The sequence below is a fragment of the Pectinophora gossypiella genome, chromosome 4, assembly GCF_024362695.1.
Source record: "Pectinophora gossypiella chromosome 4, ilPecGoss1.1, whole genome shotgun sequence".
In the NCBI taxonomy this organism is placed as follows: Eukaryota; Metazoa; Arthropoda; class Insecta; order Lepidoptera; family Gelechiidae; genus Pectinophora; species Pectinophora gossypiella.
The window spans coordinates 12,565,625-12,709,803 of NC_065407.1; the positions used below are offsets into that span (position 1 = coordinate 12,565,625).

The 144,179-nt window shown below is 37.5% G+C and overlaps 2 protein-coding genes across 2 annotated transcripts; both read left to right on the forward strand.

Moving 5' to 3' along the window:
* The first annotated feature begins 19,734 nt into the window (after positions 1–19,734).
* On the forward strand, positions 19,735–69,423 carry LOC126366459 (uncharacterized). Its single transcript, XM_050009566.1, has 3 exons — positions 19,735–20,023; positions 20,957–23,677; positions 69,242–69,423. The coding sequence occupies exons 1-3, from the start codon at positions 19,735–19,737 to the stop codon at positions 69,421–69,423; spliced, it is 3,192 nt and encodes a 1,063-aa protein (XP_049865523.1).
* Positions 69,424–74,182: 4,759 nt separating this feature from the next.
* On the forward strand, positions 74,183–76,634 carry LOC126366088 (achaete-scute complex protein T3-like). The gene is made up of 2 exons (XM_050009020.1): positions 74,183–74,825; positions 76,035–76,634. The coding sequence occupies exon 1, from the start codon at positions 74,238–74,240 to the stop codon at positions 74,817–74,819; it is 582 nt and encodes a 193-aa protein (XP_049864977.1). The 5' UTR covers positions 74,183–74,237; the 3' UTR covers positions 74,820–74,825; positions 76,035–76,634.
* The last annotated feature ends 67,545 nt before the right edge of the window (positions 76,635–144,179 follow it).

Sequence of the window (144,179 nt, forward strand, 5' to 3'; positions counted from 1 at the left end):
CACTGCTTTTAGTCTATCCATGTTAGACACTACGCTACATTCGATTTTAAATACCCATGGGAATTGTGGAGATAATGTTTTGTTTTTTGTTTCATCTTTTGGCAACCATCCCCTATCGAATTACAGGCGCCAGTGGGCAAACTGCAATATTTGTTTAGGTCATTTCGATATCATCGTCAACATTGACCTTGCTCTAAAAACCCTCTTGTAATTTTTGCTTTAATTTTTACTTAGCCTATATTACATGTATAATTTCTAAAGATATGAATCGTTCTAATTTCTCTTTCACTGGTAATCCATCCATCATTCTGACAATAGGTCTAATGTAGGTATTGCTCGTTTTGCACACGTGCTGATACCGAGAAGGGTTTTTGCCAAGTGTTGGATTACACAATTTGACCGTAAAGTGCCCCTATAGATTGCATTGCAATGCACTTCACCCTTTCATTTCATCGCATTGTGCAACAACGTCATCTGTCGTCGGCAATGTCCCTTTGAGTACTTGCCGACATATCAAAATCGTTTGGTTTCGCTAAAATATTGAGCGACTTCCACATGACAATAATTTCCATTGCCAGCGGGCATGTGATGGATTTAACCAGAATCATGCAATGAAACAGATGATATCTACCTATATCTAAGAAAATGTATCCAAATGCTGGTATGTAGAAATACAATAATATTAATAACTTAGACTCGCGCTTGTACTTGCTAAAAATATAAATAAAAAAATAACTTCGGTCGACGATATTATTTTCATTTTCAAAAAGCTTTAAGTACTACAGCTATTAACTGAGTTTTCACTTAACTACAAAGACATAGGTACTTACAAAAAATAAAGATGCATGTTTTAAGGCAGTGTGATAAATATTGAACTCGAACTAGATAGATAGATAGATAGAGATACTTGTATCAGTTCTGATAACGACCCTTCATAGCACATGCCATTATACAAAAACTGAACACCTTGCAAATGTGATCTATTGAAATCATAACAATGATATTTTACACAATAACCCTTTTTCAACAGCGCTACAAATCGGCATTTGTATAAAATATGAATCAGTAATAATACAGATGCATCTACGAGCAAGAGTGTGTCTTCAATATGGGCCAAAGGTGTTCCATTAAAGTGTAGGTTATTAAGGAACGTGCCAAATTCATTCACTTGGAGTCACCTTTTCAAATCGAAAATAAGAGATTGAGTTTCGAACACATTTCAGCAAAGTCTAAGCATGAAGCACCACCTTGCTCTACATCAATTGTTTGCAATGAGGATTATATTACATTATCTTTAAACGTGCTCTGTAATTAAGCACCCACATCGGGACAACCTCGCAGTATTAAGAAAAAAACATTTGCCCCCAGCAGATGCAAACCTTCTGCAAACAGTAAATCAATTTTAAAAGTAATTCAATAACATAATGTTGATCGACGACTAAAAATAATGTATTGCTTCCTTCCACCTCCGAACATTGAAGATCGCTTGAGGCTCGGAAGAACAGGGTAGCGATACAGTTATGTCGAAAAACTGTAACATTTTCTTTCTGGCTGACATAACGGTGCAGTACCGTTCTCTAATATCAAACGACAAAAAAAGTAGCGGTCTATCGTTTTATAAGGATGTTTTGTTAAGAGTGAGTAAAAAAGATATAGTGCTCATACAAAGTTTCATTTATTCCGTTATATCAATAGAGATTAGAGGCACGCGTCTTAGTCGCAGTGGCGGAGAGATCCGGGCACATTGTCGGGAGTTCTTTGATGTGGCTGCAAAAGACGGTCATTTGGACAATGGTTTAAGGATAATTTAGCAAAGCAATCCCAGTCAGGTGTAAATCCGGCCACTTGAAGCACTTTATCTGACCACAAATTTAACGGTACGTGATGAGACTGTGAAATCCATTTTGAAAATGTATCTAAGGTTTTATTTACCTACGACGAGAGGGCTACCTATTTTGTAATGTATAATAGTCGACATAGTTTTAGAAAAGTTTTACAGATAACTAATTAGAAGGAACCGGTACGAAAATTGATACCATCGATCAGTACGGGAGCCCCTCGGACGTCGCTCCAATTACTTTGGTCTTATTAATTGAACCCGAGATTTCCCTGAAGAAGAGACCAATTAAAATGAAGTCATTTGATTAAAGTGTAGGCGACGTTACTTAACAAGTCAACGATAAAGATGATTTCCTCCGTAAAATAAATGTTAACGATATAGAGCGGCTTCTTGTAAAACGAACGACCGAAAAAATGGGCGCACTATCGACACATCGAAACTAATAACACTTTAAAGATTTAGGAAAGAACATAATGTAGAGAACACGTTTGAAACAGCATTACATAGGTAGTTAGTTGAACCTTTAGTAGCAATTAAACACGAGAAACACCAGTTGAGTAGCTGCCGAATGTTTCTTTTTATCTTTTACTTTCCACGGCAATCATTCATAGAATTAATTTTGATAGGAGCGACGCCTATCCTCAGATACAGAAGTCCATGCTTTTAGCTACTATCTTAGTTTCTTTTAATTTATCCAGTCTGGGAATATTGACAAATGAATCTCCATATCAATGATAATCCTGATCGCTAAAGGTGTTAGTTTCATTCATGTCATAAGGGAGCTTGTTTGTTTTTTTCTCAACGGTCACCTACTGTCCTCTCCACCTTTTGGACCTGTCGTATATCGTCGATAAGAATCTTCAATGTTCTCGAAGCTTGTTGGATTTTTACACTAATTTAGTTGTCCAATTTTGTAAACAAGAAAAAAGTTTGGCGTCGTCCCGTTATATCTATGACTTCACAATTAACACTTGACATGTTATGGATGCTTTTTTTCTGAATGGTGTGTTTTGTCTCTTTAATTGGCCAAGATGCGCGGTGTCATTAAAATACCTATAATGTTCTGTAGTTCCTCAAATGAAAAATATAAATGTAATGCAGGAAATATTTCTCACATTAACCACCGCGCCAATCCTCGAATCGATACAATAGAATTAAGGTAAAGAAAACAAACAAAAACAGGATTTCTGCGTAATCCTCTATTCTTCTCAGCTTAGGCGTCCGTACATTACATATTTGTTTAAAACCAGAGCTGCGTTCAAAAGATACACCGATAAAATGCTCCAAAACTTCCGGTTGGGTGCGTTCTGAATAATTGGTACGCCATTTATTTCCTTCTCGGGAATTTGTGTGAAATTGTAAAGTCGGATACGAATTTACGATCGGTTTTGTGTTGAGATATAAATCTTTCTAATGGCACGAGCGTTTGGTTGTAAGCCGAGGGCGTGCGTGATTGTACGATAGCACAATTAGCCTTTTATTACGAGAAGTGGATGTCACCTATTTTTAAATATAAAATATTGTGTCCATAAGTGTATTGTAATTGCCTGTATTGGTCGAGAACGGACACTGTAGTGTCATTCAATTTACAATTGGTCGCACTTAAATTATGGTCGTCCTTGATATATTTGGATTTATTAGACAACCCACTCTAGAGAAGGTAGTTTTTATACTACCCGATTTCCAATTTTTGAAAACGATTAATGAGAAACGCATCTGCGATAATAATCTTTTGTTGAAATACATTTCTCACAATAGGCGTTAAAAGGAAAGATTTGTTCTAGCAAAAAATCCTTTGAGCCAATTTTACACCTCTTTATTTTTAATAATTCGCAAAATGATCATTATAAAAACTTTTTGCTGTCTTGAAATTAATTTGTATTCACAAGGTAAGAATTGGAAACTGGGGTTTAAAGATACCGTAACTTTCTTGTGCCTAATCCGTGTCAGAATTTCTTGAAGGTAATATTGGGTGTTGTCCGAATTTGTTGTATTCATAAACTGCGGAAATATTTAACCCTTGTCAACAACCCATTTCTGTTGCACAAGTTCAGAATTTCAATTATATTCACGAAATAAACACATCTTTTGAGCAAATCTCTGAAGCTCTTAATCTGATTGTGGTAAAATTGCGTCGGCTTAACACAAATCCAAATCTTCTTAAATCCTTTGAAGCGCTAAGAAAATTAGGACCAGTGAACTAATAACGGTTCTACTTTATTTCTTAAGGTAAGTGTACAAAAACTATGCAAAAAAAAATCACCGTAGTCTATTGACCGTGACGCAACAATTGTTTAGCAGTTTGCCGATAGAACCCTTGAGTCCATCTTGTTGACTTCGACGCGTGAAAAAAATTGAAAGGTCCTTAAGTAGATCGGGCGAAGGGGTCTATTGTGCATATTGTGTAATGTAGCGAGACGACACTGTACGGTGCTCCTCAAATGTGCGTTTTAATTTAAAAGCGCCAAGGTAACTTTTGTTGATGAACTTGAGCCAGAGATTGTACAAGTTGCAGGTAGAACCCTTTTTGCACAATTCGGCGTAACGCCAACAAAGCTAAGCCCAGTTGTCGCTACACTTGTCTCGGCTGTCGGCAAACATTCTCAATTTCACGACTGGTTGACCGCTGAATACATGTAACTAATTTTGTCTATCAATACACATCAAAACATGAAATATTATTACATGCTTACAAACGTGCAATGCTTAATCGGCGTGAAATAGGCGGCTCTCAGTAGCGATATGCTGCGTAACTTTATAGGCGACGCAAATTAATTCTGAAGTTAGGTATGTGTGGAGTGTAAAATAGCCGAGAATAAATGCAATGTAAGAATAGACATTAGACAAAATACACAATTCTGGTAGCAGAGTCCCAAAAACAAAACAAAATCGACTCCATTGATAAAATGAAGTAGCGTAAATAATCAGAACATATGTAAGTATAATATAAAAAGTCACTCTGGTTGAAAATATATACGATATAAGCGAGTTAAAATGTATACTTTGGTACAATAGGCTGCTTGACAACCTAGTCAAATGAGATACTGGTTACGAAACGTCAAAAGGAAAGTTTTCTTTGGAGTTTCTATGGAAATACTGTCCTGTGACGTTATTAATAAAGGCGGTCAAACGTCGTACTTCATTCTCACCTAATTCATAAATAAAGTTCCAAAATAAGTCTACTTTTCGACTTATTTTGGAAATGACAACGATTTTTGATCATCTTAGACCGGGTTCTATTTCTAGATTAGGATTTTATATTTCATCTTTGGCCCAGTCAAATACCCTATTAAACATTATTCTTCTACTCATGGAGTAAAACAGCATTCCTCTCAAGCATCGACAATACAAACTGACAGAGAGATCGATTGTCCGAATTTGAAGCGTTTGTCGATACGAGAGCGGAACCAATCGAATCACAATCTTACTGAATGAACACATAAATAATGCACTTAACTAGCTATTGGGATCGTAAACGAAGATAATAAAACCATCGAATTCTTTATTTCACATCATATTTTTTGAGTTCTTGTTGCAAGTTCTTTCTTAATTGTAAGAAGTTTTGATTAATAACCATAGGGATTTGTTTTACTATTAAACATATTTATAGACACTAGATTAACGCTTGTGATGATATAAAAGGATTCGCTAACACATCTAGGGACATCTAGGGTTAAGAGGTTGGGAGTGGAATTATCTGCCGTCTTCTGTATTTCCGAATGCATATAACCCTGGTACTTTCAAAGCCAGAGTGAATCCAAACGCTCCATCTTAGGCTTCGTCAATCCTTCGGGCAAGTCTGGGGTCAAAAGCAAACCCATCAAATAAAAAGGATACCAGTAAATGCACGTTCGACCATTTTTGGCAACGTCGTAACTAATTATTTTATAAAAGTTCCATAGATATCCTGTACTCAAATCGATATTTTTACATAAATTGCGTAGCGTCATGAGGACGCTTTAAAGTAGCACTGGAGTGAAAAAATACGTAGTGTCTCTATCATTTTCTTTATTGCATTCAAATATGCACCTACGTATGAGTATAATATTATTTTTGATCTGAATGATAAAACAATATAAAAAACACCGCACTAGTTCATCATCATAAGTGAAATGTGCTACGTCATCATTTTCATTGCTGCTCTAATTGAAAGTAAATATCAAGTTTAGATCGTAAGTAGCGTTGGTTATTGTTTTCGAACCAATAGAGCTGGTCACGGATAACACAAACAAAAGAAAGCAAGAGTGAATGAAGTGAGCGGAAGTTGGTTTCTTTTATTGTTTACCGACACATTAAGCTCGTCTTGTTAATGCTGATATACGTACAGAACCTCTTTAAGTACATACTATGACTGTAAAAAAACCCATATTATATCGTACAGCAATCACATTAGGGGCTGCGGAGTGATCCCAAAATTATTTTCACACGATCGATAGGAGGTTCGTTTCCGATCGTCCAATTTCTGGAATATCGGTTGCAGCCACAAATCATTAAAAAAAATTGGTGCTTCAAATTTTTGGACGAGCAAAAAGGCGGCTTGCTTTAAGAGAGGCGTGGTGTAACTCGCCTTTAGAAATTATGGCAATTTTGACACCTTAGGAGTGCTAAGTTTTATCGTGCCCCCTGTAATTTTCGTGGACGTGTGCTGACGGACAGGAGGGACGAAAACACCCGTTTGTACGAGCTTGTACTCCAACATTATACGTGCTTCTCCAAAAGTGCTCCCTGATCACAACTCTCATGTTTCATAATATCATCGTTCTGCAAAGTCATTCGATTTTAATGAGGCGACCTCTATGGATTCCATACATCTAGCGCTCTGTAATTTTTACAAGAATTATGTGAAGGTACTCCGATCGTAATGTTAGTGAAAGAGAAATTTCTTATCGAACGGATAATTGAAGTACTTGATAAATGCCTTTAAACACTACCTTTACACGTTAGGAACAAATAAAAGGCGATTGTAATGAAAAATAAAAGGCAATTATAATAAAAAGTGCTCTTCACATAGAAAGTATTTAGTGATTTCTTTTTAAAAATTTTATACATTACACTTTTAATCTGCAACATTTTTTTTTAGAATATGATACTGCATGTCTGTAACCGTATACGGAAGGAGTAGCTCGGGTTTGGGGCAGAGCTGAGATTCATTTTTTATAGACACAAAAAACAGTAGCAAAAATGAAGAATTGCCGATTGCTCGGGAGCTATTACCGTACTATGTAATTTAAAGGTAAGCCTGTGATTAAAGAAACTCTGCCTACCTGTTAAATTAAATTAGGCTTTTTAAGGGTGGCGCTCGAACATTCCACAGTATCGGCTGGAATTAACAAAGTTAAAAAAGAAACAGGAAAGTATTAATTTACGAACTCATCGATTATTAAAGCGCACACGTGTTAATGGTTTTTGTGATTGCTTCTTTTTTAATTGAGGTTCATTCCAAATTACGCCCATTGCTCTATTTCGAAATACGTTCCCACCTATACTTAGTTGAAAACTAACACGAATACGACAAGCTACACGTCTTCTGTAGTATTCACGGGTCCACTGAACTATTACCTAAACAATTAGAAACAAAACAAAAGTTTCTAAGTAGGTACGATCTATAATGTTTTATCCACTCAATACATTATGACACTCATGTTCGCAATTTAAAAAACCTATTAGAAAAAATCTTCCATTTTTCTGAAAAAATTTTTTAGAAAAAATCTTAAAGCCAAGTTCAGTACGAGTCTTAACGGCCTCTGTGGTGCAGTGGTTGAGCGTCGGGCTCACCATCCGGAGGTCTCAGGTTGGAATCCCGGTGGGGACATATCACAAAAATCACTTCGTGATCCCTAGTTTGGTTAGGACATTACAAGCTGATCCGAAAGTAAGATGATCCGTGCTTAGGAAGGCACGTTAAGCCATTGGTCCCGGTTACTACTTACTGATGTAAGTAAGTAGTCGTTACATGAGCTGTCAGGAGATTTTGGCGGCTCAATAATAACCCTGACACCAGAGTTGATGAGGTTGGTAATTCACATCCTAAGAGTCTTAAAACTATGTATTATACTTTTAAAAGCAGCTACTTGCGTTGCGCGACTAAGATTTTGCTCTACGCACAGGAAAGGCTATCTCCTACTGCTGGGATCACCTATGGTACTGTACCCTGGAGCCACGGACGATCGCAGGCGCAATCTCTGCGCATCGTAATCTCGCAAATATTTATCGTGTGTCAATACAATATGCCAAAAGCGAGCGCTTATTATGGTTTTTACAAATGTGCGTACGCTGCAGGCTTTAAGCGGGTGGCTTAAGGTAAAAGTGATCACACTATTGCGTGTGAGACGCTGATTGGTTTCTAAACACTTTTTTCCAAGCGTCCTCTTCTGGTTTAGCTCTAGGTTGGCGACTTCTTACAACTGGGGGAGAGCCCTCAGCACTCTCCATTTGTCCGGCCAAGTAGTTAATGCCATATGCGGCAAAAAATAAACTCCTTACTAAAAAGACTTAACTAGGAACATGGCAAATGGCGGCCTTGTCGCTTAAAGGGATTTCTTCTATTAAGGTGAGGAAATATGTAAAAATTAAAGGACCCTACTTGCTTACTGTAAACTTCTCTACTTCGCGTAGGTACTAATGAATATTTCCCTACAACAAAATTTTGCAGAACAGTCACAATCTATTGTTATAACGGTGATTACCTCCGTGCTCTAGTGGTTGAGCGTTGGGCTCCGGAGGTCCCGGGTTCGAATCCCGGTGGGGACATACCATAAAAATTACTTTATAATCCGTAGTTTGGTTAGGACATTACAGGCTGATCACATGATTGTCCGAAAGTAAGATGATCCGTGCTTCGGAAGGCACGTTCAGCCGTTGGCCCCAGTTACTACTTACTGATGTAAGTATGTACCTAGTAGTAATAATAATTGTTGATGAGGTTGATAATCCACCTCACAACCCACACGATAGAAGAAGAGACGGTGAATCATTCATAGATGACCTCTGTAGAAATGTGTTTTAAATTAAAAAAAAACAATAAAATTAAGAAAAAGAAACATAATTATTCTTACCCGCTATGTTCCCATGACTTACAACGGCAATAGTCTCGTTAGTGAGGAGTTACAACGCATTGTCCGACACAATGGGAGGAGTGGTGCGCTTGCGGCTTCACGCTGAACGCTGTCTGATAGCGCCCTTTATGGTACGGACACTATGACGTCACTGTTGCGTGCACATCAAGTCTAGTGTCCAGACGACGCGAATGTCATCTTATAGGATTTTTGTAAGTTGGCGACCAAAATGTCAATTCGATTACTTAATTAAGTAAGAATAAAAGTTTTTTTTTCTGTCATCGTCTGCTTAACTGACCTAAAGATTTAACAGGTCCGGTTTTTCACAGAAGACTGCCTGTCTGACCTTTCAACCCGTGAAGGTAAAACCATTCAATTACAGGTTAGGTCACATACCTCCGAAGTCCGAAACTCATTTCTCGGGCATGTGGGTTTCTTCCCGATCTTTTCATTCACCGCTAAGCACGTGATAAGATAATCATTTATGATCCAAAAATGAATTCGAAAACAAATTCGACAATCATTGGTTTCGGCCTATGCTGGATAGATAAATAAATAAGAACTTGAGACCTCAAAGTGAGCGGCAAGCGTTCTACCAACTCGGCTACCACGGCTACAATATTACAATATTGGCCACAATATCATTAGCGCCACTATATTAACTGACGTAGGAAAGGCTGAAAATGTAATGATCCAACGATGCCCAATAGTTTCCACAGGTCTCCCGTTTCAGTTCAAAAGTCTACAATAGATTTAAAGATATTCTCTACAACAAAAAAAAACAGATCTACTTACTAACCCTTTAAGGGTAATGTCAACAGCAACTTATTCGCAAAAGCTCCAATTGAGGAGACGTACTCCCACGATATGCGGCTAGTAACCGATATGTGATTAATTTATCAATGCGCATGATCTGGATCGCGTATCTCTTTGTATCTGCGCAGTCGCTCACGCAAGTCCCAAGCGCAGCGCGAATCTCACCACGCGATCGATCGAAACGCTCGCCCCCGAGATCTCGTTTGTAAACGATAAACGAACTATGATTAATTTCCACTATCTAAATGAAGGAAACACGCATACGGACTAACCATTGACTACCGTGCTTCAAAAGATTATCGATGCTAATAAACCCTTACAGAGGTGCTCATAAATGTCAACGCAATCATTGCAAGCCCTAGATCTCGGTATGTTTTATAGAAAGAAGCCCGAAGTCTATCCTAACGAAGAACCTTTCCTCCATAAATATTAAGTAGAACACAAATAGATAGGGCTTTGATCATTATCATATTCAAGCAGTATTACCTCGTGTCGCATTAAAGGTTGGTACTATCGAATCGCGTCTAAATATCCAAGAAAAACAATATCAAAGTGCCGGCATTGATCGAACATCGGATTGCCGTAGATGGCATGACGGCTAGACCGGGCGGTTCGTCATACGCCTCGGCCATTCGTTTAAATGATCATAATTGGTCAAGCGGACTTTAATACACTTGGTCATTAGAACATAGCTCCGACTCGCCTCGGGCGGTGGAACACTGCAACCGCGGTCTTCCTTAATTGTTTTATGTAGTCGCTACATTAAAATATGACTTTATTTTTATAAACGACAGATCATGTTCGGTAGCGAAATAATAAAAAATGCACTCACGCACATCCTACGCTCGGAGCATGTTGAGAGCCGTGCGTGACTGAATATTCAAAAGTTATAATATACTGGTCCCAAGTTGTTTAAGTACCGACGGTGTCAGAGGCGATGAAGTGATAAAGATGTTTATTGATGATCTTTGGTAACATTAATTGCCAACAGCGGCGGCGCTTGTGTGACGACGGCCGTCGCTCCGCGTCCACTGCAGCGCGAATGACAAAGATCCACCGGTCGATATGCGCCGGCGACGGCGGCGGCTGCCTTTGATCGCCCTCATTGACCAGTTCGATGACCAATCAAAATATTTCTCGGAATTCAAAAAGGCTGAAAAGCATTTTTAAGCGATCGAGTAATATCAATTTTCACAGGCCGCTTAAGGAAAGCACTATACTGATCAAAGATCGATTTGCCGTGAACATCAGTGTTGTTAAACATAAACGTTCGCAGCGGGGTGCTAAGTGCTCATAAGTATTCGAAATATTTAAGATGCATGCGAAAAAAGCAGTCGTTTAAACTTTTAGACTAGTTTATTGACAGTTAAACACTCGATATTTTTTCGATCGCCTATTAAAATGCTGTCTTTGGCGTATAAGGCTTTGGAATTTGGTGGCAGCCCTAGGATTTTTATTTTAACGTCGTACGTAGCAAGCGCCATACCGAAAATGGTTTGTTGCAAGAACCCGTGCTGTGGAGTTATAACATACCTACCACGTCGGAAATTAATCTTGACATTTCGTGAAGGTTAGCGCATCCGCAAGCGTCTGAAAAAAAGAGTTGGAAACAGAAGTTGCGTTAATGAAGTGGGTTTGCGGACAATTCATAAATTTTAAAAATAAATACGTTGACGGGACGTGGGCATTATTGGTGGTAGTAATTAACATGGCGCACGGCGGCGCACGCGGCGCGCGGCGGGCGCGCTCCGGTTGACAGGTCACTCACACGCGCCGCGCGCGGCCTTCGTGAAGGACGCACCACACCGCGATACTTAATAGGTTAACTGCTGATATTAAAATAAAATAATTTTAGTACACACAAATTAGGTACTTAGTTATTACATTACGAAACTATATTGCACACACAGGAAATATAAAATTACAGAAACAAAAGAGAAATAGAGCGTACAATGAGCGGCCTTACCTTCTATTTATCTTCTTCTTATCTTATGTTATCTTCTTTATAACAAATAATTAAACAAGCAGATAGTGTTGAGCAAAGTGCATACTTAGCTAGTACAGTTGGTGAGGAATACGTTTAAGTTACTTTGTATCACGAATTGCAGTTCCCATCAAAACAAATAAATAAGATTGGCATGATACCAATAAGAAATTAAAAACACTCAACATGTAAATAGGTACGAACAGCATATCCCCGTGTAGCGGCAGATCTCTGATTATCCGCGTAAAATATTATCGTGTTCTACAATTTATTTCAAAATCGTTTAATTGCTTGCTTAAGAGTGTTCTATGAACAAGTTTTATTAACAATTAACTTAGTGCTGGTCAATTATTGAGTTTTAGCAGGTGCAACTCCTTTAGAGGACGAGCTAATTGTGGCCGTGTCCGCGGCGACGTCATACCTGCACATTACACTGGACCAGAAAAAACCAAGTCTTGTTATACGGAGATAATGATAGCATCGGCTATTTTATATCTAACAACTTACATGTAAAAATGCTCCAATCTAAATGCGTCAAACAGATGGGAATAATTACGCGCAAACGAGTTTCGCTTTAATCCGTCGTCTATTTGCATCGAGACAAGTAAGAAATGCAGCGGCAATTACCATTTCTATGCAAAAAATTTGAAATTTATTCTAATTAATACGGACAAAAACTTATTGGAAAATGTGAGGTTCGATCGCGTTGACATGTAAATATGGTCGTGTTCTGTGCGGTTTTGTGTGTGTTCGTGCGTTGTTATTTTAATCTAGATGCCTTAATAAAGAGTGCGGGTAAGAAGAATCGATTTGCATGTAGATGGCGCCTTGCTAATATAATTACATTACGTCTAAGCGTCAGCTGCACCGTCCAGGCAGACTGGTTTAGTTTAGCATAAGCTCGACCACACGGACCACTAATGTGCATCTCAAAACGCTGACATTCTATGACAGAGAAGATAGTGGAGCCGCCTTATTACCTCTTATACCAAAACTAATGTGTATCAGGGCAGTTCAATGGCTTCACCTCCTTAAACAATTAGGAAAGTTTCTTAAAATGTAGGTACATAATAATTGTATAATGTGAGACACCAAGACATTAGTGAGACTCTGATCCTGCAGTCAAATTGCTTATGCCATTTTTCAGGACATTGCATTTATACCAGAGTTAATTAAGGCCTTAATAATAGTAAATAAAAACGAATGGGAACAGCGAAGTCGTACTATTCAGTAAGTCTATTGGGAAGGAAATTCCCAGTAGTTCAACTGGTAAGACTACTCGGTAAGACTACTGAAAATATGGGTAAAATTCCTCACATTTCGTAACATTTAAATAAATCGTTTTGACGTTTCGAAAAAAGTATCTTATTAAAATATTGAGTTGAAAAATAGCCTATTTATTTCTCATTACAGTATTTATTCCTGTTCAAGGTAATTTAATTACAATTAGGTAAACTTAAATAATACTCACTCTTTTCTTTTGTAAATTGTATTGTTTGATATCGTAATAGGTACTCATTCTTTTGATATTTTTATAAATATAAGTACATTTTTAACGTATTGCAAAGAAAGAAATAAAGAAATATTACTAGGTATTGAGACAAACCTTTGCAGGTTTACCATTGCCTGTATGCAATTATCTGTACTATTATTATCTATTCATCATCATCAATTTAAGAGCTACGCTCTTGTCGGTGTAGCATTTCCCATGCTACTTTTTTAGGGAAAAATAAGCAGTGGTTTCCCTCTTGCCTGCCGCCCCGCAGTACTCTGTCTGACGCAAGTGGGATGGCGCCCAGAGTAGTCTATTACAAAGCCATACTAAGACTCCTGTCCTCCATCTCTGAGTACGTAGCAGTATTATCTCATCATCACCAGCCCATTAACGTCCCCACTGCTGGGGCACGGGCCATCCCTATGGATGGATAGGGAGATCGGGCCTTAAACCACCACGCGGGCCCAGTGCGGATTGGTGGTTATTAACGACTGCTAATGCAGCCGGGACCAATGGCTTAACGTGCCTTCCGAAGCACGGAGGAGCTCGAGATGAAAACATTTTTTTTTGTAGTCACCCATCCTATGACCGGCCTTTGCGAAAGTTGCTTAACTTCAACAATCGCAAACCGAGCGCGTTTACCGCTGCGCCACCGAGCTCCTCAGTAGCAATATTATCTATTAACTAGCAATAAATAAAAGAAATGTATTGCGGTCATCTCCAATGCTTCACCTCGTCCGTGACAGGACTAGATCCCTACATTATCGTGCGTCTATTTTTTATGTATTTTTCAAATGGAATACGGGCAAGGGGTCTGTAGGTGAGTCGCGGAGGAATCCTAACGTGCGCAGGTAAAACCCGCATTCTCGGTGCAAATTGCGGAGATGATAGAAAATGGTAGCTTTGGTTGACGAACCCTTCAAAATTACATGGTACCTATGGGTATTTAGGTACGTAAGTCATATTTTCCTTGAGGCAGTAATAATTGTTGCCTACTATACTCTTCTTCTTCTTCTATCGTGTGGGTTGTGAGGTGGATTACCAGCCTCATTAACCCTGGTATCTGGGTTATTATTGATCCGCCATAGGCCCCTGACATGACTCAAGCCTACTTGTACTTATTTTATTCATATTTGGATCACTTCGTTTCCGTTTATGTTGAACTAGAAACCTTTCGACATTTCTGACCATTCTGAGATTTTCTTATCAAATTGGTTTTACTTCTTCTATCGTGTGGATTGTGAGGTGGAATACCAACCCCATCAACCCAGGTGTCAGGGTTACTATTAAGCCGCCAAAGGCCCCTGACATACATCAGTAAAGAGTAACCGGGACCAACGGCTTAACGTGCCTTCCGAAGCACGGATCAACTTTCTTTCGAACAATCAGGTGATCAGCCTGTAATGTCTTATGACCAAACTAGGGATCACAAAGTGATCTTCGTGAAAGTCCCCACCGGGATGTGAACCCGGGACCTCCGGATCGTGGGCCCAACGCTGAAACCACTGGACCACTGAGGCCGTTAGGTTTTACTGTTAATGGTATTCAAGACACCACCATCACCACCAGCACGTGATAATCTCACTTTGGTCTAACAGAGAGCTCGGTGAGCTGTGAGTACTTAGATCATTTTGGAATATGTAATAATATTCAATTAAACGGCGGTAAATCTAGCATTTTTATTGAAAACAGCGGGCCTAGCATCGTAAGCTCGCGACGCTTTCTTGCCGCGACAGAGATCGTCTGTCTCTTTCTGTGCAGTATTGTGAGAGGGTGACGGGTGACGTATGTCGAGGCGAGAAAGAGTCGCGCGCTTACGGTGCTAAGCCCGCAGAAACAATATTCGAATGACATCTGTGACAAGACACAAAACCATACAATAACATCATAGATATACCACAGAATGGAAACGACCACCCCATTGGGATGTAGTCGTGAGCTTATGCGGTATTCTAGAAGAAAATGTAGTTTTATTTCCGTGCGTTTCGCTTTCTATTAGATACTTAAACATAGCTGGCGAGGAATGGATGCATACTATAAACCTCTGACTACCTCATCGGGGATACGGGCGTGATACTGTATTGTTATGTATTCACTAAATATAATTGAATCCCATAAGAATAATGTCAAATTGGATATGGTATAACTAAGATCAGAAAGAGTTGTTGCACAAACTCTACATAAATCATAGACGGTGCACGTAAATTAAATTAAATTGACTCTAAGAGCAACTTACGTTCTATAAATTTTACTGTCTTTGACTTTTTACTTTATAGCCGCATCTTATAAGAGAAGCGTTTAGAAGGGTGTGCAGTAAATTCACTCTAACCGATGAGCCTAGCTACTTTGTAGACCTGCCTTAAATCTTCATTCCTTACTTGTCTACTAGAACACCTGTTACCGCCGTCGGTCACTCCGACACTGTTTATCAAACACATTAGCATATGCATGCGAGCTAAATAAACACACCACTTCATATAAAGGCAAAACATGCATCTCTAATTTTACTTACAATATTTTTATTAAAGTAGTCGTTAATGTTAAATATGCATTGACCATTTAATTTAAACGTCTCTAGGATTACCATAAACACTATCCGCCAAGGAATGCTTTTAATGTTCTATTAATAAAAAACTTAATAACGGTCACTTTCTTACTACTTTATACTAAAAAATAATTTAATATTCTTCATCAATATTCCCAGACAATGGGAAGGGAATCATCTTTTATTCTCACAAAATTAAGTTAGCCCATATAAAGGAGTTTGTTTAAAACATTAGGATGTTTTCAGATGTTATCGCATATGTTTGGTGTCAAAATTCTCGCATCATGCCGAACGCATTTACGGTGGGCGATATTGATCTTTTCGCTTTGTGTTCCGCGATCACTTCGTAAACAAGAATAGCGGGAGTCCATATAAATCACTTTTTTACTTAAAAAATCGACATTCGAACATCGTTTGAGAGCGTTGCCAGTCAAATACTTTGCCTCCCCTAAAAATCCATAGTTCCATTCTATATACCTAAATTTGTATTTTTTATTACTCAATAACAAAGTTTGTTTTTAATTTATAGAAACTTAATGTAAATAAAACTGTACAAAATTAAATTAAATTACAAAACCGGTATAAAAGGCGAAGGTTGGTGGTAGGGCTGGCAAAGACTTAGAAGGGCGTACATTGACCAAATTGGAGATGTCCTTAGAAAAGGTACAGTACGATTTACTCTGAACCGGCGTGCTTGTTTGAAACGATTGATGATTGTGGAGGTAGCAAGAGAAGTGTGTCACGATTCCATAGTCTCTGCTTACCCTGATGGGAAAAAGGCATGAGCTTAAGTATATATTATATATATAATTAAATTAAAGTACATAGAATTGTATCTAGTTAACTTAAAATACACAAAATTGTACCTTGTTAGCTCTGTTACAAAAATACCAAGCTCGAGTCCTCTACTTCGCGTCAACTGTCAACAAACAGTGTTCGCAATATTTATGCCTATAATTTGTTAAATTAAAACTGGCTCAATTTACTTTTGAAGCTAAATAATATGTATTTTAAGTTCCCGGTACACTTGACATCTTCGATGATTATGTAGTGGACCTGCGAAATTGCGAACCTACACGCGCCAACTGACCAACCATATAATTACATTTTTTTAACCCTCACACACTAATTACAAATTGGATGAGTCTGTTTACATTTTGTGTATGAGGACTTCAAGTCTTCGTCTGTCCGAAGCTACCCGTTATTATACGTTTCTTCGTATCCACAGATACTAGTTAAAGATTTAAAATAAAAAGTAAATCTGTCTCTTACCGGTCCAGCGAGATTCGAGACTTTCGTGCAAATGATCTTTACAGTCATAAGCAATATAATGTACCCACTTTAGGACTCTGTCGCACTAACATATTTGACATTTAGTGAGACTTACAGTTCAATTTGTCAAAAAAGTTAATGTGACATGGTACCAAAGTGTATACATATTAATGCTCGTGACCGTACAGCAATTATACCTGAGCAATAATTGCACTTTGCATGAAGTTATTGCTACTGTTTTAAAATCTGAGCGAAAGTTAACTACCTTAACTATCTACCTAGTAAACCTAATTATAAGGAACCTTGTAATGTCATTTAATAACTTCTTAATGTAAAAACTTGTTGTCGGTATTTTGTTCTTCTATCGTGTGGGTTGTGAGGTAAATTATCAACCTCATCAACCCTGGGGGGCTATAAAGGCCATAACGAAGCAATTCATCTATAAAAGCAATATTGAAATTTGACATTTGCGCATACAAAAGTAAACAAATGTCAAATAGCAATATTGCTTTTATAGATGTATAGCTTCGATGTGGTCGTTTTAACCTCCTTGTGTGTGTTATATAAATATACCTTATAATATTTCGTTATTAGCTTACTTCATCACGCCTATCAACATACTTGTTATCTGTCTCGTATAAATCACTTAAGTATTTGAACTAAATTATAATGTTGAACACGATAAGCTTTAATGTAAAAAAAGACCTGTTTTGAGTTATCTCGCAATATTTTAAGTAGACCAATTAATGTTCAGAGGAAGTTTTCATTACTTTTTAATGAAACAGGAGCTCATATCTGGCGATCGCTAATTTTATGTTTTAATTTACGCCTTTGATCGGCTTTGACTCGCCATCGCATCTACGCGACACTAAATCACTATAACGGGACGCTGAATGCATATTTTCATCCTTATTCTTTATCTGCATACTTCACAGGATTAATTAATATAACACTAATATAAAAAAAAACTGTGTGGAGATAATCATAACATTTTATTACTCAACAGCCAAATAAAGTTTTATACTTACATGTTTTACGAATACTTTCCTTTGTACGAGTGATTTATTAGTAGATGTAAAGTTCTTATACAATGTAACTTACATCTCTTAATCTTATTTTATTAATTAATGCATATTATATTTGTTCCCTTGAGATGTAACCTTTTATATCGAGAGGATATATATAGGTTTACGATGGCTGCATATAAAAGCATAGCATGTCTATAAAAAAAATCAATTATTGCCATATTCTCGACTTTGAAGCGAATTGATTATGTTTCTATTCTAACTTAACCCTTAAGGCATGCCTGTGAACCAAGGGTCTTTGCTCATTCTACGACAGCGTTCCGTCCTTTTCCCTCACAAGTATGCCTACGTTAAACCGAAAGGGACGGGAAGAAATAGGGTTTATAACAGTTACATAGTGATCCTTGATTGATGAACTTGGAAACAGCCTGGAGAGGGAATCAGCTGGTGAATTAATTTTACGAAAGATTCATGTGGTGGTCATTAGAGGAGTTTTGTTTACATTAGGGGCGGTTAAACCTCCATTACTGTTGGGTGCCTTATGACGAACTAATGGTGTTTATAATTATGGCATTTGGTTATGGATAAAATATTTCAAACTTAAATTTCAAGCCACAGAGATCGCATCTGTTATTTTTAACACAATATCATGCTATCTGTTATGGCTTGCTATTCTGTCTTTATTTCATGTTTCTTACTTCTAATTTCTAAACCTTGGCCGCTATAATAATCGCCCTAAAAAATATATTAACAAATAATTGGACTATGAAATGAGCACACCGCTCCTACGCGCATGCGCGAACGAAGAAGATACTGAGTCGGCGCGTCAGAGTGCGCAGCCATCTTCCGCAAATATCTGTGAACATGGTGTGTGTATAAAACTATAAACTATCTTTAAAATTATACTAAACAACTAAAACACTAAACTAATTATCTTAAAACTATAACTAACCCGGCCGGGCACTAACAAACTAATAAAATACTAATAATACATAGAATTAAACCGAGGAGACCAGTGAGCAGCGGCGGCCGAGGTAAGTCTTAATCTTATTCTTTTTCTTTACACCTTTTACTTTGAAGCGGGCCAGGGCAGTTCTCTCCCCACGTCTATTCTTTATTTTAATTTACAAACCCATTTTTCTATAAAATTCCATTCCAATTGGCCTCTGGCTTACGCAGCACGACAGAACGTCCGTTCAAGCCACGCCATTTTTAAGTGGTCCTAATCGAGCGCGAATTTCCTATGGATACTGGGTTCAATTTCAATAGAAAACTCCAGTTTACAGTGTATTGTCTTTCTAACCTAATTCTCTCTCTATTTACATTGATACTTTTGTAATAAAACATTCAATAACTCATTTTTACGAAACTTCTGTGCTTGGATAAAACATTTAAACTTGGTAGGGTTATATCAGTAATTACCTACCTACGCGTGTGGATATTATTATTACATATTACTATTCGAATCTTGACTTAATATCAATACCTACTACACCCTACTATAACCATGGACGATAATTCTAAATTAAACCTTCTTGTAATTAGACGTGAATATATATTCCGTGATATTCAAATATTGTTTGATTTGTCGCAACAAGTAGCTACAGATCCATCAAAGGTCAATGCCTTCAAAAGTCGTTACAAACGTGTAGAATCAATTCGTCAGGAATATTTAAATGTCGTTCATGATATTCATACATTAATGCTGACTATAAATCCGAAAGAGGTTATTGATATGAAAACGGTGGAAGCGTTCGACACTCTTTACTACGCCGTCGAAGCCGCGGCAGATCAGCTGATGCCGAAACCACGGGAGCGAGTCGATGACCGTGCGTTGGGCGAGTCCACTGCGAATTCAGCCGCGAAATTCAAACCTATTGCGCAGGTCAGATTGCCGAAAATTGAACTGCCTAAGTACGATGGGAATATTGAACATTGGCAGACTTTTTATGATACATTTTTGTCACTTGTACATGAAAATGAGAACATAAGTACAATCGAGAAATTTCATTATTTGATTTCTTGTCTTTCTGGCTCCGCTTTATCGGTCGCAAAGGGCGTTCCAGTCACTGTTAACAATTATCAAATTGTATTCGACGCTCTCGTTGAACGTTTTCAAAACAAACGCATTTTAGCCGCGAACTATTTGGATAAAATATGTAACCATGCACCTTTGCGAAACTGTAACCTGAACGAATTACGTAATTTAACAAGTTTATTACAAGAATCAGTCAACGCTCTTAAAGCTATAAAAATCGATAACCTTGGGGAATTTATTTTATTTTATTTATCATCTCGAAAATTGGATGTTGATACACGAAAGCGCTTTGAAACCCAAAACAGTCGAAACCTGCCTACTTTTACCGATTTGTTGACTTTCTTACAAACCTATGTCAAAGTTCTTGAAGCGAGCGAGTCTTCCGCTCCAATTCCTACTGCATCACAAAAGATGTATCAAATCCAAAAACCTCATTTTGAGACACGTAATAATAATAATCGTTTCAAATCGTCCGCCTTCCCCGCGAATACGGAGTCGCACTTGGGCGTCGAGCAGTACTCGGAGATATGTTCATACATACCTACAGGGCCGCACTCAGATACAGGGCCGTACTTAGACCCGTACTTTAACGCGGGGGACTGTTCGAACCAACAGACTGCTCTGACGACAGAGGCGTATTCAGCTACAGGGCCGAACTCGAGTGTAAACAAGTATCCAGATTGTTATTGTTGCGGTTTTTCCCATCATTCCATTTATAAATGCCCGGTCTTTCATGCATTAAATTTTAATGAAAAACAAAAACTTATCACAACAAAAAATCTTTGCGCAAATTGTTTGCGACGGAATCATACTGCAAATCAATGTTTTTCGAAATCGACTTGCTCGAAATGCAATGCACGTCACCATACGCTCCTTCATGACGAAGGCACCGCCGCGGCTTGCCCTGTTACCTCCATGCCTGGCCAACAAGCGTCAGCATCCGGAATGGAGCCAGCCGCAGTAACTATGAACACCACGAGTTCTGGCGCACACGTTGGACACAGCCGTGCACTCGTTCTTCTCGGCACATGTACGGTGCGAGCGCGTGGGCCTGCAGGAACATTTAACGTGCGCGCACTTATAGATAGCGGAGCGCAAGATTGTTTTATGACTAGTGCTTGTGCACAGCGTCTGGGCTTACCTTTACGTCGCTGCCACGTAGCCGTAGCTGGTCTAGGTCAAAACACTGTCCACCAGATAAAGGGCATAGCGTCATGTTCTATACAACCTTGCGATTCCCATGAACCAAGTTTCGATGTCTCTCCGATCGTAATGAACACTATTACAAACAAAATGCCCGCAGTAGAAGTCCCTTCTACTGTTCGAGATTCTTTTAAACATTTAACTCTAGCGGACGAAAACTTTGATAAACCTAATGACATTGATTTATTGTTAGGTGCCGAGCTGTTTCATAATGTCTATGACGGTCAGCGTTTAAATTTGGGCCCGGGCTTGCCGGTCGCTCTGCACAGCGTATTCGGCTGGGTTCTCACGGGGAAGCTCGACCCCGAGTGTCGACCCCCACCGACTACCTCTTCCCTCTTTGCTTCCACACTTGCCCTAGACAATGTGGTCAAGCGTTTTTGGGAGGTCGAAGAGCCCCCGTCGGTTGATATTTCAAACCCAGAAGACGATAAATGTGAACAGTTATATACCAATCTAGTGAAACGCAATCCTGACGGAAGGTACGTCGTTCCTATGTTAGTCAAGGAGCCGTGCGAAAAACTCGGGGATTCTTATAATATTTCTTTATCACGATTCACAAACCTTGAAAGACGACTTCATCGTCACGACCAACTGAAAGAAGATTACGTCCGCTTTATGCGCGAGTATAGCGAGTTGGGTCATATGCAACCTGTTGACCCACCGAACGATAGTGACCGGAATATAATTCCTCACCATTGCGTTTTAAGACCAGATAGTTCAACTACCAAACTACGTGTAGTTTTCGACGGCAGCGCGAGAACTACTAACGGGAAGGCTTTAAACGATATTGTCCACACCGGTCCAAAACTGCAAAATGATATCGTAGACATCATTACTAAGTTCCGCCTTCACGAGGTAGTTTTCACCGCGGACATCTCTAAGATGTACCGTAATATTGATTTGCGACCGGAAGACCGTAAATACCAACACATTTTTTGGCGAGACTCGACTTCAGAACCTGTACGCGAGTACGAACTCACTACTGTTACTTACGGGGTGAGCAGCTCACCTTATCTTGCAATAAGAACTTTGCATCAACTCGCCGATGATCACTGTGCACAGTGGCCCCGCGCTGCTGAAATAATCAAACATGACACTTTTATGGACGATATCACAGTCGGAGCCCCTTCTGTAGAAGAAGCTATTGAATTGAAAAACGAATTAGTTAAATTACTGGACTGTGCTAAATTCGAGCTCCGCAAATGGAGTAGCAATTCCCCTGAGTTTCTTTCCCAATTACCTTCGGAGCATTGTCAAATACCAAAACCGTTTTGTGACAATAGCAATCAACACACGCTTAAGATTCTTGGAATACAGTGGGATCCAACTCAAGACAATTTCACTTATTCGGCATCTCAGCTAGATTCGAAATGTACAAAGCGTTCTATTCTGTCAAATGTCGCTCGCATTTATGACCCTCTTGGGTGGTTAACCCCGGTGGTTCTTATAGCCAAGTTGCTTATTCAAGACCTGTGGCGACGTCAGTTGGACTGGGACGAATCCGTTCCTGCGGACGTTTCACAACAGTGGCAAAACTTCGTATCGGAGTTACAAAATTTGACTGAAGTGCGTATTCCTCGTCGAGTAGCACTTTCTAATACAGCCAAATACGAACTAGTCGGGTTTTGTGATGGATCGACGAAGGCTTACGGGTGTTGCGTCTATCAACGATCAATTGGCGACGGCGACATTACATCGCACTTGTTAATTGCGAAGTCTAGGGTAGCCCCTTTAAAACCTTTAACGGTTAACCGACTTGAGTTGTGTGGTGCTGCTCTTCTTGCGCGCGTGTTAAAGCATATGTATAGTTTACTTCACAGTCAAATTAACATCGTGCGAGTAACTGCCTTCACAGACAGTAGTACTGTGTTAGCGTGGCTGAATACACCTCCCTACAAACTTAAGACGTTTGTATCGCATCGTGTGGCTAAAATAATAGACGAAGTAAGCGTCGAAAATTGGTTACACGTATCGACTCATGATAACCCGGCTGATCATTGCAGTCGTGGTCTTCCCTGTTCTCAAATTATTACGAGTCCAACTTGGTGGTCTGGACCAAAATGGCTTTTAGCCGAATCAACATCTTGGCCTATTCAAAGAGAATTAGTTTCCCCTGACAATATTCCCGAACTGAAATCTACAGCTCACGTAGCATTACCAACGTCTGAGAAGGATGATGCTGTTTCACAACTTATTCACAAGTGCTCATCTCTTTCACGTGTACAACGCGTCTTAGCGTGGTGTTTGCGTTTCGTTGCGAATTCAAAGCGTTCGTCTGAGGCTCGTATAACATCACCATTAACGGTTGAGGAATTGAACACTTCGCTGTCTACGCTAGCTCGACATGAACAAGCAGCATCGTTTTCGGAAGAAATAGACTCCGTCAAATCAAACATCCCTTGTAGTCGCATTATACAAAAGCTGTACCCTTTTATTGACGAGTTGGGTCTTCTGCGAGTGGGGGGGAGGCTGAAAAATTCTCAGTTACCACAAAACACAATTCATCCTATATTATTGCCGAAGTTATCTCCCATCTCACGACTTATAATCGATTATTATCATCGACTGCATTTACATTGTGGCCCCCGAACCTTACAATCTCTCGTGCAGAGACGATTTTGGATTCTAGGTATTCGGAATTTGATTCGGTCCCGACTATCTAAATGTGTCACCTGTTTCAAGGTCAATCCAACACCATGTCAACCTATAATGGGTAACCTGCCGTCGCCTAGAGTACAACCCGCGCGTTGTTTTCAAAACGTCGGAGTTGATTTTGCAGGACCATTTACGGTTAAAGAGAGTCGACGACGAAATGCAAAAACGTATAAGGCTTATGTTTGCGTGATAGTGTGTCTTGCTGTCAAGGCAATACACCTAGAAGTCGTATCTGATTTATCTACTCCAGCTTTCATTGCGGCTTTTGATCGTTTTGTGTCTAGACGCGGTCTCTGCAAAATGGTGATTTCAGATTGTGGCACAAACTTTATAGGTGCGAGGCGTTACCTCAGCGAAATACATCAATTGCTACTTACCAAGCAGTCTGAATTAAATACGGAATTTTCAGGACGCGGTATAGATTGGCGTCTAAATCCTCCAACCGGCAGCCACTTCGGTGGTATTTTTGAAAGCGGCGTTAAGTCAATGAAACACCATCTCAAGCGTGTAGTAGGATTACAAGTTTTAACTTTCGAAGAGTTGGTAACAGTACTAACTAAAATCGAGGCTGTTCTTAATTCTCGACCGCTGTGTTTTCTTTCATCCGATCCCAGCGAGGTAGACGTTTTAACTCCCGGACACTTTTTGACTGGTGGCCCGTTGGTTTCACTCCCCGAACCTCAACTCGAGGATACTTATGTTCCACCACGCGAGCGATGGCAGATGCTTCAGAAGCTCACTCAAAGTTTCTGGCGCGCGTGGCAACGTGATTACCTTCATACGTTGCAACAACGGGTAAAATGGTTCAAAGGTCAGGCAAATGTTAAAATTGGGAATATCGTAACAATCGTAGAACAGAACTTACCTCCGTTAGAATGGCATTACGGTAAGGTGGTCGATATCCATCCGGGCAACGACGGCGTCGTACGAGTTGTTACGCTTCGTACTGCGAAGGGTTTGTTACGTAGACCTGTAGCCAAAATCTGTCCTTTACCTCTTAGTAATTAATCAACCAATTTCTTTTAATATATCTATTTACGTTTTCTTTCGCTTTGTTTTTTTTTATCCAAGCACACATTCTACTTTCTGCTCACTCATGTGATTATCTTGAAACATTCTCTGTAAACTTGTCGTCCTTATAAACAGTTGTACATTTGAAAGTCCGATTCGTATGAACATTCTCTGTTAACTTGTCACTATTTTAGTTTTATACAGTATTTTGATTAAGCTGATTGACTCTTAATTTATCTTTTGAAATCCCTGAAGTGATTCCAAGTGGGGGGGAATGTTATGGCTTGCTATTCTGTCTTTATTTCATGTTTCTTACTTCTAATTTCTAAACCTTGGCCGCTATAATAATCGCCCTAAAAAATATATTAACAAATAATTGGACTATGAAATGAGCACACCGCTCCTACGCGCATGCGCGAACGAAGAAGATACTGAGTCGGCGCGTCAGAGTGCGCAGCCATCTTCCGCAAATATCTGTGAACATGGTGTGTGTATAAAACTATAAACTATCTTTAAAATTATACTAAACAACTAAAACACTAAACTAATTATCTTAAAACTATAACTAACCCGGCCGGGCACTAACAAACTAATAAAATACTAATAATACATAGAATTAAACCGAGGAGACCAGTGAGCAGCGGCGGCCGAGGTAAGTCTTAATCTTATTCTTTTTCTTTACACCTTTTACTTTGAAGCGGGCCAGGGCAGTTCTCTCCCCACGTCTATTCTTTATTTTAATTTACAAACCCATTTTTCTATAAAATTCCATTCCAATTGGCCTCTGGCTTACGCAGCACGACAGAACGTCCGTTCAAGCCACGCCACTATCTACCTCTATGCTTTGTGCGTCCAGCCCTCGCGGCACGAAAACCGTGCCGCGCGCGTTGCGAAACAACGAGGGCTTCGACCAATAGCCATAGCGGTTAGGACCTTACAGGCTGATCACCTGATTGTTCGAAAGTAAAATGATCCGTGCTTCGGAAGGCACGTTAAGCTGTTGGTCCCGGTTACTACTTACTGATCTAAGTGAGTTGTCGTTACATGAGCCTTGTCAGGGGCCTTTGGCGGCTCAGTAGTAACCCTGACACCAGGGTTGATGGGGTTGGTAATCCACCTCACAACCCACACGACAGAAGAAGACCAAACGTATTGTATTAGTAAGGAACCGTTGAATTAAATCTATATGCCTATTTAACCAAGCGCCTGAACTTTCTCATGTTTCTTGATAACTATGATCTACCCTGACCTATATTTTGATAAATAATATAAAATTAATAGAGCCCCAAACAAATTACGGCGATCAGTTTCGGATTAAAACACAATTTGACCTTTTTTTTGTCCTGGGAGACACATTTTTGGACAAAAAAGATAGATCAAAGTTTTCGGATGTAAAAAATCACTTGCGTATTCTGTGGCGGGGCGGCGTTTGTGATTTTCTAAGATTTTTGAGTTTTTTTAGCCGGGTCAGACTGCTTAATGTGGCCTCCGAAGCACTGACCCTTGTCCTAGCAAAACTAGGGATCACACATAGTGATTTAAGTGATGTCCTCACCGGGATTCAGTCCGGGACCTCCGGATCATGAGCCCAACGCTTAACCACTGACCCATGGTCCTTGTTCACCTTCTTATGAGCTTGTTATGTCAAACTTAAATTGTACTTTAGATTGTACCTGTTATATAATTTCATTCGTGTCTTCGTGTAAGGTTTGATAATATTATTAAATAAAAAGTTATGCAAAAAATAAGATCAAAAGTTTATCTGCAATGTATTATAAACATTTGTAGTCATCTCGTAAGGAACTTTTTACATAATAGAGGCGCTTGTCAAACTAACAATATAAAATATAAAAACTGAAGTGCAAAGAAGTATACAGCTGAGCTGATTATTAATCTAGCAGATCAGCCATCCACCTGATTTCAATTTCGATTCTTACTTTTACTTTTCAGCGTTTATTTTCCTTGATGTATTGTTTTGGAAGTGGGATGGACGTACATCCGTATCCACAATACACCTGCGTCCGGCATTATTTCGATGGCGTAATAAATTGATACAGTATCAATTATTTTTTTTAAGTTATTAACATGGATTACGTAAAACAATACATTTTGGCACGTAACACGTCGAGTACAATGATGGTAAAAAATAAAAAAGTGTTTGTTTTATACTTACTTAAGTTTTATCGCATAATATAAATGTTTACAACATCTGCCAAGAAAATTTAATCACTTACAACTTACAAGATTTATACCTAGATAAGTTAAACTTAAGTTAAACTTTTTGACGGCGAGGCAGCGTCGGTCTATAGTCTTCTTCTTCTATCGAGTGGGTTGTAAGGTGGATGACCAACCCCATCAACTCTGGTGTCAGGGTTACTATTGAGCCGCCAAAGGCCCTCGACAGGGCCCATAACGACTACTAACTTACATCATTAAGTAGTAACCGAGACCAACGGCTTAACGTGCCTTCAGAAGTACGGATCATCTTACTACCGGACAATTAGGTGATCAGCCTGTAATGTTCTAACAAACTAGAGATCACAAGGTGACTTTTGTGATATGTTTCCACAGGGATTTGAACCCGGGACTTCTGGATCGTGAGCCCAACGCTCAAACCACTGGACCATGGAGGCCGTTACGGGATGGGGCGTTAGGGAGTCTAATAAGGCTATTCATATATGAAAAAGCATTATATTATTATTTGTCATATTGTTGATATTGCGCACGCACTTTTATATACACAAGTTTTAAACAAACATAATACCTATTTATTATTACTTAATATATACTTTTTATATTTATTGTTTTCTGTAACGTCAGAGGTATGTAATTACCACCATTTACGAATAAAGGACAACACATAGACTATAATCCGGCCGGACTTGTCCTTCGAATAGGACACCTGCGTCCGTCGTTGGTTCTGAGACACCATCTGATTTACACAAGGTGAAACGTCACAAGGAAACAATGTCCCTCCCCTCGCCCTCACAGGACCTTCCCTCTCCCGAGGCAAAGGAAGTGAGCAAAAAATATCTGGGGTATTTCTCTTACTGGTCGATCGATCATACCTAACTATAAGGCGCCATTTCTCGCTATAGATTCGCTGTAAACAAATAATTTGAGGCGTTTTAGCGATATGTTTAAGCTGAATCTACGATCTTTAGTACTTGAAACTCCCGCTTAGGGACGGTACTGAAAAGTATAGGCGTCCGAAAGATGTTATATTGCATATTACGACTCGATTACTCTAGCCATAGAGGCGGCCAATCAGCTGGCGACAACAAACGCTTCAGAACCCCGATAGTGACGTGGTCGACGATTTCCCTCATTCAGCGCTTATCGCTATCGATACACCCTGAGCAGAGGTTCGCGCCCTACTAGGCACCCCCAGGCCTACTGCCTGAAATTTTGTACCGGGTGGGAGCCTTCTGCGCTCCCAATTTGTCCGGCCAAATAGGTAATGACATATGCGGCAAATCTACAATAAATCACGTCAAAAAAAACTGCTTGAAAGTATTCTTATTTTGGATTTGCTTTGCAATGCCAACTTGACCAGGCAAATGGGGATGAGGGGATTCACACGATATGGTATATTTTACGTTATATTGCGATTGCAATACCAACTGTTTTATTCAGGGTCATATCTTACAAGGACTCCACGGTGACATTGACATGTCCCCTCATGTGACTGTCACTGTCGTTTGTCTAAATAATTTGCAAGTTGGCTAACCAACTACACACATTATGTTGGTAGCGCGACTGTGGTTCTGCCACCACGCTGTCCTAGTGAGATAGAACCCATACTTCCCAGGACAAAAGACGGCAGGACGACTTAAATATATAGAAAACTAACTTATATGGACATGCCTAGAAGAACTAAATAGGCTTCAAGCTCCTCAACTTCGGGAAAAAACTCACACGAATTTCCACATACGTAGGGTACGTAATGAGATTTTAACATGTAGGTAAGTAATAAAATAAAATAAATAGCCGATGTATGTTTGTACGAAGGCTCAGTCAGTTGAAGTTATTGGGTACAAATTCCATACGTTACGTGCGAACAGAGGCGCGGCGCCGACGTGCGCAGGCGGCTTATTGCCTCAAAACCCGACATCAATTAAACAGAGATGAGTGTAAAGCTCCATGCATAAGCACAGACGGCGATATGGTTCACCGCCTATCACGTTGGTCTAATAAGGCTCTGAGAAACGCGGGTAGTTAGATATTTTATCATGTGTGATCTTATATTATACATTTTGTCGAGGCGAAAAAGGAGCATAATGGTATAGAACTATACCGCGCTGCGCCTATGTATATCTCTGTGTGAACGCGTGAATCTATACCAATTCGAACATTAACGAAGAGCCCGCTACTAGAACGCCACCAAAACTACCTCCGTGCGATAAGAAGTATTACCAAAGAGCCCGCTACTGGAATCGCCGTGCCATAAGAAGAAAAACAATATGGCATTGACAGCCACTTACCGAACGTCGACTCCCGCTACGGCGGCGAGTCTCTTTACGGCGAGTAGCTTGACAATAGGGTAAGATATACCTAATATACAATATTTACACTCTATTAATGTTAGACTAATTTTACAAATCACTCTTCTTCTATCGTGTGAGTTGTGAGATGGAGTACCAACCTCATCATCCCTGGTGTCAGGATTACTATTGAGCCTCCAAAGGCCCCTGACATGGCTCATGTAACGATTACTTACTTACATTAGTAAGTAGTAACCGGGTCCAACGGTTTAACGTGCCTTCCCAAACACGGATCATGCTACTTTCGGACAATCAGGTGATCAGCCTGTAATGTCCTAACCAAACTAGGGACCACAAAGTAATTTTTATGATATAAATCTGTAACTCTAAGTAGAGTTACGTATATTTGATATTTTCTCATTTTCAAAAAAAAAAACAACGCCGTTAATTCGAATGCCGCGTCTCAACTGTCACTTCATATTTTATTTTTCTTAAAATTAAATCTCCGAACTAGAGAGGGAACACGTCCACTTAACACTCGAGATATGGATGTCGAATATATTTATTCAACACTACCTAAATACGAATTATAATCACAACATAATCATATACTTATTATCATTTATATTAATTACAACGTGCAAAATATGAAATTGGTATAAAAATCTCGAAATTCCTTTAAAAATACTTCTTCCAATTAAACAACATTATAATTTAAATTGTGTCATTCGCCATTCTTGGGTTATCCTCTAGATTTTAATATAAGTATATAATAAAAAGTGCAGCAAAAAGCCTTCAAAATTAGCTCATGTATGTAAAAGCCCTAAGGCCGTCGACAGAGAATGACTGGTGATCGTACCGAAGTGACGCGAACATCGGCGCGGGCGCTTTGATGACCGCGCAACCTGCGCCGTACAGCGCGCGCTGATGAGATTACTAGAGCACGCAGTATTGAGGCCAAATTAAAATAAATTGAGTAAATATTTTTTGCATTATTTTTTTATTAAAACAATTGTAATCGAAAATTGTCCGAAAGTAAGATGATCCGTGCTTCGGAAGGCAAGTTAAGCTGTTGGTCCCGGTTACTATTTACTGATGTAAGTGAGTAATCGTTACATGAGCCATGTTAGGGGCCTTTGGCGGTTCAATCGTGACCCTGACACCAGGGTTGATGAGGCTGGTATTCTACGTCACAACCCACACATAAGAAGAAGATCGAAAAATATTTTATTTTACAATAATCAATAGAAACATGCGTCTAATAAATAAAATACCTCTTCCATAGCGTCGCATTTAGGCAGTACATAACAAGCTGGCAGCATTTACAAACTATTTTATTACTATTTTGCGGCCTCTATGGACCAGTGGTTGAGCGTTGGACTCACTAATCGCCTGATTGTCCGAAAGTAAGACGATCCGTGCTTCGGAAGACACTTTAAACCGTTGGTCCCGGTTACTATAATAAATAAATAATAATAAATAAAAATAAGTTTATTTCTCACTCACAATTACAGTAAAAACTTAACTTAGTACTACTCACAGTGTACATGTTTCTATTGTGAGAGAGACTGGTGTCCATACTAGACGGAATGCCTGTGTTACGGATCACCAGGCTCTCTTCCTCCCTATTTTCATAGTACATGGCAAGGCATTGTTATAGAAATAAGACTCTTTAAAATTATAGCTGTAGGTGTGTGTGTGTGTTTTAGCCCTACGACGCGAAGTGTCTTGGGATCGGGAGCTGCCATGACAGCAGCTTCCACTAACAACTACACTTGTGTGTGTGTGTTTTACTGATGTAAGTGAGTAATCGTTACATGAGCCATGTCAGGGACCTTTGGCGGCTCAATCATAACCCTGACACCAGGGTTGATGAGGCTGGTATTCCACTTCATAACCTACACGATAAGAAGAAGAAGACTATTTTGACATAATATAACGTAAGCTCACGACTATATCCCAATTGGGGTAGTCAAAGGTACATCCATTGCAAGATGAACTAAGTACCCACACCTCACCGAGCTTTTTGTTAGACCAACGCGATAGGTGGACTAGTACCGCAGTAATGGTCGAGCCAACTGGGTTAGTGAAAACTGCACTTAAGATAAATTAAAAACTCATTGGTGCAAGCCAGGGTTCGAACCGGCGCTCCCCGTTTGAGAAGCAAGCCGGTGTACCACAGGGCCACAGTGACTATTTTGACACAAACATCATTTTTTTTTTATTTTTGTATATACATTGTTATAAGTTTACGCGGTTATTGTCATAATTAAAACACATAATAACGGGTTCTTACCGCGTTTAAAGTAGGAATATGAGACTCCCGATATTCCCACTTTAAACGCGGTAAGAACCCGTTATTATGTGTTTACAATGGTTGTTGACTTGTCTAATAATGTGACCAATTGAATTTAACTATCGGCATACGATACCTTATGACGTTCATACTTCATTCGGTTTGTAATTTCCTAAAGAACTCTGCAATATAACATTATTTTTATAATAAGGAACTCATATTATATCATTACAAATAGTAAACAAGTTGTAAAGTCATAGGAGACTTTCCCTTGGCTATAAACACGGCCGTCAATGGACCAAACTTGAATGAACGGAATAGTAAACTCACATTACAACATATATATTATACAAATGAAGACTATCTTCAACCGACACGAGTGTAATTGAATATTAGGTGTCATAAACTAGAGATTTTAATGCAACCGACGTAATTGTTTCCTTTATTGATGTCGACGGGCTGTACTATATTTTAAGCTTATAAAATGAACGCGCAGCGCGTTATATTTAATTACGTCTTCATTCATCGAGGCACGTCGGCGTAACGCAACCCAAACAGTTTTATGTTGCCCATAAGAAAGCTTAATGCGTAATCCAATTCGAATCTCGGAACATCTTAATCGTGAGGTCTGATGAGCCCATAGTAATTAAAGTAGTTCAAACGCAGTATTTTAGTATAATAACAACTGAGGATTGAGAAAACACGTCCATTATGAAGGGTAACATTGACGTAACGGCCACCCTAAACGCTAAATTACACGTTAAATGCAAAGAAGATGTACTAAAACATATAAACAAACGAAATGATTAAGTTATTAAGACTTGTACAATTGCAAAATCGTTTCTTTTAAGAGCCTGCTTTTATAATATTTTACAACTGCTGCCGTTTAGATATCTTAATTGTCTTGTAGCTATGATTTTGAGGTCTGTTTTACTTTTAATTGACGTTTATAGCTTTGTTATTGTCAGTGCAGTTAAAATTGGGTATTTTAAGACGCGTCGTTCATTTTACACATACATAACACTGACGCCTATTTCAAGCAGACACTATGGAATTCCATTTGCTTCGATCCTGACACACTTCTTGCTTCCTCCATATTCATCAATTGTTTCATACACGCACGCCGGTTCTGAGTAGATTGTTCATTTATTCATTCATTCGTTCATTTTAAGGGCTGTAAATAGCAAACAATAAACCTTCGGCTGGATGACGGAGACATAAAAGTGATACTTAATAAAAGTTTTCTACAAATTCAATAAGTAGTCTAGTGGAAGAACCCAATGGGTTCAAGATTTGGAGGTTCGATTGCCAATGGAAACTCTGTCGAAAATCACTTTGAGATACTGTATCCTTTATTTGCCCATTTCAGGCTAAATCACCTGATTGGCCAAAAAAGTTATAATACCTAATTCCATACTTATGAAATCGCGTCAAGCCTCTGGTCCCGGACTAATCCCCAAAGCCTCCGTGGAATATGATCCGTACCCCCTCCAGTTGATGGAGACATGTGCCCAGCAGTGGGATATTATAGGCTATTTGTATTCAAAGTAATCTATAAAATAATAAATAATACGGCCTCCGTGGGCCAGTTGTTGAGCGTTAGGCTCACGATCCGGAGGTCCCGGGTTCGAATCCCAGTGGGGAAATATCACAAAAATTACTTTGCGTTCTCTAGTTTGGTTAGGACATTACAGGCTGATCACCTGATTGTCCGAAAGTAAGATGATCTGTGCTTCGTCCTGGTTACTACTTACTGATGTAAGTAAGTAGTCGTTACATGAGTTATGTCAGGGGCCTTTGGCGGTTCAATAGTAACCCTGACAACAAGGTTGATAAGGTTTGTAATCCACCTGTCAACCCACACGAAAGAAGATAAAGTGCCCAAATCATAATGGGCCGGTTTATTAGATATTACTAAGATACATTCATAGCTATAGCTCTGGCAAAAACAATTCTGTATAGTCTCAGTATAATATTTTTATAACGTAATCGCATTTCATCGTCATATGAAAGCGAACAACTATTGTTTACGTCGAATAATCGGAAATGAGATTTATGTTTTCATTTAAAGGTGAACGGTTCAGCAGATAAAAATATTCAAATTAAACATGATAGGAAATAAAAAAATACCGGTATATTTACTTAGTTTAATTAAAAAAGCTACGCTACAGAGCTGTTTAAGAAGCAATATTGCCTTGATTTAAATGATTCAATTATCGTAAACGTGCTGTGAGTGCAGTTTCATAAATCATCGACTTTATTTATCCGCAGTTAACGTTAACTATGCGCATCAAATGTGCCTATCATTCAGGTTTACTGTCTTCGCGCAAGAATTTTTACTGTCTATCCGCCTTTGGTTCCAGATTTTAGCTTCTATGCTGGACTGGCAGCAAATTAAATAAAAATAAAATTAGTATGTTCAATGGTTGAGCGTTGGTCTCGCGATCCGGAGGGCTCGCGTACGAATCCCGCTGGAGACATATCACAAAACTCACTTTGTAATCCTTGGTTTGGTTCGGACATTACAGGCTGGTCACCTGATTGTCCTAAAGAACGATGATTCGGAAGGCACGTTAAGCCAATGCTCCCGGTTCCTACTAACTGAGGAAATTACGTGGTCTTTACATGAGTCATGTCAGGGGCCTTTGGCGGCTCAATAAGGTTATTATTGAGCATTGTCAGGGTTCTGACACCAGGTTTGATAAGGTTGGTAATAGCTTCACAACCCACTCTATAGAAGAAATGAGCTGTCAGAATAACATTTAATATAAAATACTAGCCAGTCCGGTTCAGTGTCTTCAAAGTGAGACTAAATGGTGAAAGCAGGCATTAATAATGATATAATTATCTTTATTCTGACATTACAAAGGACTACCAAAAACATCAACAAAATATTTTTACGACAGAAAAAGTCCGTCAGAAACATGAGATATTACTGGCATTCATCAAAACGCAAATTACATTTCGGCACACAACGTGTATTATTCAAATCAAATGTCACAAAAACCCACGTCACTAACAACATCATCAACCAACGAGCGTGGCAAATTTTATTTAAGGCGATATTGGATTGGAGGCATACGAAATTAATAATTACACTTGCCTTAGGATTTAGGCATCCATGGTGAATTACAAAGGTTTTGACACCTGCTCGGATTGCAAGCGCCATTTGTAAAGAAATGAGACCATAATCATCCCCCCCCCTGACACTTCATACAAACAAACTCGTTTTACACAGACACCACACATTGACGTTATAGTACGGGCGCATCTGTGTGTGTGACGTCTGACGCCATGCGATTGGAGTCTAAACTATGTTCGAGGGGGGTGAGGTAAACCTAGCTCAGACGCTGGTGGGGAGCGGAGAGTTGCTGTTCTATACGTAGTATTATTCCTTATTCTATCCACATTGAACCAACCGCATCAACCCTGGCTTCGTACGTCTTAACGTGCTATCCGAAGTACGAATCAACTTCCTTTCGGACAATCAGGTGATCAGCATGTAATGTCCTAACCAAACTAGGGATCACAAAGTGACTTTTGTGAAATGTCCCAACCGGGAATCGAACCTGGGATTCCCGGATCGTGAGCCCAACGGTCAACCACTGGACCACAGAGGCCATCACACAACAATGACAACTTACTGAGTCACCAACATAATTGATTACTTACAATATTTCGGATAAGTACAAATGACCTATGTGTATTGCTAAAATCCTTAATGCTTCAACGTCGCGATCGAATGATAATAGTTGTTTATTGATTGCGTCCGTTTAAATTAACAGGCTTAGTTGTCAGTGTGGCGTTTATGGTCCATCGGACAAGACGCGTTATTCGCGATGCGGTCGCGATTGCGCTTGCGTCGACGCGCTTTGATCAGTCAAGTAGTCGAACGATCCATTACACAGCGTGGGAACAGACACAATCTTTGACTCGAGAAATAACTCTGATTTATAATCGGATTTATAACAGCATGTCAGGAGGGAAAGAGGATATCCCGGGAGCTTCGTCATGTCAACTTTGAATAAGATTAGTTTAAATGGGAAGTGAATTCTTCTTCTCACCGTGTTGGTTGTGAGGTGGAAGGCCCCTGACATAGCACATGTAACGATTACTCACTTACATCAGTAAATAGTAACCGGGACCAACGGCTTACCGTGCCTTCCGAAGCACCATCATCTTACTTTTGGACAATCAGATGATCAGCCCGTAATGTCCTAACCAAACAAGGGATCACAAAGTGATTTTCGTGATATGTCCCCACCGGAATTCGAACCCGGGGCCTCCGGATCGTGAGTCAAACGCTCAACCACTGGACCACAGAGGCCGTTAGTGAATTTATTGGTAATTTTCTGCATTAAATATCTCTTTGTATCTATGCAATCTCTTTTATTATTTAAATGCTATCAAATCGTTCTTTTTGTTTTAGTTTTCCCCGAAGGGCAAGGCAAAGAGAACTATACCCATACAGCCATATCTTATGTATTTTTTCTTAATGATGATTAATGAAATGATGAAAAGTGATGACGATGAATGATGAAACCTAAGCCCCCACCCTCGGAGCAGACTCCTACTCCGAACCACAAACGAATTAACTCAAAAGTCCGCATAAACTTTCGAGTTATGAAGCGGCTTGTTGGCATGAAGCGAAAATGGATAGATACACTTTGTTTATCGAATATTTCAATATAATAACACTATCGCGAATGTTTTCTGACTAGCTTAATGCGATCACAAACCACAAAACACCACTTCGTATTGATTATTTAGATTATTCAATGAAGAAAGCAACCGTCCCGTTTCCGTTCCCGCCAAAAAGTCCTCAAGTCGTTCTTCGGAGACAATTATTATGTCAAGGTGATTCATAAAGTAACAAAAGAGGGTCGCGAGTGATTCGTCACTGGCGGTCGGTATCGATGACCCGTCAGCACTCCGTCATTCTTGACGACAGCTATGACGGCGATGACCAATGATACCATCAGCATCGTCGGACCCTCACTGCGATCGTGTCATCTCCTGGTGTAAACCACTTCGTCATACAACTTGTAATGTATTACTACGATAATAATTTAATAGACAATTTAAAAGATTTCCATCTCTTTATGCTGCAAGATTAAGATTGCGATGCGAAAAGGGACTTCCGCGAATTAATAAAACTGAAATGAAATTAATAATGGGCACCTTCGCGCCTGGATTAGTCAGGGTCGGGCTTTTTGACGAGTGCAGTAAATAGCATTATTTTTGTCAATTATTAATAAGTCATTTCGTGTTTAGAAGTGTGAAAATTAATAATTGTAATGTTTTCTCGGGAAGAGCGGAGCCCCTGATACAGGCGCTCCCCTGAAGGAGACTCCAATCACCTATAATAGTGTATTGGTTTTCTACAAATAAAGTATTTTGTGTTTTTTTAATAATTTTATTTGTAATTAAACTGAATTAGTGAGAAAATCCAAGTTATAAATTAATTTGTCTTAATAAGTCTACCGCGTTCATATTCCTTTTTCGTTTAATTGTAAGAAATGCTTAAGCCTCATTTTATTAAGTGGTTTATGGCCAGTAAAATTAGTTTATAGATACAAATTAAAGTCACCAGTCACTACCCGTTTCATATGTGACATAGCGTGTCGTAAAGGCCATAAACATTATTTATTTCTTCGCTGAAAGCCGTATAAAACTTGAAGAAATCGTAAACGACTCGCTTGTCATTTAGCCCTTGATACTGGAGAAATATTGGCGTCTGTATTTAGCGATAATCGATTTAATGACTCTTAACGACGCTTGTCATAAGTGGACAGTACCGGCCCTAAGGGAACTTGCACACGATGCGAGTTACTAGTGCAAGTAACGTGCGAGTCCATTAAAGAGCGGGAGTGTAATGTGGATGCGTTTACACGTGCAAGTCAGTTTAATTTGTGCTAGCTAAACATCTCATAGTCTAGACCACTCTACGCGAGGTATGAAAACATTTCTTATATCAACAAAAATATTTTTAATGCAATATTTTTAAAATATTATATTTTTTTTATTTTTCTTTTTTTTAGTATGCTACACAGACAAGAGCGTGGCCCTTAAATTAGTGATGATAATGTTTAATCCCAAACATAATCTCATTTATTACCATAGATAGAAGAAAGATAGCTAGAAAAAAATTCTAAAATCACTCCACCATTTGTTACAAGTCTTTTTTTTAAATTTTTTAATTCATCTAAGAAATATAAGAAGCAATATTGCTATTTGATACTTGTTTGCATTGCGCACTTACTTTTATATGCGTAATGTCAAATTGCAATATTGCTTTCTTAGATTAATTGCTTCTGTCTTTTTAACCCCCTATAGTATAATCCGATCACGCAAGTAATGTAATTTTCGCTAGTGTCTAAGAAGTGCAATCTACTTGCTTGGTATGGAAACAGCATAAGTAGCCGACGCGTGCCTGCAACTGGTTGACTGGCCACTCACTCCAGTGACCTTGAAGGGCAGAATCACTATGCTGTTGATTAAAATGACCAACCATTAACATTTGCTCAATGAGTTCATTAACACTATCGATTATCGTACCATGTTAAGAGAATTCTTGCGCGGAGCAAGTACTCGTTTGTAATTACATATAAGGTCGTGTTTTCCATCTTTTTGTAGTTGTCTTTTACATTTGGTTGTCTTATAGATTTTTTATTGATACAATCTATAAAGAAATTTGCCATATGACGGACCTGTCTACGAAAAATGATGTAATATTCGATCCAAAACATTTTCTCGTTGAAGAAAATACTAAGTTATCATTTTAGCATTAGCTGGTGATGAGGAGATTTCATCTCACAATCCACATGATAAGAAGGATTTTAGCATTATCCCGTTTTTCACAGGTTCCGTTTACCTAACCTGAGGATTTGACAAGTCCGGTTTTTTATAGAAGCGACCGCCTGTCTGACCTTTCAACCCGCAAAGGGAAAACCATTCTAATAAAGTTTAAGTCACATACCTCCGAAATGCATTTCTCGGGAATGTGGGTTTCTTCGCGATACGTGATAATTAATAATCCAAACATGTATTCGAAAAGCAATTCGACAATCATTGTTTTAGGCCTGTGCTGGATTCGAAACAGCGACCTCAAAGTGAAAGGCAAGCGTTCTACCAATTGGGCTACCACGGCACGGTTCGGGAAGAAAATACTAAGTACTTACAGCAGCCATTCATATTCAACAAATTAAGACGAGTAAGACCGACGTGACAACGATATCGAATATTATTTATTAAAATGTATCAATTCAATTTTATATGCAGTATTTACAATAAGATATGGATGGAGGCAAGTGCAACTAAACTGGCTGCAACGGAATGTCGCAGCGGCCGTCGGATTAATTTTTTCATACCTCCAACTGAACTTGATTATTTATCTACAGTTTGATCGTAAATTAAAACTGGTTCATTAATGATCATAACTTTTAATTTATTTCTCGTTTGCGTACGTGTCGATGCAAATATTGTACTTACGTGTGAAGCGTATTTATTTTATGGTTAAGATTCTATCGACCGTTTTTATGGATCGTACAGGTCGTAAATCATAATGTGAAGTAGCAATAGATACAGGTGATAAAAACTGATTTGTGATTTAAAAACTCTAGTATGTATTTCATAATCCCGTTGCGTAATAATTTACAAGTAAATCTTGATGGACGAAATCACTGCATTATGCTAAGAAGCAGTTCGACTTTGGTAAAAGTTTGTTTCCCGTTCATTTAAACATATTTACCTATTGCCTTTCTCAAATATACTACGTCCGCTGCCCATTGTTTCAATTTGCCAAGGGTGATAACCAAATCGCATCGTACGCGTTGTCAGAATTTTCAGTTACGCTGAAAATCTTAACACGCATAACACCAATTCAGCATTCATAATCGACTCACTCCGAGTCGTTTCTGTAAAAAACCGGACCTGTCAAAGTTTCAGGTTAAGTAAGCGGACGCAGTGGAAAAACGACCAAGATCACGCAGTCCAAACTGACAGTCATCACTCGAAAGCTGTCGTAGCAATTCGCGTCCATCAACGCTGAGGTTCCCGCTAATCACAAAACTTTTCATCCTTAACTTTACGACCGAATACAACAATAAAACGATTTATTGTAACTTAATTGGCCCTTAATCCGCACATTGTTTTACAGGATCCAATGTACTTTGTAACAACCACTTCCAGTTCTTGTCCTACATGCTCCAGAAACGATGTAAAAAACATTGTTGTGTTAAATATTGACTCGATTACACCGCAATTTACCAGAGATGGAAAAGTGGGTCTATAAATATTTATTGTTGCCTATATTCCTTGAAGCTAAGTCCGGCTGTCAGGAGTCAGCGGTATCCCGAATCTTTGATTAACACAACATACGTTTTGTTGAACACAAAACTTTGGCCACGTCTTCATTAAGAAAAAAGACACTGAAGTGAACCAAAAAACTACAAAAAGAACTTAGTGAAACAAGTTTATTACCGCCTTTACACTTAATCCTTCACACAAGTTACTTTTTACCTCCACGATACAATGTCCCCTGTAGTTGCCGCGCGAAATTATACTCTTGATCTGAAAGTTTTTACCATATCGTCGACTACAATAGGACATTTCGCTACCGTTTTGTAAATTGTGGTCAAACTAGCTGTTTTATAGTAAAAAGTTCGCTCTTTCGCTCGCGGATTCTGCAATATGAGGCTATAAATTTGGCGCGCGTCGCCTCAAAATGATAGGATACGTGTCGTCGATTTTACGATAAATCATTTTTTATTTTTCTCGCAAAAGCGTTTACCTAGCAGCTACAGTAGCAGCATTCTTAAATTATGTGCTCAATTTGTTGTTTTCATACATATACGTATTTCTCAGTACACTTGTCCCGAGGTTATGAATTTATTAGTGGTTCAATTGGCTCTTTAAACTCTACTTTTAAAATACTTCGAACATTTCCAACCACTTAAAATATATCAATGGTATAATTAGTATTTTGGAGTATAAGGAACGTTTATATCTACTGCAGTTTCTAAATCTACTAAATACTTACAGCCTTATTACAAAACAAAAACTAAATATAAACAAGTTGTAAAATAATAATCCGCGCTACGAAATAAGTCCACGGATTTTTAATAATGGAACTAATTGACAAGTCATACTATTTCTACCCAGAATCTGAGACAGTAGCGCTGCGGCCGCGAAACTTCTTTCGTTAAATGGACTATACTAAAAGCTTTAAAGCTAGTTTATCTTTTAGTCTTCGTTTTGTAATAAGGCTTAAATATTATTTTTCCCTGTCACGTCCACCTTATACGTGTAAACATGGAATAAATCCAGCTAATCGCTGGAGAACAGCGTCGAAACAAATATCTAACAGCGATTAATAAATGTTTATTGGCCACGCAATGAATTTGACCCTATAATGCCTTGATAGCAGGAGGCCGCCCACCCAGAGGTGTGGACATCTCTAACTAAATCGAATTATAATTCTTGCCACATTAAAAAGTATTTCAAATACGACTTTAACATCTTACACCGATGTAAATACGTACGAAAATAACACAAGTTGGTAGTAAAGGTAGACTTGGTTTTAATAAAATGTAGTCTATAGTAGATTAGCCGTGTTGACGGTACATAAACTATATGTGTTTTCCATTTCTTTGATAGAACCGCTGTAAGGAAATTATAATTAAAATTTGTTCCCGTGTGGAACTTTCTATTACTTGAAATACGTCATAGAATTTAAAAGCGACATATATGTAGAGCTGTCTTCTTCTTTGCGAGTCGATGGCGATCGAAACTATTTGTATTTGTATTTATGTTTAAACTAAATTTAAACTTAATTAACTACTACTACTTACTCTTACTTTTTTTTATTTTTATATTTTTATTTTTTTGTAGAGCTGTTAAACTTCATAATATTATGTTCGGAAATCTATTCCAATTTTTTTTTGGAAATCTGCCCACAACTCCTTCAAAGAGGGGGTGTTTATATGAGACTTTCGCATTTTCCAGGTAGGAAGCTAAAAATAGTTACATTAGGAAAGGGCAACCGTGGTACTCCGAATTTAATGCAAGCGAAGCCGCCGGCAAAAGCTTACAAAGCTTGCTTAAGCTTTGTTTATACATAAACAGTACAGATGTTACGTTATGTATGTACATTCGAAATTCAATGACCGGATTATGTTCACTGTTGCTACAGCAGGCTCGTCATCTTTTTTCCGTACAAAGGGCCAAGCGACAAGCGTTAATCATTTTTATCGAAGCCTCGCCGCGTACGCATCGGATTCACGCGGGGAACGGAATCCATTCGACATTATTTATTGTGATTTAAAACAAATAGGATCAAAATCCCGCTGCGCACATTATTTATGCGTAAAAGAGAGAAAGTATCAAAATTTTTCGAGGTAAATAACAATACGTTACGGGGAAAAAACTTTAGGTACCTACCTACTATAGAAAGCTGTCGTGTCGAGATATCTTTTTTTTGACGTGACTTATTGTAGATTTGCCGCAGATGGCATTAACTACTTGGCCGGACCCATTTGAGCGCTAAAGGCTCTCACCCGGTTGTCGAGAAATCAAAATAAACCCATTTGTTTTCAGTAGTTTTACTTAGTAATAAGTATAGTGAATGCCTCTCGAAGCACTTGTACGATAAATCATGATAGAAACAACGTGGCGTTTGGTTTGAATAATTAGGTAAGTACAATCATGAGCAATATAATGTACACACTTTAAGACTCTGTCGCACTAACATACTTGAAATTTAGTAAGACTTACAGTTCGATTTGTCAAAAAAGTTAATGTGACATGGTACCAAAGTGTATACATACCGTACCTACATAAGTAGATAGGTAGGTTTTTTGCGTAATTACGCATAAAAGTAAGATGATTCTCGGCTATTAGCCGTAAAAAACACCTCTACCAACCTTCAGTGGAGCAGCGATTCAGTGGAGGCCTGTGCCCAGCAGTGAGGCGCATATAGACTGTTTATGTTATGTTATGTACGCATAAAAAAACCACAGACAGAGATAATATATTTTACGATATAAGAAAAGCAAAGAAGAATCAATTGAGCTTCGGTGAATAAATACATAACACGTTTGTAAAGTAAAGTGTTTAAGTAAGTATAAGCTACCATCTTCGGTAAAGTGCCAACTTAGGGATACCGATAAGTACCATTTCAATTCAATAAAAGACGGCTATAAATTTGTAAAACGTTCGTTATCGGCAAACAAAAGGTCAGATCGGTCTTCTTAACGACTTTTCTATCCTTCAACCGCACCCAACCAGTCCCGGACACCACGTCTTGTTAAACATTGACTGTCTGTCACACGCGCGAGAACAAATTTGCGTACTGCGATCAAATTTAAAATTCCTAGCGAGATCTACTGCAAATTGCTAAATCGTATATAAAGGTTGTCTATGACGAATCTTACCAACAACTTTTCATTTTGGACATTGATCTTAGGTAATTATTTTCTTTCAAACATAAACGTATCATCACGCCTGTATCCCCAAAGGGGTACGCAGAAATGTGTAGTATAGACACCTCCTCGCCAACTACGTTTAAGTCCTAAGTAATAATGGGCGAACCTATTGCTATTTAACTTTTTTATTGTATTCCACACGATAAGAAGATCTGAAATTTATTCATAAAGGCTTAGTACGACGACGCCCACTCTACGACATGTAGCCTCCTTTTTCCTTCGCTGCAGTCGGGTAAAAATGTTTGACAAGCTAATTCGGCTAAGACACCTGTTCGCTAAAATCTTTCGTCATCTTATGACATCGATCTGATACATTTAGGTATTCCATTAATCACACTGACTCTTTTTGTACGAGTAATCATTTTCAATTTGGCTTCAGCCCCTTACCGACGCCATAAATTAATCTGAAACCGTTCATCGACAGTCGGTTTTGCGTCAAATTGTACACCAACAGATTTTATCTTCTGTTTCATATTTTCAACGACATAATAATACCAGAGTTTCTGAGTTTGGTCATCCACCTCACAACCCACACGATAAATCGATCGACATATTAAACTAAGTACTTTTTTATAAAAGGACTGTTTAATAAGCTTAGGATTCGTCGTAGCAAGCTGGTACTCACGCACCAACAAGAATATTGTTAGCGCACCAACGTCGGTATTTGCATGTGCTCGTTAACGCATTGCTGGTTGAATGACGTGCGTCCGCGCAACTGATTGTTCCCAGAGGACTTGCTTCACGACAATTTGATAGAGGTACATAGCTGCCTGCATATTTGCATATATTTGACTTATTGTCCACCAGCTTATACGGAGAAATACGTGATTCGTCTGAAGTCGAAGAAAAAGTCCTGTACTATAATTACGAGGCGTGCCTTTGCAGTTGCCACCGACGACATCGCCAAATAAAAACTAAATAAAAAACATAATATACCTATACAGCGATGGAAAATTCCACTTGATATTAATTAAGAATTATTGTCTAAAATTATCCCTCAAAGTTTTCGTTACGATGTCACTTACACCCCATACAAGTACATATGGGTGTTATTAACACCGAAACGAATACTGAGGCGGATGATTCAGACCATGATTCTGAGTCGATATCAAGTGGAATTTCGTGTCGGAAAAGTCGTGAAAATATTAGACATTTTTTTAATTATCGGAAATGTCCATTTGATATCAACTCAGAATCATGGTCTGAATCATCCCCCAAAGTTTTGGTTACGATGTCACTAACACCATGTATAAAATTGTTTATAGGCACCTAGGTACTGATAATTTTAAAGTATAGGTATGTAGCTAAACAACAAATTAGTAAGAACAAAATTACAACACAATATAACATAAGGTCACGACCACGAATGATCACGAATTGGGGTAGTCATAACAGGTACATCCATCGCATGATGAACTAATCCCCGTGCGTTACCAAGCAAAAAATCTGATCTTGTTATTCTTAGTAAGTATCTATCTAAAATAAATATAGCTATTTAACTTTTCAGACTTGAATCACCTGATATTCTGAAAAAGTAAGACGATTCCGTGCTTCGGAGGGCACGTTCAGTCTCGGCTATTAGCCGTAGTAACACCACCAACCCGCAGCGTGGTGGAGTATGCTCCATACTGACGGGAGGTCTGTGCCCACCAGTGGAATGTATTTAGGCTGTTTTTGTTAATGTTTATTTATTTGATCATCATATTAATAATTATTACCAGTAACTTATAAGTAATTTTATATTATTTAGTTACTACTTTTATAAGAGATTGTAGTTAGACCAGAAATGGAGGTTTTTGCTAGCGATAATAGTACGAGTCCATTGAGACTTACTTTATATTGTTCTTTTCTTGCTCATCTCGTCACAGGGCGTTAAATGAGCGAGTTAACACCTCTTTTTACAACACTAAGGTGAGACAATGGGTGTACCTAATCAAGGGACAGTCGTTTCAAATGAAGTTTTTCAGAAAAAAAATCAATTATCGCCTTAAATAGTGCCGGTGAAAGGTTAATGTATCGCATTTACGGTCCGTTTAATGCTCAGGTTTTATAGCTTCGAAAAGATTACTGTGCTCTAAATTATATGAAGATAATGATCCTCGCGCTTCTCTTTAAGGCCGCGAACTGGTCGTCAGCGATTAGCGGGGAGACCGGAGCGAGCGGTGGAGGCGCGATTAGATCAAATGCAGGTCTTCATGCAAGGGTTAGCGCCCGCAGCACAGGTTCCGCGACAAAGATATCTACGTGGGTGAACTTCGTACGGCTATTGGTCAAAGCTGGCCCTCAATTCAATTCGCGCCGTTCGTAATCCATGCCCCCTGTGCTGGATACGAACCAAGTGCAGTTTCAAAGTTGCCGTCACCATTATAAACGGCGATACGGCTCACCTATCATGTTGGCCTAACAGAGATATCGGTGAGGTGTAGGTACTTAGTTTATCTTGCGAGGATGTAGGTACCTCTGACTATCCCAATTGGGATATAGACGTGAGCTTATGTTATGTTAAACGAGCGATTTTATCGCCAGCGTTGACAACGGACGAATCGCTATGCCCCGCTTCTGATGTAGCCTCAAATGGCACTCACTATTAGCTGGACAAAGCGGCGTCGAGGGCTCTCGCCCTATGCAAAGTTTAGGACAACAGGTATTAGAGTAAGTTCCCAGCCAGTCGATCACTGTCGCCTCGCTCGTCACAGGCGTCTAATATGCGACGTAATACAGGCTATCTTTAACGCGAATTTGAAAAGTCTATTAAACGCCGATTGACTCCTTTACGGCTAATAACATTATTGCATCTCTTTATTAGAATTAATTCGGAGTGCATTTAGTATTTTTAACTTTGAATGTATAAAGTTTATGTATTGATTTTGTTTTAAATTTTTATTAATTGCAACTACTACTACTGTTAGTACGAGTAGTGGCATGATTATTTTCAATATGTTTTCAAAATTTTAAAAATAATTGACCAGGCTAGTTCACAGCACATAAGTACTAGTCGGCTTAAAATATCAATTCTTATAGGTGTAAAATATAAATTCTTTTAATACGGTAAAACGTATATTCATTGACAATAAGTTTCATGTTATTGAAGATTTTAAATCTAATTTCTTTAGAAAACGAACTCATGTTGCAGTGTAAGTAAACATAAATTACAAAACAAAGCTGATAATATTTTTTAAATAACAACCAATGTAAGTAAGTACTTACATGTTTAAATAAATTAAAACTTGATACTTAGCCGGACGCTGTCTGAAAAAAACATACGTTAACCAACTTTGTTTCTTAGACACAATTTTTATGACTAAGCATGTAGGGCCAGAATTAATTCCCCTGCGGTCAGGGTCTGGACCGCCTACTAGAGCCTCCCTAACAAAATTACACACTCATTAGTTCTACGGAATGTGTTTGTTTTTACAACATGTGCCATGGCGCCGCGCGGTGTAAAACTAACAAAATTAGTCACGGCGAAACCGAATATTGGCGTGGCGTAAAGGTTTAATATGTCACCGGGTGAGAGCCTTCAGCGCTCCCCATGTCTCGGCCAAGTAGTTAATGCCATCTGCGGCAAATCTACAATAAGTCACTAAAAAAAAAAAAAAAAAAAAACAAAAAAAAAAAAAAAGGGATGATGGTAGATGTTTGTACTTATATAAGGTTTTGAGGCATAGAGCGCGTCGAATGATTCTAGTGGCGTAAACATAGAGGCAACATATATTCAAATTCAAAAATATCTTTATTCTAGGTAACATAGTTACACTCTGAATCGTCAATTTTCACATAACGATCGTCTCATCCGCCTAAAACTACTGCAGTTTCACACAACCTGTATAGCCGGGGAAAAGAAGCTGCAAGAAAATCCTCGGACATAGCATAGCATCACGCCTGTATATCCAAAGGGGTAGGCAGAAGTGTAGGTATAATACTTTATATTATAGGCCCACTTCTCGCCAGCTATGTTTAAGTCCCATATGTAATAGGAGGCTGGCCTATTGCCATTAACTGGACTCAAAACCTGGAACCACGTAATATGAATTATCTATAAGAAAAACATGCCCAACCCGAGATTCGAACCGGTAACACTACGACGTAAGTCACGTGTTTTCCGAACAGGACTTTCACGGATTTTTTACTTAGAGGCAATCTTTAAATTAAACATTTTAGAGGTTAACCTCTTAAGACCGAGGTTTCCAGGCACAATAGTTAAACAATGGGTTTGGATTTATAAAGAACATTCGGTCTTAGGAGGGTAATGGTTTAGTCATGAGTAAGAAGAAGAGAAAAAAGAGGAAGAAGGATTAAGTAAGAAGAAGGGGAGGCCTTTGGCAGCAGTGCGATCTTGTAGGCGAGATTAGATTACATTAGATTAGTCATAAGTGTGTAAAAAACGGCTCACGGTACCAATGTGAGAGGTACGTTAGTCTACCTAACAAAAAGCTCTGTGAAGTGTGTACTTAATTAACCTTGCAGTGGATGTACTGACTACCCTATTGGAATATAGTCTTGCGTTTTTTAAGATGTCATGGCGTGGAGATGTGGAGAGGCCCTTTACACTAAAATAGGTACGATAACCATCTGGAATTCCAATAGCCTTAGTAATTAAACAGGCAATTTCTCAGACCTCACTAACAGTAGTTGGTACCAATCCGTCGTCTGCTCTGGCAGATGAATAAGTGCGTGTTGATTGGTTTTTTAATAGGCATTTAATGGCGTTAATGGGCGGGACAATGATGGAATTGTCACGGTAGATGCTATCGGAACTGATAAGGCTGATCACCGGCGATCTCAAAGGCAAATTGCGGACAGATTCGTCGATACGTACAACTGACAGTAGTATGTAGTTGGTGACGCTTGCGATTGTCGGCTTTGTAAACAGGCTTTAAAGATGTTATTACTTCGCCATTTAAAAAACTTTTTGGTTCTCATACATACTGCAGCGAAGTAGAGCACTTGCTTGTTGTTTACAAGATATTTAATTTACAGTGATGGTTTAGGATCTTTCATTGAGGTTTCGGCTACGCAAAGGGCTGATAGCATTATCCCGTTTTTCACAAGGTCCAATTACCTAACCTGAAGATTTGACAGATCCGGTCTTTAGTCTTTACAGAAGCGACTGCCTGTCTGACGTTCACACCCGCGAAGGGAAAACCAGCCTAGTAGGTCACTGAAAGTTAGGTCACATACCTCCGAAAAATGTATTTCTCGGGAATGCGGGTTCCCTAACTATGTTTTCCGTCACCGCTGAACATTTCCATTGGACAAATCAAATCAAAACATTCAGAATTTACCTTTGTTTAACAGTTTAAGACAATAATTAAACAGAAACTTTGTGAAAAATGTTATTACCTAACGACTTCCGTGCTCCACTGGTTGAGCGTTGGACTCACGATCCGGAGGTCCCGGGTTCAAATCCCGGTGGGGACATATTACAAAAATCACTTTGTGATCCCTATTTTGGTTAGGACATAACAGGCTAATCACCTGATTGTCCGAAAGTAAGATGATCCGTGCTTCGGAAGGCACGTTAAGCCATTGATCCTAGTTACTACTTACTGATGTAAGTATGTAGGCGTTAGGTACATGAGTCATGAAAGCCATAAAAGAAGTAGATAGAATGGTTCAGAATCTACGATACACGAAACAATCATGTGATAAATCTAAATCAATTCCTAATAAGTATTTAAAAAAAAAATACAGTATCTTTAATTTTTTCCCAAGCGTAATTTTCAATGTATTAAAAATAAAATCACACAACTCTAGTATATTTCCTATATTTCCATTTAAAGGTAATGTGTGGGAATGTCATACGCTTGCCTAATTGCGGCTATTTCGAACTAATCGAGGGGTGGCTCAGTAAACATAAACGACAGTGTAGACAATTGTACTTCCGTAAATTATTGTCACACCAACTAAACGCTATATCAATCTGGCAAATCATCATGCGATGAGTTAACTGTGGGAACCGCTTTTTGTTTATTTGTGTTGACTAACACGAACTGTTTCATAGCTTGCCGTTCAGCTGCTTGACAGTCTATGTGGCCTGTGAGTGTTTGATAACAGTGCCACTATCTGCAGAACAAGTTAACTGCTTGGCACAAGCATTCAACGATAAATTATAAAACGCTAATCTACAAATTGAGGAGCTCGGTGGCGCAGCGATAAACGCGCTCGGTCTGCGATTGTTGAAGTTAAGCAACTTTCGCAAAGACCGGTCATAGGATGGGTGACCACAAAAAAAAATTTACCTCTCGAGCTCCTCCGTGCTTTAAGGCACGTTAAGCCGTTGGTCCTGGCTGCATTAACAGTCGTTAATAACCATCAATCCGCACTGGGCCCGCGTGATGGTTTAAGGCCCGATCTCCCAATCCATCCATAGGGAAGGCCCGTGCCCCAGCAGTGGGGACGTTAATGGGCTGGTGATGATCAATCTACAAATAGAAGCCAGTCTAAGACGATTAAAAATCAATCTAATTTTATTTTTCGACTTATTTTCGAATAACAATGAGTACGGCGTTTGACCGCTTTTATTGATGACGTCACAGGACAGTATTCCAAAGAAAACTTTTGTTTTGACGTTTCATAAAAAGTATCTCATTTGACTAGGTTGTCAAGTAGCCTATTGGGGCAGTCAGAGGTACATCACTTTTGAATATTCTCCATCCACAGGTATATTATTTGTAATTAATACATAATAATAAACATAAACAGCCTATATACGTCCCACTGCTGGGCACAGGCCTCCTCTTTCAACCGGAGGACGTGTGGAGCGTACTCCACCACGCTGCTCCAGGTTGGAGGATGGATGTGTTTGGGCTAGCAGCTTGGGAGCAACGGCTTAACGTGCCAATGTACAGAATATATCGGGATAATAATATTGCCGGTAATCATCTAACCAGTAGACCACAGAGGTCACAGCATCAGACTCTAAATTGAAAAAAAAGCTTTATTAGTCGTTAAAAATTCCTAGATAAATTCCCTCTCTAAAGTTTTTTTTTTCAGTCACATTTTTACGTCATCACAAAATTTTACCCTCAATACTTTCCATTCCATTTTCTCAAAACGCCAGGCTTATCCTGACATCTTCAGCAGATGCAGATAAACCTTTTAAAATAATCATTCGAGTGATAAATCCTGTAGACACAAGCCGTCTTGGAATAAAGGGTTTTAATATGGTTCCCAGAGTCAAAGGCTGATCTTCGACGGGGGCGATACGTGCCAAGGATGCATAGCAGTCGATTGACGAAAATATGTAATACGCTACCAGAATTCTGTGTGGCCAGTTTTCCTTCAGAATTTTGAATAAGGAAGTAAAAGGTTGGGCGAAAAAAAGTTGTAGTTGGATTCACTTGTCTTACTTTTTTATTTGAAGTGTACTTATTGCTTAGTTACTCATCAAGATACGATATAGGTTCACTATTCATCTACTAGTTGGGGTTGCGTTTGCCTCACGTTGTTTCTATTTTCATTTCCACATACAAACGAATGCAAATTTTGATATTAGATTTATCGTGTATCAGAATTTGAATTCAGAACTAGATTAAGTTATAAATAGAATTATTTTTTGTGTTATCGTCTTGGTTCGGTACACAATTTAAATTCAAAACAACTTTAGGTATTTTCGTTTTGTTTTGATTCCCGCGTGAAGAAAACAACAATAAAGTACTTACTTAATTAGTTCTGAATTCAAACTTACGAAACGGTAAACCAAATTATTATTATTTAAAAGTATATCTTCACACAATAACTTCATGTATTAATTAATCATTAGATACACCTATTATATCACCCAAGGTGTCGCCTACTAATGGTTTTGACCAATGCCAGTATCATTGGCTAATGACTACAGGAACTTCATGTCCGTTGGAGCCCTATGACCCTTTAGGGGTTGTCACGTAATTTGTCCTGATTTAATGATAGCAAACGTCGAACGTGAGAATTGTGACAAATGTTAGTGGCTAGGGATATCCGGTTAGAGTATTTTGTAAATTGAAACTGTTATTATTTTAGTAAAGACCTTCGTGGTCCAGTGGTTGAGCGTTGGGCTCACGATCCGGAGGTCCCGGGTTCGAATCCCGGTGGGGACATATCACAAAAATCACTTTATGATCCCTAGTCAGGACATTACAGGCTGATCACCTGATTGTCCAAAAAAGTAAGATGATCCGTGCTTCGGAAGGCACGTTAAACCGTTGGTACTGGTTACTATTTGCTGATCTAAGTAAGTAGTCGTTACATGAGCCATGTCAGAGTCCGTTGGGGGCTCAATAATTTTCCTGACACCAGGGTTGATGAGGTTGGTAATTCACCTCACAACCCACACGATAGAAGAAGAATGAAATGATGAGGGCAATACGATTATTTGGCTGTTTAAATAAAGGGTTACATCCGTATTCCTCCTCATTGTAAAGTGACTTTTTAATATTTAAAACCTGTAGCTTTTATTCTGTCCGCGAAGTGCTTAATATAAATACGTGATATGCGCCCACCGCGCCACGCGCGGCGCATGCGAATCGTGTAATGTTTTTATATTACAATATAATTTAAATAATTTTGTCATTTCCATATTTTTTACTACAACGCGCTTATTCAGTCCATTCAGATACATATATTATTACTTTATTTTAACATAAATATAATGTGACATCCAGCGGTTTTTATAACTTCATTCCCTTCACATTAATTAGTGAGTATTTATCTTTGTACAACACTTTCACGGCGATGAAGATCCGAAATAAATTTCGGTAAGAGAAGTCACAACTTATTCTAATTAGTTGGTACAAAGTTCCAATTAGTACGATTGGGGATCGGTTGCGGGCGAACTGCCCCCGCGCCCCGCCGCCCCCGTCGGCGCCCGCGCCGCCGCCGCTGCGCGCTCGGTGGTTAACATAAACTGCACAGATAAAATTTAAGCCCTTTAATGAACTCCCGGATTGTTTTATTAACTTACGGCTTAATAAATTACCGACTGTCGGCTCTCGACCGTCTTCCACTTATTTGAATACGTATCTAATAAATGATCCAATCATGAAATTTCGGTATGCACCGTTCTGCAGCAATCTTGATTTCATTAGTGTAAAAACCGCTTTCTTTTCGACCATTCCCGACTTTGGAATAATTAATGGAAAATGACAAAAACAGTATAACGGCAACAGTTTCATTATAATGAGGTGTACAATTTAACAAAATCGGACCCGTCCAGGCTCGACCAGGTTTGTGGATGTGATCAGAGGCGCCGATCATGCAATAATAACCCTAATGATACCTTAAGGGAAAAGGTGTTAAAACGTTTATTGGAATACGTCCAAAATTTTTATTAATAGCTTTTTAACAAGCCGATGCCCGTTCGAGGTGTTAACCTAAAGTTTTTCGTTTGTTTTTTTCATTTTTTAAATATTTAAACCTTCCCAAATTCCTGATTCAAAGAGATTGTAATTCAATTATTTCGAGGTGTGGATAATAATCGGGTTGATAGACGTTAATGCGGGGTTGGTGGACAGTATCGCTTCGTCTTTAGCCCAAAGGAGCGATTCCAAAAGAGTGATGGCATAAATTTAACTTGTCGCGACACTTTTGGTATAAAACACCTCATCACACATAAGCCGCTGGTTAAAATTGTCCCGTTAAACCAATTTATTTTAAAAAGCACTTGTACTTTGTAAAAATAATGATTCGCTGTACATTGAATCTACATAATGCGCGACTACGCAGTGCACTCGAGGCAGTTTTAAATGTGCGCCCTAATTATATAGAAGATGGTCAACCTCTTTGTTTAAAGCAGGCGCGGAGTCTTCCTGCACCGACGTGGTGCAATCACGGAGTGCCAAAGCTTAATAACCCCCTAATCGTCGATTCCTGCTACCGCTATAAAAATTCGGCAGGCCTGCGAGAAACCGTTGGTCCCCGCCCCGATCGTTTTGTGCCAATGTCGATAATTTCAGGCTAGAGTTCCGAACAAACGCTGTCCACCGCTGGATTGTGAGGCCACCGATTTATTATTGAAATCAGCCTGTCTCACGCGCAGGCTTCCTGTTTCGAAATTGCTTATAAAATTGGCAACCGCTCGTGCCGCGCGCACGATGTTGTTAATGACGCAAAAAAGTTGCACGTAAACTTTACTTTTCAATTATGACCTGAGATTGACATATGGAGAGCAATTTATCTTGTGCCAGCTCCTTTGTAATTTGTTTATGATTGTTCTGGAATATGCATCCGCACAGAGGGTAATAAAAATTAGCGTAAAAGATTGTTACAGCAGTCGTCCTAAGCTATAAAATCTTGCGTTAGAAATCTAACGACATAGGGGTTGTGCGCGGCGGGGCTGGTAGGCTTGGTGGGGCGCACGTGCCGGTCAGTGCGCGCGCGCAGATGTATTGTGACACCTGCCTTGACGGGCCGCGTTCCCATTCACTCGTATGAAAAATAATACTCCCCTCCCTTTCCCACAAACTTTTAATTCCAACAAAGTGGGCTCGATACTATGATCAGAACCACTGCATTCTACATTATGTGACCTGTTTCTTAATGATTGTTCTAAAATGGTTCTTAACTTCATTAGTATTCTTGCAGCAGCTACCCCACAGTCTATGACCATGTTTATTGTACAGCCTTATCATGTTTGGGAACTTGTTCTGGGCCCTGTCTAGTAAGGCTGTAATTTATACAGCGTTTGTCCGATCACTCACCGGGGATCACTCTTTTGTTTTTCAAGTGTAGTTTTCTTTAAGAGACTCCCCACACTAGCGTCTTTCGAGCGTCGTCGTCGTGCGAGCGTCCGCGCGACGTCGACGCCGCGGCGACGCGACGCCAGCGCTGGCCGGCTGCCGAACGCCGAGCGTGCGCGGCGCTGGCGTCGGGTAGCCGCGGCTCCTGTCGCGTACAATCAGTGTGAAAATGGATTCCGACGAAGCTCGAAAGACGCTAGTGTGGGGGGTGTCCTACAGAATACACCATCACGCCTGTATTCCCGAAGAAGGAAGAGGTGTACTCTTATTCCCCCTTCCGGCCAAGTAGTTAATGCCATCCGGCCAAGTAGTTAATGCCATTTGCGGCAAATCTACAATAAGTCACGTCAAAAAAAAAACTCATTCCCCAGTTCCATGTATAAGGGGGCGACTCTAATACCATTTAACCAGGCATAAACTCTGGAAACCATGTGATGTCAGTTACCTATGATCCCGTTTGGATCCAAGTTTGGATCATAACTTGAATTCTAACTAATAAAGTCTTATTAATTGGTTTGGAACCCATGACACTACGATGTAAGCCACGAGCCCTCCAAACAGAGCTATCGCAAATTTTGTAAAGAAAACCGAAACAAGGACTGCTATCAAGTATACCCTACTTCCCTCAATCAGCGCCGATCGCTATCGACCTACTAGGGTCGAGTAATTCTTTCAAACATTTTTCCTCTCAGACGACGCCCTGAGCCGAGGTTCGCGCCCAACTGGGCACCCTCAGGCCTGTTGTCTTAAACGTTGTACCGGGTGAGAGCCAGCGCTCCCCATTTGTCCGGCCAAGTAGTTAATGTAATCTGCGGTAAATCTACAATAAGTCAAAAAAAAGTATACCCTAAATTCCACAACATTTTGTAAAACGTAGTCTTACCAAACTACCTACTCTTTAGTAAAAAAAATAGAACCCACTATGTATACTCCAAGAATTCCAAGCGCCATCCGAACAACATTTCGCTAAAACCATTCACATTACCAAACCGAATCGAATGTTAATAAAACGGAGTAACTTTATAATTCGAGCTTGATTAATGAGTTGCGCTGACAAAGGCACAGCACGCCGGACCTCTTACTGTGAGATTGGACACAGCACCCGACCAGTAGTACCATGAGTCCGAGATATCATTGTTGATGACCTAACGGACATCCTTAACACCGTGTCATTGAGGACCCGCTATTAAAACTCTCGACATCTGTGGTCCAATGGTTGAGCGATGTGCTCACGATGCCGAGGTCCCGGGTTCGAATCCCGGTGGCAACAAATCACAAAAAACACCTTTATGATCCCTAGTTTGGTTAGGACATTACAGGCTGATCACCTGATTGTCCAAAAGTAAGGCACGTTAAGCCGTTGGTACCGGTTACTATTTACCGATGTAAGTGGTGGTCAGGGGTTTTTCGCAGCTCAATAATAACCCTGACACCAGGGTTGATGGGGTTGGTAATCCACCTCACAACCCACACGATAGAACAAGATGACGTCACAGTGTGCTTTTTCATACAAATTCTACAGTAATTTCGTGTTTTGACGTTTAGTAAAAAGTAATTGATTCAACTAGTTGAAAACTACCCTATTGTACTCTTTCTATTTCTCTTTTTTTCATATTTCCTGTTTGCAATATATTTGTTGTGTTATGTTATTTTATATATATATAATAAGTATATATATTTGAGTTTGAAATTACAAGTATTTTAGTTTTAATATGATACCTTTATTATAATTAGCAATCACAATCGCACTTCAAAGGAGCTGTGTTATTTAGGCTTCCGAATTCTTTTATTCCCTTTATTTGCCCCGCCTTCTAACCACGGTTGCTGGGTTATTTTATTTTTTCCTCCACATTATTAGATACTACCTTTTATAGCATAAAAATTCCTTAATTAAACACAAATATGAATCCATTCTTCGTGGTTAACGCCTTTTTTGTTAAAGGATATTGCCGCTCATCAATTTAATAACTTACTTTTGGTGTGTAATAATCTATTTTTTATTACAGTCGTAAAGAAAAAAGCTGTAGGAACAAATTAATAGAAACTTGTAGGTAATTTTTAAGCTGTCTCCCGAATATAAGGTAGCGTGGAAATGTCACAGTACTTGTACCGTTTTACGAGTTTGCCTAATGACCATCTCGAGAAGATCACGTTTTATTAGAAAATCATTAAAATGGTTCATTTACAGCCACCGCCATAAACTGTGGAGATGCCCGCGGGATCACCGACGGAGGGATAGGAGAAAATTCGCTCAGACGTTACAATTTAATTAATTATCATCGAGGATTCTAATTAATGTTCTTGGGTAGAATAACTGCGACCGTTGTCCGTTCACGAACGACTGCACAGCGATTTGTTAGCGTTTTGGATACAAATGGTTTCGGATTCTGATTTTGAGTATGTTTAATGAAGTATGGGGTAAACAAGCTCTGTGTTTTTGACGATTAAGGTGAAACCGACAGACGGATTGTGTCCTTTTCAACATAATGAACAATTGTTATGGGTGACATGATTTCAGGACATCCTATAAACAGTGGCTGCAAGTTGTCTTTGGTTATTTGTGGATGTGGCTACCCCATTCGAGATTACAAGCGTGAGTTTATATATTATGTGTGTATGTATGTGACGATAAGAGAAAAACAGGGATTTGATAGTTTGTACCCAATATACTTTTTGACCCACCACTTTTGCTTCTACCACTCATCAAAATGTTCATGCATGCTTACCAATTTTGAGTACTCTTGAGCAGGCATTTCTATTGAACATACATACATAAACTATTTATATTTTCTTACCTGTTTCCCACTGGGATTTGCCGAAACTATGCAATTTCATTTGCTTCAACCCTGACACACTTTTCTTGCTTCCTCCACATTCATCAGTCGTTTCATACACGCACACGGGTTCAGAGAAGATAGTGCTGAACATTTTATTTTGAACATTCTGAATTTGATCACAGTATGTTTGCTTTCCTCTTCAATCAATCAATCAATAATACTTTATTGCACAACGACATATACAAAGGATATAAACATACGAATAAAAACATAAGCACAATAGGCGGCCTTATTGCTAAACAGCAATTTCTGCCAGGCAACCTTAGGGTGAAAGAAATCCTCTTCCACTACCATCAAATACCACTCAAATTGGCGTTATAAATGTGTTTTATTTTTTATTTCGGTATAAAATATAATCGTTTAGTAGTATCTAGTCCAGTAAGTTGAAACTTGATACATGTCATCTATAAAATCTCTTCCGTTCGATTTAAATAAACACTGTCAGAGTGGGAGGGGAGAAACAGAACAAACAATAAACTTTATTTCATTCATTTATCCAAAGGAGGATAAATGAGTGATATTTTATCAGGAGACGGAGATCTCAGCCACCGGGTATGTGATGTCTTAATAATGACAAGAGGTTAAATATCGTGAGACACATCTCGATACACGGACAAAACTGAACGTCCCACAAAAGAACAGTACCCCAAGTATTTTGTCACTGTTAAACCGATCCAATCAGTGCTCGGCCTATAAGAAATTGTAGCTACAAAAAACACAAACCGACATCCGAAAGGGTTGATACAAATTTTTACTCCAAAGGTATGCGATTATCTCCGAATACTTTTTACTTCTCCAAAAAACTTCATGTTAATTTCTATCATTTCATAGTCAAGGTACCTACTGTAGGTCAAATTAATACGTGTTGTCATGAAAGACATTATAATTAATGAAAAAAATAATGCCACACGCAACTACTAGTTAATAGAGATAAAAGGAAACGTCTGCGATCCAATGAAACGTATAATCTAAAGCATTTGACGAAGACATCAAATCAATTGTTTTGATTAGAAAGGATTTGTTTGGAATCGATCAAGTTATTAATTTTAATTGGATATGTAACATCTGCTTGGGTTAATAGTAGCAAGTACATTAAGTCATTAATAAAGGAATAAAATCGGTAAGGACTTGTCGATCGGCTATAAAAAGAGATTCGATTCTTGTACGAATTTTATTTCAAGTACTTATTCATATTAAACAAAAATTTGCGTACGAACAAAATATGGTCTGCTCCTCGTGTTGACTTCATTATTGACATTATTGCCAGCTCGCCACCCAACGAGCAAAAGCGCTGAATAAAATATCAATTAGAGTATTTTCGGTTGCAAAAAATATCTTTATTTCTCAATTTCGCTAAGTGAATCCGTTGTTCGTGTATTATTGAATGTCATTTACTGTTTTTGCGGCCGCCATGTCATCAGTTTGGGCGGTAAGGTAATGAGGAAAGAGAAGTATTTATTACAACGTGGACTCTTAAGGGGCAGCTTATAGTCTGATTAAAACGGTTTATATCAAGATTGCGAGCATTCTTCAAGACCAGTTTAGAATGGAGTATTGAATTATGAAAATAAATTAAATGGAGTTGTATTGTGTTTAATGTTTATCGGATCTTATTATCAAACGGAGTGGTTGGAATACCTTCTCCTTAAATGTTTCATGTGCAAGTCTGGTGTTTTTAGTGGTAGCGACAATGTTGGTTGGTGCGTGTAAACAACGGACCGCGGTAACACGTATTTTTTGTGCTTTGATTTATCGTTTCACGTTTCAAAAGTAGGTTTTTACATCGCGCCACCCGCAGCCATTGTAAGGTGGTCGGGATATGCAAATTGTGTGAAAAATTAACATTCGCACCGATTTTATTGGAATAAATATTGTAAAACAGATTCGCATTGCATGTCGATTTTAAGTTCTACTTACTGCCTTACCAATATCAATAAACAGGCGGTGTTTTTATTTATATAAAGTATATTATAAACTAGCATTAGCGATCATTACATTACAATCTTTTTTAAAAAAAATACAACCTACAAGCTAATAAACAAGCGGTGAGCATAATTTAAGTATTTGACAGCCAAGCAAAGTTCAATCGAATTATTTGATAATGAGATTCAATTTTATCAACGTGGTGAGTGTTATGGGGACCTTTGCGCCGGGTGAGGCGAGGGGGGGCCTGTTTGACTAAGCAGGGATCCCTGCTACAATGTTTAGTTAAGGTATTTTCTGTTTTTTGTATTTTTTTTTCTTTGTATTTTCCATTTTTATGTTTTTTCAATAAAATAGCTGGAAAATTTTATTGTGTATCAAATAGTTAAACACATACTCAACGCTTTTTAATGGTTTATCGGTGAGGCGGTAAAAGTAGGTATAAATTGATATTTGATTCCAATTTCAAAAAAATATTTCTGGTTAACAACAAAGAAAAATAGAGCGAAAATAAATAAGCACATTACGCTTAATTATGCAGTAATCGGTTAAATAAATTATAATGCAGTATCACCCGTAGTAACACGTATAACCCGTAAACAATCACTAAATACGAGTATTATGAATAACAATTATGTACTTGATCGATTGAATTAAGTGGAATTGAACAGAAACTACCAGGGGGGTTAAAATGGCCATATCGAAGCAATTCATCTAAAAATCAATATTGCAATCGTCTAGAAATGCGCGGTAAGAATTCGTTCTGTCAAAGTGCGTAACCTAGTGTCGTGACGTTCATTGGCATAGTGATGTCGATAGTAGCGGTCGATATTAGATCGATCGATTCTTTTCTATCTAACAGTAGGTACCAACTCACAAGATCTTAATTTCATATAACTGCAGATTTTACTTTGACCATACTATGATAGCCATTTGTTTTATTTGCGGTCTAAAAGCAACATAAACTTACATATATTATAAGGAACTGTGTTGCTAAGGTATTTTTCTTCTTTCGTGTTGATGACAAGTTAAATTTATAACGTAATTTATAATTTATCAGCCCAAAATGCTGTCACGGCATTAGCACGGGCGGAAGCGCTCATCAGTTCCTCCAAGATGTATTTATTTTGAGTAATAAGTAATCGGAATTATGATCATTTTTTTCATACAATATCTACTCTGGTAATGATTACTTACTGGCGTGACTATATAAAAGTAAACGTTTCAAAAATTTGCAGACAATGCAATCAATTGTAAAACACTTTTTTTGTCTTTTACCTTTGATGGGTTTGCTCTTGGCCTCAGACTTGCCCAAAGGCATTGACGAGGCCTAAGATGGAGCGAGTTCGCACAGAAGATGCCTATGCACTCTGGTCTTGAAAGTACCCGAGTTATATGCATTTGGAAATACAGAAGACGGCAGAGAATTCCAGTCCTTAAGATTCTGCGACTCAAATTAGCCATAAACAGTGTTTAGCCGCTGAACACTAATGGTATTATCTTAACATTGCAATGGAGAGTTCACACAGTGGTCGGGGATCTCCTGCTGGGCCGCGCCCATGGGGTGTGCGTTACGACCGGCAAAACGGTTTTTACCGAATAACCCGACCATTTGTAATTGAGGGGAAATGTGTTATTTATGCATCACTTCTAGATGGACACCCCACCGCGGCAGCATTCTAATTGATCGGCATATCATCAATACACGCTTTGTTATAATACTAAATATCAGTTTTTTATAAGACGCCCCGTAGTACCAACAGAGATTAGAACTGGTTCATTATAATCAAAGTAACATCGGCCTATCGACGGCTTAACCTTTTTCGCATCGTAAAAATGTTTGGCTTCAAACTTTGCATCAGTTCGACTGCTTCATACATATTGATACACATTCTAAGTAAATGCAGACTTTTAATTAGTGGAGGATATCTTCATCAGTGCGAGATAAAAACTGACGAATAAGGTCATGTGAAGTCGGACTCGGCTCCTATTTTATTTATTTACGATGCTGTAAAACCTTAGATTGCTAATTACTTTTATGGTTATTTTATTCCAGTGAAGGGTTCCATTCGACTTCTCATGTTTATAACAGTCATGAATGGTTGTTTCAATGGGAAGATTGTATATTGTACAGGTTGGTAGGTAAGTACTTATTTATTTAGTTTTTTTAGTACTCTTCGCAATCCTAATTTATTTATAGCTAAGTTTTCTTATATTATGTTGGCGTAGAAGAAAGTTTTAAGCGACCCGGGGCCTTAGCCATATTGTTTTAAAAAATATAGATTTGAATACTAAAACTCGACTACGTAAAAATTACGCTCTCAAAGAACAATGGCGAACGCCCATACAAGTTTTTATTTAAGTCCAAATTACAGCGTCTATTCATCAAAAATATCTAAAATGAGTCTATATGTGTTCTTAAACATATTAGTCTTAAAAAAAAACGCACGGGAAACCCCAGGACAGACATTATTATTAGTTTTGTTTTGAGGTTATGTTAACAAGCCATCTCTTTATCTTCAGTAATAATACCTACTTAAGAAGTTTAGAAGTTAGCTTGGAACAGACGTGCATACTACATATATACATATACAATATTGCTTACATACATAGCGGTCAAACACTCCTTTTTCCTTCGCCCCAGTCGGGTAAAAATGATTGACAAGATAATTTTCCTAAGACACCCGGTCGCTAAAATCTTTTGTCATCTTATGACATCGATCCAATATATTTAGGTATTCCATTAATTACACTGACTCTTTTTGTAATCATTTTCAACTTTGCTTCGGCCCCTTACGGACGCCATAAATGAATCTGAAACCGTTGATCGACAATCGGTGCAATCGGTATCAGTCGGTATCAATATACCATGTCACATTAACTTTTTAACAAATTAAACCGTAAGCCTCATTAAAATGTCAAATAATAGTGCGACAGGGTTCTAAAGTGGATACATGATATTACTCATCATGACTGTACACCAACAGATTTTATCTTCTTTTTTAATATTTTCAACGACATAATAACACCAGAGTTGCTGAGGCTGATCATCCACCTCACAACCCACACGATAAATCGAACGATATAATTAACTATGAACATTTCATTAAATATATGGATTAAATAATTGTTTCGCTGATGTGCAATACATACATAAACTCACGCCTATTTCCTACCGCGGTAAGCAGAGACTATGGAATTCCATTTGCTTTGATCCTGACACACTTCTCTTGCTTCCTCATTCATCAATCGTTTCATACGCGCACGTCGATTCAGAGTAGATCGTGCTAAACCTTTTCTAAGGACATCTCCAATTTGGTCATTGTACATCTGTCTGATGTGCAATAAAACATAAAATATAATGTACTTAATACTTATGTTTTTTTTGTTTCGAAAACTTTTCATTTAAAAGGTGGCTTTCTTTTCAATGGCCGGTAATCATATCAAATTATACATTGTTGTCAAATGAGAGCTTTTTAGGGTTCCGTAGCCTAATGGCAAAAAACGGAACCCTTATAGGTTCGTCATGTCTGTCCGTCCGTCTGTCCGTCCGTCCGTATGTCACAGCCACTTTTCTCCGAAACTATAATAGCTATACTGTTGAAACTTGATAAATATGTGTATTCTGTAAACCGCATTAAGATTTTTATGCAATGATAGAAAAAAACAATAAATTTTTGGGGTCCCCATACATAGAACTGAAACTCAAAAAATTTTTTTTCGTCAAACCCATACGTGTGGGGTATCTATGGATAGGTCTTCCAAAATGGTATTGAGGTTTTTAATATCATTTTTTTCTAAACTGAATAGTTTGCGCGAGAGACACTTCCAAAGTGGTAAAATAAGAGGAGGATAAAACTAAAAAATATATATGATGTAGATTAGCATGCAAACTAACTACCAACGAAAATTGGTTTGAACCAGATCTAGTCAGTAGTTTTTTTAATACATCATAAATCGTAAACCGTAATTTACCTTTATATTACGTTACTTGCTGTTGCGGAACCCTTCATGGGAGAGTCCGACTCGCACTTGGCCGCTTTTATCTTTTATCATGAATGAAGCCACGTGAGTACGTGAAGTAATTCATTGTCAACGAATACAATGTTATTCTCAGATTGCTACTTGCATTTAATGGCAGCCAAATTACGAATTACTTTACGATGTCAATTTTCGTAATCGCTGATAAAATTTTATTGATTGTACCTAATGACATGATGCGAATACGAATGACACGTGCGATAATAAAAGCGGGGGTTTTCGTCGGTTGAAGATTTGGGGAAGTTTAAATTGTAACTTTTTTTTTGACGAGACTTATTGTAGATTTGCCGCAGATGGCATTAACTACTTGGCCGTACAAATGGGGAGTGCTGAAGGCTCTTACCCGGTACAACGTTTCAGACAACAGGCCTGAGGGTGCCCAGTTGGGCGCGAACCTCGGCTCAGGGCGTCGTCTGAGAGCAAAAATATTTGAAAGAATTAATCGACCCTAGGGGGTCGATAGCGATAAGCGCTGAATGAGGGAAATCGTCGACCACGCCGGCGGGGTCGGTATCGGGGCCCTGAAGTGATAAATTGTAACAAAATGGCCACATCAATATTGCCATTTGACATTTGCGCATATAAAGGTAAGTGTGTATATAATGATACATATGTATGCCTATGTATGTATGTTTTATGTAGATCGTTTTAAGTTATATTGCATCGTTTACTTATACCCGTATTGCACCGTCCCCGACTTCAATATGTAGCAAGTTCATTCGCCCTAAGGTTGCCTGGAAGAAATTGCTGTTAAAAATAAGGCCGACGATTGTACTTCTCTTGTCAAATTTGTACTTGTTTTTAGTGTTGTGTTTATATGTGAAACGTGCAATAAAGGGGATATGAGGAGCTCGGTGGCGCAGCGGTAAACGCGCTCGGTCTGCGATTGTTGAAGTTAAGTCCGCAAAGGCCGGTCATAGGATGGGTGACCACAAAAAAAAAAGTTTTCATCTCGAGCTCCTCCGTGCTTCGGAAGGCACGTAAAGCCGTTGGTCCCGGCTGCATTAGCAGTCGTTAATAACCACCAATCCGCAGTGGGCCCGCGTGGTGGTTTAAGGCCCGATCTCCCTATCCATCCATAGGGAAGGCCCGTGCCCCAGCAGTGGGGACGTTAATGGGCTGGTGATGTATTGTATTGTATTGTATTGTGCGCAATGCATTGCTTAATACCTTTGAAACAAACTTAAGAAAAAGTATTTAGACACAACACATACTACATGCATAAACTAACATCTATTTTCCGCCAAGGTAAGCAGAGACTACGGAATTCTATTCGAATTCTATTCGAATTCCGTAGTCTCTGCTTAAAGAAAAAGTATCTATTGCTAATGCAGATCAGATTCTGATCATGATCATCATAATCATCTCTCTAACGTTATCCTGTTTTCACAGGGTCTGCTTACCTAACCTGATATTTTTAACTATTTTTGGTGCTATATCTGATTTAAGGGTAAGCGTGCCAGAGCGCCGATCAGATGGGTGGACCAGGTCAATCAGGTAGCACTATAGAGGTACAAAGAGCATTACATATGGCACAGGACCGAACGCAGTGGAGGAAGATCACACAATCACGATCCTCAGCAGTGAGGGAACGACAAGAAAGAAAGATCTTATTTGCCACAACTGAACCTGTTAATAACAGGTTCAAAAATAGTTAAAAATACCTATTCTGTTCAGTGAATACCGAATTTATTACCATCATTATTAAAAATAACACAAGATATATATCTGAGAACAATGAATGAAAACTCGTTATTGGGACCCGAATCACGTCCCCATGGGTCTCGAATGCCAGCAAGCTTCGGGAACAATAAAAATCTGGCGCCTACTTGTCACGGATTATGACACGTTCACAATAATGACAATGAAATTGACACGACGTGACGGTCGTCTTTTGTTTTTGTGACAAAAGTAAAAGTCACAAAGTCGCGACCGCCATAGTAGCGCGTATTCGGAAGCTGATTGTTTGTGTGACATGAATATAATCACGGTCTAATGAGAGACTCCTGTGAATGAAGATTTCCGAGTAGTCGTTTTCCTTTTTGAAAGCGGAAACTTACTGAGATTTTAAGTGATACCGCTTTAAATCAGGAATGTTATGACACTCGCAATATTTCGACACGGTTGCCCGAAAGTAAGACGATCCGTGCTTCGGAAGACACGTTAAGCCGTTGGTCCCGGGTCCTACTTACTGATGTGAGTACGTAGTCGTTACATACTGAGGAGGAGTCACGGTTGCAAGTGGCATAATCACGGGGTGATTCTGATACTGTGTGTCCCTCAAATGAATGACAAAAAGTTATGATCATGTAGGTGTCTAGGTAGTTTTTGTGCAGCATGAAGCATAATATCCTATAGATAGACGTTCACTAATAGGCACACAGTCCTTCCCTCAACCAAACGGAGAGGATTTGGAACATACTTCAATCCACAACGCTGGTCCACTGTGAGGTTTACTGCAAGTAGGTACTTCATGTACAAATCTTTCACGTTCTACACGCTACTCCCTATTTGAAGTAATAATAAGTAAATTATTATATTTTTATCCACCCACTGCTGGATACAGGCCTCCTCTCTTTCACACCATCTTTTCCGGTCCTATGCAAGTCTCATCCATTGCTTTCGGCGTATCTCACAATATCATCCGACCATCGGCCTGGTGGTCTTCTCGACATCGCATACCTACCATCCCTTGGCCACTATTCAGTAACAACATTAGTCCATTTTTTGTCTTCTAATCTTGCCAAGTGTCCTGCCCATCTCTACTTAAACCTGGCGACTTACTGACTTTTTTATACAATGTCATTTTTACATTGTTTTAAGTTTACGCGGTTATTATCATAATTAAAATACATAATAACGGGTTTTTACCGCGTTAAAAGCAGGGATATGAGACTCCCACCCATGCCATCTTTATAACAACAGCAAAACATGCGCGCGCATTAGTAATATAAAAAATTAAAAGTAGACATGTGACAGCGTGATTAAAAATTAGTGCTGCTGCAAGTTGATCATTCCCTTTCGCCTTAAATAAGTTAGTACTTACCCGAGCATAATACAAGCAATAAACGTAACAAAAACATTAAAGCGCATGCGCGATACGACCTGCCTACTTCCTACAATGGTCTAGCCCGCTGTGATTGGAGGAGGCCGTGGTGAGAGGCTGAGGCAACTCCAATAAGAATGCTTGCCGCGACAATAGGCACGAACGGTAACGGTAACGCTTAGCTCTTGGCATAGGCTTACGCGGAAGTTAGGGCACCTCCCTATTATATTACTGTTGTTTGCTGGTGTTGTATAGTCATGAGCAATATAATATACCCACTTCAGAACTCTGTCGCACTAACATATTTGACATTTAGTGAGACTTACAGTTCAATTTGTCAAAAAAGTTAATGTGACATGGTACCAAAGTGTATACATAATAAATGCTCGTGACCGTACTTACAGCCGTTTGGAAGACTTTCAAAAGCCGAGTCTTTTCTTTTTCTTTGTTGCAACGTATTTCCGCTTTGCACATTTGCTCAGAAGACACTGAATCGTTTGATTGGATGATAATAAGTAATTGTTTCTGATATTTCATATTCTATATTCAAAATTCTTTAATATTTTTACAGTAAATTCGAAAAAATAATGCATTGACATTGTACTAAGTTTTTTATTGGTGTCTTTATTATGTTGAATACGTAATAGGTTACAATACAATACAATACAAATACACTTTATTGCACCAAAATAAAAAGAAATAATTACAAAAAGTCTCTTAACTAAGTACATGGCAAATGGCGGCCTTATCGCTATAGGTTATTGTTTGTTTAATTAATTATTTTTTAGAATACGTAGATATCCTAATTATACATAATTGTGCTTATGTGCAATATTTAAAAATATTGTTTATACCTATGTCCAATATAATTATATTTAGTTCTTACGAGGTAATCTAAAAAAATATCTTATAGGAGTACATTCCTATAGGTGTAGATGTTAGAACTATGTAAGACTAAGAAGGAACCACATTACCAATTGGTACTATTTTCTTACTGTTCTGTTTAAAACAAACCCAAAGTTTTAAAAACCCTCTAATTAGTGAGTCTAACAGGAAATACGTCAATCATGTTTATGTCAAGTGTAATTAAACGATAAGATAGGTATGTTAGAGAAAAATATTTTTCTTGCAATAAAATGACGAACGTTGGACTACTCGACATGCGCCGGCGGCGAGTTTTGAACCTCAATTAGGACCACAGATTAAATATGGATAATTGTTTTTGCGCCCTCTAATTTAAAGATCCGACTAACTAAGCGGCCTTCTCCGTTTACACTTTAGTTGAGTGATTTTTGTTTATTTTAAATCTTGAGTGACAATAAATCTTGAGTAAAAAAAAATGGATCACTGTATGGCGAAACATCATTTAAAAGTGACTCTTTACACAAGAGAAAGAGAAGTGGAGGAGATCCTCCACTTCTCTTTCTTCTTGCTTCTTCTTCTCTTCTTTTTCTTCTTCTTTATACTTTGAAATAAGATTGAGTCTAGTAAATTTTTCTTACTTAATTATTTAAAACTATATTTAGCATTTCAGATAAGAAAATCAGATAAGAAAAATCCAACTAAGTTAATCAGAAAAATATTTTTCCAAACGAAAACGCACGTCATTTTGTTCACTCCCTAATACCACTCTTAACTTATATAATATGATTTGAGCAAATTCAATTTAGTCTTTACTCGGAGAGACACCGTCAGTCCATTAATTATTTTCTAATTGAAATCTGATCCACCGCTAATGCCCTTTGAATTTATTCCGTCCCATTAAATTCAGATTTAATTTTCTGCAAATAACCTCTCGTAAATTACATCGGTGGAATCAAATTAGAATTTATACTTTTAATTATGTGCACTAGCTTTCCGCTCGTGTCTTCGTCTGCATAGTCTTTTTAACCATCACTAATTTAAAAGCCACACTTGTGTAGCGTTCCCCCATGTTACTTTTTAGGGAAAAGTAGAGCATTGGTTCTATCTGACTCGAGTGGGATGGCGCCAGAGTAGTCTATTTCAAAGCCGTACTAGGACTCTGTCCTTCGCCCCTGAATAAGACTGACAGTTACTGCTGCTCTGTCAGGTTCTAGGTTACAATCCCTGTGACTTTGACCCTTTAGTAAGCAGGTAGTAAGTTTTGCCCTTAGTCTTTTTAATAAAAAGTAGTAATACATACTTCACTAGGACACTATGATGGCGCAACCACAGTCGCGCCATCAACTAAATCTATGCATTTGTATAAACGATACCTCAGAAAGACACTTAACTGAATAAATTTTGTAGGTAGTGCGACTGTTGGTGGCGTCATCATGGTATCCTAGTGAGATATGGCCCTTAAGTTATACTACTTACGTTACTACTTAAATAAGTACGTTGTCGTTTCATGAGCCATGTCAGGGGCTTTTGGCTTCTCAATAATATACCTGACACCAGGGTTGTTGAGGACACGACAAAAGATGGATAATAAGTCCATCCCTGAAAAGTAACTTATATTCGTGTCTATGTTGCAATCTATCTATCTATTTCCATACATAGTTCAGCGGTTTATTCGTGAAAAGTTAAAACAGACATACATACAGAGTTACTTTCGCGTTTGAACTCTGTAAAAGGAAATCTCCGTGCGACTTCGATGAAATGAAAATAAACGAAGACATGTTATATTGGCATACTTGGTGCATAAAGTAACTTCTATCGGCACCTCAGAATAAATTCAGTAATTAATATTAAATACGATCCAACTTCAGAGATCAGAAAGATATTCGTTTGATGAAGCTTTACCATTTATTTGATAAATGAATAATCTGCGCGTATGAACGAGGAATAAAAAATAGTACAAAATTGCTACGGTGCAGTGCGCGAACTTTGTACTATAGGAAATAAATAAAAATACAGAAATGTTTAAACGCACCACTGGGTCTCTACGAGGTACAGTCGCGCATCAATATTAATAGTTGTATTGAAATTTTATTCAAATTAGTTGCATGGTGTTAGCTAACGAAATCCATTCCATTCTAGTGAATAATTGGCGAGTTTACATCAACGTCCACTGTGTAAGGGAATAAAAAAGCGAGAACAGACACTTATGTAAAGAGTTAAGTGGGTAGCGTGGTTAAGACTGCAATGCAGAACTATCATGTAGGGCCATTTAAGATGCAGTCAGCAATAACTCCAGGTATATTTTTCTCGTTAAATCGAGGATTATTCTTTTCTTTTATTACTAGTGAGGTATTTTATTAGTAATTCACTTACCTTTGTTTGTTTATTACAAATTATATCAGTCCATTCTTACTTTAATGACCATAGCTATTTAAATTGATATGTTACAAAAGTTTAAGTAAGTATCGTTAAATTGATAAGGACAATAGCAAGTTCTCGTAACGATACCGGTGATACAATAGAGGAGGCATCTCCTTAACGTTCTCATCTAAGATTGCAGTGAAGACTATCATGTAGAGCCATTTAATCAAATGCGCCGTGTGATAGCCTCCGGCGCCGCAGCCTGGGGGCGCTCGGCGGGGCGACGCGACGCGACACAGCGATGGGGGCGACAACAGAGCGATAGCGGTAGGGCCGATAAACCGCCGCGCGCGACTGTACCGATGCGTATGTCGCGTGGTTACGCGCTATTAACCGTGTCGGGCGCCGCGCTACTAGTCCCACACTAACTATAAATTACACGAATTATACACTCTGGCGGCCGACGCGAGCATGTGATATATTGTGGAATTGCAACCTCGCGCAAGATAGAGAAGACCCTTCGTGTCAGCGCAGAAAATTATACACCCAACCGCGATGTTTGCGCCCAACATCACTAATACCCGTATACAAATGCCCAGTCTTTTATTTGCGATTGTTATTTCGTAAATGATAGGCCTCTGGACGGCTAGGAAAGTTATTGCGGCGAGCTAGCGTTATTTAGAAGGAGAAAGCGTCGGAGAACGTTTGTTTCGATGACAATCGGAATCTGTCTCTGTCAGTGAAGTCGGTATTATCATTTGTAAGGCTTGTAATTCAAAACTGTACGCTTCGACGCAACTTTAGCGGGTCGAGGGTATAAATTTAAATAATGTACTTACCTATTAACTAACTATTTACCTACGTGGGTGCTTTCATGTTGGAGAAATGAGTAATAAGGGGCATCTTCATTATTTTTTAATATCACTTCTTGCGCGCTGTAAGAGATTAATTCGCGTAACCGATGCGCTTATTAAAAATGTCAATAAATTCACGGAATGACAGCGTAATTATAGGAGGCGCTATATAGAGTATGACTCGTGTGTCTAAAATCTGCGCTTGCGTCGGAGTGCTCCGACTTTACTCGTTCCATTAAGGTTTTAATCCAATTAAATTATCAATCACGAGTAATATTACACATTGTCTCGATTGAAACTTTAATGTCAAGTTTGACAGATCTCCATTACAGGGATTATCAGATTCTCTTCTCGACTCGCTTCTGAATTTTATTAATTCTGATCATAATTATGGAGTATATTCTTGGCAACCAGCCTGTTTAACGTACCTACTTCAAGTCCTGTTTTGCACGTTACCGAACTTGTTAAGAGCTTAACATGCCTATTAAAATTCACGCTTATAAATTAAATTAAACTTATTTATATAAGTACTATGTATATTGTATTGTACTTATAATTTATTTATAAATAACGTGAATTCTTGTTTTTAAGCTTTTCGATATTGAACGGGGTGAATGACCTTCCATTTATATATATATATATATATATATATATATATATATATATATATATATTAGTATCAAATTAAAATATATATATATATATATATATATATATATATATATATATATTTTAATTTGATACTTGGGTTTTGGAATGGGAGCACAGCTATAAACGTGCTGAGAACGAGGAATAAAAGAATATCCATGGAAGTTAACTACTGAAAGAACACTTACGATTTTGTCTTTATTTCCTGGGAACCTGTAATATTACAATAGGTATTTGGTGCTCAGATAGGCACCTCATTAGGTTAACAGGTTGCGACATGATTATTATGAGTCAGCTAGTATCACTAAAAGTTCGTAAATTGAGCTAAGGATAAATAAACAAGAAACATTTACTTAAGCGGCGCTTTTGGATACAACCACTTTACTATCAACCAGGTTCAGAAGGGATATTAAGGATAATTCAACACAGAAGGATAAATTGAGACCTATAAAATAGAAAGCAGCTAAACGCTATACTTTAGCAAGTTAGACACGTTTTAGTCACTTTAATATCAAAAGCAACTAATCGCCTTTAAAATTAAATTGAAAAATCGATGTCAGCATCAAATACAGGACCCAGCTACGAGTTACGTAACAACCAATTATTCGCCATTACCTTGACAAAATATTACACTTTTTTATAAACATACATACATGCATTAGTTTACAGGGACAGTAACATGGAACCTGACAGAGGGCAGCAGTAACTCTCAGTACTTACTATTCAGAGGCGGAGGACAGGAGTCCTAGTACGGCTTTGAAACAGACTACTCTGGGCGCCATCCCACTCGCTTCAGACAGAGTACTTTTTTTGACATAACTTCTTGTACATTTGCCGCAGATGGCATGAACTACTTGTACGGACAAAGCAGACAGAGTACCTACTGCGGGGCGGAAGGCAAGTTTCCCTCTTGCCACTTCCCTATTTTTTCCTAAAAAGAAGCATGGAGAACGCTACACCGACAAGACCGTGGCTCTTAAATTAGCGTGTGTTCACGCCTATTTCCCATTGGGGCATGCAGAGACCACGGAACTTCACTTACCACGATCCTGACACACCACTTTCACTTCTTCCACTCTCATCAAAGACATGCATGCCCGCCGGTTTAGAGTACCGGTCGTACAGAACCTGGCGTTTCTTTAAAACCTCAATTGTCCTTTTCTACTATTTAGCGTATTCAGAAAACCCGATATACTTGCTTAATTTATAGAATTTCAATTAGGTGTACGAGTGGTGTTGAAAATACAACTTTGTTTCTAAAATGTTTTCTAGCAACAAGTATAATAATAACCAAAATATAATAAGCGCATCGGAAAAAGTTTATATATATATATATTTTTAATTAGCGGCTTCGTACTATTCAAGTTAGGCATGGACCATAACATCTCACGTTTCGTTCATTCTAATTGGCCGTTCGCTACTGTTTCAAAATATAAAAATTAATCACTTCGGAAGCTGTTATGACTTTATAACTTCATCTGATTGTAGTTTCTTGGAAGTTGCATAACAAGCGTTTGATTTATTTTTAAATAGATTTGCAATAAGCGCCACCTATCGAGCGAGAAACGAACCTGAGTAAAAGCACCCTGACTGGAGTATAACCACACCCACAACAAGCCCGCAACCCCTAAAATTATATAAACTATGGGGTGGATGTGAACATAACGCCATCTATTATTGTAAGCGGATAAGTAGGTGCGAAAGCGGAACTTGTCTATCGATTTTAGTTCCTACGAGTTAAGGATAGTGTACAGATGGCGTTTCGATACAGGGTTGTTTGGGGTGGACTTGTTATTGTTAAGAGACATTTTGCTACGACAATAAAAAGAAAAAATATCTCTATGTCATTTTACGTAAGTAAATTTCATTGCTATTAGAAAGACGTTTATCCTGATAACAAATCTAATATATAGCCACGCATCTTCTACCCCATTATGATGTCACGAAGAATAGGTAAGTACTTATATTATCAAAGAAAAAGCGCAATTGAAAAAGTCTTTGTTAAATCAGATGAATAAACACCGACAAACGACGATCATGACAAAATCAGATACAGATTCTTCATATAAACTGAAAATTATGACAACGCATACGATTTGGAAGAATTCTGATGTGATTCAGCTTAAACCACAACAAGGAAAACACTAGAACTAAAAAAAATACGGAAGCAGGGCTGATACCAAAAATACATACCGAATTAACATAATATCACTTTGATCTGAGTAACCATGATTGTAGTAGACGATTGCATGAGTGCGTTTTGAGCAGTTGTTTTTTAAAGCTATCACAACCGTACCCGTTCAAAATTTTTTTTGATAAATACTCGACAATCAACTTGCAAATTCGTATCGTAAAATTTCATGGTTACGCTTTGAGCGTTCGATGCAACTTTCGACGTTTAACACGTTATTGGCCGGTGCAAAATGTTGGTGGCACGTTCCTGAATCCTGATTCTGATGAGAACTGTGCCGCATACGCCGGTGTCACACCTGCCTATAACCTGACTCCACCGGCTGTGCGAGGGCTGGTATATTTAGCGGGCTCGTATACTGCAACCGGGTTATTTTGATGTTAAGATTTTATTTCTCAGCCTTTAAATACGACTATGTTGCAGAGCAAATGTTTCTAATATCGATTTGTGAGAAGAAAAGTAAGTAAGCAATAGATTAAAAAATACATCCATTGCAATGTGCATAATTATTAATCTCAATGCAATTACATTAGTGAATTTTATTACACATTTATATTGAACTCATAAAAATGGATTCCAGTTTGTAATCCTAAATCATCTACGTACTTTCGCGCGGCAACGTCGTTAAACGTCTATTATTTATAAAATATGTTGATACTTTTATGAAATTGCTTAAAATATTGTCCTTATAAAGTTTATGATTGCTCCGGTTGTTAAAAAGTTAGCTAGGGGCAATGAGACCTACGTCATTTAATGCTACCTGTTAGGGTTCGCACCTGTTCACCTGCGCTTGCGCTGTCCTACGACGGACCGGCTCATTAGCCGCCGCCCCTCCATCAGATGGATCACGTCTAATGTCATCCTGAGAAAACTAGCCCTGAATAGAAGCTAGATTGCCTTTAACGCCAACTCGAAATAGATTGGCAGACAAAGTTGGAAGGGAATTAACATTTTATTTCTTGCGAATATTCCAGCCTTAGACCTGTACAAAAATATAATTGCAACATGTAAGTAGGTAAGCAATATAATTTTAACAACACTAACCACAGCAACACGTCGTGACTTTTATAAGAGCTTTCTAACAACGCCGTGCCAAAAAAGTTTATAGACAAAGCTATTATTAAAGAAAACAAAAGCTTATGGACGTTAATAACACAATAACGTCGTCGAACCATTTACAACATCTATTCCCTAACAACTTCTAAATAGATGATACAAGCAGATCTGGTCGTCCGAACAAGGTAATGGACAGGATAATTATGCGCAACGACGTGCAACAATAGCGGCGCGAGCTTACTGGCTCTATGGCATAATAAGCGCCGGCGTATTTTGATGAGAGCGCAGCAAGTAGCGGCAAGCGTGGAGCGCGCGGGGAGGCGGCCCGTGCGGAGCGCGCGCGCCGGGCACGCGCCCCACCCGCCGCCGCCGAGCGCTGCGCGCGCGCGCTACTTATCGTCGGGGGTGCGCGCCACCTCCGCCAATCCACCGGCAACCTCCGCGGCACGCACACGTGCGCTCTCGAATCAATCTCGCCCAGTTTACACTCGCGATGCCCATGGCGGCGATTCACGCTTATCAAAATCTCGGTGTCAATCAGAAGCTTACGCAGCTTCAATCTCCGGCACCTCGGCGACTCGCACCTGCTCCCGTCGACCCTAATCGCTGCAAGAAGCGGTCCTACCTTCATCAACCTTATCAGACCCAACCTGCCTCTGTCGCTCGAAGAAATGCCCGCGAAAGAAATAGAGTGAAGCAAGTTAACAACGGATTTGCGGCTCTTCGGCAACACATTCCATCGGCTGTGTCGGCTGCTCTTGCTGGTGGCAGAGGAGCTTCGAGGAAACTCAGTAAAGTCGATACTTTGAGACTGGCTGTGGAATATATCAAGAGCTTGAAGCGTTTACTTGAGGAAGGTGAAGAAGGATGCACGGACAGTCAAATGAGTTTAGGACTAACTCCAAATGGACCTCAAACACCCCCATCTTCAGAAGAGTCACATTCTCCGGCGCCGTCCCTGGTATCGGAGAGCTCTGTGGGCCCGAGCTGTCACGACGCGTACGACTCCTACGAGCCCATGAGCCCAGAAGATGAAGAACTCCTTGATGTCATATCCTGGTGGCAGCAACAATGATTACAGGTAAGATTTTTATTATTACTTTTAGAGTAAAAATAATTCCCTTAATAGCTCCGATAAGATAATCTTCATAAAATTTTATGAATGAATCCTTAAGGTGTGTTTACATAAGCTTTAGAGCTTTGATAATTTTTATCAGAATGTCTACAGTTGTCGCGACGTTTGTTGATTTTAATTTTTTCGGATGTTTTTATTATCAGTATTTATGAAACGTGTCATATACATTCAGGGCATCCAATACCTATAAAAGATATAAAAAATATAAAAGGTTATGAAATCATAACCTTTGTAAGGTTCTTGGTTTTTGTAAGTTTTTGACGGATCCTTTTAGCCACGGTTACCTACTGAGCTGACTACGCTTTTATATTGCGCAAGTTGAATGAGATTCTTCGTCCTGCAGGCAAAAAGCAAACACGTCTACCTTTATAGTTACGCATTGAACCATAGGATAGACTTTATCTTCGCATTGTTAAATTAGGACGGCACAATAGCATGTCTCCAACAATAGCGCGAATCTTAAAATATGTCGTCCCATAAAAACAGCTAGGTAGAAGTTTTTTATCATAGGTAGATACTCGTGCACTGCACACACAAGTTTTATAAGATAGAAGGGACCCGCATTCTAGTGTGTTATTTACTCCAATAGCCGAACAGCAATTACTTCTAACAATCTTGTGGTTCGCCCCGCATGCAGTGGGAAAATAGCACATAAAAAGTGGTCTATTCTAATAATACGTGGTCTTAAGGGACTGCACTAATTCATCACAAGTGGAAACAGGTTTCGCAACATTTTTTATTTCATATTTCACAAAATCTTAAACCAATCCGATGTATCCGGTCAAAGCTTTTAACTATGATCCACCACATGGCTATTATTGGCGTGCAAAACAGAACCGGTAGCCATGACTAAAACTTGAAATTAAACTTGCAAAAAAATTGTAAGGGCCGCTTCGTTGACTATTAATTTATTATGCCGGAAGACGAAATCTCAAGAGGAAATAGAAGGGAGGCGAGGCAAGCACACGTGTTACAATATTTGCTAACCTCTAAGCAAACATCTGGTGATACCATTTAGTATTCATGAGAATCATTGCGTCATGCGGCAGTCGATAATAGCTTTTAGGTTTTTTGCAAAATTATCGGAGCTGACATGTTTGGTCCGCGGGAAACAGTAAATCTCAGACATTTAATTTGTTTTTTTTTCTTTCTCAGGATCGGTGCATTACGGTGATCAGACTGCGCTCAATGAGCGGCTTGGTGATTGTGAAAAAATGAGCATTCGCCTCGAGAGGGACGCGGAGGCTGGAGCGCGAGGGACTCGCAGACCCTCTAATTAACCGCAATCAGTATATTCCTAATGAACGGGGATAATGGTGGACTATAACGACCCCATCGATGCATTCCACCGAGCGAGCGAACATCGACGAATACTCAAGCGCATTTCATACGTCGACGAGATAGCTGCTAAGACTGAAACGTTATTCATTGTTCCATAAAAGCATTTATTGTCTTAAGTGATACGAAATATCGCTGTGCCTTAGTTAAGCCTTACACTACTGTAGCTTCCAATAAGGCGTAGTTTATGAAATAGATTTTATTATTGTTATCTAGTCATTATTTTTAAGATAGTCTTATTTGAAACATTTGATATTAGAATGAGGGAGATTTTCATCACATTTGTAACATTTAGGCTTCGTTTCGCCTGTTTCGTATATGCCAGTTGAAATAATTTTAGACTTTTAGTAATACAAATATCAATTTGTACAAGAAAACATGTTGAGACAAAGACTTTTACTGTATATAGATAAGTTAGTACCCTAAGAAAGATTCCTAATAACATAAGATTTTTATCAAAACTTTTATAGTTACAGCAAAAATGCCTGAATAGGCTGTTTCTGTAAATAAATCATTATATAAAATTAACTCACATTTTTATTTCCCCTTTTTATAAAAACAATTACAATTTAAATTTAAAAAAATAAAATTTAATCTCAGATAACAAAAATTTGATATAATTACAACGAGACGTGAAGTACGTACGTTGATGGGAATAATTCAACGAAAAATATTATAAACACTTTAAATATATCCAATGAAGATACTATAGAATGAAATTACGAAGATAATAGGATTTTGATGAATGCTTCGATTAGCATAATTCAGATGAAGAGTCATAGTACCTATCCACTACGATAAGAATAGTAAGTGTAAGATTAAATGTTACTAGTCTCTTAAAAAATACCTACTATATATTGTAGACAATGACGGACTTTGCAAGCTTCTTTCACCTAAAACAATATAAATAGCATTGTAAAGCTTTAACGTGTTAATAAGCTATTTTCTCATTACTCTGGCACATAATTATTCCAATATACAATGTAATGACAGAAGCATATATAAAAATAATTGTTGCTTGATATCTGCATCACATTATAATAGAATTATGTTGCTACCTATATTGCTTCTCTTTATTTTGATCACAATAATAATGGGTGGAAGATGTAATTGTGCCTGGGTATAATGAAAAGGGTCCTCTTTTGTACCAAAAACGAAGATAAAAGATGCATAATATGTCTGTTATCCACTAAATTAGAAGGTTAAACGAAGGAAAATATGTACAGAGCCATCTATATTGTTTTTTAAGGAACCTGGATAGTCCTTTATTGTCAAAAAAATGTTACATTACATTCCCATAAAAAGTTGAAACACTAACTCTAGTTGACAATGAACACGAAGGATCCATGACGATGGTGGATAGTTATATGCCAGCAAAGTTCACCTATCAGATAATGAATAATAACAAATAAAAAAAATCAAATAGGCTGTGGTGGATTCACATGCTTCGTCAAAAAACTATCAAATTGCGATCAGTTACATGAATCCGAAAATAAATTAAAAGCTAAGGAGCCTCCAAACCGAACCTGCTAATTCCAGTTGCAAATCGTGTCTACGGTCACACGACCTAAAAGCTTCACTAAAGTCAATATATTAAAATTATTACGACTTTCAAAAGAATCAAATAGAACCTGAAAATAAATGGTTTTATCAAGAAAGTAGCAGGTTACTTCAGAAATATATTTTGGCAATAATTTACAAAAATAGAAATCCATGATTTGCAATAAATTCGATAGCATTTCATTTCGAAAACATATTATCGAACACTGTACATTCAGTCATCACTTAGTTTACTGTAATATTCAAGATACTGCGAAGTAATGAAATATACTTAACAGCTTTTAAGAGATGTAAGTTTATAGTAAGTACCAGGTAGCATAGTTTGCGCTCCATATATAGAATAGGTAACTTTTTGCGATACAACAACTACATGTATCTGGTTATTTGCGTTCAAAAATACCAGTCGTGCGCTGAACGTCGCGTCGTGAAATTAAAATAACAAAAGGTGCTTTTTCTACACGTGCTTCCACTCGGGTTACATTTTGCAAAAGGAAATAATAACAAACGCGAAATATACCAAATGGGGGGCCTGTTATATTGTACTGTAGCATTTAATTTGGGAAAGACAATCTGTGCAAGGCGATCACGTCCTCCCGCCCATCGAAATCAAATTGCAATAGTAATTTTTGATAATGGAAGGGAAGCTTGCGCCATTATGGGTGGATATTTCCGTCGTTATAATTGTTTGAACTTGAACTTGTTTCTGCACTGACATACTATAAAGAAATAGACCCACAATCGCTAAAGATTTCTTCAAATAAAGCATCCGAACTGTATTGTAAATACGTATAGATTGAATTATGTAAGTAGTATACATTTGTTCCCTCAAATTATATGTTAATGTTGTAAAAAGAAAGAACAATATTGGTTGTACAGTGTCATCATTACGCCTGTTGCAACTAAATTCTATCTTGGCACGCCATTGCTTAGTGACAAGATGCGCTGCGGCTACTTTTTACAGAGTTTGGTAGTCTATTTGTTTATAGGTCAATGAGTTTCTGTTTGGAACGGGATCGGCTAGATGCGACGGAAACGCGTGGTCTGCGCGACCCACCTGTGTATTCGCGAATCGCTTTGTCGGCCATTAATTCCCTTTATATTAATTGTTGGTTACTATGCGACTCTGCATCCGTTTGCAACCAAATTGCAGCTTATTATGTTGTCCGTCTAGTGGACTGGTCGGCCATACTGTTCGACATTTGCTGCCGTCAATTAGTCGACTTCTTTAATCACTTAATTAGTGGCATTAGGTACCATTTGATGATGGTACGACAATTTGTTGTATCCGCAAAGCGGTATCTAATCATTTCCTCTGACAATTTTTTTTTTGTTACAATAAAAACTATATGACACTTTGTATTTTTCTTAAAATATCTACTCATTTCCAGAAAGACCGAAAATTAACACAAAATAGAGAAACATGTTTTTAAGTTCCTATAAAAATTCTAACCAGAATTTTATAAGTGTAAAGTTTCCTATCCGGATGTATCCTGGTATATAAATGCAAAAACTTTAAACATTGTTAAAGATGCACTAAAAAGAACACGTTTACTTTAAAAAAAAAACGCAAATAGTGGTTAAAAATGTTTTAAAATTGTTATAAACAAAGCGGCTTTATCAAACGTTGCGTCGTCTGCGCTGGCGGGCTCGGGCGCGTTCGGCTCCGCTCGTGCGTTTACGAGGCACGCGACCGGCGCGCGCGCCAGCTGCGCGGTGACCACTTGCGCAGAACCGATTGTTTGGGGAAACTACAAGTTCACATAAAAATAGGATACAAGTGCAACTAACGTTGGTTTTTATATTTTTGTTAAACAGGTCATCATTGCCCTAGCGTTAATTCGTTTTCACCGGGTCCCTTGCTTAGATAATATTAGGTAGGAACTCAAGCTAAGAATAAGTATTAATCAATAAAATAAAAAACTAGTAGAATAACATCAAAATAAAACTAAAAATGCTGCCTTAACTAAAATTTTAAAAAATATATGATTAATAGGTAGTCAATGGCATTAGTTATGCACACAGACGCTATACAGGACCGTTTCATAAAACCGTGGTCGGTTTTCTGTGTGAACGAATATACAAAAATTCCCGTACGGTCCCGGTGCTACCTGTGTCTAGATTCAGGGTTGATGAAGTTGGTACTACACCAGACAACGTACATAGTAGAAGAATTTCTGTCAAAAGTCTGACTTCTTTACATAAACACCAGTAAGTCGGTCAAGGTCAAAAATTGGGGCTGTATTGTGCAACTTGAGACATGTTTATTTGGAACTTATAATGAATGTTGTTCAGGAAACAATACAATCGTAAATCCAGTGCTTTTTTACTTGCAATTTCGAATGTTATGGAAGTTGTTTACTTTGCAGAGCAGGTGGTTTAATTAAAAAAAAAAACAAACAAAAAATCTGCAGACAGACACAAGATACACCAGCTACCCCGTAGCGGGTCTTTTTTTTTGAAAAAGAAAAAATAACTGGGAATTCAGTAATTTTGCCACAATCAATGGTAAATTAGATACCGAAGGAAATAAAAAGAAAACAATAAAATTAGAATCAAACTGCTTTTTAACTGTCAAACTTCAAATAATTGTGAACTACTTAAGAAATATACCAACGAATTTATTTAAACGACTGCAATTAAAATAATCATACTAACAAAAGCAAATTCAACAAAAAGTGAGCAACCACGCTCATGAGCTGTATTCTGAACCATGGCCTTGACCTCAAGTAAGCAGACTTGAGCAAAGCTGATGCCAGAAGCATGTGACCCAAATGTCTACAATCTTCACAATAGGCTCCGCTCGGCTATTTTTGAACACCACGAATTGCTAAGTTCAAGTGGGAGAGATTTTGAAGTTTGGGACTATTGCCGACTCAGACAGAACAAAAACCATTTCGTACCGTTTCGAAAATAAATATATATTTTTTTTTACCACGATAAATTAGTGAGTAGCTAGCTAGATTATGTATAGACATACGCACACATACATACACACACGCCATACACTTTTACACCAGCATACTCAACACAAACACCACATCATGTTATATTACTTCCATATTCTTACACTTATATACTATTCTCATGAAACTAACTTACTTATGATATACTTAATTACTGAGATTTTTAATGATACCTACTAATTTATAGTACGTGGTAACCTGTAAAGGCTGTTCTATTTTTAAGTAATTCTGTTATTTAAGTATTTAATCTCTGTAAGTTACCCAAATAAAATAAAATAAAAATAAAACACAACCTGATTTTTTTTAACTTTGACAATATTAAAATCAGCCAGTTCCAAACCAGTGCAAGTTCCAGTTCAAAACCAGCCAGATAGAGCCCTATCTGAAAAAAAAACATGTCGAAAGAATTAAATCACAATTACCGTAACGTAATGAAATCAAAATAGATACAATATAAGTACTGAATTTTGAAAAAGTGCAATAGTAATTTTGATTTAAATATACAAAAAGTTAGGTAAATATTATTATCGACAAAGAGGATGAACCACTAATGTGTTACACCTACTTTAAAAAACAAAATAAAAATTAATAACCTTGATTAACAAATTTCACTTGTCTCCATTTTATACTTATCTGGAGAAGAAACGTCAATAAAAATAGTTTCGCATGCTTACGGATTCTTGGCTAATTTGATCAGTTCTGTTTTGTTTTCACTAGACTGTAAAATAATTCCACGGACCTCAAATTGTACAGAGAATAATATAATGCGGGATTCCAATTCAATTTTACAACCTTTAATGTCAACGGGTAATGTCCACTCACTGACGATTAAATTAATCAGTTGAAGCAGCAATATCATAAATTGTCAGGCCGCTATAAACCTCTTTAATAGCCTTTAATGAATTGGACGCAGTTACAAGACTCGGTAGCAGGTAGGCTTTTCTAAAATGTCTCGAATATCTCCCGAAATTCTTGTGAAATAGACAAGCGTGAGTGCGATTCAAGACATACCTCTCGACAGGAACTCTTAAAACCTCGCATTTAATTGTGTGACCCAAAATGCCAGGGATTCTTTTGCCTTTGTCGTAAATTGTCGTAGTAGGTGACTTAGCTAACTGTTGCAGTCGCCGTTTTGACCCTACCTGTTGACATTTAAAGGTATAAAAAGCTTTGTTATTGTGGTTCATTAGTTAGTAGATGAATATCATCAGTACATACGTCGAATATTCACATTCTAAGTAAATAAGTAAATATTTTGGATCTAATTAATGTAAGTATGCATAAAATGTCACTACATGCACATAGAAAAAAATAAAAGATAAAATTTTGATATATAAAAGTACAATTTATTTCAAACTAAGTAAAATTTTATAAACTAAACTTAAATCACTAAAACTTTCTCCAAGATATGTATACCAGCATGCACACTCGTAGACACCTCATCTAGTAATAAACGTTTACTAAACCAATAAAAAACTAATGCTCAAACATTAGTCTACTTGCCGTGGAGTTGGCACTACATGTTATAATTTTATATCAAGAGGACTTGTAAGGCATCAGAAAAAGTTGCGCATTCAAACTAAAAATTACCAAGGAATCTATAGAGTCGAAGTCTGGAAATAGTTATAATGAGCGCAGTAAATAAGTAATTTAAAAGTACGAGACAAAATAAATTTCCCCTCGTATAAAACATGCAACTTTTCACCTTTACCACCAAGAAAAAGTTTTTTTTTTATAATATTACCTACAACAATAAAAAAAATCTCGGTAAAAGCACCCTTTTTGTGCTGGAGAAGTGAAGATATAAATATTTTTTTATTGTTCCGAACCAAACTACACCTTATTTCAAATCAACTGACACTACATTTAAACATTTCCGATATTTTAGCAATAATTTTAATTTACGGCCTTTAAAAAGTCAAAGCTAATTAAAACCATGGCTGGGTCTTCTCCATTCATTTTGTATTCATGGAGATACCGGCTTTGGTCAAAGGGACGGCGTGTCGCGCTATTCAAATAATTAGGGCCGATACCGCCACTGGCTTCGATCGAATTAAACCACATAAAAATCGTCGAGACGACCAGCTCGCCACAAAAACGTGTACCATCAGTGATATATCGTGCCTTCGCGAGTGCCGACCATCATTTATACATGTTTCCAATAAAGCCTTATAGAACTCGAGTAATGGTCGCTTCGCTTATCGTACTTGTCTTATGGAATTCAATAACGTTTGGTAACACCAATTACACCCTTCACACCTCCAAATTTGGAGCTTGCTGTCAGTATCGAAATGGAAACTTGACAATGTCTATATCACGTACTCGTAACAATGCAGGTCGTTGAACTCACCAGGTGCTCAGTGACAGTAAATATTATGACTTTATCAATATCGGAAGAAATTACTTTACCATCGCCGTCAGTCAACACAATATTGAACTGACCTTTCATAATACGCTTTGAATTATATCTCACTTCTATAAGTCTACAATGAGCTTAATTTTATCAGAGGATTTCAACTAGACAGCTGTCGAAGCGATTGATATGAATATTTAGAAGAGCGTGTTAAATATTTCTACTAAAGGTTAAGTCTGTTTATAAAGGTTGCTGAAACAATATAAGCCGTTCAATGACAGAAACTGACAAAACAGGCTTTAGTAATTTTAATTATAATACTCCGTCGCAAGAAACTCGTGTTACTATAGTAGACACTTCGATCCAGGAACTTTACTAGCGGTACCATGTCATCGGTTGTCCCCGTAATGAAGGCGTATTCAAAAAACCCTGTTCTCCGCCGGTGGTCCGATGCTGTCACTCGTACCTCCAGCACTGTTCGTCATTATGCAACAACCTGTATACTGAATTACTTCGCGAGGACGTAAGAGTACTGCCTTGACTAGTATCTTAAGGTGCCACTTTATAAGAACACACATTATTGATTTTTCGTCGACAGCTTCAACGACATCAATCATAACAAACACGTTTTACTGTAAATATAATTCCGCAGAAACAACCTTGCATAAGTGTCAAACACCCAGAATTTAGCTCTACATGAATTACAGCTTGCGTTGAAATTAAGCATCTGCTGCAGATAATTTCGTTATTACGTTCCAGTGTCGTACTCACTTCCGACTAATAACCTGCAATCGATACGTTCCACGTATCTAATTTCCCCTTTCACGCTTATTAGCCCGAAAGATATCCAAAATTCGCTAATAACATTCTACCGCTTTATCGAGTGCAGTTTCAAACTGCTGCGATACTTAATACCATATTAAACACTAACGTGTTGCTTGCTACTGGAAGGCACTCATTACGAGTAACACCGCCCTGAATTCTGGCCTTTTGCGATGAAATGTTCCATTATTAACCAGGATCAGATACGCGGTAATCGTAGTGCAAGCAGCTTTTCCGCAATCACGCAATCATACGCAACACCATGAGCAGATATAAACAGCCGACACCGGTAAATAGGTACCGGTAAATACATGTCATCAAAGTAAAAATATGTATGTACCCATCCACCTACACACCGGTATGACCCAAGCCGAAGAGACATTAACAAAAATATATTACGGAGACATTCTCACAGTACTAATCAGAGCTATTATCTTGATAAACTGCTTTATAATCATAGAGCAATTGAGTCGCATTTATCAGCGGCTAACGAGCTGATAAATTGATCACTAAAGATAAATCCATTCACAAACAAGCAACATTACAAAAATATCTGGCCAAGAGCAATTTGTTTAAGGTTATTCCTAAAAGGTAGCGCCTCATCGTTACTTGACTCACTCATTAATTTATATCTCGTCGGACCCTAAATTTCATAAAGAGGTGCATTTGACAAAGTGTAGAGATATCGTAAGAGATCTACTAATTCAAATCCAGTTTCATATATCTTTTTATTCAAACATAGATAACGTTATCTGCATCGACGTCCCTATAAAGCTTAATATGATATCTTTCCACAGGCGCATCAGCTTTTACACAAAAATAAATTTATTTTAGGATCTTATCATCTTCATCAATCCTCTGGCTCAAGTTTAAAACGTTATTTATTGATAACGGTAAGATGTTATTGCGTTTGTAATTTTCTGCTTCAAGTCATGTTCAGATTTAGGGTTACTAACCACAATATTGGATTTTACACTTAGTCACTAATATATAATATAAGGTCATTGGCGTAAAGAACTTTGATATTGAACTATTTCTCAGTAATAATTCTTAGTCATCCGGATTCTACATCAATTTTCTCACTAATTTTCTATTTGGCTGCGTAAACCAAGGTATGGCACGAGTCAAGTGTATTGAAGTGAGACATTACTGTGGTCGGACCGTTCGTTACCCTTAAAACAACGTCGGGATGATACATTTTTTTTTCTTCAAATTGTATTTCGTTTAGACACGATTGTAGTAAGAATATTGTGCAATGAAAAATAACCTTGGCCAATCTTTTTTATATCAGTGAAACCACTTTAGCAAAATACAAATTATATACTAAAAACACTCTAAGGTGTAATAAATAAACTCAAAATTCTAAATTCGTGTGCTATTAACGTAAATACTGTATGATTATGACATCACAATGTAAGTAAAAATGAAGGAGAAGGACTCATGCGTCAATTGCTACTGTAGAACAATCATTGGCGACAGAGTAATGATTTAAAAATTCCAATCATCTATTAAGGGAACATTGAATGTTCATCGACGGTGGCGACCACCGGGGGTCGAGGTGTTTGAAAACTGGACCAAGAGTAATGACGGGTTAGAAACGCACCGAAGAGCTGCGTAGTTCCGGTCCATCTCTCGATTTGCCCCCGGACAAAATTTATCGACTTTTGTCATGCGATCGTCGAAGCCAGATTACATACAGGTACGCCAACAGTAAAATCAAGTGCGTTGGTGGAATTTTAATTTGATAGGGTTTCCGATTACTAGATACCTACTATTTAATGACGGACCTATTTGCGGTCAATCAAACCACAGTTATTGGAAGAACCAAAACAAGGATGGCTGCCAATTAACTAAATGAGAAACACAAAATATGGAAGCAGATGATTTTGTTATTTGATGCTTTATTTAAGCTGCCAAGACTAAGATTCTAGAAACACAAAAATACAAAATGATATAGACTAAAAATACAAAACTATGTCGACGAGAGAGAAAAAAGTCAATAAAAACACATGATGACTCAATTAATTGTTAAATGAAGCGTGACGAATCTTAATGATTATAATTGTCGTTAAGGTAGTAGAGAGAGGAGGTAGACCATAGAGAATGGTAGGAAACGGTAGCAGTAGTTAATGGGCGGTAGTCGCATAACTAATGCGACAATCAGAACGGTCGGCGTGGTCGCAGAACCAATCGACAGCAGATACAATCTCTCCGACGACCAATTCCGTTGGACTGATTAAATGACACCGATTAAAAGTATACAAAGTATAAACAAGACAATTTCAATTCAATTAAACCTTATATCGATAAATACAAAAATACTCCATTGCACCAAAATAAAAGGAAGTATTCATAAAAGACTCTTAACTAAGTACATGGCAATTGGCGGCATTATCGCTTAAAGCGATTTCTTCCAGACAACCATAAGGCGGGGTAATATGTAAAAATTAAAACATCGACTTGACGTACACAAACACATACATACACTCGACATATTCATATTTATCGACTTGTACATACGGTAGGTCATAAAAAATTTCATACTCTACTCAAAGTGAGATGAGCGGTAGTGTGTTGCAGACGGTATGGTCATCATTAACCTTGATATTGATCCGAAAGGAAAGTGTACCTTAGAGGATACAAACTTTTCTGTAAAAATAAAATTTGATTTACTTAGATGCAGTTTCTTCACAGAAAAAAATATTGTGAGCATTTGACTACGTGACATAGTCTCACCACAGGATGAAAATGTTCCGGTGGTCTCCGCATAGTAGCTGTGGAGATCAATCTAATGACGGTGACGAATCGGCATCGCCGTCAGAGCTATTACTTTAATCGATTTATTGCAAGCAACAGAAACTCTCGACTTTACTACATCTATTAGTATCTATTTTTTAATTCTGTGTTCCTTCTAAACTTCAAAAGCATCTTACGAAATGACACTGCGTCAATTTTCATATTCAGTGTGGTCAGCCACCAACTGTCCTTTAATTAACTAGAGGCTTTGATGTTTATTTCGTTGTAATAACATGCTATTACTTCAAAACAGCTACCATTAGAAAGATAACTAAGAACCCATTCTAATTACAAGATGTTTCTCTTGTCAACAACGACGTAATTACCAAAACAATAAAATCCATGCGACGACATAAGCATATAAAACGCAGGCCTTATAAACTGCACTTGATGAAAGTAATCAAAATGAATAAACGTAGGATCTGGGAGCGATATCAGTTTTAATTACGCAATTACTTTTAATTCACATGGTACTCTCGGACAATTTCTCATAAAAGCTGGCTCGTGAACAGTGACTCGCAATGGTAGCGGTCACGCATGCGCCGCGCGATTAATTCAACCAATCAGGGGCTGATTACACGCATTATGCACTCACCAGCGGAGGATTAACATCTTTTACACCTTATTAATACCTGTATAAAGTTTATTTTCCCATAGAGCAAGTTGCCTGTGGTAGTCTATGATCAAGAGCGGCTTAGAAGATAGTTGATTTCACGCGATGTCACCGAGCCGTACATAGCGGCGTAAGCACTGCCCTCAGGGGCATATTTACAGAATGAGTACCTATGTAAAAATACGTCATTATGGCCTGTTACCCGGCTCTTGACTTGCGTATAATAGTTTCACTTAACAGTAGCCCTGCGAATCTTTAAGTTTTATTATCTCTTTTTCTGCGATTCTCTCGTCTCATGATTACAACAAGAAAGTATTGTATTATATGTTTTATATCTTTCTTTATTTGCGGATCAATAGAAGCTATTGCCTGAGAAATTGTATATATTGCTATTTCTATATAAAGTTGGCGTGAGAACTAATCTTATCCGTCGAGCGAATTATATCCAGCATCCTTAGAGATAATTTTATGTCAACATAACGTTCGTACCTTAGTAAGTGTAAGTACGAATGATATCCTGATGTATCCGAGCAACTAATAAGCGGTACTTAAGGCTATATCCGCAGAACCAAGACGAAGGGTTTGATATTAATCTTGACACGGAGTTGCTAATGAACTGGTCACACTTTAACAGCATTAGCAATCGCTTGTTTTGTTACTGATATTACTTATCAGGTTGCGGTTTTATTAATAAATACGGTTTGTATCGCTGTTCATTTTGAGTCATTCATAATTTGTATTTAAATACAAAGATCACCTAAGATACGAGATGGGCTACCGACTTCAGATTACTTTAAGGACTATGAAATTAAAACTTACAAATCGAGGGTTGAAAGCCAAATGGGTTTAAGCGACATTTTGGGCGAAATTGACTTATATATATATTCGGAATCAGCGATTTTTTCCGCGTCGACTGATCTTGGTTTCAGATCAATCGAAGCTACTTTTTGGCGCTTCAACCAATTAGCACTTTGGGTACATTTTTAAAAACCTGTGTTTTAACCGACAAAAAAATGCACAAAATTCTGGGCGGGTGGCATATCAGTCGTATTCCGGGATATGAGTCGGTCACATAAGCTGTTATGTCTTTTCATTTTCATGATTTGAAGTCTGTTAAAGCGTTTTCCCTGACAGTGTTTTGTTATAGATAAGTCGGTTAAATCATTTGTCCTTAGACGAAACGAAAATAGATTTGGCGCTTAAATCTTTTTGCTTTATTCCAGATTTTATAAATATTGTCGCTTCAACCGTTTTGCCTTCGACAGTTTAAAAGTAAAATTGGCACTTGAACTGTTTTGCCTTTACCGAAAATATTCATAGAATTTGACTTCAGCTATTTATGCTACATTTTTTTTTAATTTTTTGTCGTATAAAACAACTATCATTTTCTTTTGAAAGGACATAAAACGTTTTTCCAAAACAAAAAAGAAATAATGTTAACATTTCAGTCATCGCAATTTTGTATGAAACCTTGTGCCCGCATCACTTCAACATATCAAAATAAGTATGGGCAGGTCCTGGTTGGGCGGTTCACACAGCTAAAAGTTACGATTGGGAAGACCGGGAGTGTGCGTGTCATCATGTCACCCAAGCCGTATCCGTTGATGGTGACTTCTTTTTGTGTCTATCCCAAGTCGTTGTTGTGGTAGACTTTGACGTGGCTAGCGGAACCGAACTTCGAATTGAAGATCTGGTAACATGGCATACAATCAAGCTGGCCAGCCGAGTTTACCGTGTAATTGTAGGAAGGTTTCCGTTGAGTTTTCCGTATTTGGCGTCTTGGACTAAGATTTTCGAGGACTATATCACGCGCTATTCCAGGTTCAGACACACTCATCCCAACTATCAGTTGGCATGTTGAAAGCCACATGGTTGCGCTTGAGTACGTCTTTGTACCGCAGGTATTGTTCACCTTGTTTACAGTTCCTTCTAGACACCTCGAAATATAAGTTTGGCGGGGATGATCTGTAAATCTACCGTTTAAGTTTTTCATTTAAATAAATTAAAAAAAAAAAAAAAGAAAACCTTTCTGTCATCCATTCGCATGACGTGACCGCACCATCGTAGGTGATGTTTTATGATGAGAGCTTCTATTCCGAATATGCCAGAACGACGTAATACTTCTGTTATTGGAAAACCATCTTGCCGCTTTATGCGAAGGATGGACCTTAGAGTGTTACGTATCAAGTACGCCGCTGAGACTTTGTACACTAATATTTTAAGTTTTCCAAAGGCTGCCACCGCACCTGTTATCCGGGCTGGCAACTTCGATGACTTTGGAGTCATTTCATATTTGAGAACCCAAATATTTTAATTTTGAAACTTCCTCCAGCTCAGCGCCATTTAAAGCAACATTGGAAGAAGCTACATCCCCGGAGCATCCTCTGGATGGTTATTTTAAAAGGGTTTTGCACAAAACTATAAATATTCTGGTGTATGACTTAATTGAATCGGCCATTCCTCGGCCAGTTTGGTTAACTGACGCATAGATGTGAGACGTGAGAGATGAAAAATGATCTTATTCATTTTAGCCTTAATTTCAATTAAGCTATAAATAACAATTCCACAGAGTATCCCACTAATGCGTGATACAGAAGCGATATATAAAGAAAATAGACTAGGAACCATGGCTCCATGTGTTATGACATAGCCTTGTTTCGCGCCGTAGGTAACGACGAATAGCTCTGAAAAGTTCTGAAAGTTCTGTTCTGAAATCAAACTGTCGTCATCATGTCGTCATGATATTGTCGTATCAGGATAAGTCATAACTTTTCAGGACAATCTGTTTTCTTTAGAGCAATCCACAAGCCGCGTGAAGCCTCACGCAGCACATAACAAAGGCCGATGTTGTTCAAGCCTTTTGGCCTGAATCTGTTTAATAACAAAACCGTACCCCCATATCTCTGTCCAGACAAATCATCATTGGGTTTCCGGAAGTACCTTTTCTGCATCACGGGATAGAATAACGTTAAGGCTAAAATTTAATATCGATCGCCATCGACTCGCAAAGGGGAAGAAGGCTAAAATCATTCCAGCAGCTGACTCCCATATCTTCAGGATGAGTTTGTATAACCAGTTATTAATGTGTTGGCATATTATACAGTTCAGATGGTATTTTTGATGTGTTGGTATTCGTCATCCTTCTTAGCGCGGTAAGAAGTTCTTCAAAGGTCGGGGGTGCCGCTAGATCTTAAGCGAAACCCCCGACCTTGTTGTAACAAACTCGACCGATATGTTGTAACAAACAAGTCACTATTGGGATTACTATTGGGATTTAAGACATCGTTAAAATGTGTCCAAAGCGCTGCTAATAAGTCTTTCTGATCAGTGAGGCGTTGGGTCTTTTCCTTGTTGTAGATTGAAACTCTCTTCAAAGTTTGTGGCCGAAAACAGTCTTGAAGCTGTCGAAAATCTACCGGAACTGGATTGATAGGAATCAGCATAGAGCTGAATTTCACAAGCTTATTCCACCTGGCATTTGTTTTTGAGACATATGGTGACAGAAAAGCCCGCCTGTAGTTCCCCACGAGCTGATTTTCACGTTAGAACCATCGCACCAATCTTAGTTTTTCGGTCTGGTTTACCAACCAATAACTTCGGTAGAGCAGAGCACAGCTATAAAAATGCTCGGCAAAGGAACACCATCTATTTATTATTATTATCATCTATATTATCTCATCGACAGATGTGTCTGCTGCGATGTCCGACGTATCTCGGCTTTAAAAGCATGATCAAGTTCTGTTATTGTTTGTCAACTTCGACGGTATCTTATGGCCAGCTCGAAGTGGAGGTTTTAGGAGCAAATGTAACAGAAATTTTGATCACCCCTGGCCGCCTCTTAATATGAGAGCAATCAGTACTTCACTGCAGTCTGTTCTAGTACCGCGTACCATCTAGTAGGAGCCAGTGCTTGGAACTTGCATCCAGCCACGTGGTCTTAAATTTTTCAGTAAATCGGAAACAGGTTGTGATAGTGAGATTAAACTTAACACAGAGTATAAGCATATTAAGACTTTTTCAAAAGCTATTTGTTTCTTTTATTGCCCGCATTCAGTTGGTGACAGTCATCTGTCATCCGCCATCATACGCGGTTTACCATATACTTAAAAAGTCGAATTAAGCATGTGTAACAATCTTTATGGTTATATTCTAGATCCTGTTTCTTAATTAAATCGATTTACTCATTATATCCGCCGTGATTTTTCCTAATATTGTAAGGTACAAATATCTCTAAATGCCTTGCCCGACTAAAATCTCTCCCAGGAAAAACGGCTTAAGGACCGACTTTATTTCCGATCTTACTAATATTTGGATTTCATACAATTGAAATTAGTAGCGGATGGTCACTTAAGATATTTTCCTTCCCTGTCATATAACCTTTTATGGAGGTTAAGCTGATTTGCCTCTAGTCTTCTTTTTTTAAGAAGTCGTTTAACTCATTTAGCTTTAGTCAAACTAATAAGTGAGAGGTCTCTTAAAGCATTTTGCTTTTAGCCAATATTTGGCTCTAGTGGATATCAACCGTTTTTCCTTCAACTGTAATTTAGTTCAATTGAGGCATTTTGTATTAAGCGACTTCTAAAATCTATAACTGATGTGTTTTTCGAACCAAATAAATACAGAATTGTGCAACGTTTAATTTAAAATAATTCTTAGCATTTTGAACACTTTTGATTCAGTAGTTTTTTTTATATGAATTTTTTTCGAAAAAATAAAACTTTAAATGGCTCTCCTGTAAAGTTCACAAAATGTCGCTTAAACCCATTTGCCTTTCAACCCTCGAAATCTTTGATCAAAACGCCGTAACATCTTTAATTATTAAACCTTCAGTGATTTTTTTAATTTCAACCTTCAAATCCTCTTCTAAACCTATCGCCGCGGCGTTTTGAGTTATAAATATTATTATGTAGGTATTATAAAATAGGAGACGCTATTTAACAAGTAAGCGTAAAAAGTACGTAAATAATAAAGAATGTGTTTATCTTCAAACTTATTTAGTATTAGATATCACACGTAGGACCTAACCTTACAAGATTACAAATAAAAGTAATAATAAGGAACAAACCACATTTCGTGTTGATGTTGGTGGCCTAATAATTATTCTAAAATTATTATCATTTTTTCCTCCAATTTGATACTTTTCTTTTGAAACTACGTATTATGTGACACCCTTGGTGACCACATATACACTTTAAATAGATCACTTCCGATCACGCGACGTTATTCACCAGCAAATTGTTATTGATCATTGGTGGCAAAATATTATTGCTGCGGACAATTGATTCTTTGGACCTCCCGGGAGCATTTTGCGACTCAATTTGTCACATATAACCCTTATTGCCGTAATTCTTGGGAAAATAAGACGTCACCTTGTGTGGCAACGGCCTCCTGCGAGGGTACCTTCCTGTATCACGCAGAGCCCCGGACATGTATTTTGACGCCATTAGAGATATAGGATAGATAAAAATAATCAGGGCTTGACCACTATGGGACATTATCTGCAAAAGCGTCAGACACAAGCATGCGTTTTATTCTGAACTTTATTTCTTAAGCAGAAACGATCTTGTTTAAAGCCCTTTTTTGCAACTTTCTACATGCAACAAAAACAATTTATCTTCCAACACCCAAACAGTCCTTTGTACTATCTGATCTACTTGCTCAGTTTTTTGCTTTGCATTGTTTCTCCTTGTGGCGTTTGACTTTTTGTTTTAATCCTAAAAGTGCAAATAAATTTGGCACGAAAAGGTCCTCATGGTGGTATGTTTATCTTGATTTGTGGCGGTCGGGTAAGATTAGAAGTGTTAAATTCTGTCTATAACATGTTTTTGGTGTTTCCAGATTAAGATGTTTTGGTAAAATAACGGGGTTTTATCTAAGTTATGCTTTCGAGTTTTAAAATCTTTGTTAAGTATCACTCGTGTCATATCACCATCACGATAAAAATAGGTAAGCCATTGAACGCTTTTACTCAAAGCGGAAACGCCAATTTCGTTTTCGTTTCTCATGAGTTTATTGCTCCAAAGATTAACGGAACTAAGTCTCCTTTATTATTTTTAAAGGCTTTAGAGTCTTTCTTTGGCAGTTCGTTATTTCCTTTCCTTTCGATTTCAACCGTGATTAAAATCTTTCGATATCGTTAACGAAATCGAAACCTACGATATGTTTTGTGGCTGAATGTCCTGCTAACAATGAAGCGTACAATGACGTCCAGACCGCGATATAAAAGCGATTTAGAGGAGTAAGGAGTCGTGTAAAAGAGTGACTGTAACCTGCCATAATAATTATTATTGTGGTATGAACTAAGCACTAAAGAATTTAGGTGTTTATATCCACGAATAATCCACCAGTTAATTACCTCGTAATAAATAATTATATATTTTAAGTAAATATTGCGACTCGACAAAACAATTTCGAGTTTGCATGCTTAATGCTTCCCGTCAATTTAAATGTTTTATTGAAGTTTGATACTTATTTGAATTTATTTTATTTTAAGTCAAAATTAAGGTTCTTTAGCCCTCGCTCCTTTAATCATAATTTTGCTTCGGTCCAACATTCGAAATGGAGAAAAAATAAAAGTAAAATCGGAGTAAAGGAAGTGCATGGCGGGCGGAAATGCAAACGGGCATTGTGCGAACTTGCACGTGTTCCGGAACGTTTTGTGCGCGCCCCTACTCTGCGCCGGCGCAGCCGCGAAGCCTGAACGCCATTATGTCTATTTTCAGACCTGCTTAGTAACACAAGTTAGCCTTTTCGGTGTTATTGCCCGCTGCAAGCGCCCTTCTCATTAACTAATGAAATTTTATATTCGAATGAACAAGTTTAAACTAGTTCAATAAGCAATTAAATAATTCCAATTTCAAATACATAGACCATTTTACATCATTAATTGATTTGATTACAGATACTTTCAACGCATAAACTAAACTAACGACCACAGTTAAAAGTGCTTAAGTATTTCTCTGTTTCAAGAAATTTCAATATATATTTTTTTGCAAACATTGGCCAGCAGTGTCCACTTCGATAGAATCGACCACAAAGCCACCTCAGAATAATAGGTAACTACCTACATGACGATATATCATGGTGCATCTTCTATTACATTTTTTCATCACGCATTGATGTTGGAAACTTTTTCTGCATAAGAAGCGTCAATAAACGAAATAAAATGCGAAATCTCGACAAAAAATCTGTCGGCCGCTCAGCGGGGCATGTTTGTGGCTTTGTCGCGCCCACAACTTGACAAAAGGCAAATAAGAGAACAGTACCTACGTACGAAGAAAAAAATATCATCTAAATACCGTCCTATTGAAGTTTAAAAGCCGTAGAGAAACGCGCTTTGTTCGCGGGTCGAATGCGGTGGCGAAATTACAATCGTATTATTTCGCGAAACGAGATGCATGCACGGTTTTATAGTCTACGGTGAAAACCGTTAAAATTGATAAGCATTCCGAACTTGGCGGCTCTAATAGCCACCTTTACAAGTTTTGGTCATCGATAATTTTATTTATGTTCTAAAAGCTGTCACCAATGACCAATAAGGGACTTTCCAGGCTGAGTTCCTCCAATATATATATATACAACATAAATAGCGCTGTACAGATTTTCCTTCGTTTTACTTTCCAATTTCATGGATAACGAACATAATTATGCACCTTTTATCTATGTTTTTGGGTATAAATGATAACCCTTTTTATTACACCAGGCACAATTACATCTTCCACCCATTATTATTCTGATCAAAATAAAGAGAAGCAATATAGGATATAATTCTATACACAATGTGATTGAAATAAATATCAAACAACATTTATTTTTATATAATATGATTCTACCACTATATTGTATTTTAGAATAATAAATTATGTACTCGAGTAGTGAGAAAATAGGTAATTATCACGTTGAAGCTGTACCAGGTCATCTATATTGTTTTTGGTGAACGTAGCCTGGAAAGTCCCACATTGATGGAGCATCGGCAATGTCAAAGAAACATTAAATAGTACAGTTTTCTGCTCTACCTAAGCATACAACAATGTTTATAAAGCTTTAGAACAAATAAAACGTATGGCTTCAGCTAAAAGTCTCATAAACAGTGAGTAGCAGTAGTTTACTTTGTGGCGATTTTTTCATTTTTTTTCTATAATTTTTTCGTCCGCCATTGCGGGCCCGTGGCCAAAATGTAATTCGACCTGATCGTATCTGGCTAGTTTTTGCCCCTGTGGTCAGAGACAGCTGTCCTGTAAAGCGCCGTTTTTGTGCATTGTTTATAGTCAACCACCATAATAGCCCATTTCCAATCAATGGCCTTTGATCTCGTGCCATGTCGCGTACACGACATACCTTATGCTATAAAAGTATGCGCATTCATGTGAAGTTTTTATGATGAAATAATGTCATATTCAGACACAACATGCTCGCTGAATATGACAGCTTTTAAGCATAAAAATTATAATCTAAAAGAAATACATAGTTTAATGGTTAGTAAAGGTAGTATTTTTAAATTAAAATAAAATCAATGTCAAGAGAAATATTATTGATTAGTTTGTTAATATTTCAAAATCAACTTTCATCTATAAATTGATATAAACGATGCTCAGAAAATCGATTACTACACAAAAATATCCCTTCAAACGAATTGGCAAAAAACGGAATGAATAAAATCTTAATCAGCGGGCAAATATAAAAGTTAAATATGCCGATTAAAAACAAACAGGGTCGAAAAAGAGGCGTTCTGATTAATTGTGGGCGAACCTTCGCCACGGAATAGAATTGGCGCTATATATTGACAAAATTGACGCGAAGACCGGGAATGTAGGTTGCATAAAATTTTGGTTCAAGTTGGAATAGCGGATGAAATTTCTATAATAATTTAGCATAACGCGATCATAGAATAGAATACAGAAATTGTTTTTTTAACAAAGAACATCACACATAACAGCAATTGTTTTACGATCTTTCAAAATTAAAAATAAAAGTATTAAAAAGGTACTTTTACAACAGAATTAGTGAAAAAATATAATTTATAATTATTAAGTGTGAATTTTGTATGTTTGGTGGATTCAAAACATTACACAATAATAATTATGTTTTAATTATTATTGTGTTTAAGGTCCTCTACGTAACAGATGAAATCAATTATTAATTTACTTGAAAAGTCCAAAAGTCTCATGTATCATGGTCATCTGCGCCTACTGGTGTAGGTTTTAAAATTGTGTTATTAATATTTATAGTCAGAAATTTACGTGTTGTTTTTTATTTGTTTAACAGCAAGGGGGTACAGGGGCCGCTTTTGATGTTTCCGCAAAAACCCAAAATTAAAAAAAAAAAAGGTAAAAAATTAAATCCGTGACGCGATTCACCGCAAAATGAAAAGATTAAAGGACTATTATTTATTACGATATAGGTATAATAAAGCTTAGCCACGAAAGCTCATCTTTAATAAAAGTTAGATTATTCCATTTAACGATTAAATTTATGGTCATAAACTAGTCCAATATTTCGATTTATAATTGAAATGTAAGTTTTAATTTACTTTTCTTTCGTCATCTATTTTTCGTTTTATGATTGGTCGTTAATTATTTGATTTACTCAGTCGTCAGTGAGATTAAATATTTCAATATTACCTACATTTATTTATATTTTTTTAAAAATTTATTTATTTACAAAATCATAGTGAAGCAATGTGGTATAATAGACGAGTTTTGCTTCATTTCGTAAGTAGAATAATGTCCTTTTCTTATAATAGGACTATTTGTATTGTTCAATTTTGTTATAATTTCAACATAGGTTAATATAGTAAAGTTGTACCTGCCCATGTGTTTGTATTTGTAACCCTGGAGTTTAGTAGGTTCCTCCCTTAAATTTTGGCTCATTTAAACACGTTTAAACTGGATATTAGAGAAAGCGCTTCTTATTTTAATTTACCGGCGGTGCCTTTCAATATAGACTATTAGGCGGCTATAAAACTAATTCAATTAATTCTCTTACACCAATATTTAGGGCCCAGTGAAGCACAGCCTTCCTTCCTCAACATTTTATGATGCCAATCAAGCCATTAGCCCTATTAAAGGTCATTATATCTACTATGATCAGTTCAGAAACCCTCAGGAACATGTTCTGAATAGTAATGTTAATAACAAGAGATCTGGAGTACTGTAGCGTCTCATCTTTCATTGTCATCAATATTTTGATACCTACTGTGCGGTAACCCATTTTGGGAGAAAGTAGATAAATGCACAGCAACACTGTACCTACCCTGTTCTTTAAACCAAAATTACTCTGATCTTGAACCACAGAACTGTTTTAACTTACCGAAGACGACATGTAATTATTACTTTCTTTATGATAAAAGGTTTCATGCGTTTACTCGCTATTTTTGAAGACAATTTTATCTTCAATATCAAGGTAACTGCTTCAGGCATTTAATATAGGCGGCTATGTCACGTGCTCACGCGCATAACGGAAAGCTGCCACATCCAAGATTCCATTTCGTGATAATAATCGCGCGGCCGAGCTCCACCAGACACATTATAATCCGCGCTACTTAATTGGAACCTCGTCATTGATTTGTTAATGGTCTCGTTAATTTTTATTCGTATTATACGCAATCACACGATACGCCAAATAGGATCAGATATCAAACGCACATTCGTTCCGATCACACTTTGTATATCAATATTTATAGTTCGATATACCATGAATTTTATTTAACATGTAACACTTCTTCGATGCAATAACTATTAACACGTAATTGTGTTTTAAGATAGGAGGAGGTTGTTCAATTAAAGAATTAATATATGGCATCGAAAGTTCCCCAAGTCAAACGATGCGATGCAATATTTTAAACCGTAAAACATTTGACCCTTAATTAAGACGTCGTCTGTGTCCGGATAAAAAGTGATTCCCTCGAAAGGTACAACCAAAATATACGACATGGCCTCCGCTAACATAAAGCGGCCGAACTAATAGTTACTGACCACAATTTATTCGGGCCAAAACCTATTGGATGTTTGAAACAGGGCATAATAGATGTTGATTGGGAAAATGGAACGGTTGGAATCAGAATGCTCGGCCACAATTCAATCAAATTTGCATTTCGTTCTTATACACGAAGCTTGAACCGACACTAATGAGGTGTTAGAGAATTAATTTTTGAGATTTTCTTGGAGATAGTGAAGATTTCGACGATAATAGTCGCGATAGCCACCACCGGGATGATTATCATGACTTTGATAGGTAACTTCCGATTCTCTCTGCTCATTACTGGGCGGTGAATCCGAAGATTTTTAATTGCGTGCTGTAGAACCGTCGTTGTAAAATAATATATCATTGGGATTGTTCTATTTTAAATATGCCGAAAATATTTTTTTATGTGCTGATTATAGGCCTGGTCTGGTAGCTAAGGGGTCAATAGAGATTGTAATTGCGCCATTAGGAGCTGTGAAAGTCATAAATCTGTGTATAGCGGCGGCTGCGTGAAATCAATCGAAGCTATAATAATGGTCGCTGATCATCGCTAACAAGCAGCACGTGGTCATTAGGGCAATCACATACAAAAGTAAGAAGCTATCTTACATTTTATTTGGGACTAGAGTTGGTATTCATATTTGGACCACTTCCCGATTTAATTCATTCATTGCTGCAAGAACTTATTCGCTTACAGCATAGATAAGAAGCATCAGTGAATACATAATTTATGTGAGTTTAACGTTTAAATCATTGTGTTCTCCACTAATTGTGTCGTATTGTATGTATTCTTTTCTTTTATGAACTTTGCAAAAAGTTAGACCAATTCCAATAATTACACATGAAAATTTAATTTCAAGTTTTTCAGTGTTTCAATTATTTATACTGAAATTTAACAATGATTTAATTCATCTTTCCAATTCACTCACATAATGATATGTAGTCAGAACTCTACCAAATACTTCTTTCTTCTGAGCTTTTTATTTTAAAATATTATCGGTCTGATCAATATGGTTAACTCATCTAATGGGTGCGGGATGACTTTCTATAAATTTGTAACAGCAGAATATAATCTTAGATGATTGGACCCATATTAATGAGGAAGCACATCTTCATCAGCTCAGCCAATATAATATATGCGTCTTTATAAAGATGTTTTGTTTTTGTTTTGATTACTCTTGTTTCGGAATGTAATGTACTTAACGGAAGTTTAATATTCTAAACACAGGCGCCACTCTAGCATCGCACAGACATAGTGACGGAAAAAAAAAACTTACTAAATATATACCTGTGCCGAACTTATTTCATAATCTAATTGTGTGAAATCAAATGTTCACTGGCAATTAGCTTATACGATTACGAGTCGTGATTCTCTAAAAGAGTCGACGTCTTAAGGAAGTAATTCATCCTGAAATTGATTTACTTAAAGTCTATCTTCGTTTGTACAGGTCTTCAATGAAGCTTTCCCTAAAATTATCCAATTGCGAACGATCGAAGCTTCAATAAATCCACTTACGTCATAAATTCCCAATATTCAAACTTTCGGATAAATGACCACCGATTACGTTATTTAGATCACTTCCGCGTGTAATTTGGCGCATTTTTAATATTCGTGTGCTACTGAGAATCCTTCACGAGAAAATCATGGTTGTAAAAGTTATGCCAATTTATAATGTTTAATATGATTCTTTGTAAATTTCAACTTGCACCATAAATATTTTACAACAGTATTATGGCTGTAGTCATATTGTGGTGTTACTTCCTCAGCCTTCAATGGGACCGGATACAATTTGTTACCGACAAGTGCATTGTCTGCTATTGCATAATGTCTGGCAATTTTAGAATTTGGGTTAGTAGAAAGAATGTTTTTTTTATTACGTTTGTAGGTCTTATCATTGCCATTTCTTTCTGTTACGTGTCTATTTATTTCTACTGTTTTATTATGTTGTAAAGATTTTGTTATTCGCAATATTAGTGACATCCCCGCCAAAAAAGCAATAATTGTCCTTAATACCCTCGTGAGCACTAAGATTTTTTATTTTAAGAATACGATGAAATGATGCTTCCTTTGTAAAAGCTCCGAGTCAGCTGTTCAACCGAACAGCATGACAAGTTCAACTTACAAGCCGAACCAGATTCAAAGGCTTGCGCCGCACTGCGCATGCTCAAAGCCTCTTCACACATCTGGTAGCTCATTGTAATGTTTATTTATAATGTTCCAACAATACCCTACACACTCGACGTGCAAATTGTTATCTAGTGAAGGGCCAAAAGTTTTGTTGACAAAAGATCACGCCTCGAGATTTCCGTGTAATTCTTTCTTTTATCTTTTCTGACCATTGTGGCGTGAAGTTGGCCATTTATTTCCCATTATTGTTTCTCCCCCGGGGAGTAACTTGCGAAGGCGTTATGTTTGCTTTGATACCGCTAAAATTTGTTCCATTATTGAACAATCTTGTCTTCACCACTTTGGACTTAGTTTCTTCTCAATAACAGTCTGAATTCCTTTTTCCGGACGCTTGTTACATAATACCGTCTTCCCTTTGAAGAATTATGGTGTAAATTGTGAATGAATAGGTTTTGTCGCGTGACAAGTGGAGCACTTGCAATAATAGAATGTAAGTACAATGTGACGCCTCGTTGCTCGTTCTAAGTCATTCATTATGATATTCAATGATTCCTTTGCACGAGCCAAAGCAGATGGAGGGAGATTTATTTTAACAAAAGCTGGATGGATATATTTGAGCATACTCGAGGCCGCAATAACAAACCCCAATTTGCCATTTTCGTCCAAAACAATTACTTTGGGCTGACATTGGTGATAATTTCCACAGAACTAATTGCTCGGATGCAGATTGCCCCAGTTTAATTGTCGCGGTGCGATTCTCGGTGTTTTTAGAACGATTAAAAAATAACTATGAACTTTCTCTGCAAGAAGCCATTTGACAATTCAAAGCTAATTATAAAGTCGAGCTTATTAGCTTGAAGTAAATTATTCATCCAGTGGCCTTGATTTGAATTTTAGCGAATTTCAAAGGCAAATGCAAAAGTTAGACAAGCCGGTTTGAGATATTACATGGATGATGTTTTACATTAGACACTCTATGCGATGCGTTACATTCTTCAATCAAAATAAAAGGGAATGCCTCGTGACGAATGGCCCGTCTAAAAACTTACAATTTTAGATGAGTGCCACTCAGTGGTATGCCTGTTCACGGGAATGTTCCCAGAGTGGGCACATAACCACAACGCAGAAGAAAGAAGACACAAAGACATACAGTTTTTTTTTTTTTTTGACTTATTGTAGATTTGCCGCAGATGGCATTAACTACTTGGCCGGACAAATGGGGAGCGCTGAAGGCTCCCACCCGGTACAACGTTTAAGACAACAGGCCTGAGGGTGCCCAGTTGGGCGCGAACCTCGGCTCAGGGCGTCGTCTGAGAGGAAAAATAATTGAAAGAATTAATCGACCCTAGTGGGTCGATAGCGATAAGCGCTGAATGAGGGAAATCGTCGACCACGCCGGCGGGGTCGGTATCGGGGACAAGACATACAGTAAGAAGGCTCAAAAGTTATGTAAGAAGAGTTTTATTACCTAGCTGTTTGGCAGATAGGATCAAAGTACAAGAAATAACAATTTGGAAAAGAAAGCAGCTAAGTTTTTTTTTACAACCGGAACTTCCCACTTTGGGAACATTCTCGGGAACGACACACCATTGGTGCCACTAATACGGGTTTACATTACAAATTCCACAGTCCTATAGAAAATCGTGGAATTTATATAAGAGGCTTAAAATTGCGCGGCACATTGCAAACAATCAATGACTTCTATAAATGTTTAATACTTTGTTCCTTCGGATATTTTGATTTACAGTCGTGACCGTTGAACAAAGAGGTCCTTATATTCTAAGGTATTCTGAAAACTAAATTTAGAATTCTGGATATATTGAATTGTTCTCGAGTAAGTAGAGTAAGTCGCAAGATGACCACGTCGTCACTTATAAAAGGGGACACACAATTCTTCTCTTCTTCTAATCCTGTTGTTCCTTGATTACCAATACTGTGTTGAATAACAGATTTCCATTTTTCTTCTTCATTATTTGCAGACTGAATAGCTTGTTCCCATGAAATACCTAAAAGCTCGGTCAATGAAACGCATAATAACACGACATACATAAAAAATATATATACTTCACACTACTGTTTCCGTATTTTTGTAATTTTAATAATGTAAGTACAAATGCATACTAAATATTGGTCTAGATTTTAGAATGGTAATTGTAGCCTTTAACGAGACATAGAAATACACCAGCGTCCTGACGTCAGGGTAGCCGGTGTATGAGACATACCATTTAACGCTCAAAGCTTTTGAGTACATATTTTCTGTAATTAAAACACATAATAACGGGTTCTTACCACGTGTAAAGTAGGGATATGAGACTCCCGATATTTCGACACTGTTGCAAGTGCCATGATCACGGGATGACAGTCATTACGGGATGACTTTAAAAGCGGTAAGAACCCTTGTGTTTTAATTATGATAATAACCGCGTAAACTTAAAACAACAAACAACATAATTTTCTATGTCTTAGTACATTTAGGCACATAATCCTATATTCTATCTTTCTTCTTATATTTCATTATGATATGTGATACTACATCTATAGGCGGTCCTGACATTCACAATATCATAGAGCACGAAATGGAACTTCTGTTTTTTTGATGATTTATAGCCACCGTTTACCACCATATACACACTATAGGCACTTTTATTCAACTTAACTTTACATCACTAAACTATTATCATACACCTACTAAACACCATGCTTCTACAAATTCTTATAATAACTTCAAACGCCTATGGATTGAATAATCAAATGTAAAGAGGTGTTATCAGTACAAATTTCCGAGTAACACTTCCTCGGCGGTATCAGAGTCAATATTGACCGTGCGTGGGCGCAAGCATCGATTTAAACGCAATCAATATCGATTCTGTATCAACTCATAATAAGTGCTTGCTTTACGCGTGTGTCCGTGACAAATCGTACGGATGTACATTTCAAGAGTTCTAAAGTGAAATTACTTTACACACCGTGAAATGATGAAATGACGAATAAGTAATAAATGGTAGGTACCTATCTTACAAGCTTTCTGTGTTGTGACCTTACTTTACTCTTTCTTGAACTTATTAAAACATTATTGTATAAGTATTAGTTTTTTTTACAAAATATCATCATCATCATCACATTAACGTCCCCACTGCTGGGGCACGGGCCTTCCCTATGGATGGATAGGGTGATCGGGCCTTAAACCATCACGCGGGCCCAGTGCGGATTGGTGATTATTATCGACTGCTAATGCAGCCGGGACCAACAGCTTAACGTGCCTTCCGAAGCACGGCGGAGCTCGAGATGAAAACTTTTTTTTTTGTGGTCACCCATCCTATGACCAGCCTTTGCGAAAGTTGCTTAACTTCAACAAGCGCAGACTGAGCGCGTTAACCGCTGCGCGACCGAGCTCCTCCCATACAAAATATAATGTTATGTTTATAAAAGAGTATTTTAACATAGTCAAAATTTGGCTTAAATCATTTCCTTTTCTAAAACCTTAAATTTTATAAGTATGAACACAATTTTTTTTTTACAAACTTTTTTATCATTTTATAAATGAACTATTTCTGTAAGTGGTATACTTGTTTTAGCAGAGAAAATATCGTTATGGGTTGTAGTGGTAAATACGTATATTTCGTAGTGTCAATTTTTGCTAAGACAAAGTACATACATAAGTCAATATAAAAACATTGGTGTTCTTATTGTAGATTACAACAAAGAGTTTTAACAGGTATCTATTAGCATACCTTGCTAACACGTTAGCACCATGGCCAACAAAATGGCCATGACCCGTGACCGTGATTATCTCCTATCTACCTCAGTTTGACACCCTAACCCTTTGGGCAAATAACAAAATTTGATAAGAAGATAGGTACTTTGTTACTTTCGTCAACTGCTAACTATAATCTTATCCCCAATTTATTCTGAATTTTATATTTTTTAAATACCAACCTTTGGTGCTAAAGATAAATAATGTAATTATGTACTTACTGCACCAACATCAAACCTTCCTGTTTGTATTTAAAGGGACAAGAAATTATTTTACAACAAAAAAAATACTGTAGTTATTTTTAACGTGTCTTGTTCGTGATAAAACTTCAAACTTTCCGTTGCTCGGAAACAGCAAACACTAATAACTTAAAAACTGCTAATTAAGGTTGTTAAGTAAGTCTGGATCAATGATTTGGACGGCAAATTGTGTAGTCCCTGCCACTTGTAATTTAGAGAGACGTGTCGGGAAGAAATTACCTAAAGAACTGTTATTATGCCAAAAGAAATAACGTCTAAAAGACAAGCTTTAAACTTATTTGGACTCTAATTTCAAAGTACACAAAAAATATTGGTTCCAATTATATGCGATTGTATTTAATTAAAGTTGCTTTTGATTACGATGGACATAATCGGCTAAAGGTTTGCAGAGTATCTAATTATAGAGTTTGTTTTTTTTTAGGTGAAAGCAAACAAATAATCATTACATTATATAAAAATTAAATAATGCGGTTCGTAGAATTCAAGAACAGGATTTGGCTCATAGTGAGGATGTCGCTATAATTAAAACTAAACATTGTAACGAACCCTGCCGTCGGCACACAAATTCAGAGCAACCATTTTCAAAGGTTTTAGGAAATACTTGCAACAAAGTATCAGGGAATTATAATGGCAACGACCGAGAAGCGCCTTCCCGCCGGCGAAAGAAAATAATGAGATAATATCTTACGCAATGTTTACTTCAAAAATCAACCGAACATATACTTCTTTTCGACAAAGAGATCCATTGTGAAGAAACCTTACAAAACGTGACTACCACAAAGAAATAGTTGCTGTTGAAGATGGCAGTCAACAAAGAATGCCGAAAATAAGCCCACTTAAGAACAATGATATAAATAGCTGCAGGACATTGAATTGCTAAAGGTTAAACGGTTGCGTTGCGCAACTAATGCTATTAACAGAAGCATTTCTAAAGCTATTTCCTTAAATTTATTCAAAAACTTCAATACTGGTAATTATTCCAATGACAATAGAGCATTCAGTTGCTTGTAAATGAGACGGCAGTTATGATTGAACGGAGTTGAAGCTCCGTGAACAGTTCCTAGCGTCTTGAATTAATCTCAATTTGTAAGCCGCGTCTTGTCACGGTGTTTGTATAATGAAATGGAGCAAGTCTGTATCATTCATTAGAGTCGGACACTTCTATACAGTTAATTGTTTGAACTTGCTCTGGCTGCCGTTTAACTTCGTCTCGGCTAATCAACGGTTAACAACATCCGCTCGGCAAGTGACCGGCCGATGACTCGTCGCCTTGGTGATGCAATTGTCTTCAAGACTATTATGCAGTGTCGCCAATTGAATCCACTTCCGATTGGATGTCAAGGATGTGCCAATGTCAATAGACTTGAACTCGTGTGAATCAAATGATACTTCAAAACGCCCCCTCGTTGATTCTGAGAATTGTCTAGCCCTAATAGCAATAAAAATGTGTTTAACACCTGTAGTAACTAATAAGCTGTGATCGAAGATTGTAGGCTCTTCAGTATGAAAAATTCAGTTAGCCATTAGCTGCATTTCGACAGAATGAAACTACAATGAATGAACATACGCGCGATAGGAATAGAGAGGCTACGCACACATCAGCGTTTAATCGATATGAATGGAAACAGAAAGCTCGGTAAGGCGTGGGTACTTAGTGCATCTTGCGATGGATATTCCTTAGACTACTGGATATAGCTTAAATTATGTTATGGGAATGAAAACGAATTGGAATTAAAAATCTGTCGTTAAAAGATTCTCTTCAAAGATTATATAACGTAGCTTTGACGGTGGGCAGCGAAAATGTCGTGAGAAACGGGTTTTTGAAAAATCATATTCGGATGTGATTTTTGCTGACAAAACCTCCCACGCTAGTTTTGATTCGGGTAAAAACAGTCTTAAGTTTTACCCGGATTTAAATTAATTGAATGAAATTTTACCCGAATTAAATTTTTCAAAACGGCTTTTACGACTTTTCCACTTAAACACAACGATTTAGTGCATCTTTTTATTCGACTATTCGTTTATTGACAATGTGTTACATAATGTTTTATGACAGACAACTTAAACAACATCCGGAATTCCTGATACAAGTTTTGCCTCACACAAAACTCCGGAATATTATGAATTTATATAGCGAACATCATCATTTAGTTGTTAAATTGGTCTTGCTCAAATTTTGAAATGTTTTTTTTTTGTTTATCCGTTTATCGATACTGAACCACAGCACTAGTGTGTACAAGTAGCACAGGGGACAGGTCCGTCTCCGTGTCAATTAACCCACCGCCATTACAATTCATTCACGATTATTGTTATTCCGCGGCGCGCGCGCCGATGCTGACACTCACGCGAGCTCATACTACCTGTCTTGTTGCCAATTATTACGAATTTTTCTTTTTTTATGGTTCCCTGTTTGGCTACATCATTAACGGTTAATATAGGTTCGTTAGTGTGATCCGTATTGGCGGAGTATGATAAAGCGTGGTACTCAATCTGGTTCAATATGAAAGGTCTAATAACCAGTGAAAACACCTGTTCAAAACGAAATATCACTTTAATATTCATCGGAATCAGTTTTTTTTTAAAGTTCTGCAGTAAGATTCAACCGTTATCACACTTTTTTACCCGACTGTGGCGAAGCAAAAAGGAGGATTATGTGTTTACTCCACAATGTTTGCCAATCTTTATTCAACTTTTTTGGTTTGACTTGCCGAGTTGATGAGCGCAATTATAATAAAATTCATGGCGTAGTCAATCAGTCATTTAATTATTTTATTATATTTGAATATGTTTCACAGTAGACTTAGAGCAGGTATGTGGTTAAGAAGAGTCTAGAAAAGGTGATATTAAAACAAACAGAACAGAAGTCTTTAAACAGTAAAGCATTGTCTGATGATTTCACTCACGACACACTCACCTACGTGGATTAGACTATGTATCTTCTTTAAATTCTTTGGTCCAGATATGAGACCACGAACCCCCATATCTTACACTCGCGGACCCTCACTGGCCAGCTATTGCGACTTCAGCTCTTCCATTGACGATGCCACACGAAGTATTGTAAATCTGTTCCCGCTTCTGGACCTCGGTGTTGCGTGCGGTGTTGCGTTGATCACTACTGCCCTGTAAGCAAACGTATAAATGAAATACCAACAACAAGCACAATTACAACATATACCGGGGTTTATTAAGATCAAGGATACATTTCTCATGAAGTAAGTGAACGAAAAAAGCTGTGACAGGAAAACGTCATTCACAGGAATCGCAAACACTCGCTTGTGGATTGTAAAACTGTGTATCCTTGAGGCCCCGAGATGTTTATGATATTTCCCGTAATTACTATAACTGTAAAGGAAACCTTTTAATTGTAACCACTATCGTTAATTGCAGCTCATATGTTACACCATCCTTCGGACCTTTTCGAGTCACCGGTAATTCTCCCCGAAGTCATTCTTGTACTTTTTGTCCCGCAAATACAGTGATAAACTTAATTAAACAACAAATTGTCATGTCTATTAAGAAATATTGTCTCATTTTTACCAACTGCCGATATTGAACACCGTTTTTATGCGAAGATTAAAGGCAAATTAAAATGAGATCGCTGGTAATTATTTTAAGTCTCCTTCAATTTGTTCCTAAATTAATACATAAATAAAATCGAGAGTCCAAATTGGAAAATACTCAGTAAGTGCAGGTCAAGAGGGTTCACTGCAAAAATTGAAAAGGATGAGGCTTGTTAAAATCTCATATTTTGGGCTAAGTATAGCCTTCCGTGTGCCAGGCGCCGCTCCGCAGGCTTCTGCAAAAACTTCATTTCCTCTTATCATGCAACTTTCAATTATTGAAGACATTTTCATTTGTTTAAACAGAAAAAGCTCTTTGGGCCTGTACTTTGAATATGTAATCATGTTTTTCCTTTACATAGCTGAGCCAGATTATTAGGTACTTTATTTCACCTCTTGTATTACTTTTCAAAGGCAACCCTAAAAACGAATTTCTGCCTGAACTGCCAAAAATATCTACTTTGTAACAACAATGTTGCCCTGCATTGGAATTCCAAAACATTATTATAATTATTGTCTACTACGGTTCATCACAGCCTTTCAACCTACACTTTAGTACATTTTCTATTGATTAAAAAACAATAAATCTGCCTTAAGTATCTTCCGCCGAAAGCCTAATGATACGAATTTAAGCGAATATTCTGCTGACCTAATTATTATAGTATTTCGTATCTGTGCCTCCATCTCAATGACATAACTGTTTGGTTTTTTATTCTTTAGTAAAAGACACCGAATCTTGTAAAATTACCTGCCTATAAAAGGTTTTTTAAGGTTGCAACGTCTAAGTTTTGTTGAAGACAGTTACAATTTTGGCCGTTATAATTGTATAGAATTGCTTTGTGAAGTATCAAAGAATGTAACAGTGAAAAACGTAGAGTCGTTCGTTTTTTGCTAAAATAACTACTTACCAGTGGGTACGGAGTAAAAGAAAATAAATATTAGAATAGTGTTATTACGCTATCCTAATATTTATTTTCTTTTTTACCTTTCGTATTGACAACTAAGAACTTTAATATTGAAATAAGTACGTCGATTTTATAATTATAATAAAATCAGTAAAATCTAAGTATTTACTCAAGTAGACTTCTTAAAACGTCAACTTTGGGGGGCTTAACTCCTTTATTATTTTCTGATATCCATATCTCAGGCGATATAATTCGTTCGATAAATAATGACGGTACGCAGTACCCACCAGCCTTAATAAGCCCGTCTAATAATTTTGTCTAGAAAAAAAATACATGATTTTTGTATGACCAACCAATTTAGTATAACATTAGCTCCATGCCACTTCTGTCCTAATACAGCGCATACCTGCGTCGACCTCGCAAGGAGCGTTGAGAAAATCTTCGAAAACATAATCTATAATCCATCGGCAACACGTGCACACTGCCATTATTGATTTTACCGTTTTTTGTATGAAATTGCATGACTGTCCCGACTTGGGCAGAAAAAACGCGGGGTCGTGTGAATGGGCCTTATTATTAGCTTGTGCAATGACATTTCGAGCCTGCAGAAGGTTCTCAGGCTCGTGGCAAAGGACATGACTTTAAACTTTTTGTCCAGTAATTTTAAGTAACGAAACCAGTTTTGCTGAAAAGGCTGAAATTATATTGCAGAGGAATAATATTTCCAAAACTGATTCGAAGCTTATATAACCTGTCAAAACTTCAGATTAGGTAAACAAACCAGATGCAAACGACAAACGGTATACCATGATGATAATGAAAATCAATCTCCTCCAAAGTGGTGAATGTAGAAGTGTGTCAGGATCGAAGCAAATGGAATTCTATAGTCTCTGCTTACCTCGGTGGGAGATAGGCGTGAGTTTATGTATGTATGTATGCCATGACTAAATATTTTCATCTAACTTCAAGTTTTGAACAGTATCTTCACCAGTGAAAAGTAACCAGAAACCAAGCTCAAACTTGTAGTTGGTGACTTCCCCGAAGGTCAAAGTCCAGTCACAGTATCAAATAACAAATTATTTAAACAGGTTACACAAATGAACAATAGGAAGTTTGACTTTTTCTGGGACATTTTGGAATTCCAGTAGCGGGAAAAAGGTAGGTTAATATTTGTACGGATGCCACCGACTTTCGACCCTTCGATACTAGACACAGCGGAAAACGATTCTAAGGTTACAAGAGAACGTAAACGTAACCCTTTCGTAGAAAAACAAACATTTTACTTTTAATGTCAACAGCATTTCACTTTTACTTCTTCTTGTTATTATGATGTTTTAGTAACTGTCATTTTTTATCCGACTACTTCAGGAGGGTAATGTTTTTGAAACTTCTTGAGCTTGCTGTGCTGAGGTTTTTCTTGCAGCTGCTTTACCTCGGCTATACAGGTTCAAAAGCTGCAGCTGCATGTCGCCCATTGACCTTTTCGTCTAGCCAAGTGCCCTGCCCATTCTCACTTCAGACACGTGATTCACTATACTTTTATGACACGAGAGAAATTCCTTATATATGTAATGCTCCATGACTCCTACACCTATATACTTACTTGTAACTTTTTTCATCATAATGACGTCTGGATCATGCGAATTGCTAGGTAGTGGAATTCTCTGCCGTCTTCTGTATTTCCGAATGCATACCTATAACACGAGTGCTTTCAAGGCCAGAGTGAACAGGGACCTTCTGGGTGAGCTCGCTTCATCTTCGGCCTCGTCAGTGCCTTCGGGCAAGTCTGGGGCCAAGAGAAATCCCATCAAAGGTAAAAAAAAAGATTACTTACGGTAAAATAAAATTGTCAAACCCATTTAATTTATTTTTTGTAACTTCCTATTTCCATGTACGTCCAATAACAATATTTATTCTCTTATTTTATGAGCGCACCATCTACGGGAAGCGAGAACAAGGTATTAATATTAATACAAACGCAGCGCCTCGACAACAACTCTCCCAAAAAATGGTCCCATAATATGACACAGTGCCCACCCGACGGCGACAGAAGACAATTCCAGATAAGATAAAGCGATCAACCTCTTTGGTACAAGTTCCTCTGACACTTATTATTCTATTAGGCTAGGCGTGGCAAAGATAAGCAAAGACAACTTCAGAGATATATCGTGTCAAAATATTTATTATATCAATGAATACAGTGACTGCGAGGTCGTGGGAGAACATATTGAATTTATTCTAATGTTATTGATACGAGATAACGAGACTAGTTTTGTTACGACCTTTGATCCTAAAAAAAAACAAATCTATTGAAAAATAAAAACAATATTAGTGGGCGTTTGAAAGTGTTCGTAGCAACTCCCAGAATATAAATTCACGGAAATTGAAACTAGTTAAATTGGTGTTAAATTCGAATCAGCAATGACGGCAGAATTGATTCCTAATTGGAATGCGAATAATATCTTGCGGTAATAGGTACAAGAGGTAATAAAGTGAACCAAATTAAACTATAATAATATGTAAGCTTCAATCAGACGTCCAAAAACGAGAAGAGAGGAACTCACACGATAGTTTGTCTCATAGGTTTATTCTTCCAACGAGCCGACCAACAAGATTGATGGCATAATAAAATCAAGTTTTTATGACATACATTATTACTTTATAATCTCAAATTTGACTTTTATCTCTAGAAAGCTTGTATGTAGATAAACTATCTTTGGAGACACGATCGAGCTGATTAGCCGACAGACCCATTGGCCACATCATACGAGTTTCGTGCCTAATTAAGACGTATAAATAAAAAATAAATTAGTTGTAATAAACGTTTAAGTGTGCTTTTAAAAAGTTAACGAGTTATTTGGTAGATATAATGTGCTAAGTTTTTATGCGGCTAGTTAGGGTAGGTTTGATTTATGACTGCAGTTTTGCCACTGTTTAAGGGATACTTACCTATGTGAAATCCATACTAATATTATAAATGGGAAAGTGTATACTTATGTCTGTTTGTTTGTCCGTCTTTCACAGCAAAACGGAGCGACGAACTGACGTGATTGTTTTAGTGGAGATAGTTAAAAGGATGGAGTGTGACATAGGCTACTTTTTGTCTCTTTCTAACCCTCCACTTCCCTAAAATGGGGAGTGGAAGTTTATATGGAGCATTCTACAATTCTCAAGGTAGAAAGCTAAAAATTGGTATGCGGACTATTAGTCGCTACTAACAAAACAATTATGCATCTTTTTTTTGGATATCTACCCCCAACGCCTTCAAAGAGGGAGTTCAATTTTTATATGGGACTTTTAGCAGTTTTCAAGGTAGGAAAGAGGAACCGTGTTACCCCGAATTTAACGCGAGCGAAGCCGCGGCAAAAGCTAGTGAGATTATAAACCTAAATCTAGTTGAGTTGGTACTTGAAACGTGGAAGTGAGATTTCTGTAGCAGTTTCCTTGGATCAAGATTTTATGTGGCGTGGTTGACAGCATCCGCCTGGCAGGATAAATGCTCGAGATGAATGGCGCGGTGCGTGAGAGCACTATCTGATTGCACCGTCTCTGTTGCCACTAGGTGTCTTGCAACTTTTTGCCGCGCGTTACAGAAAACTGATCGTGTAAGCTGCGTGCGCGCTTACATGCCTATTTGTCATTTTTATGACGTAATAATGATTGCATTGAGAAATGTATAACTGATGGGCTTAAGAATCATCTAGATTTGGGTCGATCTAATCAAATCAAATTTACACACGAATACAGTACAATTAGGGCGGCCTTGCTCTAGAGCAATTTCTTCCAGGCAACCACTACCAAGAAACATACATATACCAAACTTGGACTTTTCACTCTATCTGTCTTGTAGGCAAATGATTTAAAAAAAATGTTTAGGGCAAATACAATGTCCATTTTCCCCATGCCATTCCTTATCATTTAACGTGAAAATGAAAATGAATAATATTTATTTTCTTTTACAATGAAGCCTTAACTACTGGTGGATTGGAGTCTCCATTTAAGCGACATAGCCTGTGATTGAAGGCCCCGCTTTTCCATTATAACAAATAAATTGTCTGTAAATAAAGTAGTATCGTAGATACACTTCACAGATTTAAAGAGAAGACAAGTAAGTAAATATATCAGCGCACCACGTGGCTCTTAAATTGGTGATAATGATGTCCATTTTTATTTCATAAGAAGATTGGGCGTTGGTTCCGACAGAGAGGATATGGTGTTCGCTTCGGGTCTTATCTGATGGCTGATTGAATACATTTCTGATCTAGAATACATTTTACAACAACAATAACATAATACACTTGCAAGATGTATGATATTTCACCCGCTTTTTTATTATTTATGCAAACATAATACAAAAACGCATAAACAAAATACATACATACATACATAAACTCACGCCCGTTATCCCTAATGGGGTGGGCAGAGCCACAAGTAATCAAAGACAACTTGCAGCCACTGTTGATACGATGTCGTAAGCTGGATATGATGAACCTTATGGTGATAAGGGATCAGCCTATCGCCCGTAACATTAGTCCATCATGTTAGAGGACACAATCCCTCTGTCGGTTTTTACGACATGCCCGGGAAGACAAGCAGCTGAACGTGTTCTATGTTTTTTATTTGCTCCCAGAACAGCATAGAAGCAACAAAATAAGTGTAACAAAAACCAGAAAGGTTTGTACGTACACCCAAGGAATCGTTATATTATCAAAATTTTATCAAGACTTCGGTCTGGTACCTACATTCAAGCTAAAACCACATAAATAATTAACACACACTTTCTTTTATTTACAAACATAACAGACCTTTTAGACTCCTGTCCTGGCTAATGCATAGTACTTATTGTTTATTTGGTTAATTGACATGATACACATATTGTGATACATGTTATTACTAAAGACTCTTTCCTCCAGACAAACTGTTTAAACAGTTTTACAGGGCATTGATAAATTGTATATTTAGTATCCAGATTTAATACATAAATAAATAATAAAAACACTTTTTTTTCTATTTCTTTGCCACTTCTAGAGTTTTCTTTCCCCGGACAGATAGACATATCGTCTCGACGTTCATTCAGTGATTTCCACGAGAAGAAATCCGTGACTACAGTACTGTAGCCTTTTTTATCACAATAAGAATTTGTTCCTGGTTGACTGCCGATGGAATCTCGTGTGCTCCCTCGTTACATGCCTTTCCATCATAAAATGTAAATAGTTTCAGTATTACACTCATAAAGCCTTCATGCAATTACAAATACCATCGATGGCTCAGTTTTTTGATCGGCGTGTAGACCGGTGTGAAAATGTTATTCATACGTACAACGGTCAATTTCTTTCCGAACAAAAAGCGGTAATTAAAAGCGTTTAACGGTAGGTGATGTAGCCACAACAGTGGGCCTCGCATCCGAATTTCTGCAAACATTTTTTCGCAGTCATAAAGTTCATACATACCTAAGGGGAAGTGTATAAGTTGTGGTCTTATTAAAACAATGAGCTTCAACCGAGACATGAATTTCAATATACTTTACAGTTACAGTATAAGTCACGGACTGCGATAAAAATAATTAATGAAAAGTATTTAATTACGCGAACAATTTAATTGTCCGTATTGATAGCCTATTCAAGTCATTCATCACTGTATTATTCGGTAATTGCGTCATTTATTTTTGTATGATCAGCTTCTGAATTAGCTTAACGACCACTGATGAGCATCAATGTCTGAGCTCCATACGAGACTTGTACTCGGCAGGAACGTATACGGAGGTGGTCCGTGGTGCAGTGTTTTAGCGTTCAGCTCACTATCGACAGGTCCTGAGTTCGATTCTCAGTCAAACAAAAATCACTTTGTGAAACTCTCCCTAATTTGGCCAGGTCATTACTAAAAAATAAGATGATTCCGTGCTTCGGAAGGCGCGTTAACCGTTGGTCCCGGTTACTGCTTACTGATGTAATTAGGTAGTCGCCACATAAGCCACGTCAGGGGCCTTTGGTGACTCAATAATTACCCCTCAATAATAACAGATTCGTGCACCAGAGCTTCTCCTATTTAGAGTCTAAATACGGTATAATTATATGATATAATGTAATATGGTCTGGTGTAGTTCGGTGAGGTGTGAGTACTTAGTTCATCTTGTGATGGATGTGCCTCTGCCTACCTCATTGGGCTTATGTTACGTTAAATGGTATAAAGTACCTTTTCTAACGTAACACGCACAGCAGATGAAGCGAATGATTTCCATGAAGATAATCTGGCATTCGTGCAAGGATCGACTACTGTTTGACACTGTACAGTCCTGTATACGCCTTTCTTTATTTCAGTTTTTTTTTCGGTCAGCTCTTACTTTCAAAGGTTGCAAAAACGAAAGTATAGCAAGTAGATGGGATCACTAACGCTAAATTTAACACGATTCGGACAGACGAAGGCGGCTCACCCGTCTGACTTCGACGAACGATACCCTATTGTTATGCCTGTTAAAGAGTGTACTGTTACACTTCTTCATGCCACGTTACTAATGTTCCCTTTGTACCTTTTTCTTTCTGAAGAGCGCGAATATTTTGTTCCTTTTCCATTTTTTTTGGAAGATTTGAGTTATAGCTACCGATCGTTACGTAAACGATAATTCAAATTCAAATTCAAAAATATCTTTATTCAGTAGGTAACATAGTTACACTTTGAATTGTAAATTTTTACATAACGAACGTGTCATCCGCCTAAAACTACTGCAGCTTCTCACAACCTGTACAGCCGGGGAAAAGAAGCTGCAAGAAAAACCTCGGCACAGGGCCCTAGACGTTCTTTAAAAAAATAAAAATAAACATAAAATATTGGTATACAATTGAGTAATTTAGCTGCCTAAAAGTTATCAGTTCTCAGATAGTTTTGTACTTACGACTGTGATTTCGTCTACAAAATATAATCAATATAATATTTTCTTCAGCTATACAGTTCTGAGAAGCTTTTTACAGTTTTAGGTGGATAAGACGTTCGACAAATATAAGCTCATGACTATATCCTAATTGGGGTAGTCAAAGGTACATCATCACATGATGAACTAAATCCCCCCACAGAGCTTTCTGTTCGACAAAAAATATATTTAGATAGATAGATAGATAGATAGAATCTTTATTTAGGTTTAAGACGTTACATAAATTACTTAATATTAAAATTTTAACATTATATGAAATGTAAGACTTAAAACTAAAAAGGGTACTAGCTCGGCTAATGTCGTATCGACCCACATGAGGGGCAATACGACGCCGATTTTCAGCCAGACCCCTAAAAATTAAAAATATTTATGTAAACATTGACGATTCAAAATGTAATTAAGTCACTAACCAAATAAAGAATGTTTGAGTTTTAGTTTTGATGAGATTTTAAAAATTTTCTAAGACATTTCTTTTTGTTTAAGCACCAGTTTTATATACGTATATTTTAAGCATTTTGTCTTTTTTTACGATCTACCAGAGGCCAGTGTTAGTTGTGTAAGAGTCCTTTTGCTCTAAGATTAGATTATAATATAATATATATAATCTATATCTCTAATCGAAGACCCTTTCATGTAAAGGAAGTGCAATAAACAAACTTTAATTACAAAAATACACTGCATTATTCTTTTTAAAACCAAAACCTTTTTTTTCGACGTGACCCATTGTAAGTATGCCTCAGATGGTATTATCTATTTGGCCACAATATAGGTAAGCAAACACTCACCAAACACGAGCAATATTATTATATTTCTTAAGTGTTGTAAATGTTAACTAGCTTAGAAGTGTAAGTTGCATATTCGTCCTAAGTAGTGCTGTTTTTTTTGGATCGATTTTTTATTTTTATTTTTACATACATTCTAGTAGGAATTACGTATGCATGCAACCATAGCTTGGAGCTAAACTCATCATAGATCATCACGATTCGTACCTACACCACTATGGACTTTATCAATCAAGTAGCCACCGGTTAGACATCACGAGTAACACTCTCTTTTGCCGGAAGGCACACCTTAACGAAAAGTATTAAGCTCGATGCACACAGAGCTGGAAAATAGAACAATTTGCCTAAGCGCAGATTTTTGTTAGCAGTTTCATACAAAACCTGCGCTCCGGCCCTGATAGTTGCTTATCGCTATCGACCCACTAAGGTCGATTAATTCTTTCAAATAGTTTTCCTCTCAGACCCTCCCAGGGCACCCTCAGCCTGTTGTCTTAAACGTTGTATCGGGTGAGAGCCTTCAGCGCTCCCCATTTGTCCGGCCAAAAAGTTAATGCCATCTACGGCAAATCTACAATAAGTCACGTCAAAAAAATAATGCCCTGATAGCTTAGCTGGTACAGTGGTGTCCGAAAAATAATATTCTCCAAAAAAAAAAGGAAACATATTCGAATTTATGTTCAACAAGACACGAGTTTAGTTGAATTTAGTTTGAATTTGGAACATTAACATTAAGAATTAAAAACATTAAAATAGTTTTTATTACGAATACAAGAAAAAATAATAATCATTTTGACTCGCATTATGTTTTATTATTGTTTTGTTATACATGCGTTACAATAGATAATCATGAGGAATAAAAACTATATTAATATTAAGCATAATACTGTGTATAGAATATAACGACAACTCTCCGCTCCCCACCAGCGGCTGAGGTAGGTTTACTTTAACTTGGTCTTACTTTAGTCTTCAATAATTCGCGTATTCGCGTCTTGATAAATATAGAGGAATAAAGAAAGGTAAGAAAAACAAATGAAATTCCATATCCTCTGCTTACCTCATAGGAAACACTTCTAAAACTAAGTTTAAAAAAAAATTGCACTACACCGATATACACCCACTACTCGCCAGCTATGTTTAAGTCCCATGTCATCCCTGTCACTTTTTTTTTTCATTAAGTATATCCTTAATCTAAATACATGGTTTGAATGATGCCGTTAAACCACAGAGGTTTGTCTCGGCACCCATAACCACTTCGATTCTATTTCCAAATTAGATTAGTTATTTTAAATTATTTTCTACATTTGTTTTCTAGAATTAAAATAGAAACTCGTTAAGAGCTTTTTTACAATTAGTTATATTTAATTCAATAAGTAATCACAAAATAAACATAATTAAGTATAATGAAGTTTGTTTTGTCGAATATCGAAGATGAATCAGACCACCATGTTGAAAATAAGAGATGGGGCAAATTGAATCGGAGCTCAAGGAATGAAAGCTCGTGGAGGCATTAGAATCGAACGTTTCTGCGTTTCGAATAAATAATTCTCCTGATATTGCCAACATTGAACACTGAACCTAACATATACAGGCTGCTCTAAAAAGATAGTAAAAAAATATACATACTTATTTATACATTGTTTTAAGTTTATTCGGTTATTATTATAATTAAAATAAATAAAAAAATAAAAATAATAATGAAATATCGGGAGTCTCGTATCCCTGATTTAAACGCGGTAAGAACCCGTTTAATTACATACTTACTAATTAATTAATTGCGTTGAGCAGAGCTCTTTAGATAACTTTTAAAAATAAATATTATGATATAAATTAAATAATAACAGAAAGCTCGGTCAAGTGTAGGTACTTAGTTTATGTGATGAATACTAGTTCTTGTGATGAATGTACATATTTTTTTTAAATTACAACATTGGTGGTGAAGATGGAACTTATCATTTATTTCGAATTAATTTTTAAAATAATTATTTGTTCTCGTTCGTTGTTTTATTAAAATAATCGTATACATAATTTGTTATTATTAATAATAACATAGCCAATCGTTGTGCAATTGTTTTTAATTTTATTTATTGTATCGCGAATTAGAACACCCTTGATTTGAACTGTCTTTAAAGTTCAATCACAAATCGGAGAGGCCACCCGTTTTGCTTTCCCCGGTGGTCCAATCTTCAAGATGATTAAATTAGGATACGAACAGATATAACATGCAAAATGATATACAATGAACCGAGTCCGATTCGCATAATGAAGCAATCAAATAGTATATCCATTGTATCACAGTCGATACTGCATGGAATGTAACGCAAACTTTTGCGTTTGAAGCGAAACGTAACGCAAGTTTCTTTCAACAACTTTATGTATATGATGGATTACGAGTATTTTGCTAAGTTAGTAATAAATTAATGTCTTATTAACGTAGATACACTATCACCTATTAGGCTGGAAATATATCTGCACCTATGAGTAAAGGAGACAAGCATGAGATATGCCTAATGTACCCTAAGCTGATTAGGTAAATAAAATAAAGTTTATAAATTATAAATAACTAGCTTTTGCTCGCGGCTTCGCTCGCGTTAAATTCGGTTAACTTTTAGCTTCCTATCTTGAAAACTGCGAAAAGTCCCATATAAAATTTCACTCCCTTTTTGGAGGGGTTACGGGCAGATTTCCAAAAAAAAAATGTTGCGCGATTTTTTTGTTAGTGACAAATAGTGCGCATACCAATTTTTAACTAATAAAAAACTTATGTAGTTTTCTATGGTTTATTCATGGTAGTGGTTGCCTGGAAGAAATTGCTTCAGACCATAAATGTTTGTATATTTTGTATGTGGGTAATAAAGTATATTTGATTTGATTTGATAAGTATTTTTTAGATAAACATTTGAGGCCATCGTAACCATTATAATAATAATTTAAAAAAGTCAATACCTAGCCTTACAATATAAGCTCACGACTATATCCCAATTGGGGTAGTCAGAGGTACATCTATTGCAAGATGAATTAAGCACCCACGCCTCACCGAGTTTTCTGTTAGACTCTGTAATCTAGCGAATCACTTTAAAAAAAATATTATCCGTATGTTTGAAAAAACATTTTAATTGTAGTAATTCTCACAGACCAGCACGTGTTTTGGCAAACGTAAACGTGTACGTTTTAGTTACGTTTAGCCACACCGGCCGTTCGCATTCGCTTTGCATACGATAATCCCATCGGATTCTTACTAACAAAAAGCTATTGCATTTTAAAATCCTTTACGAAAGCAAACATTTGACGTTCCGAGGGAAATTGAGCGGAAGGTTTTTTGTAAAGCCTCTTGGAATTGATTGAAACCTGGATTAAGGGTCCGCGCATTGAGGATTCTGTTCGGAGTTCGACAAATACGAAATGGGCAAATTAGATATCTACCTAATTTTTGATTAAAACCGTCGGCTCTTCCTTATGAACAGCGAAAGACAAGATCAGCATGCAATCTGTTTAAGTGTGTGTGTGTGTGTGTGTGTTTGTTGTAGTGTTGGTTTTATTTTTTAGTAATATAGTAGTAGGTAGTAGAGGTATAGGCACGTGCTGAGCCACATCGTCACTCATCATCAGGTGGGATTCTGCTCAAATGAAAATGTGGAGGAAGCAAGAGAAGTGTGTCAGGATCGAAGCAAATGGAATTCCGTAGTCTCTGCTTACCCTCATGGGAGATAATCATGAGTTTATGTTTGTATGTTTGTTCATAAATATGAAATAATTCTAGACCAACAAAATCTGTATTCAGTCAGCGTAAAATATTAAAGAAAAGGAGAGATATACTTGTCATATTTAAATTTACTATCATTAATTAGTGTAGGTACCAATTTCTCCGAGAATTTTTCTAAGATAGCTTAACTTATATTTTTACAAGGTCTAGTACAATTAGTAGCCAGTATTTATCAACAAGTACTTACTAAACATTCGCTAGAATAATCCCGTCGTTCCACCGGAATTCATTGAAGATGATTTAAACGATCAAGGATATTGATTTACTCCGATCTCACGGACAATATATTTTAATATCACCGGTACGACGGGCGACCATTCATCGATATTATATTTCGAGACATTGTCAATATGGCGCCTTTGTTCGCGCGAATTTATAAGTTAGACGTCTGTCCATTGTGCGTCGTAAAGGCAGACGACAATAAGAGGTATTTTATACCGATCATAACCTGACGTGTGGTCAACGCGTGTTGAAGCGTTAAAGATTTATATCGGAAGGAATATTTTTAGGTCAGTTTTATTTACTACAAAACGACGTATATAGTATAGTGATGCCGAAAAAATCGGTCCAGGGTCTTCGAGTAATCGAGAAACATACATAAAAAAGATCCCGACGTATCTAGAACCTCCTCCTTTTTTTGAAGTCTGTTAAAAAAACCGAATAATTAATATCTTAGCAGTCAGCAGCACACGTCATAGTACGTATACGTCATCATCATCAATATAAGAGCCACGCTCTTGTCGCATCGTGTCTTATAGGGAAGTCAAGGAATTGGCCTTTGATAGACTGGAATGGAAAATGCTACACCGACGTATACATAAACATGCTATATAGATACGCAGCTCCAAAGCTAGACATAAACCTCTTCTCCTCAATCGGAAGGAGTACCTACGGAGCATAAATTCATCACGTTTTTCTAGTAGGCTCGCCCCCTATTAGGTACATGGGATTTAAACATAACTAGCAACGAGTGGGTGTGTATACAACACACCTCTGTCTACCTCTTCGTGCGTGATGTTATTGGATTATGCTATGTGTTTTTTAATACATGTTGGGAATTAAAGAAATTTTATACGATAATTTATATTTTTTATTTGTTGAGTTGCAGTCTGAACCTTAAAAGTATTACTTAATATGATAATTTCTGCATATAAAAGACATCAACGATAACAAAATGTCTTTTTATAATCCAATAAAAAAAAAACTCTATATCTCGTATCGTAATGTAAGATAAAATTGCATTTCTATCTTTAAGAAAAGTAGGGAAAAAAGAAAAAGTCAGTGACAATATAAATAAAGAGAACGTCGCGTCGCCACATCCGTCCGAAGGGTTATAATGGATATAGTATATAATTTTAAACAATCACTTTAAAAACCAAATCAGCGTTCAAGCACCCAAATCCTTCTCACATCAACAACACTTAAATCGCCAAAATCATTTTACAACGGCAAATTTGTCTTTTCCTCAGGTTTGGTATTAAAATATCCACCGTAGCCGTGATTAAGTATCACATTATAACACAACAGTGATGATCACAGTCAACAACCGTAAAATATCATTACATCTAATCATGCGCTCGATAACTTTTCAGAAGAAATTAACGACTTTAAAGGTAAAGATTTCGGTAACAAAGTAGAATTTTTCGACCGATCGGTTTTATGATAGGACATATTTGAAGACCCTGGCCCGCCCCGGCGCGGCTTTTTACTTTTTACTCCCATTGGCAAAAGAACGATACTAATTTTATTTATTAGCATCTTTTATTACACGTCACATTGCGGAATAGTATACTTTGTCGGTTGGTGGGCGGTGCGCTTTTGTGTCACCACGGCGTGTCTAATCGATTTTGTTTTAGGGTTCCTTTCGCGTAGGATTTCCTTCGCAAACCATTAAAATGTAGTACTTATAATAGAGCTGATCCTTATAAAAAAAAATGACTTTTGTTATTAATCAAAGATCTCGGTCTTCTTCTATCGTGTGGGTTGTGAGGTGGATTACCAACCCCATCATCCCTGGTGTCAGGGTTACTATTGAGCCGCCAAACGCCCCCTCACATGGCGGAGCGGAGCCCCTCACATGACTCATGTATCGACTACTTACTTACATCAGTAAGTAGTAACCGGGACCAACGGCTTAACGTGCCTTCCGAAGCACAAATCATCTTACTTTCGGACAATCTGGTGATCAGCCAATGTCCTAACCAAACTAGGGATCACAAAGTGATTTTTGTGATATGTCCCCACCGAGATTTGAACCCGGAACCTCCGGATCGTGAGCCCAACGCTCACCCACTGGACCACGGAGGTCGTTAAAGATTTCGGTGGGGACATACTTACCTCAAAAATTACTTTGTGATCCCTAGTTTGGTTAGGACATTACAAGCTGATCACCTGATTGTCCGAAAGTATCATGATCCATGCTTCGGAAGGCGCGTTAAGCCGTTGGTCCCGGTTACTACATACTTGATGTAAGTAACCTGACACCAGGGTTGCAAGAGGTTGGCAATCCTCCTAACAACCCACACTAAAGAAGAGATATAGATTATTATTTACTGGACAGCCAAATTTTATTTTTTTCGGTTTCTAATGCTATCTAACAAATTAATAATAAAAATGATTCAATTTTGCTACGCACATGTTACATTATGCACAATAACTTATTCTGAATAATTGTTCCGTTTACAATAATTTCTGAAAAGTCACAATTGTCAAATAATATTATGTAAAGAACCCAAATCGTGTTGACTTACCCATACTTCAGTATTAACTTTATTCTCATGTTAATTTAAAACCCGTTTTCTTTAACTTGTGTTCTCTACTGTTACGCGTGTTAAGTATAGGTAATGTTGTTTGAGCTTAATTAATTTATTAAAACATCTCTAATAGATGGTTTTAAAGACACTCGAAACAGTCTAAACAGTAAGTACCCAAAAAGTAGGATGAAAAGTCCGACTCCATTTATTCATTAATTTCAAATTTAAATATACTTTACTGCACAAAAATAAAAGAAAATAGTTACAAAAGAGACTTAACTAGCACGTACAGTGTTACTTTTTTACATGTTTTATTGTAAATTTACCGCAAATGGCAATAACTACTTAGCTGGAAACAGTAGTACCTACAGTGTTTCTATTTTACCAGTCGACAATCATCGTATTTCCGAATACTTACAAACGAATTTCAATGTTCATCAATTATTAAATTTATCGTATATTCGAACTTATATTATGGTACTTAGTTTAGAATTATCTGATCACTGCCAAGGGCGATTAAGAAAATAGAGGCGCTATGCAGAACATAAAACCACTCTGTCGAAATTGTAAGTTAATAGAAAATTGTAGTTTTAGTATTTGTCGTTGCCCATTTTATTTTAAGTTATACCTGTCATTTTCTTATCCGCCGAAAAGGAAAGGGACGGGTAATCAACAGCCATAAAAATTATGGAATACACGTCAATTTTAGGAAGGAATTTTAAAAACCATCCCAAATTTTTATATTGGCCAATAACCCGACAGAATTAAGTTGACGTTACACGTCAAACGGGTTGCATAGCAGCGAGATGCCTATTTCAATCGCCCGGGTAATTCATTCATTTTAAAGTTAAGAGTTGTCAATCATCCGTTCCTTTCCTTTTCGACGGATAAGAAAGTGACGGCTATAACTTAAAATAAAATGGGTGAATATCAAAATTTCAAGTTTGGTGGCGAAATTTCATATTATTTTTTCGTGAAAAATTGGGTTCCGACATGAAAAAGATCCAAAAGGACCCAACCCAGGTTGGGTTCGGAACCCAATTTTTCACGAAAAAATTATAATAATATGATAGTACGCCACCAAACTTGACACATTTTGATATTCACTCATATTAGGTGTCGGCAGGAATCGGGGCCAATATTATATTCAAGTAATTTCGTGGTAAAGTAATGCACACCGGGAAGCTCCGATTCACACCTTGTATTGGGTCAATAAGCCGTCGATAAAGTACCCTATTACAGCCCGTATCATACGCAATGACTGGCCCTTGCACCTAAAACAGCCCTTCAAATGTCTTACACACTGTCATATCCGTTGAACAACATTAACTTTAGTACGGTGTAATATTTATTAGGTATATTATTCTGAAGTTTGGAACACCGAAAAAACACTCAAACTAAATGCAAATTCTATCGTGTGGTCAACGGATTACCAACCCCATCAACCGAGGTGACAGGGTTACTATTAAGCCGCCAAAGGCCCCTGACATGGCTTATGTAACGACTACTAACTGACATAAGTAAGTAGTAACCGGGACCAACGGCTTAACGTGCCTTCCGAAGCACGGATCATCTTTCTTTCGGACAATCCGGTGATGAGCCTGTAATGTCCTATAACCAAACTAGGGATCACAAAGTGGTTTACGTGATATGTCCCCACCGGAATTTGAACCCGGGACCTCCGGATCGTGAGCCCAACGCTCAAACCACTGCCTGAAGCCGTCGGAGAAGAGAACGCAAATTGAGCAGTAGGTATAAATATATATAGTAGGTATTTCTTCTTCGAATGTGTCGCAAGGTCGACGGCCGACCTCACCTAACCTTGTATCAATGTTAGTAGGCACTGAAAATTATAGACACTAAGGGATACAACTTAATTTTACTCGTGTACTAATTATATCAAATGTTTGTCATGTCACCAAAATGACATTATTTTATCAAAAAATTTTAATATTTTTTTCTGAAATAAAGTACGTGTTTGTACACGCATATTTATAAAGTAAGATCACGATACTCATAGTTCGTAAGTAACATTTCTAACATCTGCCTAACCCGTGCACGCATAATCAAAATAAAAATATTATTTTAGTAGATTTATTCGATAGTGGCCGGCAGATGTGTTGGCGCGCGCTCCAACCTCTATTTTTGTTGCTCCTCATTGTATTTGGGCAGGCCCAAGGGTCAATATCCAAGACTGCTTCCGTTCGATGTTCCGTTTATTTCTTGTTTTGTCTGTAAACATCTTAAACATCCCCCGTCAGTCAAAGGGTTCGCAAAATTGCTTTCACTAGAATGAGAATTATTAATCGCTCGTTTGCCTGGTTCCGTCTAGGTGAATATCAAATTGATTTTATGGTAGCGGTTCTGCATATTTATCCACATCAGTCCGATCCAGTTAAGTCACGAAGCGAAGATGCATTCCCACAGTGCTATAGTAAATAAACTATCAAGCTCTTAGTAAAGTCCGCCATCCATTTATATTTAAATCTCTCAGGTAATCTCTACCCATTTTAACCTTTATAGCCAACTGTAATATTCCGTTTGCTGCTTACACGGCAAAGTAAAATTTAACTATACACAATAAATTGTATCCTTGAAGACTACAATTACCAATCTCTAGTAATTAATGAAGAGTACACAACATCAACTTGTAAAATAATAGTGAATTTAACATGGACCACCGGAGTAGATAACTCTTATTAAAGATAAATTTACTCAAATAAATCGAAAATAATTAATTACCCGAGAATATAGTGCAGCTGCAAAATGGTAGTTTTAAAACCTAATTATTTTAATTATATATTATTTGTAAGATAGTACTCAAGCGAATTACTACAATCGCGTGCGGATATTCTAATTAGTGACTCAAACTTGTGTCTAGTGCAGCATTCTTATTGTAGTTTGCTAATAAAACGTACCAGTGGATAGTAACCTAAGCGAAATAAGTCGAGGAATCAAGCGCGCAACCTCCGGCGGCCCGCGTCCATCGCGGATCGGATTAAAGCTATTTACTTCTGTTTCGCGAGACCGCTCCACTTGTCTTTTTAATGTATAAATTAATTCAAATCGACCTTTGGAGCATGAAATCCCGATTCATTAATCGGGGACAGGTTAATACGCGCCGGCGTGCTAGAACAAGCTCACGAGCACTCTACTACACGCCCGCTCTCGGTGGCAGAATCCTGAAACAGAAAAATGGCCGCGACTTCGCTCCGCGCACATTACTCCCACTTCATTAAAAACCGTAAAGAGGAGCTTTTTCATTTTAACTCACTCTTAATTAAGCGTACGTACCAGTTTTAACTTGAAAAGTTTATCTCCCGTCTAGGTGTTAAGGACTAATTGATAATCGGAATTAATGGATTCTCTTCGACGGGACTAATAGCCGTGCGGTCGGTGTGAACGCGGCGTAATCAAGGGCCACTTTTCAGTTGTCGGTTGACGATAATTCCAGCGGGCGTCGTAGAGAAGTGGCGGCAACAAAACCAGAGATTACCTGCCGATCTCATTACGAGGTGCTGGGAGAAGCCGGGACTAATACCCGGGACGGGTCGGGATACGTTTTAATTTCGCACCCGATCTCGTTAAATACATCGTTCGATTGAACTTCATACCGCGACGGGGTACCGTTGATTACTTGCAGCGGAGCGTCCGCTACTATAGCGAGAGAGACAAGTAACATAGTTCACTTAATCGCTGTTATATTTTTTTTCACATTATACGAATTTTATGCCGTGAGCCGTGGTAACGCTTGACTCTCACTTTGAGGGCACAGGTTCAAATCCCAGCGCGGACCTAAACCAATGATTTTCGCAGTTGTTTTGGAATTTGTGTTTGGATCATAAAGGATTATCACGTGCTCAACGGTGAAGGAAAACTCACATTCTCGAGAAATACGTTCCAGAGGCATGTGACCTAACCTGTATTGGACTGGTTTTCCCTTCGGGTTGGAAGATGAGTCAGCCAGGCGCTTCTGTAAAAAAAGCGGCAAATCTTCAGGTTAGGTAAGCGGACTCCGTGAGAAACGGGTTAATGCTAAGAAGATGACGTTGATACGAATTTTATGACGTTTTTCTCAATACATAGCATTATTTACAAGCTATTAAATAACACTAAGAGTTTATAATTTAATTTAATAAATAGATCTCCCAGGAAATATCCTTCATTGAAAACTGTGCACGCAGGTAATATATCACCGTGACTTTTAACTTTATTAATGCTCAGAGGCGCCCGTCGTATAAAGGCTCCATTGACAATTTCAAGTGCGTAGCGGCGGAATAAATGCGTTCAAGACCAATGATTAAAAAATATAGCCACTTTGGAGTGTTAAATATCACAAAAGGCCGGCCATATTTTCAAAATAATTACGTCAATAATTGGCACGCACACCGACGCTCTTGGTACAGGCACACCTCATTATTCGCACATCTACAGATTTTACCACCAACCGAGAGAGATTAATCGTTTTAACTATATCATAAGTTTATATTCCCGCGTAGAATATGGCCGCTGTGTCAATTACACTGCAAAAATACAAGTGTCTATTATTCACGCCCTGCGGTTCACCTAGCCCGGCTAAGTGAAAACCATATACCATAGCATTCGTGGGAAATGATTCCATAAAACATCAAGCGGCCCCTTGGTGAATACATTATCAGTATATCAGTAAATGAAACGCGTAATAACTCCGTAAGTTACCGCGTGTCAAGACGCTGGTACTTTCTTGCATACGTAAACTCACGAGATGTAATAAATGAAAACATTCTCACGCATTTACTTTTAAATTCTCTGTTTATTGTGAATAATACATATATATCTCCGAAGCCCATCATCACCATCATCACCAGTCCATTAACGTCCCCACTGCTGGGGCACGGGCCTTCCCTATGGATGGATAGGAAGATCGGGCCTTAAACCATCACGCGGGCCCAGTGCGGATTGATGGTTATTAACGACTGCTAATGCAGCCGGGACCAACGGCTTAACGTGCCTTCCGAAGCACGGAGGAGCTCGAGATGAAAACTTTTTTTTTGTGGTCACCCATCCTAAAACCGGCCTTTGCGAAAGTTTCTTAACTTCAACAATCGCAGACCGAGCGCGTTTACCGCTGCGCCACTGAGCTCCTCCGAAGTCCATTACAAACTTAGTGACAAATAAAAAGTTCTTTGAAGAAATCCATCAATTTTACGCTTTGAAAGTGATCAATGTTTCAAAGTTGCCGGGAATACAATAGGGTTGAAACGTCGTGAATCGTATCGGTGATCGTACCATAGATCGGTGTATTATACACTCACCCATTTCAATATCAACAAAAAGGTGTCTTCAACACTGATATTATCGCATACAAAAGTATATCTGTGGTCGAAATATCCAAACATTGCCGATTTTAGTTTTTAATCGCTTCAAGTGATAAAAATCAAATTGTTTGAAGTAAAGCATGGCATTGTATAGTTTGACCACATCGAAAAATATCACAATCTAAAATTTTTACTAAGAAATAGTTAATCTTTAAGTCTTGCTTTGTGACACTATTTTATTACTTGTGGTTTTTTGCAAATACAATGTAAGTTTTTTTGGTTTCTTGCTCGTGGTTTGGCATAATATACTTATAATTTGTTTTTTGTTTCCTTGACTTGTCAATGTAGTGAAAGGACTTTGGAAAAAACAAATTAATAAGGCTATTCATTAGTTAAATGCATCAACCAGCTGAAAATAAGTTACTATTAAGTTATAAAAATAGGACTCAGTAAACAGATATCTTATTGCAAGAATGAATAAGAATCAAAAAATGCGTGCTAAGTTTTTACAAAGCATCGTGCGTCCCGAAAAGAGATATAGATACTCCTTAATGTTTTCTGATTGACAAAATAAATGTTTTTTTTTCTGTAATCAATGTAAGTACCTATCTCATTTCTTCAAACTTTAAATTGTTGACTGAATACCAGCACAAGTACCCGCATATATAGTTACAAAGTATACCTAACCGAGGGGCGGACTTATTCAAATATAACACGTTTATTTGCATACGACGAGTGGTAACGTACTTTTACTATCATTCTATACTGGTTGCAGGGTTAACAAAGATAAATAATGGTACTTACGTGAAATATACTATGAATATGAATAAGGACCACGATATTTTATTAAAATATAAAATAGGTAATATATATTATGGTTTCAAAAACCGGATTTTGAATTCGAATTTTAAACGGTAGACAAAAATTAACCTATTTTAAATTCAAGGATTAATAAATATTACATTTTATTATAATTTTAATTATCATTTATTATTTTGTTTTCCATTTTCTGCCTCTAAATATTGTTAAGAATTGTCTGTAAGTATGTATAATAAAGAATAAGTAAATGTAGAAATTCTTCAATTTCAATAATGATCAGACGAAGATATTTCATAAATATGTATTAAGTATCTTTAACCTTAACAGACGTAAATGAGACGCAATAAACCTTTTTATTTTAAATATTCGGAGACTTATTAAATGATTTAAAATTGCATTTCTTCTGTCCTTCTCACCATTTTAAATACGTATGCGGATATTCACTTAGTGGTTCGTAACAGTAGATTATATAGGTCTTTTTTGGAAAACATTTTTTTTTACATATTTGCAAGAAAGCACAGAAAAACCCACTGTAGTTATAAATTATAATATTAATATTGTCGGTATATTTTCCAGTTTTCCCCGAAGAATAAAATATATTCGAATAAAAAAAATATAAACACACTAATAACGGACCCTTCCAATCACCCAACACTCGATCACCCTACATACCTATACAGTATACACTTACTTGCTACAGCATGGGTATGTCAAATCCCTCAAATAAGGGGTGCCCACACCTGTCCTTCACCCTCGCGACACGCGACTCGTGCACAGCTCAATAACCACCTTACATCGACCTCTGTATCTCATCCAAACGCATTAAATTTATACAAGCTTTTATGTCAACCACGGGTCAATCTACACTAGTCGTTTGCGCGTAGGGTGCCCATATTGCCCCTAAATCTGTGAACAAGTATAGCAATGCATTGTTATGCGTGGTGGTGCATTGAATTAGGCAGGTTTGACAGGGTGTTACGTATTATTATTATCCAGGGGTCAGAATTATTAATTACACTACATTGCGGTATAATTTGTGCTAAAACATCAAATACACGTCCTTCGAACTGATAATTTTGGTTGTTTAAGTACCAAGTGAACGCCATCCAAGGCAAATCTACAGTAAAATACTCTCCCTTTTATTATGTGATGTATTGAGAAGAAAGCGAACAATAAACGCGATGACACGCTTTCGATGACATGGTTTCGCTACTGTAAAATCTTTACAGTGCTGCTATTTCATATACAACTAGGGTATGACTTTAAAAGCCGTACTCACCAAGACACCAAGGCCACGTCGCTGGCAACGTCGCCAAACGATTTTACTCTACGTCTACTGAAATGGCTCTGTTGCCAAAGCGTCACCAAGTGACTTACCAACTATTCATTCCAATTTGAATTGATTGGCGCATGTCGCCGACGACGTCGCCATGGCGTCTTGGTAAGTTAAGCTGAGAATGTATGATAAATAAATGGTTCTTATAGCACCTTTTAGTTCTAAGAACAGTAATAATTAAAAAGAACTTAGCGTAAGAACTATATTATCATAATTTAATGACTCATTCTGTCCTTTCAGGAAAAAAATAATATTCCATTATAATATACTTGTCCACATCAATGAAGTCTTGTTTGTCGGGATAAGGTGGCAGTGATCAATCGACCATTGTATCGAAACTACAATTGGTCAAATGTAGTTATATCGTTTTTATATCGACACCCCATATAGGAACATCAAACACACACGTACTATACACTGACACTGAATAATTTAATATTTTGTCCGGCTAAGTAGTTAATGCCATCTGCGGCAAATCTAACACATCACGTCAAAAAAATAATTATAATGTTTTCTGTATTTTTTTATTCATACGTACTTATATTGCTTATAAATCGGAAAACTAAAAAAGTAAAGTAAAAAAAGGATAAATTATTTATTTTCCAAATAAAGTAAGTAAATAAACATTTTTACTTTTTAACTATAAGTATCTGTCTGTAAAAATTGTACGCCTACACCCGAATTTATACTAAGTAAGACGTTTTCCTTTACCGCTGAGCACATGCTAATTAATTATGATCCATTGGTTTAGGCCCGTGCTGGATTTGAACCTGCGACCAAAAGAGAGTCCAGCGTTCTACCAACTGGGCTACCAACAACCACGACTCTAAACCAGAATCCATTGTGCCGAATAATATAATGCAAAAATAGTTTTACTGGTGAAATTACGCGACCTCTTTATATTCCCTCCCCTCTCACTCTAATCAACATCAGGGTTGCCGCACACCTGTACATGTGCGCTTGCGCACGCCACGCGCCGTTACTCCCTCAATTGTTCACATTATTATAGATAAGTATTGCGTGACAAATGGAAAGAATTTCATATTATTATTATGCAAACTTTTTTAGGGTGAATTGAATTTTGATACGTTTACTTATAATTGATGGTTGAAAAACAGGTTTAGTTTGGTTTTAAATTATTTTAATGTTCTTATTAGAATTAGTAAGGGGTTTTTGTTATGCCTTTATACTCACGCGGCAGATGTTCATAGAATATGCCGATGTCAGTTAAAAGTTAATAGTTTGTTTTTCTTTAGAGATTTGTCTCTGATGGCATTAACAATTTGGCGGAAAAATGGGGAGCGCTGAGGACTCTTACCTTGGACAAAAAATTAAGACAACAGGCCTGAGGTTGCCGTATTGGGCGCGACCTACTACTCAGGGGATAAATTTGATTGGAGTAAGAAGTGGATTCGGGCAACCACAAACTTAATTCGACTTAAGCTACCTTTATCTCTTTATTGCACCTATTATAAGTGAACTACGGCACTAGTTGAAAACTGTCAAACTAAAATTAGGTTAGATTCTATCCACCCAAATAAGTCCTGTCACCAAATAAAATTCAACAAATACTTAACTTATAAATAAACATCTCCAATGCGTCACATCGACGCAAGGTGCCAAACAAGCTGGCAACGTTGCCTTATTTTTGTTATTATTTTATTTAAAAAAAGCATCAATTTAAGAAATATTTAACGGCATTTTCATTTAAAATATCTTTGCGTGCTGAGGTCATGTTGCGGAATCGTCCTTTCTATCCGCTCATTAGCGGTAAGGTACCGACATACAGAACAAAAAGCCGCGTATACATCCGCCCGCCACCGGAACGCCTCGGACTATACTGCGGCTGACTGTACTTGGGTATGTTAAGGAGAAGATTGCCAGAATCGTGGTTCACGCAGCGACTTGAGCTGATAATTTCCACAAACATACTTTTTGCCTTCATTGTACCGTAAAGGGTTGTTTTAGGTTGCGGCATAAAATTGACTTGTGCTCATTTATTCCTGTCGATTACTCGTCCCTTTCCTTTTCGGCGGAAAAGAAAATGACATGTACAAATTAAAATAAAAAAACTAGAGAAAATTAGATCGCGTCTACAGGAATTAGCCAATATCCACTTGGATTTAATTTCTTTTTTTTTCTGATACCTAATCTTTACGAAACGTAACTTGTTAAGTGTTTCATTTTTTTACAGCACTTTACTCACCTAAGATTTTATCTTATAAAAATATCGTACAGACGACAGACAAACCTCTTTTATAAAGCCTGTCAGTTTGAGTAAACCCACCAAAAGACTAAGGGTGGTATTAATAAACGAATCTCAGCTGAGACTGCCGTCAAGATCATGCTCAAGTCCCTGTTTTTATATGCGAACTGTCACATTGACATGATTTTGAGAGCAGTCTCAAGGCTGAGATTAGTTTATTAATACCACCCTTAGTAAGTAAGTACTAATCCTGTTACGAAGAACATATAATCTGATACATTCATAATAATAAACTTTATAGTGAGACAATCCATATTGTATGTACTTGTCATTGTAACTTACAATCAGTTTCTGCTCAGTTAGGATTTTCTTTCAAAATTCTAATTAGAATTCGCCGTTCCTTATTCTGTCTTGAACTTTACACCAAAAAACAAAACTCCTTTACACCATCCAAACAAGTGTACAACCACCGGGTTGGATTACCATTAAAAAGATACTTCTCATGTCAAGTTGCAAGTATGAGGCAGTAAATAAATACGTGTGGCCTTCCGTCCCGGCAATCAGTGCAGATATATTAACTGGGGTATTAGCCTGCCGCCGCCGGCGCAGTACGCGGGAGGATCCACTCCGTGGGAGGAACACCATGTCCCTGCCACGTGCTTCTAGGAACCTAACTGACAAGACCTCCAGAATTCCATAATAACTTTATTAAGAAATATTAAGAAAGAAATCTCTCATAATTCCAGGCTATTATGTTGTAAAAGTCATGCTGTATGACTTAATGCCTAAGATTCATGCGATTTATGCAACGTAATGCTTAGCATGATTATAAATACAACGCGATAAACGAATTTTAAACTTTAGGTATGATAACGATACGTAAGTATAGGTACTTAGTTTCTATTATATAGAGGAATGGAGAGAAGTTTAGTAAAATATGCTCATTCCTTCATTTTGTACATACAAAAGATATATTACAATATTCCACTGTTCATATCATCAATATGACCTGAAAATCGAAAATTGCAAATTATTTTTAGGCTAGCGACTCTATGTATTTATTGTACTACTTTCCAAATTAGATTTACTACGGTTAAACACGCACCATAGTTCATAGAACTACGTAAATACACCCTTATAAATCTCTTTAAGTTTTTTCTCATCGAACTTCTACTACACGTACCTATTATTACAATACATAATCCATAGCAAAACAGCAGCCTCTATCCTGACAAGTGGACAGGTTATTACATCGATTCGTCACGATACGATTCATGTGTACGTAGACCGCTAATTACCAGCTCCCGTATCGATTTAAATCTCCAATATAAAATATTGAACAAAACGTAATATCGGCGATTTATGACCAGTATTTATAATTGTTTTAATTGAAATGCAGCGCAATTGAATCCCTCGCGGAGTTCTGTAAGTGCCTCAAGGAACAAACTTCTGTGTATTTTACCGTATAATCTCATTAGACATATATATGGCGCCTGGATTTAGTAGCCATTAAAAAGCGCCTAATAAAATGTTTTAGTAATGAATTAATAATAAAATATAGCCTATAATAAAGTGATGCAAAAATTAAAGTTAATTTAACAGCGCGATATAGAAAATGAACATTACAAAGCAAATAAAATGTCTCTTGGGCATTTAAAACAATAAATTATGGCGATGAAGAAGAACCTTATCTCAGTGCGAATGTGAATACTTGGTGAGACACAGGTGCATCCGTGTGGTATGCAACCATGATGCGAGATTAAGTTATCAAGTCGTTACAATTTATATGAGCAATAAATGTCACGGTCCACGAGAATTGAGTGCGTCGGGTAAACGCACTGTACACGCCCGGTGGTTACCGAAAACTTATTAAAAATTACGTTACCCCGTCGCAAATTGTTTTCGCCATCAACATATTGGTAAACACACTCCACGCCACTTTGCAAGTAATTTCAAAAAGCCACGTGACCCGTTTTTTTTTGTAAATTTGAGCAAAAATTGATACCACATTTTTATAAGCTTCTTTTTAAATAACAACCGATTAATCCGTAACTAATTTCATAAATAGCTTCGATTAATCGGGAAAATTTTCGATGTTACAGTAAATATGTCTTACAGTTTTTTTTTTCTTTTCTCCTTAATAACCATACGTGCACAAAATTCCTTTAACGATAAGATTTGGAACGAGTATTACATTTTTTGATATAAATAAAAAGTCGATAATTTAAAGTAAGTTACGCAAACCTTAAGTTACATTTTGCAATTTACAAATAAAATTGGTTAAAAAAGGATTTAGAAGTTCAAAAGCGCGGCTTTTTGAATCAGTTTCGGAACAAAAATCACCACTTACTTATCTCGTTAATTTTAACGTTATTGACTGCAACAGTATCGACTACTGAGATGCAAGGATTAAATAAAAAGTAAAATATTTTTCAATTACTTTGATGTTGGCGTCCCTGCTTAGCTGCACCGTACTCACTCGAGATTTCAAAGCAATTAAGAAGTTGTGACGCCATTAAATACGAAAAAACATTCCCCAATAACTCGATGTAATTTATGAAAATTAGAAGTTTGTACTTAACAGTAAGTATTTTTAGCTTAAATTACTTTTTATCGTCGTTTTACTCTCGACAACTTTTATCAATATTTACTTTAAGATTTTGCAATAAAACGGGATGTTAATTTGGCACGAGCAACAAACTTTTGATTTTTTCTTATAGTAATTACGGGTCCTGTTTTACTGGAAAAGCAATTCGCTAAAAATATTTTTAGAATTAACTAATGTTTTTACGAGGAAATAAAGTAAGTTTCATTTCGCTTGAAAGTGGATCCTTTCAGTACTAATCACTAACTTTACTGCAGATATTCGATATTTTGTTTACGAGATCAAACGGAGCGTCTTTCGGTTTAGGTTATAAGATTATCTTTTGCCTTAATAATATTTTACCATAATAAAAAATATCCATAGAATTTGCATAATAATGTACTGCAAATCTGCTACTGTATAAATAAAGCCAGATACAAACATGCGAGACATGTGCCTCGCATGCCATGCGCCGCACGCCATTCGCCGCACGCCATGCGCCGCACGCCATGCATCGCACCGTGTGTGTAATTCATAGTCGTGGTGAGTCATGTGCCACGTACGCATGGCGTGCGGCATATACAGCGTGCGGGGTACATGCCTCTCAACGTTTGTATCCATCTTTAGATACGAGCCTTATTTGTTTGTCAGGTCATCTTAACGCAGGCGTATTAAGGTATTATCTCAGTAATACTCGTAACTACGGTTGCACCGTCGACAAAATAAAATAATCAGTACTTACCTTGCTGCGCAAAAATTTTGCGACCGGACAACCAAATCCCGAATAATTTCACGTTAGTGGAGCAAACATGGTTTCCTATTGAATTATACAAAATTTAAAAAAAATAGGGAATGACTCATAATTTTTTTGAATCTCTTTAGACCGAAACACCCAAAGTATCTGAAAGTACTTGCCAGCAGAATTATGATAATGGCGATCGCAGTAAGATTAGTATCTGTTATTTTCTTTTGTCGTTTATAGTACTTACTTGTTTCCTTGAATTTTATGTTCCACTGTTATAAATTTTAATTTTCTTTTTACTTTTTGATACGGGCCATAAATTCGATAGTAGACAGCTTGTATTGAAGCGTTTTTGAGTGATGATATTTCCAGTTTTCAGTGAAAAAAGTGGACTTGTGTACTTATTGCATTTCATTGCAATGCTTTAGTGGTTGTGGCCGTGGGAACCTCCGGGCTTACGTACAAGGCCACAGCATCATTGTTCCATAAAGATTGATAGCGGAAACACCCTTGCCTCGAACAGGTTTATTTGTCATCCTGCAAACTTTTTAATTCCAACTCAATTTATTATTTTACAAAGATTAATGCCCTTATAATTATAAAGAACATATCACAAAGAAGGGAAATAGCTTAAAACTAATTTAATTCGCATAGAACGTGTGGTCATTAATCATGTTTATCTATTCGTTAACTAGGAATGGGATAAAAAGTGCGCGGGCGCAAGTGTCGTGGCCGTGGGTGTTGCGCAGACGTCGTTATAAACACATTTCGCAGGTCGCGAGGAAAGTGGGCGGCTGGAGACGGGATACTAATAATGAACTGTAAATTAATGAATACCAAAATTGGCGAAATTTTAGTTTTAAGTTTATTTCCGGCTGGTTATTTTAGACTGTTTTACCGCTCCCGTTGTAATTGCATTCATTGAAATTCTAATTTCTTATCTTATCTAACCTAAAGTGTCCCACTGCTGGGCAAAGGCCTCCCTCCACGATACCGACTGAACGGACCGGACGGATCGATTAACGGACTCGTGTCAGAAACACCGTGCTGCGTTCTAAGACTCAAATTGGAAATTCTGATTTACAACATTTTTTTTTTGACGTGACTCATTGCATTTACCTAAGATGGCATTGACTTCTTAGCTGGAGAAATAGGGAGCACCGTGGGCTCTTACCCGGTAAAAATTTAAGACAACCGGTTCTGAGGGTTCTCAGTTGCACTGTAGTATACAGGATGCGAAGGGATAGGGAAGGCCCGTGCCCCAGCAGTGGACGTTATGGGCCTTTCGCCTAGCGCCGCATAACGACAAGACATCTTACGCCGCGTAACGAGAAGACACTGCCTTCTCTCTTCAAAAAGTCAGGGTCAAGTATTTCCATTACACACTTTCTATTGGTCTATCTTGTTTACTGTGTACATGGTACGTACATTAATCTATATCGTCTTCAACAGAATTGGAGGTGGTGGCCCCGCGACAGAGCATCACACCTTGTTTCCCTCTTTTTAATTCGCCTTTTACGCAGTCGGTTTTTTTTATACTGTAATTAATTTTATATTTTGAACTAAATCAAAATTCAAACTCAAAATTCAAAAAATATCTTTATTCAGTAGGTAGGTAACATAGTTACACTTTGAATCGTCAATTTTTACATAACGAACGTTTCATTATAATAGTAGTGTAATAGTAATATATTATCTCAAATCTAAGTATAGTAACTCCCTCGAAGCAAACGAGCTCGTAGCTTTGACAACGACTCCCCGTATGGTGACTGCTTGACATCACGTCTGTCATTTATATATATACAGTTCAAAACACAATTTTAATCACGCTACATACAATATTTTTTTCCACTGAAATAATTGCATTTTTGTTTCATAATATTTTTGGAAACTTTCCAGCCTATTATAAATACAGTAATCTTATAGAAGTTTGTAGTTATCAGCTAAGTTTCTTTGTAGTGAAAAAAGTATCACTTGAAATTATAATTTGAATAGCTTATGCATGTCCTTTCCAAATTAAATTAAGTAGAGTCACTCATTTTATTTATACTCCTTATATGTCCCTCCTTCGTTTTACAGTACGCCATTGGAACTATTGGATTTTACGATTTTCATTCAAGTTCCGTGTTTCATTAATTAAAACTACCCGCTTTAATGCGATTGAGAAGGCAATAACTAATAAATTTACAGAAGAATTATTGTAGCATTAACAGTCTGGCGAATTAAATTCATCCAATGACTACGACATCCTTTAGTAAATAGTAACCCATAAAATCTATCATTTTCAATTAACTGTACACAGAGTCATACATTTTATCACGTTTTCTATGACGTCATAGTGTACTTTTTCATACAAATTCCATAGTATTTTCGTGTTTTGACCAGTTGGAAACTAGCCTATTTCCTCATTATTCAAATGAGTTATGTAATAATTCGTAGTAATCAATGTCCTGGCTTATATCCTAATCGTAATTCATAATTCATTTATTCTCCTTTAAAATAGTAGGTACAACTACTGCGATTGAGTATTTTGTCGGAGTTTCATTATATCGACACTGGTAGTACTGGCAGTATCCACAGCGGCGGCATGTCGCGACATCCTAATTGCCGTACACTTTAAAGCCTAGTGGGAGTACCAAAGGCTTTATCTTAGTAATTAAAGCCTTATCTTGAAGTCAGAAACGCCGTCACAAGTTTATCTGCTCGCGTCTACCGAACGTTATCTTCATTACGGGTCCGCACCGCAACTTTAATTCACGTATCCATTAATTTTAAAAGCTGCCGCATACGTTTGTTAAACCAATAATTATCTTTACGGTAATACGGCCTTAAGTTTCCCATGGCGCCATAAATCATCGGCAAATCAAACGATGTCGAACGAGGGGTAATCTCCTATGAGGTATGTCGAAACGCGGGATCTCTTCGGCACTGTTTAATTGCAGGTTAGCCTTACACCGTAATAGTTTGAAGAATGGCGCAGAGATGGTAATTAAGCCTTTGTTTTACACAGCAATGAAAAATAGTCGTAATTGATAATCGTTACCTCGTTTTTGCCGCGTGTAAAGTTCTTTAAACTTATTAGTTGTATAATTAAAATGGTTCGAGAATCACACACGTTCACGACGCAATTAAAGAACAAATACGTTTAGTAAAACAAAATGAGCGTCGGTGAGTGAATGAACCAAGCATTAATATTAACAGCAATTAGTTTTTATTTTCGTTTGTGAATGTAGCATAATAAGCTGATTATTATCGACCAAAATAAGATCTGATAAATTCCGTAATATAATTTTGACTTATGAAGTGCTGTGTCCCGCCTTCTGTAGTAGCATATAATCAATCATTAAGCCAATGGTGTTAACTGAGCCGAAGGATTCCGCCCATTTGCTGTATGGGCGGCTAATTCGCCTGCTTTTTATATGACCAATGCATAAAATTCGCAACGAATAGTCGTCTAATATTGAAAAACTCTACTCGATAAGCACGATAGCAAGTTTTTGTTGAGATATTGATATGATGGATGGCATCGTCATTGAAATTACACCCTCTGCTTGGTACAAGGCAGTTTTTGTTGGTAGAAAAACTGATTGTTTCATCGTGTAATCATGTGTAAACAAAGCGTGTAAATAAATGAAATATACCCGAGTTCTCGTAACAAATCTTTGATGAATATACAAATGTCAAAAGTCTCATAATAAAAATATTACTAACTTATATTTATTTATTTATTTTATTTAAGGAAAACCAATAGTCATAAAATACGGAAAGTAGACAACAAACATAACAGTTGAAAACTAATTACAGGTTTCCACTGGTAACTCTTAACTAGTTAATATGATATCAGAGAGTTGTGCACAGACAAATTAAAGTTAGTAGTGAGAAAATAAAAAGAAGTTGTACTCCAAAATATAGTTTATCTTGGAGAACTTTGTTGGTGTTTTTACTTGGATGTTTACATAGCTCTGCTGGCAATTGCGAGCTGTTAAGGTCGTCGACCTTGTTATAATTATTAACCACTTATATCTGCAATGAGGGACTTTCCAGGCTACGTTCCCCAAAAAAGTATAGATGGCGCTGTACAGATTTGAGGTCGTTTAACTTTCTAATTTCATGGATAACTGACTTAAGCAACTTTTATCTTTGTTTTTGGGAATACATGATGACCCTTGTTATTACACTCTGGCACAACACATCTTCCACCCATTATTATTCTGGTCGAAATAAAGTGAAGCAATATAAGTAGCAACGTAATTCAATACGTATCTGATACAAATATCAAGCAACAAATATTTTTATATATACCTCTGCCGTTACATTATATTTTATTATATATACACACACACGTTACATTTTATTTTATTTTTTGTTTTTTTTTTAACCTACAGACAGGATTATGTTCCCCGAGCAATGAGAAAATAGGTATTCATCACGTAGAATTTAAACAGCGCCTTCTATATTATTTTTAGGGAAGGTTAGTCTGGAAAGTTCCTCATTATAATTAATAGTACATATTTACTTATAAGAACTGTAATACCATGTGACATGCAATAAAGAAATAGATATAGGTAAGTTTATTAGCTTGATTATTCTAAAGTTTCAATAGGTGAAGCATCCAAGTTGTTTGTAAATGTTTATTTCCTTTTGGTGGTTGCCTGGAAGAAATTTCTCTAGAGCAATAAGGCTGCCCAAATTGTACTGTATTCATGTGTTATGTCTGATTGTTTAAATGTAGTTCTGTGCAATAAAGTATATTTGATTTGATTTGATTTGATGAAGACGCCTCTTCATCTACAGAGGCAGAGTCCCGCTATTTATGTTATTATTTCATTATAAGATCTAACGCACAAGCATAGAGAGCATAAATAATATATACTAATTACGGAAAAACAGTCATAGTGGAAACCTAACAAGACGTTTCTAAAGAGACAAAGGTACGTTAGGATGTGTTCAAACCAGCCATACAACGTACAAAATTAAAAAGGTCTCTCATCAGCCAACTCATATTTATTGTAGATTTGACGCAAATCGTCATTTTCCTAGCATTATCCCGTTTTTTCACAAGATCGCTTACCTAACCAGAAGATTTGACAGGTCAGGTTAGGTCACATACCTCTGAAAATACATTTCTCGGGAATGTGGGTTTACGATGTTTTCCTTCACCGTTGAGCACGTGATAATCATTTCTGATCCAAACGTGAATTCGAAAACATCGATCGATTGGTTTTGCCTGTGCTAGTTTCGAACCTGCGACCTCTAAGTGCGAGACAAGCGTTCTACCAACTGGGCTAGATTTGTCGCAGATGGCATTAACTATTTGGCGGACTCATTAGACACCAAGAATATCTTCAAAAAAGTACTTGAGAGAACCCAGTGCTCGCGTGTCACGATCGCGTCGAACTAATAACAATATCAATTACGTTGCAAGGGCAACTTCCCCATCTCGCAAAAATAATCGTTTTAATTATCAGTAATAGCGTGTAGGCTGAGAAAAAATAAATTAAAAATATAACATGTACTGAATGGAATCCTGCCGCGGCATCGAGCCATCCTAGTGTTATTAAGTCTATTTTTCAACCGCGTATTAACATGTCTGAACGCACACAGGTCTAGATATACCCATTTATTGTCACGGACTTAGGGGAAATCGTTTGGGGGCTAGAACCGAAGTGCTAGTTACCACCTAACCTAGGAAGGTACAATAACCGCCTTATAACAAAATGATGACTAAGATAAACTTGGTTTAAAACAACAATCCGCGCCACTAAAAAAGTCGACGGCTTTTAATGGAACTAATTGACATACATAACATACATAAACAGCCTATATACGTCCCACTGCTAGGCACAGGCCTCCCCTCAATCAACCGGAGGGGGTATGGAGCATACTCCACCACGCTGCTCCAATGCGGGTTAGTGGAACTAATTGACAAGTCATAATAATACTATGCAGAATCTGCAACAATAGCGCCGTGGCCGCGGGACTTCTTTCGTGACACAGCCTATATTTTAACCTAGTTTCTAGTCTTTAGACTTGGTTTTGTAATAACACCGTACGTGTCTAAAAATCAAATCAAAAATGTTTATTATTTCTCTTAGTTAACATTACATAAGGTGAAAAATAGCATTGTTTTTCCTGGCATTATACAATTTTTACCTAAAAAAATACGTTATACCACCCCTTGTGTTACAATTGCCAAAAAATATGTAAGTATTAAACAAATTCCAAACCGTTGTATTTAGCTAGAGATAGGTAGCCCTAATTAAATTAATATTTTGGCAAAGGTTTCTTGAAAATACGTATAATACATGCTTCTTCGATCGTGTGGGTTTTGAGGCGGAGTACCAACCTCATCAACCTGACCTGACGGGTTACTATTGAGCCGCTACGTAGTCGTTATAAATGAGTCATGTCAGGGGCCTTTGGCGGCTCAATAGTAACCCTGACACCAGGGTTGATGAGGTTAGTAATTCGCCTCAAAACCCACACGATAGAAGAAGAAGATTGAGCCGCCAAAGGCCCCTGACATGGCTCATGTATCGATTACTTACTTACATCAGTAAGTAGTAACCGGGACCAACAACTTAACGTGCCTTCCGAAGCACGGATCATCTTACATACATGCCTGCCATGTTAAGAGCCTATGGTGAGTCACACTAGGGTTGGTGCGCTCGGTTATCGACCTCGCTACACTAAAGAAGAGGAAGAATATTAAAAATTATGCATACGTTATGAGAATATAAAATTCCTGAAAGTGCGAATATATTAAAGAGTTAATAATATATTATGCCAGTTAATTATTGTGATGTTTCCCTTAAAATAATTGGTGTTTTACTTCCGAGTTGAATTATTTATCAAACCGCGGCACGTGGCGGCGCGGGCGCACGCCTGTGACGTCATCGGACCCGTTTCCGAAACCACTCATTGTAATGAATGAAATACCTCATCTTGTACCGGGAATTAAATTTTCATTCCCATTTGTTATAGTTGGAAGAACAAGCATACTGTATAAGAGAGATGTTTTTGTGCACGAATTAAAATGGCTGTTATTACGTTCGTTCCTTGGTTATTTCATGTCATTACTCATTACCTATACGTATCAGGATTCCTCTCGTCCGTTTTCAGCCAGTGGAAACTTTTGAGTAGGTATATGTACATATATTAAAGGATAAACACATAACCAGCCGCCAATAATGGTAAACAAATTAGTAAATAAGATGAAAATGTCATAATTATATTCCAGTTGGAATCGCATGCCATGTACTTCGCTATTTCTACATTTATGTATTTATCAAGACACCATCGCTTCGAAAATTTTAAGTAAAACAATAATTCTCGCATTTTTTGTAAAACACTCTTTAATCAATGAATGAGACGTTACATCAATATTGGATGCGTTCAGGAGTAAAAAACTCGAAGCATGAACAAGCTAAATTCGCTTCTCGCTCCTGTTTACCCGTACTCGAACCACCTTTAATTGCTTGTCAACAAATTCTTCAATGGACAGCTCGACTGGATACACGGGATTCTTCTTTTTGTTAAACAAAAGTACTCGATAAGCAAGCCATCAACTTTAGAACCCTTTCGAACTAAAGCTTTCCCGGCAAATTAAGTCCAAAATGGTAGACATCTTGCCGTATCTTAAAGCGGCAAAGTCACATTATTAATACAATTCCGTGTTGAAATTTAATACATTCAGCAATTATTGTCAATTTTTGGCACGCTGCTGAGGGCATTGAACCTACGCTCGTGTTTTTATTAATATATTCCATAACTGCGGAACAACGTGTAAAATAATAATTCTTTATACAATCTGAATAAAGAATAAGGGTAAAATCACCAATATTCGATCATTATAAATCATAAACTCATCTAAAGGCGGGACATTAGTCTATTTCTCTTATAAAATTACCTCTTTAATCACTTCAGTACCAAAGACAAAATAAACCCGCTACTATAAATATTCGTGATTAAAATACAAATACCTATGCAGATTGTCGACTGAACACTGCGGCGATTCGCTTGTGTTTTTGTGTAAAAAACGCTTCGAGGACGGAGTACCTAGATAGTAGATACATTAAAAAA

Excerpts from the sequence above, each read along its gene's own strand:
- LOC126366459 (XM_050009566.1), top strand. The coding sequence starts at position 19,735 with ATGCTGACTATAAATCCGAAAGAGGTTATTGATATGAAAACGGTGGAA. Across the intron at positions 20,024-20,956 it reads ACATGAAAATGAGAACATAA|GCACCGCCGCGGCTTGCCCT; the intron begins GTACAATCGAGA and ends TTCATGACGAAG. Across the intron at positions 23,678-69,241 it reads CGTCAAATCAAACATCCCTT|CCTCCGGCGCCGCAGCCTGG; the intron begins GTAGTCGCATTA and ends GCCGTGTGATAG.
- LOC126366088 (XM_050009020.1), top strand. The coding sequence starts at position 74,238 with ATGCCCATGGCGGCGATTCACGCTTATCAAAATCTCGGTGTCAATCAG.